The sequence below is a fragment of the Trichomycterus rosablanca genome, chromosome 12, assembly GCF_030014385.1.
Source record: "Trichomycterus rosablanca isolate fTriRos1 chromosome 12, fTriRos1.hap1, whole genome shotgun sequence".
Taxonomy (NCBI): Eukaryota; Metazoa; Chordata; class Actinopteri; order Siluriformes; family Trichomycteridae; genus Trichomycterus; species Trichomycterus rosablanca.
The window spans coordinates 19,994,027-20,098,431 of record NC_085999.1 but is presented as its reverse complement, the minus strand read 5'-3'; the positions used below and the strand labels follow the sequence as shown (position 1 = coordinate 20,098,431).

The window sequence follows — 104,405 nt, the reverse complement described above, 5'->3', positions numbered from 1 at the left end:
TATGAACTACAATTATACAAAGCCCAGACAATACATCCAGTATACATAGTAAATAGCTTTTTTGGGTGTGTTTACTATTTCACCTGCGGTCCGGCCCCCCGAAACACTGAAGAGCAGTAATCTGGCCCTTTGGTTAAAAAGTTTGAGGACCCCTGGTCTACATAATTATTTTGTCTACGTAAGGACTTAATCACATTTACCCTTCTTTAGGCTTGTTCCAAAAACACAACATTTTGTAGAGGATGTTGTCCCCCTCTATAGGGGGACAACATCTAAATTCTCAGAATTTAGAGGTCATTTCAGACTCACCAAAGGACAAGTGGAGGTACGTAGAGTATGTGGAAGCCACATAATCATCCAGATGGTTTCAATGTTATCATGATAACCGTCTTTTCTCTCACTTACTATTTAGGATCTTATAAACACGTTTGGCCCTGTCTATATGAATCCACAGCAAACAAAATTGCCACTGACAAAGAGTGTCCTAGCCTGTCTATGGACACTGTCGAACCAGGAGTCATATAGGGGTATTTCAGACCGATTCAGTATCACAAAATCCACTCTTGCCAAACATCTCCATGAGTTTTGTACTCTGGTAAATACACACATGGCACACCACATTTCCTGTCCTTTAGGACAAACCCTGCACAATTCTTTGTTAGGCTTTCAAGCAGCTGGATTTCCAAACACTATCTGTGCAGTAGATGGATGCCACATTCATATTCAGAAGCCACACTGTGACAACCCCTTGGCATATTTTAAGAGGAAACAGTTCTATTTTATCATTCTCACTGGATTTCTGAAAGCAAAGTTTAGGAGACTCTGATGCCTGCACATGAGGAATGTCCAGTCCATCAGCTCAGCAGTGTCAGCTTGTTGCATTCTACACAATGTTTGCTTGGAGCCAGGAGACCAAGGTGATTATGTGCAGGATGAAGAGAATGATGAACAGCATTCACTACAACCTCACAACCAAGATGCAGTTTATTATAGAGACATAATAAAAAAAATGTTTTGTGTCATCTTTAACTTTATGCCTGTTGGAGATCATTTTATGTTCAACTTGCTTAACTGTTCACAGTAACAGTAATTGTGACCGGGGTGCCCAAATGTTCGCACACCACTGTATTTTATAGATGCATTGTTAAACAGTATACTTCAGTATGCTCACCGATGTGCCCAGTATGAGTCACTAATGAATAATGTGGTTAATAAGTACATTGTACAATTGTGTAGAAGTTTGTGCTTCTTCGAGCATGGACACATCAGTTATTTAGGCATTGATGATGAATAGTGGCTGTGGTTTATTGAAGATGAATCTCTTAACACAATCATCATCTGAACAAGATTGTTTTGTTCTTCCAGAACAGCTTACCTTCTGACCTTGGTTCTTGTAAAGAAACATGACACCATACTCATCCACACATTTTTATTCATGTAGCATTTTTAAAATGTTTACAAAGTTTACAGAGAAGAATGAAAAATAAATCAAAGTGTAATAGTAATAGTGGTAATAAAACAGTTAAGATATAAAATATTACAGCAATTCAGATTGCTTTATATTAATAAAATTAGAAGACAAGAACCATCAGAAGTTCTAGAAAAACATCAAGATAAAAAGATCTGTTACATTAAAGAAATATCAGGTAGCCTACTTGAGTCTTTTCATGATATGGAATGATAATTATGACATATGTTGCAATTTGTACGAAAATAAACGGTCATGCTACTAGAAAGCATGATAGTATTTCGCACATATCGGGTCTTTAAGACAAATAAACTGAGATTCACATTTTAGAATGAAACGAAACAACCGCCAGAGGATTCAGCGGAGCTTCTAGCCAATGAGGATTAAGCTCTGTCGTCATCAAGCCGTCTCTCAGGCAGCGCAGCCCGTGGAGAGCAACTGCAGGGACCGGTTCCGCCGCCTGAAGCCACCCCGCTCTCGCGAGATTATAACCAGTCTGTCATCGTGACGCGCAGGTGGCGCCGACGCAAGTCGGACAAAAAAAACTAACCGGCATGCACCGTACCGAGCCAGGCGGCGATCGGTCTGCGCAGCGCCGGGTTAAGTCGAACAAGCCTATTGACACTTCTGACCCCTTTTAGGCTACATTTTGATTGCCGGGTCAAATTGACCCGAACAGCATCGATGTAACATAAACATGCAGGGAGGGTTGCAAATATGTGAAATTAACCGTTTTCATTTTATATGTTGATTTCACTTATTAAGCCAAGCAGAAGAAGTTTCATTCCGAAAAAAAACTTTTAACTATATTTTTGAGATTTTGAAACCTTAATACGGATCAATTTGACCCGTAACATAACAGGAGGTTAACTCTTTGTTGTGAGTTTCTGCCATGTTGAACCTCAACATGATTTATTTGGCTTAGGGTGGGGTGTAGGTACGTAATGCCGCCACGGGGTGACGTACTTCCCACGCATTGTTCAGGGTAAAGACCGCATGATGGCGCACTGCAGCCACTATTTTCTTGCTGTTTTATAATATTTATTTTCAGTACTTGATCCTCGTTGTCGTATACTGCTGGTAAGTGTGTCTCTGTGTTGCATTGTGGTGTGAATGTGCAGTAAATCCATCAGTCTCATTTAGAACACTGATCTGTCTGTGTTGGGCATGTGTAGCACTAGCACATTTTACTGTAATCCGTACTGTACTGCAGATAACTACATGTACATGTCCGTTCATTACTGTTCTCTTATTAATGCTCTTTAAATGTCTTAGAGATCTGGGTACATAGTGGAGGTAGATGGGTGTTCGTGCTTTTTTGTTTTGTATTAAACGCGAAAGAAACACAAGGAAACGGAAAATCGAGTGACAACTACAGTGTCTAATCAGATGCTGGTGTTGACTTTACAGACACATGTGTCACCAATGAGAACGCCTGGTCTGTTTCATCATAAAACAATGTGTCTACTAGAAACGGAAACTAAACGGATTATGTCCAAATTGTTCATTTCGGCAAGTGTAACCTCCCGCATTACATTTTATTACACATATCAACACAGTAGGCATCATTTGTTTCCAAATTTATGTAGTCGCAGTGTTACCAAATTACACCTACATTCAACATTCAGAGAGTGGACAAAATAACAGAAACTGCACATCAACAAGCATTTTGACTTTGTGATTGAAGCACAGTTCCAAACACCAAGCAGATAATAAAGTGCTCCTTGATATGTGTGATTTTCAAACATCATAAGGCAACATCGTTCCAAAGGGGCCAAATAATAAATGACAGGTTAATTAGTTGTAAAAACTTTTAAAAGGCCATAGTAGCGAATGTCAAACTGCATCAGCAAAGAGCAACGAACTACGAAGCTCACTGACATTAATGGATGGATGTTTTATAGCAGGGCTGTCCAGTACCTAGAAACAGCTGGTTTGACTGCAGGTTTTTTTTTAATGCATTTTCTCTCCTTTTTCTCCTGACTTTTAGCGTATCCAATTACCCAATTGCATTATGCTTCCTCTCACCTGCACAAGGTGAGTTAATATGCAGATCAGCTTTGTGTATGGAGAGCCACACTGATCAACGCATTATTTCTCGACTCTGTTTAGGCACCAGCAATCAGTCAGCAGAGGTTGTAATTGCTAGTGGTGGGTGGATCGATCCAAATATCGATAGTATCGATACCAACGCTGGTATTGGTATCGGATCGATACTTTAGTTTTAGTTTTTTTCTCCACTACATTCAGTACGTTCCTCCCGTTTTATCAAAAAGTAGACGTGTGGGTACAAACACCGCTCTTTCACATCTTACATGCACACTTTGCGCCTCCCTGCTCCGTTGTGTTTTATTGTCGTGCCGTCACGTGACTAAGCGACGCTGAGTGAAAATACATATAGCAGTAAGTGAACGGCAGAGAGAAAAGGTGGATATTTTACGTCAGGGAATAAAAAAAAATTATAATTAAATTAAGTTTTAAAACATTTGTTCCTCAGTTATAATGTTGTACTGTACTTAGTTTTAAGCCAGAGAAGAAGTGCTGTGAAAGGAATAAATTTAGTTTTATTATATTATTGTTTATGAACAAAAAAAAAAAATTAACGTTCTTTAATATTTTTGTGTACTTTATTTTACAAAAAAGCCAGAAAGTGCAATAAGAGTAGGAATTATGTTTTCTTATTATATAATTGTTTCTGATCAAAACCCCCAGACTTCATTAAAGTTTAATAAAATTAATTAATAAAATTACCTTTTTATTTGCCTAAAACTGTAGTGGGTTTTCACATGCACATGATTAACTAATTAACACAAAACTATTTAGTCGTCAAAGCATACTGATGATACATTCACCTCATAAATCATGCCACCCTGCTCTTCCCTACAGGAAAATAAATAAGCTGCTTTCCAAGTAAAAAGTATCAGTATTGGTATCAGTATCGGCAATACTGGCCCTGTATTTACTTTGTATCGAATCGATACCAAATTATGCAGTATCGCACACCACTAGTAATTGCAACAATTATGAGGAGTTCCCTGTCCGGCTTCCATCCTGTATGAACAACAGCCAATCGTTGTTCATGTAGGCATCCAGCCCAGCCGGATGGCAGATGCAGGTTTTTAAAGAAACCAAGTACACACATGATTTCACTTATTTAATCAATTGGAACTGCATTTGCAGCCACACTTACCCCTGTGTGGATAACAAGATCGTTGCTAAAGTAACCCAAAAATGCAGTAGCACCAACACAAACACCACAATTTAAATGAGAATTACTTTAATTCAGTTTTAACAAATTACTGTACGTCAAACTTACAAAATTGTAAATTATGGCAGGGTGTATATTTGGCAATCTTCTGTTTCCAAGATAAAGTTATACAGAGATCCATAATTTGGTAAAGGAGTGCGAAGCCAGGAACACTATATCAATGTTAAAGTAAGTAATATGGTCTAATTAGGTGATTTTCTAAATAAGCTCTTTATTTTGGATAACATCAGAACTGGTGGAGGCCAAAGGATATTTTCAACCCACAATGTCTGTTTATTATGTTGGGGAATCCATATTGCTATAAGGAGCATCATGTCATTAGATGCAATAATAGTTTTGCATGCCCATATATCGGCCAACAAATGTAAAGTAGTTTTGCTGAACCAGGTTCATTTTATGGTAATTTTTTAATTTGAATAAGGCTCTGCAATGCATTCACTGTTGGGCTCTTGAACAAGGCCCTAGGGTTAGGGTTAGATAATCTAGATGGAAACTTAAATTATGCTAGCCAACTACCATTGGGATCCCAGCGGTGCTATTGGTCGGATGAGCCTCTTCATACAGACATTAGTGGCTTTAGGTAAGGGGTGACTGAGGCCTCGTGATGGATTGCCATTATGTCCAGTGTGTGCTACTGCATTGCATGCAATGATTCTGGGTAAAACTGGACACACTGCGGCCCTGACTGGAATAAATTGCTGGAAAATACATTGTTTTATTATTTTGTTCACACCGCACATCCCCTCACCCTTACATTTAAAGCTGTATTTTGTTAAAGAGTCCTTCAGATTACATATTTTTTTTTTTTTGTACAGTAATTTAAAAATGTGAAAACTAAAAAGATGATCTAAGAAGAGATGATAGCAGAACCAACCGTACTCTCCAGAACAGTGCAAAAGTAAGACACTGACCCCAACATTTACTCTACAATAATAAATGCTTTTATACATTTATATATATATATTTATTTACAAGGCTCTTCAGGGCTCTGTCTTTATAGTCCATGCTTTGATATACGTATATATATATATATATATATATATATATATATATATATATATATATATATATACACAGTGTATCACAAAAGTGAGTACACCCCTCACATTTCTGCAAATATTTTATTATATCTTTTCATGGGACAACACTATAGACATGAAACTTGGATATAACTTCGAGTAGTCAGTGTACAACTTGTATAGCAGTGTAGATTTACTGTCTTCTGAAAATAACTCAACACACAGCCATTAATGTCTAAATAGCTGGCAACATAAGTGAGTACACCCCACAGTGAACATGTCCAAATTGTGCCCAAAGTGTCAATATTTTGTGTGACCACCATTATTATCCAGCACTGCCTTAACCCTCCTGGGCATGGAATTCACCAGAGCTGCACAGGTTGCTACTGGAATCCTCTTCCACTCCTCCATGATGACATCACGGAGCTGGTGGATGTTAGACACCTTGAACTCCTCCACCTTCCACTTGAGGATGCGCCACAGGTGCTCAATTGGGTTTAGTCCATCACCTTTACCTTCAGCTTCCTCAGCAAGGCAGTTGTCATCTTGGAGGTTGTGTTTGGGGTCGTTATCCTGTTGGAAAACTGCCATGAGGCCCAGTTTTCGAAGGGAGGGGATCATGCTCTGTTTCAGAATGTCACAGTACATGTTGGAATTCATGTTTCCCTCAATGAACTGCAGCTCCCCAGTGCCAGCAACACTCATGCAGCCCAAGACCATGATGCTACCACCACCATGCTTGACTGTAGTAGGCAAGATACAGTTGTCTTGGTACTTCTCACCAGGGCGCCGCCGCACATGCTGGACACCATCTGAGCCAAACAAGTTTATCTTGGTCTCGTCAGACCACAGGGCATTCCAGTAATCCATGTTCTTGGACTGCTTGTCTTCAGCAAACTGTTTGCGGGCTTTCTTGTGCGTCAGCTTCCTTCTGGGATGACGACCATGCAGACCGAGTTGATGCAGTGTGCGGCGTATGGTCTGAGCACTGACAGGCTGACCTCCCACGTCTTCAACCTCTGCAGCAATGCTGGCAGCACTCATGTGTCTATTTTTTAAAGCCAACCTCTGGATATGACGCCGAACACGTGGACTCAACTTCTTTGGTCGACCCTGGCGAAGCCTGTTCCGAGTGGAACCTGTCCTGGAAAACCGCTGTATGACCTTGGCCACCATGCTGTAGCTCAGTTTCAGGGTGTTAGCAATCTTCTTATAGCCCAGGCCATCTTTGTGGAGAGCAACAATTCTATTTCTCACATCCTATGTATATACAGTGTATCACAAAAGTGAGTACACCCCTCACATTTCTGCAAATATTTCATTATATCTTTTCATGGGACAACACTATAGACATGAAACTTGGATATAACTTAGAGTAGTCAGTGTACAGCTTGTATAGCAGTGTAGATTTACTGTCTTCTGAAAATAACTCAACACACAGCCATTAATGTCTAAATAGCTGGCAACATAAGTGAGTACACCCCACAGTGAACATGTCCAAATTGTGCCCAAATGTGTCGTTGTCCCTCCCTGGTGTCATGTGTCAAGGTCCCAGGTGTAAATGGGGAGCAGGGCTGTTAAATTTGGTGTTTTGGGTACAATTCTCTCATACTGGCCACTGGATATTCAACATGGCACCTCATGGCAAAGAACTCTCTGAGGATGTGAGAAATAGAATTGTTGCTCTCCACAAAGATGGCCTGGGCTATAAGAAGATTGCTAACACCCTGAAACTGAGCTACAGCATGGTGGCCAAGGTAATACAGCGGTTTTCCAGGACAGGTTCCACTCGGAACAGGCTTCGCCAGGGTCGACCAAAGAAGTTGAGTCCACGTGTTCGGCGTCATATCCAGAGGTTGGCTTTAAAAAATAGACACATGAGTGCTGCCAGCATTGCTGCAGAGGTTGAAGACGTGGGAGGTCAGCCTGTCAGTGCTCAGACCATACGCCGCACACTGCATCAACTCGGTCTGCATGGTCGTCATCCCAGAAGGAAGCTGACGCACAAGAAAGCCCGCAAACAGTTTGCTGAAGACAAGCAGTCCAGGAACATGGATTACTGGAATGCCCTGTGGTCTGACGAGACCAAGATAAACTTGTTTGGCTCAGATGGTGTCCAGCATGTGTGGCGGCGCCCTGGTGAGAAGTACCAAGACAACTGTATCTTGCCTACAGTTAAGCATGGTGGTGGTAGCATCATGGTCTTATGCTGCATGAGTGTTGCTGGCACTGGGGAGCTGCAGTTCATTGAGGGAAACATGAATTCCAACATGTACTGTGACATTCTGAAACAGAGCATGATCCCCTCCCTTCGAAAACTGGGCCTCATGGCAGTTTTCCAACAGGATAACGACCGCAAACACAACCTCCAAGATGACAACTGCCTTGCTGAGGAAGCTGAAGGTAAAGGTGATGGACTAAACCCAATTGAGCACCTGTGGCGCATCCTCAAGTGGAAGGTGGAGGAGTTCAAGGTGTCCAACATCCACCAGCTCCGTGATGTCATCATGGAGGAGTGGAAGAGGATTCCAGTAGCAACCTGTGCAGCTCTGGTGAATTCCATGCCCAGGAGGGTTAAGGCAGTGCTGGATAATAATGGTGGTCACACAAAATATTGACACTTTGGGCACAATTTGGACATGTTCACTGTGGGGTGTACTCACTTATGTTGCCAGCCATTTAGACATTAATGGCTGTGTGTTGAGTTATTTTCAGAAGACAGTAAATCTACACTGCTATACAAGTTGTACACTGACTACTCTAAGTTATATCCAAGTTTTATTTCTATAGTGTTGTCAAATGAAAAGATATAATGAAATATTTGCAGAAATGTGAGGGGTGTACTCACTTTTGTGATACACTGTATATATATACAGTGGGGGAAATAAGTATTTGATCCCCTGCTGATTTTGTAAGTTTACCCCCTTACAAAGACTTGAACAGTCTATAATTTTTATGGAAGGTTTATTTTAACAGAGAGAGACAGAATATCAACAAAAAATCCAGAAAAAAAACATTAAATAAAAGTTATAAATTAATTTGTATTTAATTAAGGGAAATAAGTATTTGATCCCCTACCAACCAGCAAGAATTCTGACCCCCACAGACCGGTTATGTGCCCATGAGGCACACAAATTAGTCCTGTCCCTGTATAAAAGACTCCTGTCACAGAATCAGTTTCTTCCGTTCAAATCTCTTGACCACCATGCACAAGACCAAAGAGCTATCAAAGGACGTCAGGGACAAGATTGTAGACCTGCACAAGGCTGGAATGGGCTACAAGACCATCAGCAAGAAGCTTGGTGAGAAAGAGACCACTGTTGGTGCGATAATTCGAAAATGGATAATTCGAAAATGGAAGAAATACAAGAACACAGTCAATCACCCTCACTCTGGAGCTCCATGCAAGATCTCACCTGGTGGGGTAAGAATGATTCTGAGAAAGGTGAGGTCATTCCAGAATTACACGGGAGGAGCTTGTCAATGATCTCAAGGGAGCTGGGAGCACAGTCACCAAGAAAACCATTAGTAACACACTTCGCCGTAATGGATTGAGATCCTGCAGTGCCCGCAAAGTCCCTTTGCTCAAGAAGGCTCATGTACAGGCCCGTCTGAAGTTTGCCAATGAACACCTGAATGATTCAGAGAAAGCTTGGGAGAATGTGATATGGTCAGATGAGACCAAAATTGAGCTCTTTGGCATCAACTCCACTCGCCGTGTTTGGAGGCAAAGAAATGCCCGGTGGGGATGGTGTTCTTGGGGTCATATCCAGCATTTCTCTGCTCCCAGCTCCCTTGAGATCATTGACAAGCTCCTCCCCTGTAATTCTGGACTGACCTCACCTTTCTCAGAATCATTCTTACCCCACCAGGTGAGATCTTGCATGGAGCTCCAGAGCGAGGGTGATTGACTGTGATCTTGTATTTCTTCCATTTTCGAATTATCGCACCAACAGTGGTCTCTTTCTCACCAAGCTTCTTGCTGATGGTCTTGTAGCCCATTACAGCCTTGTGCAGGTCTACAATCTTGTCCCTGACGTCCTTTGATAGCTCTTTGGTCTTGCCCATGGTGGTCGAGAGATTTGAACGGAAGAAACTGATTCTGTGACAGGAGTCTTTTATACAGGAACAGGACTAATTTGTGTGCCTCATGGGCACATAACCGGTCTGTGGGGGTCAGAATTCTTGCTGGTTGGTAGGGGATCAAATACTTATTTCCCTTAATTAAATGCAAATTAATTTATAACTTTTATTTAATGTTTTTTTTCTGGATTTTTTGTTGATATTCTGTCTCTCTCTGTTAAAATAAACCTTCCATAAAAATTATAGACTGTTCAAGTCTTTGTAAGGGGGTAAACTTACAAAATCAGCAGGGGATCAAATACTTATTTCCCCCACTGTATATACAATACTGTTGATTCATTACACCTGTTAGCAATTGTTGTGACTGAAACACATGAATTATAACTCATAATGTAAAATTCAAATTTTTTTAATAGAAAACAGGCCTAGACTGCAGGCTAGCACCTTCAATCTCTTACTTTTGTAACACAGAATATGGCTTGGTACTGTGTTGCTGCAACAAGCAGGGACATCCCTAAAAGAGATTGTCTAAACTGTGCAAGTTACTTAAAATTTCATTAAAACGTGATTCACATGATCAGAGGCTGGTCAGCTTTACAACCTCCCTCGTCTGTTTTATTAATTGAAACACTTGGCATTTGGAGAAGTTATTAGAACCAGAATTGACATACCTTTTCCCCCTGGGTTGTAAGTGATCCCTAGTGAAAAAAAATATGAAAAGTATACTTTTAATAAATACATTACAGTTAAGTATACTTTTAGTTAAAATTAGGTTTTATTTAATTTAATATACTTTTCAAATACCTTTTCCCCCAGGGATTAACTAATGTATTTAACATTTTGTATGCATATTTAACATTTTGTAAGCAAGATGCTTTACTGAATGACACTATGGTAAATGTTTTCTTAAGAGAGAACTCCACTGTAGATGTCTCTTCCTGTACTTCTATGAATAATGCCAATGGTGTGGGGAACAAAAACAGACAGAAAAGTACGGTAAGACATGAATTATTTACAGGTAATTTCCATGCCTTTGTTGTATAAGAATGTTGCTAACATTGTTGTAAAAATTGTAATTTGTGCATCTTTTAATAACATTTGCATCAAATTGACTTGAAATGTGATCAGATTATGCTTAATAAAATAACTAAGAAGAACCCAATAATTTTATCACTTGAACTAATGTACAATTTTATTCATTTATTAAAGAAAGTTATTCAAGGCATCTAAAGATATGAGATCCACTGGGAAATTTATCTAAAGTAAGAATTCTAACATGGGTTGTCAGTTTATCTTAACACCACAGTTGTTATATCCAGTGTTTATACATATGGATGTACTGGATATTAAGACCAAGTTTACTTTTAATAGTGTATCAGTAATAAATGTACTTGTAATAAATGGACCCACTGGTTTATTTTAGGCCATTAATGTGTGAGATGGTAATGAGACAGGGCAACACAGATATTGGCATAAAGCCTACCAATATCAACACCTGCAACATTTTGCAAACCTTGGCAACAGACACATGTAAAGACAGCTTAGATAGATACTGGATAAGTATCTGTATCCATCCTTATTAATTTTGACAAAATGGTACTGGAACATCTCAAATTTTTTATTTTTTATTTTACGAAAATTACTTTATTAAAACAAATAGGATTACAAAAAACAGTTTATTTAAAATGGGACTGTATATTGTAGTGACCTCAGTGAAATATAATATAAGTTATTAGCTTTTGTTATATGTTTTTTCTTTTATTGTTCTTCAAATAATTTACACAACAGATTTTGTTGTCTTAATGATGCTGATTTACTTACCCCTGGGTTGTTTAAATGCTTAGAGAGGAAAGAGGAAAGCCAGAAATGGCTCAGAGAATGCTAAGCAGAAGCAGTCCAGGACTGGCCATGGTCCACTGGGCAGAGCAGAGAATGGGCAGATTAAAAGTAAAGATATTGAAGCTGTCACCTTGTTTGAAGTGGTCACCATGGGCAGGAGTGCCATGCAGGTACACAATAGTGACTTGTTTCAGAGCAAAAATGACATTTTGCTATTCTAGTGTGAAACTATTGTCGGTCACATATAGTTTCTGTTGACTTGTTTGGAGACATTCATTGTGCTAAATCTCTCTGAAGGTTGTAGTGGATGACTGGATTGAAGCGTATATCATGGACAGAGAACCATCTTTGCTTGACCTTATCAGCTTCTTTATTCAGTGTTCAGGATGTAAAGGTCAGTAATTTTGAGTTTATATTAATACACTAATAAAATGTACAGTTTGACTTATAGTTTTATGCTTCTAGGTGTAGTAACTGCTGAGATGTTTCAGAGCAAAGAAGATTCTGATGTTATGAGCAAAATGGTGGAGGACCTGGACGAGGTATGATCTCAGTTTCAAAGCATTATCATTAGTCAATTAGTCAATTATCAATAGTCCTACCAGAAGCTAGCAGCCTTTTTTGATTGTTAAAGACTAAAGAGCTTTATTTAAGTGGCTGTTCTCCCAAATTTGTTTAATAAAGGCTTTATCTGTCTCAGAGAAAGCCTGTGCCATCTCTTAATCTCTTGGATTGGTGGCAGTCTTGTGATGGGAAAAATGTAAAATGTTTAGGAATTGATCTGTCTGGAAGGGCTGTCTGATGGTAAATAACATACATATTTCTTTTATATTGAGATGTAACTGTTCTGTATTACGATTTACAGAGCTCAGGTTTGCAGTATAAAAAGTTTCTGGCATTCCCATGGATATTGACAGTCACATGGCCCATGGACATTGTAAGTGGAATACTGTTTAGACACTTTTGAATACAGTGCAGTTTCTATGATGAACTTTTACATGTAAAGAACTGGGAGATAGTGGACTCTAATTTCTAGATGACGAATTACTACCAAGATGGCAAAATTAGTGATAACTGCGAATAACAAAACATAACTGGACGACCGACCACACTTGAAGTTGTTATTGCCCAATTCTGTTCTGATTTTGTTCCGAGTAATTTTTTTGTGAGTCATAAGTCGAGTCCGAGTAATTTAAAAACGCTGTGTGTGCGACTTACGTGCGTCCCCATCTCTGCCATTTGCAGGCATAATTGGCAGTGCCTGCAGAAGACACAGATCTGCTAGTGCGGGTTGACCAGACTATCTGGGTGGGGTCTGTAAACGCTGAGTAAGGACCCTGATTGGCAGATAGAGAGGTGCCTGTGCAGAGTGCCTGGGGGAAAAAGGATTCCGCTAAGGGCTGTGCGCAGGTCGGAGGAGGCATGAGCAGCAATATACCCACCTCGACTGCAATCAGGGATCCCCCAGCAGCAGAAGAAAATGGGAGAAAATGAATAAAATAGGAAAAAATAAAATAAGTAATGAAGTCGTTTAACGATTATATATAGCATACTAACTAGTTTCTAATCAGGCTTGCTAATGAACATTGCTATTGGTTTTAATTACAGCATAGTTATGACAGTACTGTGGCAAAATGCTTATTTAAACCAGGTACAACAGACACTGTTGCGGTGAGCAAAATGTAAACATGTAACATCACATATAAACATTTATAATGACCCTAATCTTTATCTATTTTCTCCTCAGGACAGTGGCGAGTACCCCCTGGTTATGTCTGGTCCATACTGGAAAAGATTCCGCTCAAACTTCTGTGAATTTGTCTCAGTGCTCATCACTCAGTGTCAGTATAGTGTGATCTTTGATAACTACCTCCTGAATACACTCATCTCTCTGCTGACCGAGCTCTCAGCATCACATATGCGTGCATTTAGACACACCTGTACATTGGCAGGTAACTAACTCTAAACGCTGATTCTCTTGCTGTTTTATGAAACCAACAATTGGTGAAATGCTTGTTAGCTCCTGTAGCTGATTGTCTGTCTTTATTTGGACCTGCAGCTGTAAAGTTACTCAGTGCTTTGGTGAATGTGGCACTTAGTCTAAGTGTTAGTGTGGAGAACAGCCAGAGACTCCATCAGGTAGAGCTAGCCAAGGCGTCCAGCAAGCGAGCTTTGCTACGACTGGAGAAGATCCAGAGGAAGATTACTGAGGTAAAGCATTGACTACAATCCTTGTTTCTTTATAGCTAATCATTGATTCTTGTTAATAATGGATTGTCCCTTTAAGAAATACAGCAGTATATAGTGGTGCATTTTGAAACATTGGTCAACAACTTTTGAAACTTTTTGATGTTTTAGTTACAGGACAGGAAGCTTGAAATAGAAGACATGATGGATGCAATATTTAAGGGAGTTTTTCTCAAAAGATACAGGTATTCTAAATCTAAGTAATCTAATGTGTTTCAACCCCAAAAATAAACTTGCGTACCCCAAATAAAAGTCTTCTGTTTGTTCTGCTTTGGCAGAGATGTGATACCTGAGATCAGGGCGATCTGTATAGAGGAGCTGACTGTATGGATGAAGCTCTACAGTCCAGTGTTTCTGAATGACACCTACCTGAAATATGTGGGATGGATGATGTATGACAAGGTGTGTCTCTATAATAAAATTAAGCAATAGAACACGAGAGGGAGTGTGTTATCGCGAATAACATCACGGCTGTGATTCGGTCGCCGTAGGTCATCACAGCCGTGATGTTATTCGCGATAACACACGACCTCAAGTGTTCTATTGCTTTTATACAACAGTTTTTACAAAATAAAGGAAGAAAATAAATCAAAGAAGCCCTGAATTTCATATTAAATATGCTTTAATATTGACAATACCTTCCGCCAAAAAGTAGTTCCACAACGAATATAAAGTTTAACACTACAAAGCAGACATCCCAAGTTGCAAAAACTCATTTTAGGGAGGTAAGAACAACAAGAAGAAAAAGGCAAGAACCTCCGAAGGGGAAAAAAAGAAATAAAAAAGCTCTCACACACACACCAAAGGATTATGGATGATAACAGAACTCTTAGGAGCTGCTAACTGGGCTATTAAGATAACTGTTCGCGTCACAAACACATTAATGTTCCCTACATAGTGCACTAGATTGTGTATCAGATCGCGGATTTATGTTCCCTACATAGTGCACTAGATTGTGTATCAGATCGCGGATTTATGTTCCCTACATAGTACACTAGATTGTGTATCAGATCGCGAATTTATGTTCCCTACATAGTGCACTAGATTGTGTATCAGATCGCGGATTTATGTTACCTACACAGTGCGCTAGATTGTATATCAGATAACGGATTTAAAACAAGATCGGGAATAAAGTCTGTGTCGCCTGCGTGCGCGTTTGTGTGCATGAAGCTTGTCGTTACTGGCAACGCGTCAGCGGAGTAATACAGTTGTGGTGTGAAAAGGCCGTGCTGTTATCACGAATATCAGCACAGTTAGAACGCTTCTCAACCAATCAGATTGTAAGGTCGGAACTACCTGTTGTATAATGCTTAATATATATACAGTAGAATGCTGTCTAGAAGTAAGAAATGTATAATGCACTAGCCCACTGTAGTTTGAATCTCAGCTGTGCTAGATTGTCTCTGCCTGTATGGGAGGGAAAAGGTCAGAAATTCATTGCTGCTGTACAATTGATTGCTGATTTCAGTGGGACAAAAATTGGATGTAACTAGATTTGAAGCAAATAATTAAAAAAATTGGAGGAATCAAGTACTTAACATAATTAAAAAATATATATTTTTACAAACAGCTATATAAAATAATATACATACAAGATACAAAATTAATTTAAAGAAGGCAAAAATAAGGCAAAAAGACAAAGACATAAGGATTGTTATATATACAATGTATCACAAAAGTGAGTACCCCTCACATTTCTGCAAATACTTTATTATATCTTTTCATGGAACAACACTACAGAAATAAAACTTGGATATAACTTAGAGTAGTCAGTGTACAACTTGTATAGCAGTGTAGATTTACTGTCTTCTGAAAATAACTCAACACACAGCAATTAATGTCTAAATGGCTGGCAACATAAGTGAGTACACCCCACAGTGAACATGTCCAAATTGTGCCCAAAGTGTCAATATTTTGTGTGACCACCATTATTATCCAGCACTGCCTTAACCCTCCTGGGCATGGAATTCACCAGAGCTGCACAGGTTGCTACTGGAATCCTCTTCCACTCCTCCATGATGACATCACGGAGCTGGTGGATGTTAGACACTTTGAACTCCTCCACCTTCCACTTGAGGATGCGCCACAGGTGCTCAATTGGGTTTAGTCCATCACCTTTACCTTCAGCTTCCAGTTTTCGAAGGGAGGGGATCATGCTCTGTTTCAGAATGTCACAGTACATGTTGGAATTCATGTTTCCCTCAATGAACTGCAGCTCCCCAGTGCCAGCAACACTCATGCAGCCCAAGACCATGATGCTACCACCACCATGCTTGACTGTAGGCAAGATACAGTTGTCTTGGTACTTCTCACCAGGGTGCCGCCACACATGCTGGACACCATCTGAGCCAAACAAGTTTATCTTGGTCTCGTCAGACCACAGGGCATTCCAGTAATCCATGTTCTTGGACTGCTTGTCTTCAGCAAACTGTTTGCGGGCTTTCTTGTGCGTCAGCTTCCTTCTGGGATGACGACCATGCAGACCGAGTTGATGCAGTGTGCGGCGTATGGTCTGAGCACTGACAGGCTGACCTCCCACGTCTTCAACCTCTGCAGCAATGCTGGCAGCACTCGTGTCTATTTTTTAAAGCCAACCTCTGGATATGACGCCGAACACGTGGACTCAACTTCTTTGGTCGACCCTGGCGAAGCCTGTTCCGAGTGGAACCTGTCCTGGAAAACCGCTGTATTACCTTGGCCACCATGCTGTAGCTCAGTTTCAGGGTGTTAGCAATCTTCTTATAGCCCAGGCCATCTTTGTGGAGAGCAACAATTCTATTTCTCACATCCTCAGAGAGTTCTTTGCCATGAGGTGCCATGTTGAATATCCAGTGGCCAGTATGAGAGAATTGTACCCAAAACACCAAATTTAACAGCCCTGCTCCCCATTTACACCTGGGACCTTGACACATGACACCAGGGAGGGACAACGACACATTTGGGCACAATTTGGACATGTTCACTGTGGGGTGTACTCACTTATGTTGCCAGCTATTTAGACATTAATGGCTGTGTGTTGAGTTATTTTCAGAAGACAGTAAATCTACACTGCTATACAAGTTGTACACTGACTACTCTAAGTTATATCCAAGTTTCATGTCTATAGTGTTGTCCCATGAAAAGATATAATGAAATATTTGCAGAAATGTGAGGGGTGTACTCACTTTTGTGATACACTGTATATATATATAGTACAGAAGTGCTTGGTTGGTTTCTTAATTTAATAAAGTTTCAGTGCATCCAGACATGGGTCAATTACACTAGCACATTACTTCTGGGATTTAGGGATAGAATCCCTAGCAGTGCTATCGGCCGGACAGACACCTACATACAAACATGAATGGCTGATGATGGCCGAGGCCCTGCCATGGATTGACGTCCTGTTAAGGATGTGTTACTGCATTGCACGCAGTGATTCAGGGGAAAGCGGACCCGCCAAAACCCTGACCGTGATAAAGCAGGGGAAAAACATGAAAATGAAATTAAAGGGATTTGTAAGCAGAAGCAAAAATGTTTAAATAGCAGCTGTATATATTTAAATGTTATATTAAAATACATTGTTATAAATGACAAAGCTGCAAATGAAAACCATAAAATATTTTTTGTACAAATTGCATTCATTGTATAAGCTACACAGTTGTAGCAGACAGTCTGTCAGTACCATTGGTGTATAGTCTGAAAGTGGAAAGCTTACAAAATGGAACAACAGCAGGAACAACAGTTACACAAAGAACACATGCAAAACTTATCTGCTAAAAAAAGAAGCACAGCAGCACATGTTGAAAATTTTTACACAAGCGTTTATACAAATCAGACCAATGTTCAGATAGAACTAAAATAAAGCTAGACATTAAGGGGTGGTTTCCCGAACAGAGATTAAGCCTAGTCCTAGACTAAAACGGCCTTTTAAACTAGATTAAAAGAAATCTGCTTTCTTAGTCATGGCTTAAAATAGGCCTAGATTAAGCCTAATTCTGAATTATCTAATTTGATTTCTTGAAGGAAGATTAGAGCTATTGCAGGAATAAATTGAGGCTTAATTTAAACCTCACAGGGGGCAGGTTTAACTTCAGATTAATGTTGTTTGTCAAAGAAAACAAATGGATTACTTGCACTATGTCAATGAAGATCAGCGAGTACCACCAGCTAGACATGTTACTGCTGACAAAAGTGACCCGTTACATAATTTTGATGGCATTAGTTTTTGAGATCGTTTTAGAATGTACAACCCCAAATCAGAAAAAGTTGGGACAGTATGGAAAATGCAAATAATAAAAACACAGAGTTTCTTACATTTACTTTGGTTTTATTTGATTGCAGACAGGATGAACGTGAGATATTTCATGTTTTATCTGCTCAACTTCATTTCATTTATTAATAAACATCCAGCACATATTGCTCTAAGATCTCAATGTACTTTTCTGCATTATTGCTGCATCACAGAAGTGTAAATGACCTTTGCCAAGGGCACTGACCCACCCCCATACCATGACAGACCCTGGCACTGACACAGCCCCATACCATGACAGACCCTGGTACTGACACACCCCCATACCATGACAGATCCTGGTACTGACACACCCCCATACCATGACAGGCTCTGGCTTTTGGACTTGTTGCTGATAACAGTCTGGATCCTTTTCCTCTTTGGTCCGGAGCACACAAAGTCAATTTTTTCAAAAAAAAAAAAGAGCTGGAATGCTGATTCATCTGACCACAATACACGTTTTCACTGTGTGATGGTTCATCCTAGCTGCCTCCGAACCCAGAGAAGTCAACGTCGCTTCTGGACATGGTTAACATAAGGCTTCTTTTTTGCATAGTAAAGTTCTAAGTATCATTTGTGCAGTAACTCTGTATTGTAGAGCTTGATAAAGGTTTGATAAACTAATCCCTCACCCATGTGGTTATATCAGCTATTGTTGAGTGGTGGTTCTTGATGCAGTGGTGTCTGAGGGATAGAAGATCACGGGCGTTCAGCTTAAGCTTGCACCCTTGGCCTTTATGCACTGAAATTCCTCCCAATTCCTTACATTGTTTGATATTATGCACTGTAGAGGGAGAAATATGCAAATCCCTTCCAATCTTTCTTTGAGGTTCATTGTTTTTAAACATTTCAATCATTTTCTCACAAATTTGTTGACAAACTTTGCTCATCAAAGACTTTCCTTTCGTGGATGCTGCAATCATCTGTTTACATCAACTGTTTGGAATCACATAATTATTTAGTTTTTTCACCTTATTACTAGCCCTAAAGGGTGGCACGGTGGCTAAGTGGGTAGCACTGTTGCCTCACAGCAAGAAGGTCCTGGGTTCGATCCCCTGGTGGGGTGGTCCGGGTCCTTTCTGTGTGGAGTTTGCATGTTCTCCCCGTGTCTGCGTGGGTTCTTTCCGGGTGCTCCGGTTTCCTCCCACAGTCCAAAGACATGCAAGTGAGGTGAACTGGAGATACAAAATTGTCCATGACTGTGTTTGATATAACTTTGTGAATTAATGAACCTTGTGTGATGAGTAACTACCATTCTTGTCATGTAACCAAAGTGTAAAACATGACGTTAAAATCCTAATAAACAAACAAAATACTAGCCCTAAATTGCCCCATCCCAACTTTTTTGGAATGTGTTGCAGACCTGAAATGCAGGAATGGAGGTATATTAAGAAATAAAATGAAGTTGAGCAGACAAAAAATGAAGTTGAGCAGACAAAACATGAACTTGGGTTTAAACTTGGGTTCAAACTGTAAGAAACTCAAACTGTGTTTTTATTTTATTTGCATTTTCCATACTGTCCCAACTTTTTCTGAAGTTTTTTGATCGCAGTCTCTTCTCTGCAGCCATGGTCATACTTATATTTGCTTCTCCAGTTCAATCAATTTTAAGCATTTCTGGATCCATTCCATATTTTGTAGGCAGCTTTGCTCCACTTAATTCAGACTAGCACAGGTGGTTTTAAATTAAGCTAGTTTGGGACTCCATAGTCCAGGTGTTAGTAATCAGTAGTTAATCTGTGTTTCAGAAAGTCCTTTTTAAAGCCATGATTAACTATTCCAGACTAAGGCCTACTCCTGGCTTAAGTTAAACCCTGTCTGGGAAACCACCCCAATGAATGTAATTCATCTTGTCAGAGAATAGTAATGTTTTTTATTTGTAGTGTCTAATTACCCCTCTACTTATAATGTACTGTATTTCTTTTAATTTGTCATAAACAAAACTATGTGAAAAAACTCTTTTTATGTCTTCATATGTAAAGTGCAATAAAAATATATTAAACATACAAAACTTTTATTACTGGCAAGTTTATATGCTTTTTGGAATTGTTCAGACAGTTTACAACTACATATGTTGTTTTTACAGCAACCTGAAGTACGTTTAAAATGCGTGCTGGGTCTGCAGGGACTCTATCAGGATGTTAATCCTAGCCTGACAATGGACCTTTTTACCAGTCGATTTAAGGTACAGTCTGCTTTTATACTTTGGCTTTATTAAATCACTTTTTCACAAAGAAAAAACTTCATTTGCTTTAAATATTCAGTGTACATTAGATATGGATTAGTCTAGGCCAGTGGTTTCCAAAGTACTGTAAGTACTGTGTGACTTCCATCCATTGATGCTGCAGAATCTGTTATGAAAAAAAATATTTACCTCCTTTCCAATTTCTTCATGTTTCAGATTAAATTACTTTTAATACTAGATGGACACAGATAACACAGGTAAACACAAATAGCTTTTTAAAATAGTGATGTCATTTATTGAAAGGAAAGGAAAAATGCTGCTCATCTCTACCTGGCCCTATATGATTTTGATGTAATTGTCTCATTAGATACTAACTCAATGTAAACATCAGTAACAATGTCAAGCAGTCTGGAAGATCTCAAAAAGCAGCACATGCTACTACATTCTAAAGAGATTTAAATACAGATGAGAAACAAAGTCACTGAAATCTACCAGTCTGAAAAGGGTTATAAAGCCATTGCTAGGACTTTGAGACAGTGAGAGCCATTTTCCACAACTGGAGAAAACTTGGAACAGCCTTTTCAGGAGTGGCTGGCCTACCAAAATATCACTAAAAATGCATTGATGTTTCATCCAGGAGTTCATACTAGAACCCAGACAAACATAAAGGCCAGTGTACTTGATTACACAATAAGAAACGTACTGGAAAAAATGGCATTCATGCAAGGCGCAGAGCCTGGACATACCGTAATTGATTGAACCATGTCTTTATCTGCTCTTTATCAGAAAATCCTGAAGGAGAATGTCCGCCGGTCAGTTAGTGACCTAAAGCTCAAGTGCAGTTGGGTTATGCAGCAGCAGGACAATTATCTAAAACACAAAAGCAAATCCACCTCTGAAGGGTTTAACAGAAACAAAGTTAAGGTTTTGAAGTGGAGGAATTGTCCCTTGTGGAAAGACTCTTAACAGGCAGTTCATGCTTGAAAACCCACTAATGTAGCCTGATTATAACTTTTAGAAGAGTGGGCCAGAATTTCTCCACAGTGACGTAAAAGATTGCAGCTGTTACTGTGAAGGCTGAAACAGCCAGTTATTAGGTTTTGTTTTATCTTTAGTAAATGAAATGATCATTTAAAAGCTGCATTTTGTGTTTACTTGTGTTGTTTATATCTTGTGTTATATTAAAATTATCGAAAGATATAAAATATTTAAATGACAAATTAGCAAACAATAGAAGAAATCAGGTGAGTGGTAAATACATTTTCACAGCACTACATTTCTAGTGAATGCTTATTTCCATTGTGGCATTCTGCGCTCCCCTCTCACCCATTACCTTATGTGTCATTAATAGGACAACATACAGTGGTACCTTGAAACTCAGCATCAATTGGTTCTGGGAGTGGCATTAAGTTTAAAAGCCATTGAGTTTTTAAGTTTTTTTCCCCTTAAGGATGTATGGAAAACCTGTTAATGCTTTCCATGGTCCCGTGGAACTGCACATATTTTAGGCTAATGTAAAATAATGAGGTTGTTTTTGACACTTATAAACTGAAAATAACACAAATATAATATAAAAACACTGAAATAAAATAAAAAACAGTTAAAAATCAATAAAAAAACCCAATAAAACTTGCATATCGCCTTTACTTCTTTATTGTTTCCTTATGCTTCTTAATCGTGGAGATGCTTGATTTTGGAACACCGTGTTCCTTAGTGAGTTCAGTAAACGTGAATTCACATGAGAAGTGGCAAAATGTGTGCTGTGCCGTTATTTCCTATAGAGTGTGAAGAATTTCATTAATGGAGAGAGCTTATGAGCAGTAATAATTAAGAGAGGTTTAGTGTTTCTATCGTCGTTTCTTTAATACATTAAGTCACATTAAGCTTTTTCTTAATGATAAGCATTTTCTCTGAAAAGCAAATTTTTACCATTTCTCAGAACCACAAGCTATAACACAAGTTTAGAAGTGAAAGAGGAGAAAAATCCAGCTAAACACAGATACATGTGGATGCTTTCAGAGTGAATCTAACAGTTATTCCACACAAATGCAGATTCGTCTCATATTCATACTTTGATGACGTCTTACTGCACCACTCCAGCCAAGCACTGAGCAAAGCGGGGGTCGCACACACGTCAAGTTTCAGGAAAACGTCGAGTTTAAGGGTACAATTTTCTCGACGAGGGGTGCTGAGTTTCAAAGATTTCGAGTTAAGGGGACGTCGAGTTACAAGGTACCACTGTATTGATATGGATCTTTAGTTAGACTAAATTACAACTTTTTAGATTTGGTTGCTTTTAGAAAAGGTAAATACAGAGTGTAGATAATGCTGGATGTTGGTTGGTTGTTTGCTAGTAACACACTCTTTCACTCACAATTTGTGGGGAGATATGCACAGTAGTTGTCACGCTGATGTTTTTGACACTTTGTTTTCCTGTTCTATGTACAGGAAAGAATGATCTCCATGACTTTGGATAAGGATCATGAGGTAGCAGTGCAGGCCATGAGGCTGCTGATGGCTGTTGCCCTGTAGGTTTCTCTTTTCTTAGTCATTCAACCAGCCCCTGAAGCCATACTTACCTCCAACATGTGAAACTTGACAGTCACATTTTTTGAAATGGCTGTTCTTTATACAGTGAAACCATTTATTTAATTTCATTTTATTGTATGTCTTTATTATGACAGGTCATGTGAAGATGTACTTAGCCAAGATGACTACAAGCACATATATCAGTTTGTGTACTCTACTTATCGACCACTTGCTACCATAGCAGGGGAATTTCTCTATACCAAGTAAGTGCAACTGTGCAATCATACGGCCAGAGAGTTTTTACAGTTGTGCTGGTCGATAATTTTACACATACAGTTAAATGTTTGTATACACATATAAAGTACATTCATGTAATGGGATTTCAATTATTTCTGCAACATTTTTGATTTTATATTTTATAACTGAATTACTAAAAATTATCAATTTAATTTTTAAATAAAGAAATGCTGTTCTAAAACACTAACTTATATTTTTAATTTGGTGTTGTTAAAACCAAGTTCTATAATGCTATATTATTTTGTAGGAGGGCTGCTTAATTCCTTGTTTTTATTTTTTGTTTTGGTGCTCAGTGATGCAGTGGTATATTATGCCAGCCCACAACTGCTGGGATCCATAGTTCAAATCCCCTGCTGTGCTATCAGTCAGTCAGGATTGTACATACAGATGTTACACAGCTAGCCATGCAGTCTGCCTTTACAAACAATTGTTGTCTGAAGAGCTTAGTGAGTTTAAGCATGGAACTGTTATAAGATGCCATTATTGCAACGTTATGAAATGTATTTCCTCCTAGATATGATTTCTGTGGCTCTGCACCCAAATGACATAGTAAACCAATTAACCCCTCCATACATCATCATGAGGGACTTTACTGGTCATAACACACTCTGGGGCAGTGACAACAAAGACTGAAAATTAAAACTATAGAAAACCTCATTACTACAAGAGATCTATGCCTACTAAGTGACGGGAACAGTACCTACCTACACCCAGGATACAGTACATACTTGCCATAAACCTCACAACAAGTTCCACAGAAATCTTCCCTGACATCATCTGGAGAGTACTGTATGACCTATGTGGTAGTGACCAGACCACTTCCTAATGAAAGTTCCTGACAGACAGAAAGTTCAAGGTCAGGGTAAACAACACCTACTTGGACCTACATACACAAGAGCTAGGAGTGCCACAAGGCAGCATTTTATCATTAACCTTATTCAATAACAAAATTAATGATATCATGAGCTGTTTATATGTAGCCATGGGATCCCTTAAAATTGACCACTCATTATCTCGGAACTTTTCTCAATAGACAAACAGCTAAACAAGAAAATACCTACTAATTTTCTGCTGGATACCAAGCCACTGTGGTTTCCCAGGAAGTGAAAAGGCGGATCGACTTGCAAAAAAGCCTGCAGGAAAGAAAACCACTCTCTCAAATCCTCACTTTTCAATAAAACAATACGTTAAGAACATGTAGCTGAGCAGTGGGACAAAAATACACACAACAAACGACACAAAACCTCACTGTACATAAACAGGAGAGCTTTATTATTCTCTCAACCGACTAGACCAATCTATCCACAAGATGCCGTATCGGCTATTCAAACATGACACACAAACTTGTTTTATCATAAGAAAACGCACCAGACTGCCGATCATGTGACACATTTCTTAGTATATGCCAAGTATATTGTTAAGTACACTGCCTGGCCAAAAAAAGTAAATAGGTAAGAGCCTCCCATTGGATAATTACTGCATGGGTGATTGTTTCAGCTGGCAACAAGTTATTTAACCCTATGCAGTGAGTAGCTTCTCATTTGTTAAACAACCATGTCGAAAGACACATCCTGTGGTCGTGGAAGACATGTTAATCTGTTTCAGAAGGGTCAAATTATTGGCATGCATCAAGCAGAGAAAACATCTAAGGAAATTGCTGAAACTACTAAAATCGGGTTAAGAACTGTCCAACGCATTATTAAAAAGTGGAAGGACAGTGGGGAAACATCATCTTCGAGGAAGGAATGTGGTCGGAAAAAAATCTTGAATGATCGTGATCGGCGATCACTTAAACGCTGCAGTTGGTCAGGTCTAGGTTCAGCAATGTTATGTGCCCAAAGAATGAGGTCAGCTGACTACCTGAATATACTGAACGACCAGGTTATTCCATCAATGGATTTTTTCTTCCCTGATGGCACGGGCATATTCCAAGCATGCCAGGATTCATCGGGCTCAAAATGTGAAAGAGTGGTTCAGGGAGCATGAGACATCATTTTCACACATGGATTGGCCACCACAGAGTCCAGACCTGAACCCCATTGAGAAACTTTGGGATGTGCTGGAGAGGACTTTGCGCAGTGGTCCAAATCTCCCATCATCAATACAAGATCTTGGGGAAATATTAATGCAACCCTGGACAGAAATAAATGTTGTGACATTGCAGAAGCTTGTGGAAACGATGCCACAGCGAATGCGTGCCGCAATCAAAGCTAAAGGCGGTCCAACCAAATATTAGAGTGTGTGACCTTTTTTTTGGCCAGACAGTGTATATGCCATCAGTGTAGCCATATATGTGCTAAGGTGGCATAAACTATAACTAACGAACTAAGTAACTTTCTGCTCAAGGACATAGTGGGTCCTAAAACAATGTGCATAGTAAAAATACTCCCTGGAAGAGGAGGCATCACACACTCACACTCACTCATTCACACCATGGGGAAGGTTTCTGTTTTATACAGCTTTTTTGAAGGGAAAAGTAAGCCCATGTACACCTTGGGAAAAAATTTGAAATTTCTCACAGATGAACCCAGGTACCTAGAACTCACGTTACTGTGGGACACTGTACTGTCTGCTGTACCGCACCGCCCTACATGCATATAAAAACTCATTTGGGTCAAAAGAAGTGCTTGTAATAAATGTTGATTAAGTTTCATAATTTTGTTTAGGTTGCTTCGAAATCCTGCGGTTTCAGAACCTGAAGAGGGAACATCAGATGAGGATAGACACCGACAGCTCACCCTGGCTCGAGTCAGAGCCCTCAACCAATTCTACTCTGAGAGCCAGGTAATTATTTGGGATAGACAGTCATTTCAGTCCTTTATGCTTTATTGTTCAAATAAATAAAATAGTAAGCACTACTACATTGTTTCTGGGCTGATTTTCCAGTCCATGTATTAAAATACATTAAAATGAGAGTTTTCATGGCTTCAGAATAACCACATTGCCCAAGCACTGGACCTTTCCCTGAAAATTTTTGTTTGAATCTCAACAATGCTACAGCCATTGGCAGTTAGGAGTACAAAAGATATAGCACAGCTGTTAAGGTACTGAGCTAGTAATCAGAAGGTTACTGTTTCTAGCCCCACCCCTGCCAGGTTGCCACTGGGCCCTAAACAAGGCCCTTAATCTTCAAGCCCTGGCTTTCTATTTAGTCACAAATTGAAACACTTTGGATAAAAGCATCTGCTAAACGCCTTTACATAAAAAGAAAAATTACATGATTAACCCTGCTTCTGGGTGGGTGTCAATTTAAAAGACAGAGCTAGCAGGTGGTTCAGATGAGGGTGACAGAGTTAGGATGATAATTAAGGCCCTACCTAATTCAAGACCATGAAAATTGTGTCACGAACCGTGAAATGAGTCTTTTCCAGTGTAATATGCAGGTTGCTGTAAAATTCAAAATTTTTTATTTGCGTAGCATCTAAGCGCCTCACGTTTACTGGTTAATTTGCACTATGAGGCGGTCATAGTGTAACTGAGCGTCTTTAGAGTTTGCTGAGTTTATAAAGAAAGAAACTGTACATAGACAAACTATCAGGAGCATAATACTTTACTGGCTTGTTCTTTTGAGGCGCAGCAAAGAGTACAGAAAGATGATTACATGTATAGAGAAGCACACTTTTCCCTTAATTATGGAATCCCCAAAGGGAAAAATAAGCATTCAATACGTAAAAGCATACATAAAATATTGTCAGCACGCTACACCACAGAAAAGTCTGTTACACTAGCAATCCTACGGCAATTCAGTTAGCAATCGGTTAGTCAAAATGTCCAAGATGTCAAATACTAAAGCTGCTAAAAACACTACTCTGATAACTGAGTTTGGAAAACTCCCAACAAATTCTGTGGACTCTGTGTGTTAAAATGAGACGAGTATTTTCAAATATGAAGCCTCGCAGCATCGCTGAATGTTCTAGGTTTACATTCAAGGATAGGCTGTGCTGTGTTTTGTAGCTTCATTATTCTATCTTTTAATTCAGGAGTGTTATTTAATGACTGCCAGCACTTTTCATTACAAATCAGTGAAATTTGTGATTTTTGAAAAATGAGGTCCATAAAATTAAGCACATTTTCCCTTGAATTTAGTAGGGCCCTAGTGATAATGTTTGCAGTCTTGAATAAGAACAAATATTGCCTGTAAGATAAGTGAATTTAAATGTAACATTTTAGAAGTATGATTTTAGAAGAGCATATAACACACAGATTGACATATTTTGTTCATAATCGCTTCCGCTTTGTCATACAGCTGCACCAGCATGTACTCTATCTGGTGGACAGTCTGTGGGACTGTGGGGGTGCTCTGCTAAAGGACTGGCCCTCTCTTACCTCTCTGCTCACAATGCACCCTGCTTCACCAGAGCAAGGCAAGTACTTCTCACCTCAGTTCTGCACTGAGCCCAGCTTGTGCTACATCCTTTCCCTGTTTTACCTGATGTGTGATAGTGTTGTTTGTATATATATGCTCAGGTTTGAGCAGTGCTGAAGAAGATCTGGTGATTGAAATTCTATTGGCGTCAGTGAGACAGGCTGCTGAGGGACCACCACTAGCAGGAAGAAGCACAGGGAAGAAGGTTAGCTCTCGCTTTCCTTCATTTAAATGCTTCAGGCTTTAACTGGTCAACTTTGTACCAGGTTTTTTTTGTTTAATTTGAATTTATACTTATAAAGCCTGAGCCCTTGTGTTATTAAAGAAGTAGTTTATCCAAAAATTGTATAAATTTTTCCATTTTTCAAAGTCAGCCTTGAGTTAAAAGCGCTGTATCCTCCAGCCTAGCATAATGTAAACTGCATTCTTAAATCTAATATCTGATGTGCACTTTAATTAATCATTCTCAATGACTTGCAATGTTAAATTATAGCTTTAAATGATTGTGTATGTATCTATTTATTGTAATGACCTGCGTCATACAGTTCAGTGTTGCTGAACTACCTAGAAACACTGGCAACAAGAAAGAACGCTTAACAGTGCTAGTTTATCACAGGGCATCACAATCTTACGTACTCGCATATACCCGGGGCCAATTTAGAGTAGGCAATCCATCTGCTTCCTGTTTTTGAAAGTTGAGTGGACACCAGATTACACATAGAGAACCCTGGTGGTCACAGATCAGAACCGAACACGTCCAAACCCCTTGTATACAGTGTCAAACATGTAGAATAGAATAGAACGCCTTTATTTGTTATATATACAGTGCCTTGCAAAAGTATTCAGCCCCCTTGAACTTTTCAACCTTTTGCCACATTTCAGGCTTTAAACATAAAGATATGAAATTGTAATTTTTTGTGAAGAATCAACAACAAGTGGGACACAATCGTGAAGTGGAACGAAATTTATTGGATATTTTAAACTTTTTTTAGAAATAAAACCTGAAAAGTGGGGCGTGCAATATTATTCAGCCCCCTTGCGTTAATACTTTGTAGCGCCACCTTTTGCTGCGATTACAGCTGCAAGTCGCTTGGGGTATGTCTCTATTAGTTTTGCACATCGAGATACTGAAATTTTTGCCCATTCTTCCTTGCAAAACAGCTCGAGCTCAGTGAGGTTGGATGGAGAGCGTTTGTGAACAGCAGTTATCAGCTCTTTCCACAGATTCTCGATGGGATTCAGGTCTGGACTTTGACTTGGCCATTTTAACACCTGGATAAGTTTATTTGTGAACCATTCCATTGTAGATTTTGCTTTATGTTTTGGATCATTGTCTTGTTGGAAGATAAATCTCCGTCCCAGTCTCAGGTCTTTTGCAGACTGCAACAGGTTTTCTTCCAGAATGGTCCTGTATTTGGCTCCATCCATCTTCCCATCAATTTTAACCATCTTCCCTGTCCCTGCTGAAGAAAAGCAGGCCCAAACCATGATGCTGCCACCACCATGTTTGACAGTGGGGATGGTGTGTTCAGGGTGATGAGCTGTGTTGCTTTTACGCCAAACATAACGTTTTGCATTGTGGCCAAAAAGTTCGATTTTGGTTTCATCTGACCAGAGCACCTTCTTCCACATGCTTGGTGTGTCTCCCAGGTGACTTTTTTATAGATATCTTTGAGAAATGGCTTTCTTCTTGCCACTCTTCCATAAAGGCCAGATTTGTGCAGTGTACGACTGATTGTGTCCTATGGACAGATTCTCCCACCTCAGCTGTAGATCTCTGCAGTTCATTCAGAGTGATCATGGGCCTCTTGGCTGCATCTCTGATCAGTCTTCTCCTTGTTTGAGCTGAAAGTTTAGAGGGACGGCCGGGTCTTGGTAGATTTGCAGTGGTCTGATACTCCCTTCATTTCAATATGATCGCTTGCACAGTGCTCCTTGAGATGTTTAAAGCTTGGGAAATCTTTTTGTATCCAAATCCGGCTTTAAACTTCTCCACAACAGTATCTCGGACCTGCCTGGTGTGTTCCTTGGTCTTCATGATGCTCTCTGCGCTTTAAACAGAACTCTGAGACTGTCACAGAGCAGGTGCATTTATACAGAGACTTGATTACACACAGGTGGATTCTATTTATCACCATCAGTCATTTAGGTCAACATTGGATCATTCAGAGATCCTCACTGAACTTCTGGAGTGAGTTTGCTGCACTGAAAGTAAAGGGGCTGAATAATATTGCACGCCCCACTTTTCAGGTTTTTATTTCTAAAAAAATTTTAAAATATCCAATAAATTTCGTTCCACTTCACAATTGTGTCGCACTTGTTATTGATTCTTCACAAAAAATTACAATTTCATATCTTTATGTTTAAAGCCTGAAATGTGGCAAAAGGTTGAAAAGTTCAAGGGGGCTGAATACTTTTGCAAGGCACTGTACATATACAGATGTACAGTACAACGAAATTCTTTCTTTGCATATCCCAGCTTGTTTGGAAGCTGGGGTCAGAGCGCAGGGTCAGCCATTGTATGGCGCCCCTGGAGCAGAGAGGGTTAAGGGCCTTGCTCAAGGGCCCAACAGTGGCAACATGGCAGATCCAGGATTCGAACTCTTGGGTAATAACCCAAAGCTCTACCCACTAGGCCACCACTGTCCCGTAAATGGAATTTACTTCAACCCAGGTGTGTGTGTATAGTGTTCTGTGGATAAATCTGATCATGTGTATTGATCATGTATTTAAGGTGATCAGTTCTAAAGAGAAGAAGCTGCAGAGTGATGAATGTGCAAAACTAACTGAACATTTCCTAAAGGTGCTACCTGAACTGTTATCTAAGGTAAGGAACAGAATGAAATGCACTACATGGATACAATTATTTGGGACACCTTTTGTGAGAAGCGTTCTTAGAAGAATGGCTGTTGTTATTGCTGAAAAAATCACATAGAGGACACTCTATTTTAACTCTTTAATGGTCTCACCAAGAAAATAATGTAAAAAATTATTTCTTTGCATTTCTTAGTTTCTTGGGACTGTACTAACAACAAACAATTAATATTTTCTTATTAATGCACACCTTTTTTAATAAGCCTCTACCAAACAGTTTAGATGATCACAAAATAATGCAACTTTTCATGGATGATTGTTTTCCTAAAACCATCTACCAATATTTTTGGGTTTAACACATGGCAACCAATAAGTAGATACGGCCCAAACAAGATTATTTAATATAATTAATAATACAGCTTATTTTTACCCAAATATTTATACTAGATCAACCAAATGTCTAAGCAGACCATTAAAGGGTTAATACCATTTGTTTTTGAATTGGGATTTCCAACAAGCTCATGATCAGGAGTCCAAATACTTTTGACATAGTGTATTTATTTGTGTATTTTATTTTACTGTTTTTACTTCATGTGTTCTGATCATTTGATCTGACTGTGTACTTTCAGTACTCTGCTGATGCTGAAAAACTTACCTCCTTTCTAAAAATACCTCACTACTTTCAAATGGACACCTGTGGAGAAGAATTTACTGAGGTTAGTCTTTTTAGTCTTTTACCAGTGTTGCTAAATCCACTGGAGTCCAGTAAAAACATACAACACAGTTAAACAGTAGTCACCAGCTTTAGCATATCATATTGTTGATGATTCCAGTTTAGTTCTTTTATGTTTAATGGTTTATAAGTGTGGAAGAGTTATTGAGGACCCATTGCTGGTGAGTGTGTCAATGTGTTGTGTGTTGTTAGTCTGTGCAGGCATTGCTGACTGGTCTGATGGCTGCTGTGAATACACACACAGATTCAGAGCTACTGGAAACAGCTGCTCGCTCATACCAGACCTTCTGTGGCAATGACTCATGCTGGCAAAACCTGGCAGCTTCTGCCATAGACAAACTCGTCCAGAGCTGGACACATACACTGAGTTCCTGCTTTGAAGAGGCAATAAGTGTGAGTAATGCAAGCTGGACTTAGACAGGTCTGTGCACAGCAGGCCTGGATCTTTTTAAACATTAAAATAATTTAGTGTTGTCTTGAAACACTACGGGGTAGATGTATTACACATCGCAATTCCAGAAATGTTGGTACAGTATGTAAAATAAAAACATAAGCAGTAATTTTGTGGATCTATTTTGACCTGTTTTTGAAAAAAACACCAAGACATGTTCTACCTTATTAAGTCGACCATCTACCTTATTAAGTCTTTGTTTTAGTACATATACACCCATTCTGAACTTACTGCCTGCAGTACAAATTCAAATTCCATCTTAAAAAAGTTGTGCAGTCATGCTTGGGTATAATAAGAATATTAAAAAAGGCGTGGTCCTAGAATGGATCAAGGCTCAACATTTGTCAAAAGTGCTTCAACAGCTTAAAGAAAATGCTCTTCATCAAGCCATTGCAAGGCTTTTTGGTATTTTACTAGTTGCATTAGAGAAGTCAGTATTCCCAATGTCATAATAGACCTTGCTGTTTGGGCCAAAAAAGAAAAGCATCAATATTGGCAAGTTCTAAAGTCAAGGGCAGCATGGCAGCATTTATCAAAAAGTGTGGGTTCTGATAAATGGCGCAACGGGATATTTCACTAGCACACCAACACCGAGGTTCTGAACACCCCGGTTCGAATCTCGGCTCTGCTACTGGTTGGCTGGGCGCCATCTAGCAGGCATAATTGGCAGTGCCTGCAGCTGACAAAAATTGACAACTGCTGGGTGGGAAATGACCGAACTAAGTGGGTGGGGTCTTCAAATGCTGTGCAGGAACCCTGGTTAGCAGACCGAGGCATCTGTGTAGAAATTAGATGAGCCTCATGTGCAAATCCACCAAAGCACGGGTGTAAAAGAAGGGGTTCGCAAGGACTGCGCACACGTGTTGGAACAATATACCCTCCTCAAATGCAATTGGGATCCCCAGCAGCGGGAGACAAATTGACTACACTAAATCAGGAGAAAAAGGGAGAAAATGCATAAATAAATAGAAAAAAAAAGTGTGGGTTCTAGATTAGTCTAGAGACAGTTCCTATCTGTCTCCTATTAAAGACATGTGGCGTCTTGTAAAGCAAAAAACACAAGGGCCATTTAGTCACCCAGCTAAAGATCTACATGACAGCAAATGCTTAAAATCAGCTTTTAAAACATGGATCAATTGGGTCTTTGTTCCGCAATTGGTTATTAAGCCTTGAAAATTTCATGTAGCACAGTGGTAAACATGCTCCTGTCCCAACTTTTTGAAATGTTTTGTAATGCAGTTTATAAGATAAAACGTAAAATACAAATGTTTTATCAAAACTGTTCAATACAGTTTAAACTATCTAATAAAATGCTTGCTGGTTGTAATATGCAACTAGTTGTGCAAGTCAAAATTGGGCAAATTTGTTTCAGTTAAAACCTGCAATTAAAACTTGCTTGAAAACTGGTGCATAAACCTAATTATGCAGTTTACATTGCATGGTCTTGGCAATCTGCCGTGAGTTTGTCACTCATGCATATTTAAAGGGAAGAGAGTAAAGATATTGGATGTGCAATTCATTACATGTTATTGTTTGTCTTGTTGCTCTGAGAAATAAGCATGTTCTCCTCTGTATTAGAGCATGTATTGGTTTCATTTAAGTTGACTTTTTTCCTTAAAATTTAAAACAAAGTTATACATTCACAGTTTGCATATTTTTGCTCAATTCATTAATACATTTAGCAAAATAAATACAACCCAAATATCTACGATAAAAATATCTTGGGTTTATACTGTCAGCAGTTTTTTTTTTATTTGCATTTTCCATACTGTCCAAACTTTTCTCTGAATTTGGGTTGTATTTTAATATTTGACTATTTGGATATAATATTTGATATTTAAATATTCTGTTTCCACTAAGCAGTTTTTTTTAAAGCAAACCAGGCAACCCTAATGTAGGCGGTATGAACATGTCTTTGAGCCCTGGTGTCTGGATAATTTTAATCAGCACAGGCTAATTATAGACATCCATTTAGACCCTTGACTTTTTGCACACTTTGTGTTGTTGATCTAATTTTAAATGGATATAATTGTGGTTTTTACCCAGCAATCTACACTTAATCACCTATAATGACAGAGTAAAAACATGTTTCTAGAGTTTACAAAAACAATTGGTCAATGAAAACTAAAATCTCTTACAGTCCCTGTTCAATATTTTGTAATGGGGCATTCAGAAACCGGTCTCGAAGACACTATTTGGGTTATTGTTGGGTTGAAAGGTGAACTTTCACCCAATTATTTAAGCATTATACCGTATATTTCAAGCAATTATTTAAAATACCATAATCATCCTCATTCATTCATACCAGTACACACAGATTAACCTGACCATTGAGATGAGAAAAGATGGGATGGGAAAAGTTCCTTTTTATGGAATTGTATGGCATTACATGATGTGCAAAACTTTTCTTTCTTACCTTTTAAATCATAAGTTCTTTAGGCCACCATTATGCCGAAGTTAAGTTTGTGATTGATTGATGTATTTATTATTATTGATTGATAATATATTTGCAAGTCTGTTGTTAATGAATCTAATCATATAATTTGCCACAGAGTACACATAACATCACAGTTTGTCATATAAAATTAAACATAATATTTTTGAATCATATTTCATAGTGTGACAACTACTGAACATGAAAGGCCACTGAAATAATAAGCAGCATATTCTGAAGACATTTTCAATGTACTTCTTAGTTATATTTATTTGTTAAATGTTTTTTTGGGTGGGGATAAGATACAGCTGCATAAGACTGTAAATGTGGTGTAATGTAATTACAATTTCATTTTTTGTCTTTAGGAGGGGTTTTTTAAAAAGGAAGAAGACAAGAATGAAGAAATTCTGTCCACTATAAAGAAACTAACTGCTTTCAACAAGTAAGAGTGATTAAGCTGATTAAGGGTTAGGTAATAGTTCATCTTCAAACTTCACTTGTCACTGGGCCTTTCCAATAAGTAGTCATTTCATTGGTCTGGTGGAAACCCTTTGCAATTTAATTCACAACAACTGGGTGGCCCCCTTTGCACTAAGCAAATTATACAGACAGGTTTTGTGTGGGGATCTGTAGTGACCACCAGCTCTACCCCATTGAACTCCTTTGAAGTGATTTGAAATATTGATGACGAGCCAGTATCTGACATTGTAAATGCGCTTTGAATAAATGTACGTAAAAACCTTAATTTTGTTTCTGGTAAACCTTTAAGAAGTAGACCTGCTACTCGCCTATGGATGCCATTTTTGCCAAGTAAGGCCTGCAGTTCTTCAGGTGTTTGTTTGAATTCTTGTAAACTCCTGTATAGGGCAGCATTGTTGCCTCACAGCAAGAAGGACCAGGGTTTGATGCCCAGGTGGAGCGTTCTGGGTCCTTTCTGTGTGAAGTTTGCATTTTCTGCCTGTGTCTGCGTGGGTTTCCTCTGGGTGCTCTGTTTTTCTCCCACAGTCCAAAGACATGCAAGTGAGGTGAATTGAAGATACAAGATTCAGACTGTGTTTGACATTTAAAAAACTGATAAATCTTGTGTAACCAGTAACTACCTGTCCTGTCATGGATGTAACCAAGGGTGTAAAACATGACACAAAATCCTAATAAATAAATATGAAATAAATAAACTCCTGTATGAGTTGCTGATGCATTTTTGGTAAAATTTTGGTAGGTTGTTTTAATTTATAAATAATGGCTCTCACTGTGTTTTGTTGTTGTCCGAGAGCCTTTACAATGGCCTTGTAACCCTTTCCAGACTAGGTAGATTTCATTGCCTGTGTTTGGCATCTGGGGCATAGTCATTGCATCTGTATCTGTGTATCTAAAACATAAGTGTGACACAAATGCACAAATAGAAGAAAATGGGAAGAGAGCTGTGTAATGTTTCTTGGCTTGCATCAGTAGTTAATGAAATTTAAATAAATTAACCTTGCTGCATTATACAGTCATACAGTGTTCATTTTATGACCTAAAATCTCACTCATATCTCTCTGTGATATAATTTTGTCCCAGTGCTCAAAACCTCTCTCAATGGGGCACTTGTGATCTGGTCTCAAAGCTCCTTGTGGTTGAAGTGCAGCATGGAGGACTTCCAGTAAAGGTAATACCACAAACGACAGCAGGTCCATAATCTAACCTGCATAAGGTGTGCCAGCAAAAACCACAAACTACTCACAGGCTCTTCTCTGTGTGCCTCTTGCAGATGGTCATCGAAGCGCTGCGATGTGTATGCTGCTGTATTCTGTGGAACCTGACCAACTTTGGGGAGGCTGCAACCTCAAGGGTTAGTCATTAGACATCCTGACATTCTCTCTTAAACTCAACTTCACTACGCTTTGACTTTTTGACTCCTTGCAATCTGCTTTAGGGATAAGAATGCTAATATTTACATTCAGACGGAGTTCGGCGTGATGAATTAAGCAAACCCTTCAGGTGTCCGTGACTCACTGTCTACGCAATTCCCATATGATCCATCACAAGCACAATGTCCTTTAATTCTGCTGCATTCTATTTAAAATATCAGCGGTGATGCTCTTCTAGGAGCTGGGTGGTGTCCAGTGGATTTTAATAACAAAGAAAAGCCTGCAATTGATCATAAGACATTAGAAAAAGTGGGTCCAAATGATTGATTATACAGGGCGTAATGTCTACCTTCCTGTGTGAAGGCTCCTTTGCTAATCTCTAATGTGGCGTTGTTATTAAAGCCATGTTTCCATGCGCTGCATGAAGTAATCATATTTCCCGACCCCTAACCTTTCCACACTGAGATATTGATGGCCATTAAGAATGCTGTAGGTAAAGAAGCAACATTAAAATCCGATAGTTCGGGCAGCACTGTTAGAATGGGCACTTTCACTTTACGACCTCCCCATCAATAACTGCCAGCATGGCTATAATTTGAGACCCAGGCGGCGACTTTGGCCCAATCTGCAATTCTAATGTCAGTGGCATTTGACTCGAAAACCAGACCGATTCTGAGTGAGAGAAGCTTGTGGGGGGAAAAACAAGATGAGTTCAGCAGAAAATTGGGAAATTGTCCGATTAAAATGAGTCATTTGTGTGAAATGAGATTCAAACTGCACTTTGTCCCTGGAGCCGGGAGCACGTGCTGATAATTATGAAAGAATGGTTTACAAAAGTGACTAACAGTTCTCCTACTAACAATGCTTTCATCCATCCACATCAAAGAGAGGACTGCTGCTCTCCTCCATTAGTTTTTATTATTTAGCCTAATTGTGCTCTCGACATCACTGTCTCCAGAGTCGCTGCAACCTCATTCTCATAATTCTGCTTCTCTCTTTCATGCATATAGGCCACATTCATTTTTCATTAAGATTTAAGTTATTCTTATTTAACTTGTTGTCTGCACTGGACTGTATATAATAAAATATAAAACTAATTAGTCTTGCTGGGCCAATGAAGAGAAATTTTTTTTGGTTATGAACAGCACAGAAAACCAAGGCGAGCTCTAACTCCAGATTTTCCAAAACCTGCCCTGTTTGCACCCAGGTGGTGCAGAGGGATATTTCGTTAGCACACCAGCACCAAGTTTCTGATCTCCTCGGTTCGAAACTCGGCTTTGCCACTGGTTGGCTGGGCACCATCTGGCGGGCATAATTGCCAGTGCCTGCAGCAGATACTAATTGGCCACCGTATCTACATGAACAACGATTGCAGGTGAAAATATGCAGTCGGCTACTGCACACGTCGGAGGGCATGTGTGTCAGTCTCGGCTCTCCTCAACTAGGGTGGAGATCAACATCAGTCATCAATCTATTTACGCAGTGATGTGTGAATTGTACACACTGGAACATATCCTGTCTGCACTGACTCATGACAACACACTGAGATACAAAGTCTCCATGGTTGTAAGGCACAGTTGGCACATGCAGCACTCGTTTGAATGCTGCTTACATTGTGTCATTTGCACAATTGTCACTTTTAAAAGGCTGCATAGTTTGTAGAAACTCATTATAGTCTTTGAGGAATTTTGCATGTTCTTCTTATGCCCACCTGGGTTTCTTCCAGGTAGTTGTTTCCTATTTAAAAAACAGGCAGACAGGGAATGAAGTGTAAGTAGATTGCTGAACATGTAAGTAACCTACAGTACTTACTATATTCACCTTCTACAATCTGTTAGGTAGCACATGCAAAATATACCTTTTTTTAAGTCGTCATGCTAAACTAAAGAGGAGGCACAGTGGTGCAGGAGGTAGTGTTGGTATTGCACATCTCCATGGACCAACAGTTACAGTCTGTTACATAGTTTTACATAGTGATTGAATGTAAATTAATAAGTAAAGCCCTGTTTTTAACTGGTATTCTATAAAGGGTGCATATGTCTGTGTTCAGTGGCTTCAGCTACTGAAATAAAATATACATATGCATGAATGAATGTTTCAACTGAGTCACTGAAATTCTACATATACAGTGGGGCCAAAAAGTATTTAGTCAGCCACTGATTGTGCAAGTTCTCCTACTTAGAAAGATGAGAGAGGTCTGTAATTTTAATCATAGGTACACTTCAACTATGAGAGACAAAATGAGAAAAAAAATCCAGGAAATCACATTGTAGGATTTTTAAAGAATTTATTTGTAAATTATGGTGGAAAATAAGTATTTGGTCAATAACAAAAGTTCAACTCAATACTTTGTAACATAACCTTTGTTGGCAATGACAATGGTGTTCTTGGGTTCTTCTTCTTCCTCCAAACACGACGAGTTGAGTTTTTACCAAAAAGTTCCATTTTGGTTTCATCTGACCACATGATATTCTCCCAATCCTCTTCTGGATCATCCATATGCTCTCTGGCAAACTTCAGACGGGCCTGGACATGTACTGGCTTAAGCAGAGGGACACGCCTGGCACTGCAGGATTTGAGTCCCTCTTGGCATAGTGTGTTACTGATGGTAGCCTTTGTACTTTGGTCCCAGCTCTCTGCAGGTCATTCATCAGGTCCCTCCGTGTAGTTCTGGGATTTTTGCTCACCGTTCTCATGATCATTTTGACCCCACAGGATGAGATCTTGACCCCAAGGGAGATTATCAATGGTCTTGTATGTCTTCCATTGTCTTACAATTGCTCCCACAGGTGATTTATTCACACAACCTGCTTGCCTATTGTAGATTTACTCTTCCCAGCCTGGTGCAGGTCTACAATTTTCTTCCTGGTGTCCTTCGACAGCTTTTTGGTTGAGTTTGGAGTCTGACTGTTTGAGGCTGTGGACAGGTGTCTTTTATACAGATAACGAGGTCAAACAGGTGCCATTAATACAGGTAACGAGTGGAGGACAGAAAAGAAGAAGTTACAGGTCTGTGAGAGCCAGAAATCTTGCTTGTTTGTTATTGACCAAATACTTATTTTCCACCACAATTTACAAAAAAATTCTTTAAAAATCCTACAATGTGATTTCCTGGATTTTTTTTTCTCATTTTGTCTCTCATAGTTGAAGTGAACCTATGATGAAAATTACAGACCTCTCTCATCTTTCTAAGTAGGAGAACCTGCACAATCAGTGGCTGACTAAATACTTTTTGACCCCACTGTAGAATTAAGATTGATATTCAATGAATCGAGGCAAGATGGCAGCGTGTGTACAACGTGAGGCTTAGCATCTCACCAGTTTTAGCGATTTAGTGTTTATTTACCTGATAATTTACTGCGTTTTCACGCGAATCACTCATATGAACTCTGTTACTCCTCAATTTTACTTATCTGGTCACTGCTGCTTTTTAATTGTAATAAAGTGGTACCTTGAAACTCGACATCAGTTGGTTCTGAGAGTGGCATTAAGTTTTAAAGGTGTTGAGTTTCAAGGTATTTTTTCCCATAAAGAAGTATGGAAAACCTGTTAATGTGTTCCATGGTCCAGTGGAACTGCATATATTTTAGCCTTATGTAAAATAATGGGGTTGTTTTTGACACTTATACACTGAAAATAACACAGATATAATATAAAAACACTAAAATACAATTAAAACAGTTAAAAATCAATATAAAAATACAATAAAACCTGCACTTTACTTTTACTTTTGTATTGTTTTCTTATACTTCTTAATTGTGCTTAAACTTGGAATACTGCATTCTTAGTGAGCTCAGTAATTCGGCTGTTAAGTGGCTGGTAATATTAAAATTAATTATTATTAAAATTAAATAAAAAAAAAAAAAGCTGAACACATCGAGTTTAAGGGAAACATCAAGTTTAAAGGTACAAATTTCTCCACGAAGTGCGTTGAGTTTCAAAGATTTACTCTGCACAATGACAATCTGACATCTATTGTAATGGTCATATGTTGCTTGTTGCTTGTGTGCTTGTAGGAGTCAGTCCTCCATCAGAGGAGTCAGCTACGAGCTTTTTGTGAAAAATGCCACCGCAGTCTGACCCACACTGAGCAGCTGGTGAGAGAGCAGGTACATTAACCTCTGTCTCTTACTGTATTCAACCCTTCACCCATCGACTCCTATCCACTTACCTATGTGCTTGTTTTTATTTTTTATGCGGTCACACCTTTTAAAATTTGGTTTATTTTGACTTTTATTTTCTGTTGGATGTGCCTGAATTTGGATGTTGATGAATTTTCTGCTACCAGAGTATCTACACTCTACGGACAAAAGTGTTGGGCACCTGACCATGAGGTTGTTGGACATCCCATTCCAAAGCCATGGCATTTATAGTAAACTTCTCCTTGTTTACTTTGTAGCTTTAATATAATCAAATCTTCTGGAAAGCCTTTCGACAAGACCACAAGGAGTGTGTCTGGGAATGTTTGCCCATTCAGTCAGCAGTGAGGTCAGGTAGTGATGTTGGAGGAGGAGAGAGAGACCGTGCTTTGTGCTCAGGGGCATAATCACGCTAATAGAGACCAAAATGTTGCCAAAATGTTACACATATCAGTTACCTTATATATATTTTTTATACACCTGTTAGCAATGAATGTGGCAGAAACAACCAAACTCAATAATTAGGAGGGGTGTCCACATACTTTTGGCCACTTAGTGTAATTTGTCACAGCTTAGTTGTAAGATGCTTTAACCGAGACTAATGCAAATAAAGTCCTGTGCTATAAACAAACACTCTCGTTTACAGTGTCATAGGACTATTATCAGACTTTCAGTTATGTACAGTCGTGTGGCATGGTTTTAATGCCAGTGGGGTTGGTATTAAAACCATGAGTGTAAGCTGAGTGAGTGTCAGAGCCCCTACGATAGATTTACACCTTGTCCAGAGTGCTTTCTGCATCTTACCACAACCCTGATTAGGATAAATTGATTATTGACAAAGTATTAATTAATGAGAATTTTGCACAGACCAAATGAAGTCAATCATTGGCCTGTATTTAGCCCATGGGATTTACACTGATCAGCCATAACATTAAAACCACCTTGTTTCTACACTCACTGTCCATTTTATCAGCTCCACTTACCATATAGAAGCACTTTGTAGTTCTACAATTACTGACTGTAGTCCATCTGTTGCTTTTACCCTGTTCTTCATTGGTCAGGACCCCCAGAGGATCACCACAGAGCAGGTAGGTTTTAGGTGGTGGATCATTCTCAGCACTGTAGTGACACACTGTAGTGACGGTGGTGGTGTGTTAGTGTGTGTTGTGCTGGTATGAGTGGATCAGACACAGCAGCGCTGCTGGAGTTTTTAAATACCGTGTCCACTCACTGTCCACTCTATTAGACACTCCTACCTAGTTGGTCCACATTGTAGATGTAAAGTTAGAGACGATCGCTCATCTATTGCTGCTGTTTAAGTTGGTCATCTTCTAGACCTTCATCAGTGGTCACAGGACGCTGCCCACGAGGCGCTGTTGGCTGCATATTTTTGGTTGGTGGACTATTCTCAGTCCAGCAGTAACAGTGAGGTGTTTAAAAACTCCATCAGGGCTGTTGTGTCTGATCCACTCATACCAGCACAACACACACTAACATACCACCACCATGTCAGTGTCACTGCAGTGCTGAGAATGATCCACCACCCAAATAATACCTGCTCTGTAGTGGTCCTGTGGGGGTCCTGACCATTGAAGAACAGCATGAAAGGGGGCTAACAAAGCATGCAGAGAAACAGATAGACTACAGTCAGTAATTGTAGAACTACAAAGTGCTTCTATATGGTAAGTGGAGCTGAGAAAATGGACTGTGAATATAGAAACAAGGAGGTGGTTTTAACCATTGTAGAAACACGGACGAGAATGTTCGTACATGAAGCTTCTCACCATTGCTGAATGTTCTAGGTTTACATTTCATCATTAAGGTAGGCTGTGCTGTGTATTTTAGCTTCCATTTATTCTATCATTTAAATTATGAGTGTAATTTCATTACATGAATGAAATGTGGCACTTTTCTTTAAAAACGAGGTCCGTGAAATTAAGCACATTTTCCTGTAAATTTAGTAGGGCCCTAGTTATTGGTAAATGGTTCTTTTTGCTGAATTTTATGTCCTGTTCCTCTCACTCAGGCATTCATGTGCTTAAGTGACGTCCTTGTAGCACACAGTTACCAGCTGCAGTTTTGGGATTCATCAGCCGGAGCTCCTCTGCTCTACACGCCTGAGCCCAAACTACAGAAAGCTTTGCTCAGCTTCATACTGGAACACGTCTTCACCAGTCCCGAAACACACACCCACAACAGCACAGGTAGCCCTTTTCTCATTACACCTTTTCTGATTTCTCCACCTGTCCTCTTTCCCCAGTGTTCTTATTCACTGTCTGATTAATGTATGTACATTTACTAAAACTGGATTATGGGATTGATAGAGGATTAAAAAAAAAAAAGCTCTTTGACTCTGCCAATCTAATCACACACATGACATAATATTTATGCAATTACTCGTTCAGGTGTGGGAAAACACAAATTTTAAGATAATTTTGCCATTACCAGATATTTTCTGACTTTAATGCAGTGTTGCGCATGCTTGCCAGCAGAATTTTAATTTCCAGTCAGATAATTATAGCTACAGTAAATGTTCCTGGTACTGTACAGTAACTACTGTGGGTTTCCAGTAGATGGCAGTCTGCCTCTATGTCATAGTTTACACTAGGCCCAGGACAGATTCCAGGGCTTCAGATGCATCACGCATTTACAACTAGATAAGGACATTCCTTGTATAATTAATACAAACTGTATATACACATTATATACACACACGCACCAAATCAGGCAGTACACACTTTTAAAATGTGTCACAGGTAGTGTCAGTGCCTCACAATTTAATACTTGACATTGTTTTCTGTCTAGGTACACTGACCTCCTTCCACCTTCAAAAACATACCAAAAGTTGCACTGACTACTATAAATTCCAGTAATTGTAAGATGTGAAATGTGAATAAATGAGTAAAAAGTGTATTGATGCCATCTTGTGGGTGGAGTCTGGCATTGTGCCTAATAGGCTCTAAAGCCAAGGCAAAAAACTAGCCCCAGATTATTAGTCCTTCTCCTCCACACTAAGTTGGCACTGTGGTAGTCAAGTGTTGCATTCCTCTGGCAACTTTATTTTTTATCACAGGTTCTTTCAGATAGTAAACATAGGTCATCATACCAATGTTCTCACTGCTTCAGGGTTTAATCAGTATATATATATATATATATATATATATATATATATATATATATATATACATATATACAGTATATATATATATATACTGATCAGCCATAACATATTAAAACCACCTCCTTGTTTCTACACTCACTGTCCAATTTATCAGCTCCACTTACCATATAAAAGCACTTAGTAGTTTTACAATTACTGACTGTAGTTTCTCTGCATGCTTTGTTGGTCCCCTTTCTCTCTGTTCTTCAATGGTCAGGACCCCCACAGGACCACTACAGAGCAGGTATTATTTAGGTGTTGGATCATTCTCAGCACTGCAGTGACAATGACATGGTGGTGGTGTGTTAGTGTGTGTTGTGCTGGTATGAGTGAATCAGACACAGCAGCGCTGCTGGAGTTTGTGAACTAAAAATCGCCTGCTGACATAAGCTTTCAATATTGTATATAAATATGACCACATGACCAGATCAATACAAATTTATTGGCTACAAAAATGCAGCATAAGGCAAAGTGTTATTTTTGTTTGCTTCAAAAAAGGATGCAAATTTAAATTCATGGGATCATCTTTGTTTAGTAGATATTAAATTACCAACCACCAGTGACTGTAGCAAACCAGATTGGTTTTATTAATATTTCAGGAAGCTCCTGAGTGAAATCCTGACCCACAGAAAATACAATCTAAACTGCCTGAGCATAATATAATAAAAACAATTTAGTCATTTGATTTTCTCCATGTCAATAATAGTGTTGTGTATCTTCTCAATTTAGTGATGGCTTCAGCATCGAAAAGGTAAAAAACAAACGTACACATTTTATAGGAAGAAAAACATGTGTAATCATATATTTACACAATAATTACTCAGAAAATGTGCTCTGAGCAGTAATGCTAACTGTAGCTGCTGATCAGACTTGCACAGCAGTTAGGAGGAATTTTCGATTTTTCATGTATTCCTTTTATGTACGTATAGCCCTTTCAGGGCAGTGTGATGCTTTGGGCAATGTTCTGCTGGGAAACCTTGGGTCCTGCCATCCATGTGGATGTTACTTTGACACGTACCACCTACCTAAGCATTGCTGCAGACCATGTATACCCTTTCATAGAAATGGATCAATCCAGTCGAGTATCTGTGGGATGTTCTGGACAAACAAGTCCGATCCATGGAGGCCCCACCTCGCAATTTATTTATTTTAATCCAGGGCTTAGTGGGTAGCACTGTTGCCTTACAGCAAGACGATCCTGGGTTCGTTTCCCAGGTTAAGTGGTACAGGTTCTTTGTGTGGAGTTTGCATGTTCTCCCCATGTTTGCATGGGTTTCCTCTGGGGCTCCAGTTTCCTCCCACAGTCCAAACACATGCAAGTGAGGTGAATTGGAGATACAAAATTGTCCATGACTGTGTTTGACATTAAAGACTTGAACTGATGAATCTTGTGTAATGAGTAATTACCTGTCCTGTCATGAATGTAACCAAAGTGTGTAAAACATGACATTAAAATCCTAATAAATAAATAAATATTTCACATTTCTCTCTCTCTCTCTTTGTCTCACAGGTTCAGGCGGCGAGATAAAGGGTGGAGAGAGCTGGTTGGAGGACGTGCACAAGCGGAGGAATCTGTTGGCTGCCTACTGTAAGCTGATAATACATGGTGTGCTTGAGATGAGTATGGCGGCTGAGATCTTCAAGCACTACATGAGGGTACGTCCCATTTTACACTAAGACTCTCTCCTAGAGTGATCTGGTGTGATTATTAAACAGTAAAGGATATATAGTACATGATGCACAGTCATAGAGATCTTACACAGATTAACTATTATTATTACAGTGACCCAAAATGCATGTCAACACTGGTTTTAGAATCAATCAGGCTAAATGAAGCTTTTTAAATGGCTTGCTTAAAGTCCTTAATACTGTTTAGATAAGGTGAACTGTACTAACAATTAGTTCTCTGCTGAAAAACAAACATATTTGGATAAACTGGTTGTTTTTACTGATGACAATATAAAGAGGTAAAAAGAGCCATGAAACATTGAACACATATTTTTAAGTTTGGCTTTTTATTATTTTTAGAGAATGAACACAGTAAACGTAATAATTGTGGGAAAAAGTAGGATGTGTTCCAAGTCAAGTCAAGTCAAATTTATTTATATAACGCTTTTTACAATGGACATGGCAACTTTAGAGAATTCAGGACCAACAAACCAAAAACCTCTGTTGAGCAAGCCGAGGACGACAGTGTTAAGGAAAAACTCCCTTAAAATTACAGAAAGAAACCTTAAGAGAAGCCAGAGTCAGCAGGGACCCCCATCCTCCTTGGGTGTTCCAGTCATATAGTCACAAAAAAAGAACAATTGCAAAAGTTGTAAACTTTTGACTTCAACTGTAAATCCTTTTTGAGAGAGGCACTGTAACCAGGACCATGTACTGTACGCTGGGTGAATGATGAGAACCCACTTTAGTTCAAAGAAATCTGTTTGATAGATTTTACAGTACTAGTCGTTCAATAAAAAAATGAAAGGTGTTGGATTCAGCAGCTGTTGCTGATTATTTTAGAGCTATGTTTGGAAGGTCACACACACACACACAGGCTTTATAAATTAATGTCAAATGGCAGTGAGCACATTATTCTATTAGTTAAGGAACAGTTTCTGTACTCATAACTACACCGGTTTGCTTTTAAATTCATGAGTTGGCTGAAATGAATGAACAGCACTGTGTGTGTGTGTGTGTGTGTGTGTGTGTGTGTGTGTGTGTGTGTGTGTGTGTGTGTGTGTGTGTGTGTGTGTGTGTGAATGTGTGAATGTGTGAATGTGTTTGTGTGGGTGAGTGTGTAGAGCAAATGTGTATGAGCGCTCAAGACGGTGACATGTTTGGAATGCCTATTCTGTTTGGACCCGGTAGTGCCGGCAGTCTTTCAACATTCTTCTTGATTTACACATACACATACACACACACACACACACACACACACACACACACACACACACACACACACACACACACACACACACACAGAGCTGCTGAAGTGAACGATAGCTTTCAAAGTCAAGTAAATGATAGAAAGTTGGCCGCCAATAGAAACTTACCGGAAAAGTATTTGCATGACTTTCTGTTTCTGTGGTGCTCACCGACAACTGCTCACTTCTTTGAGCTGTCACACATTTGCCAGTTTCATGACCAGTAACTTCCTTTAAAATTCATTTTAAAAGCAAATGCTGCAGAGCTACAAGGCGGCTGTTGTGTCACAGTGGGTTGGAGGTCTGAGTTTAGGTAAAAGCCGCTAGACTTCCACCACACTGGCAACGCATTAATAAAGTGCACCAGTTTGTCCATGACTGGCTGCAGTCACTGAGTCATTAGAGGATCTGTCAAATGATGAGGAACTACAGTCTCTGAAAGACACAGGCTCATAATTCCTACACTTATAAGGGTAAAAGGGCCACCAGATCTTCTGCGCTGGCACTGATGGGAAGTAATCCATGTTTGACCGCAGGTCGGAAAATATCAACTCTCACACATTTTTGTCAGGAAGAATCTTGAAAACCTGGGACGTCCATTTTTTTTCCCTGAACAGTACCAGGTTCTTACAAATGAAATATAATGGCACACTGTTAAAACTACTTTTATGAAGAATCTTCAAAAAGTTTCCACACTTTTAATATTTTTGTTGGAAATGCTGAGGGCAGAAAGAATAGCAGTAATTGGTCGTGTCCGAGAGACTGAGAGAGAGCTTTTAGTCCGGATTTAGCACCATCTGATTTCCACCTTTTTGGACCGCTTAAAGAAGCTTTAAGGGAAAGAAGATTTTCATGTGATGATGTGAAAGCAGCGGTACATCAGTGGATACGTGCTCAAAAACATTTTTTGCTGATGGTGACTATGTGCAACGTGTACAATAGTTGTTTTAATAGTACTTTGTGGAATTCCTGCTTAATTGGTTTGGCACCACCTGTAGCTCGGTCAGCGTACTACAGTACAGTTCCTACATACACTGTTCAACCATAACATTAAAATCACCTCCTTGTTTCTACACACACTGTCCATTTTATCAGCTCCACTTACCATATAGAAGCACTTTGTAGTTCGACAAATCTTGACTGTAGTCCATCTGTTTCTCTGCATGCTTTGTTAGCCCCCTTTTCACCCTGTTCTTCAATGGTCAGGACTCCCAGGACCACTACAGAGTAGGTATTATTTGGGTGGTGGATCATTCTCAGCACTGCAGTGACACTGACATGGTGGTGGTGTGTTAGTGTGTGTTGTGCTGGTATGAGTGGATAAGTCACAGCAATGCTGAGGGAGTTTTTAAACACCTCACTGTCACTGCTGGACTGAGAATAGTCCACCAATCAAAAATACATTCAGCCAACAGCGCCCCGTGGGCAGCGTCCTGTGACAACTGGTGAAGGTCTAGAAGATGACCAACTCAACCAGCAGCAATAGATGAGCGATCGTCTCTGACTTTACATCTACAAGGTGGACCAACTAGATAAGAGTGTCTAATAGAGTGGACAGTGAGTGGACACGGTATTTAAAAACTCCAGCAGCGCTGTTGTGTATGATCCACTCATACCAGCACAACACACACTAACACACCACCACCATGTCAGTGTCACTGCAGTGCTGAGAATCATCCACCACCTAAATAATACCTGCTCTGTGGTGGTCCTGTGGGGGTCCTGACCATTGAAGGACAGTGTGAAAGGGGACTAACAAAGCATGCAGAGAAACAGATGGACTACAGTCAGTAATTGTAGAACTACAGTGTTTCTATATGGTAAGTGGAGCTGATAAAATAGACAGTAAGTGTAGAAACAAGGAGGTGGTTTTAATGTTATGGCTGAACGGTGTATATAGGCGATTGAGCGCAGCCTCGGCAGTAGTGTTGTGAGCGTGCTGCCAAGTCATATGCTGACCGAGAGATGTATGAGGATTTACACTGTGGTTGCCATACTTATTTCAGGTGGCAATAAAGTTGCATCTTCCCAGTCTGGTGTCCATCATTAATCAAGGCGGAAAAACACACAACGGAAGAGTGACATATGTAGAAAAGTGATGTAATTTGTTTTTGAAATTTGTAATAAATAAAGAGTTAAAGAAAAAAAGTGTGGACACTTTTTGAAGAACCTTGTACAATATATCATATATGGATATGGTTTTTATCAAAACAGTAACACAACTATGTTCCAATGTTTAAATTCTGGTAAGTGACTTTTCCACAGTGCCTCCTAAACTGCTTCAAAAGCCTAATCACATGTTCAGGCACCATTGACCAAATCTATGATTTATAAACAAATCACAGATTTGATTGCAGACAGTTTGAACCCAAGATATTTCATGTTTTGTCTGCTCAACTTCATTTAACATCCATTCCTGCATTTCAGGCCTGCAACGCATTCCAAAAAAAGTTGGGACGGGGGCAGTTTAGGGCTAGTAATAAGGTAAAAAAATATATATATAATGATGTGATTCTAAACAGGTGATGTCAACAGGTGATTGTCCAGGCATTTTTTAACAAGATAATGCAAAACCACATGCTGCACACATTACAAAGGCATGGCTGCAGAAGAAGAGGGTACGGGTAATGGACTGGCCTGCCTGCAGTTCTGACCTGTCCCCAATAGAGAATGTGTGGAGATTTTTTAAATGAAACCTGAAACACTAAATCACTTGGTATCCTCGGTGTGGTGAAAAGGAATGGCAACATTACAAAGTGGTAAATGCTTTACTGTCCCAACTTTTTTGAAATGTGTTGCAGGCCTGAAATGCAGGAATCGATGTTTAAAAATAAATGACCAAACAAAACATGAAATATCTCAGGGTCATCCTGTCTGCAATCAAATAAAAGTCAAAGTAAATGTAAGAAACTCCCTTTCCATTTTTTAATTTGCATTTTCCATGCTGTCCCAAATTTATCTGATTTGGGGTTGTATATCATCAAGTTTAATTGTGTCTTTGTGGACAAAGCAGGTCTATAGATACATGATTTGTTGAGTTCCAGTGGCCTGCACAAAGCCCTGAGCTTATCCCTACTGCACAAGTTTAGAATGATTAGGAATGTTGATTTACAGGCTAGGCATTCTCGTCCAACATCATTTAACTGACTGGGCACAACTCCATATTAATGCTATCAGTGGTTATAGATTTAGATGGAATTAGACTTTAGGTGGTCAGGTGTCAGGATACTTGATATTAACAGGATATTGGCTGTATAGTTTATACAGTATATCTTGTGCTTCTCTATGGCACTACAAACTACAAGAAGATATTTGATTCTCTTTTAATTGTCACTGTTGTTCTCATTCTTCTGCAGTATTATAATGACTTTGGTGATATTATCAAAGAGACTCTAAACCGCACCCGGCAAATGGACAAGATGGAGAGTGCTCGCACCCTAGTTCTTTGTCTACAGCAGGTATTACTCATACATCTCTCTATTATCACTTACTGGTCTCTGGGATGCATATCTGTCAGGTCCAGTGACAGGTTATTATTGTACTTTTCTCATGTATGGGCCTCTGCAGTTGTCAGCACTTCACAGACACCAAGCTCCCCCCACAGACTTCCACTATTCCTGTGCCCTATGTGGAATGTTCTAGCAGCTCATCCACCTAAGACAGTGTGTCCTACTACAGGACAATTACTGCATTCTAATTGAGCTGGGTGATTTTGCAACCAGTTAATAATAATTTCAAGTGCTGTAATCATGTCTTTCTGATGACCTTTCCAGTCCAGGTCAATATTATGACCTGAAAGTAGAACACAGATTCCACAGGCCAATACCTGATTTTGAAATTCCTTACATTTATCTTTTTTGTTACCTCACTTTATTCTGATTAGGGCCACTGTCAGTCCAGAGCCGACCCAGAATACACTGGGGCTTAAGACATACAGTGTATCACAAAAGTGAGTACACCCCTCACATTTCTGCAAATATTTCATTATATCTTTTCATGGGACAACACTATAGACATGAAACTTGGATATAACTTAGAGTAGTCAGTGTACAGCTTGTATAGCAGTGTAGATTTACTGTCTTCTGAAAATAACTCAACACACAGCCATTAATGTCTAAATAGCTGGCAACATAAGTGAGTACACCCCACAGTGAACATGTCCAAATTGTGCCCAAATGTGTCGTTGTCCCTCCCTGGTGTCATGTGTCAAGGTCCCAGGTGTAAATGGGGAGCAGTGCTGTTAAATTTGGTGTTTTGGGTACAATTCTCTCATACTGACCACTGGATAATCAACATGGCACCTCATGGCAAAGAACTCTCTGAGGATGTGAGAAATAGAATTGTTGCTCTCCACAAAGATGGCCTGGGCTATAAGAAGATTGCTAACACCCTGAAACTGAGCTACAGCATGGTGGCCAAGGTCATACAGCGGTTTTCCAGGACAGGTTCCACTCGGAACAGGCTTCGCCAGGGTCGACCAAAGAAGTTGAGTCCACGTGTTCGGCGTCATATCCAGAGGTTGGCTTTAAAAAATAGACACATGAGTGCTGCCAGCATTGCTGCAGAGGTTGAAGACGTGGGAGGTCAGCCTGTCAGTGCTCAGACCATACGCCGCACACTGCATCAACTCGGTCTGCATGGTCGTCATCCCAGAAGGAAGCTGACGCACAAGAAAGCCCGCAAACAGTTTGCTGAAGACAAGCAGTCCAAGAACATGGATTACTGGAATGCCCTGTGGTCTGACGAGACCAAGATAAACTTGTTTGGCTCAGATGGTGTCCAGCATGTGTGGCGGCGCCCTGGTGAGAAGTACCAAGACAACTGTATCTTGCCTACAGTCAAGCATGGTGGTGGTAGCATCATGGTCTTGGGCTGCATGAGTGTTGCTGGCACTGGGGAGCTGCAGTTCATTGAGGGAAACATGAATTCCAACATGTACTGTGACATTCTGAAACAGAGCATGATCCCCTCCCTTCGAAAACTGGGCCTCATGGCAGTTTTCCAACAGGATAACGACCCCAAACACAACCTCCAAGATGACAACTGCCTTGCTGAGGAAGCTGAAGGTAAAGGTGATGGACTAAACCCAATTGAGCACCTGTGGCGCATCCTCAAGTGGAAGGTGGAGGAGTTCAAGGTGTCTAACATCCACCAGCTCCGTGATGTCATCATGGAGAAGTGGAAGAGGATTCCAGTAGCAACCTGTGCAGCTCTGGTGATTCCATGCCCAGGAGGGTTAAGGCAGTGCTGGATAATAATGGTGGTCACACAAAATATTGACACTTTGGGCACAATTTGGACATGTTCACTGTGGGGTGTACTCACTTATGTTGCCAGCCATTTAGACATTAATGGCTGTGTGTTGAGTTATTTTCAGAAGACAGTAAATCTACACTGCTATACAAGTTGTACACTGACTACTCTAAGTTATATCCAAGTTTCATGTCTATAGTGTTGTCCCATGAAAAGATATAATAAAATATTTGCAGAAATGTGAGGGGTGTACTCACTTTTGTGATACACTGTAAATACACCCTGGATATGCAGGTTTACGGCAGGGCATCGTTTACTCACCTAGTCATTCAGTCACTCACATTTTGGGGCCATACTCAGAGAAAAATCATTCCACAGCACAGGTATTTTCTCAGAGAAAACCCACTTTGACATACACAGAACATATCAAACTAACCACAGACAGAAATCCAGGCCCCAGCTGATTTAAAACTGGAAACCCTTTAATACTTCAACACTCTTACACTATTACAATTCTCACTGTGGATTTTCTTCCCCAGCTGTACCTGCGGTTAAAGCAGGAGCAGGAGAGTGGGAACATGTGCACCTCAGAAGTGCAGACCTACAGCAGCATCAAAGAGCTGGCCAGACGCTTCTCACTTACCTTTGGCTGGGACCAGATCAAATCCAGAGAATCTCTGGCTATGATCCACAGGTACTACTGTAACTCTCTACAGCACCAAAACAAACTACCACCTACTCCTGAACACAAACTTGTCCAGGACTTAAAAATTAAGGGTAATGGTAAATATATTGGTTTTTATATCCTTGCAACCCATTGTTTATTTTATTTGCAGGGATGGCATCGAGTTTGTTTTCCAGGGTTTTGTTCAGCAGACAGAAAAGCACTCGTCTCCATACCTCTCCTACCTCACTATCCTCAGTGAGTTCTCCAGCAAGCTGCTCAAACCTGACAAGAAGACCATGTAAGTAGTTGTCAGAAAGTTTGTTCTCAGAGAAAAACTATGTTTATTTGGTACACTTACAAAAAGGCATTTTTAAGTATAGAGTTTTGTAAGTAATTAGTTAATGTGGTTTCATTCATTACTGGTAAGGGACCAGTGTAGGATCACCACTGACCAGATATAATGTGATCAACTATTTTGAGAAAATCTGTGGCCTGTTAGTGTTTGGTACTAATACACCTCAGGTACAGTGATAATGCTGGTATTTTATCAGTTCAGTGTACCTTCAGGTGGCTTAACAACAGTCCTTAATAACCCAAAACAGTGGACAACAGTGTCCTGTGATCAGAAACCGACACTGATTAAAGACATAGATAAACAAATGTTGTCCATGGAACTTGATGGCTAGAGCAAGGGTATAAAATCCAGTGGTGCTGCCATACCTAAACACTTGTGTCATGTGGGGCTTGAACCAGTGAAACAGTATTGAAGTGGCTTAACTGCTGTGCTACCACTGCCCTAAGTTTATTAGTTGAAACATTTGGTTTCCAACCAAATACAGGTCAAAATTATAAGTGAAATTATTGCTGTCTTTGTTTTACTGAAGCGTTCCCTACTCTTTTGATACTGGGTTTGTAGTAACTGGTCCGTCATGGTCTACTTGCTTGCCAAACTGCCTAAAGATGACAGTTTATTACATTGTAATCTTGGTGGGTAGCACTGTCGCCTCACAGCAAGAAGGTCCTGGGTTTGATTCCCAGGTGGAGCAGTCTGGGTCCTTTCTGTGTGGAGTTTGTATGTTCTTCCCGTGTCTGCGTGGGTTTCCTCCAGGTGTTCCGGTTTCCTCCCACAGACATGCAAGTAAGGTGAATTGGAGATACAAAATTGTCCATGACTGGTTACATTCATGACAGGACAGGTTACACAAGATTCATCAGTTCAAGTCTTTGATGTCGAACACAGTGTGTGTAAAACATGATGTTAAAATCCTAATAAAATAAAATAAATAAAGGTAATCTGTATATTATTACATTGAGCTTTTACTTCTCTTTCTCAGATATAACTATCTGCAGCGGTACGCTGGAGAGCAGAGCATCAGTAGCAGGGACGAGTGTTGGACACCCCTCATATATTACAGAGCATCTCTACAGGGCACGGCTGAGGGAGAGGATGCTGTGTCCTTCATCAGTTCGGACACTAATAAACAGCCCTCACTCACTAACCACTCCCGATCCCCCTCCATCAGGCACAACACCTCTGAAGGTACGAAAGGTCAGAAAGTCAATCTTGTCAGCTCATTTTTAAAGGCACGGCGATGCTGCTAGACATATGTGTGAAAGAGTAAAGGGTATAAATCATTATGAGTATTTCACTACAAATATATGCTTGACTTGCCGACAGGTTTCCTACAGCCAGGTACAGAAAGAAAAGGGGCCAAACTGCTGAACAGGTAAGACAGTCAGTTTGCTTGTTATATACAACCCCAAATCAGAAAAAGTCGGGACAGCATGAAAAAGGCAAATAATAAAAAAAACAGTTTCTATTTTTATTTAGAGTTTTATTTTGTCTCATTCTTCCTGCAAACACGTCTTAAGATGTGCAACAGTACGGGGTCGTCATTGCTGCATTTTTCATTTCAAAATTCTCCACACATTCTCCATTGGGGACAGGTCAGGACTGCAGGCGTGCCAGTCCAGTACCCGTACCCTCTTCTTCCGCAGTCATGCCTTTGTAATGTGTGCAGCATGTGGTTTTGCATTGTCTTGTTGAAAAATGCTTGAATTTTCTCATGCATTTGTTGACAAACTGGAGATCCTCTGGTCATCTTTGCTCATTAAAGACTCAGCCTTTCCTGGATGCTGCTTTTGTACCAAACCATGATTACAATCACCTGTTTGGAATTACATCATTATTTAGTTTTTTATCTCATTACTAGTCCTAAATTGCCCTCGTCCCAACAATGTGTTGCAGGCCTGAAATGCAGGAATGGAGGTATATTAACAAATGAAATTAAGTTGAGCAGATAAAACATGAAATATCTTGGGTTCAAACTGTCTGCAATCAAATAAAAGTTAAAAGTAAATGTAAGGAACACTGCATTTTCCATGCTGTCCCAACTTTTTCTGATTTGGGGTTGTACAAATAATCTGGCTAGTTTACCTGAATTCTCACTGTATGCATTAATTCTTTGAAGTTTCAGGCAATAACAAGGCACTTGTTGCAATTTTAATTTTTCTTCGTTATGCAAAGAAATTCTTTTAAAGCAGAGACTATTGCATTAAATTCCAGATTTTATACGTAGGAGTTAGTATGATGTAATGCTAATAATAACATAACAGCAACAGTATTATTTTTATCTGTAATAATATGCATTTTTTTAATTTATATTAATTATAGCTCATAAAAACAAGTCAGAAAATTGTGTTTAAATTGAAAAAAAATTACCAGTTCCCACCCAAACTAGCTGAATTACCTTGATCACGCAACAGCCACCATCTCTTCATCACGGCACCTGTTAGTGGTGGGATATATTAGGCAGCAAGTGAACATTTTGTCCTCAAAGTTGTTGTGTTAGAAGCAGAAAAAATGGGCAAGCGTAAGAATTTGAGTGAACTGCAGCTCTTGTGGGGTGTTCCCGATCTGCAGTGGTCAGTATCTATCAAAAGTGGTCCAAGGAATGAACAGTGGTAAACCGCCGACAGGGTCATGGGCGGCCAAGACTCATTGATGCACGTGGGGAGCGAAGGATGGCCCGTGTGGTCCGATCCAACAGACGAGCTACTGTAGCTCAGATTGTTGAAGAAGTTCATGCTGGTTCTGATAGAAAGGTGTCAGAATACACAGTGCATCACAGTTTGTTGCGTATGGGGCTGCATAGCCGCAGACCAGTCAGGGTGCCCATGCTGACCCCTGTCCACAACCGAAAGCGCCAACAATGTGCACATGAGCATCGGAACTGGGTTACGGAGCAATGGAAGAAGGTGGCCTGGTCTGATGAATCACGATTACTTTTATATCACGTGGATGGCCGGGTGCATGTGCGTCGCTTACCTGGGGAACACATGGCACCAGGATGCACTATGGGAAGAAGGCAAGCCGGCGGAGTTTGAGGTGTTGACTTGGTCTCTAAATTCCCCAGATCTCAATCCAATCAAGCATCTGTGGGATGTGCTGGACAAACAAGTCTGATCCATGGAGGCTCCATCTCACAACTTACAGGAGTTAAAGGATCTGATGCTAACATCTTGGTGCCAGATACGACAGCATACTTTCAGGGGTCTAGTGGAGTCCATGCCTTGATGGGTCAGGGCTATTTTGGCAGCAAAAGGGGGACCAACACAATATTAGGAGGGTGATCATAATGTTATGCCTAATCGGTGTATATAGGGTCAACATGTGTAGTGTAAATACTCTTAAATGCATTAAAAATAATTACTCTGTGATCTTTACATATCATGATTATGTAAGTATAGTAAGTATACATATATGCTCACCGAGCATTTTATTAGGTACACATGTCTGGTACTTACATTCATTGTTTTATAATCTACACCATACAGATTAACTTTGCCAGTATACAGTTACTGACTGTAGCCTATCTATTACTCTGTACACTTTGATAAATGTTGAACAGGGGGTGAAAAAGTTCATCTGTATGGTAGTTGTGGCTTATAAAATAATCCATCAATGTACATACTAGGTGTATCTAATAAAGTGCTCAGTGAGTGTATTTTAAACGTTTATAAACTCATTTGACACCACTTATATTTTTCCATCTGCAGCCAAGAAGTTAAAGCAGCAGAAGTGAGTGGAGTGCTCAGAGAGCAGCCAGACAGCAACAAAACATCTGACACCAGTTCAAAAGTCAGCACTGATGATGTGGATGTGGACACAGTAGAAGCTGATATTTGATTTTAGGTTGAAAGTCCATTCTTGTTAGCTTAGTATTCAGGGATGTTTATTGGTTATATGGATCTGCTAGCCTCACTCACAGACAAATGGTTTCTCTTTATCATATTTAATATCACCTCATCCTGGGGCAGTTTTTATCTTTATGATTACTGTAACTTATGTTGGTGCTGATGACACTAATTGTTTTTCATTTCTTTATTGTAATTTGTGCAGTGCAGAACCTTTGTTGTTATTGTTTTGCACAAAACTAAGCTAAAGACTTGCAGGGTGCATTTTGTTTACCTTTGTTGTTACATCAGGTTTATTATGAGACTTCTACTCTGAGGAGCAATTAGACAAAAGTATTTTCAACTTTAAAACAATATGAAAAATGTGGGTAATTATCCCACTCTGTTTGATACTGGAGTTTTTGTCTAAGTGTAAGTTATTAGAGCATTAAAACTCCTGCCTTTTTTACCTAATAACTATAAATATAGGAGGGTAAAGTCCTCAGACACACAAAGCCAGATAGCAGCTCTTTTCAGATTGCATTACGCAATGCCAGATTAATCTACATAAAGGATTGAACCAACCATTCCATAAACACTTTGGTTACATTCATGACAGGACAGGTAGTTACTGGTTACACAAGATTCATCAGTTAAAGTTCAATGTGAGTCACTAACAATTAAGTTGGCAATTTAATATCTCCAATTCACCTCACTTGCATATCTTTGGACTGTGGGAGGAAACCGGAGCTTCTGGAGGAAACCCACTCAAACACAGGGAACATGCAAACTCTACACAGAAAGGAACTGGACCGTTCCACCTGGGAACGGAACCCGGGACCATCTTGCTATGAGGCGACAGTTCTACCCACTGAGCCACCAAGTCACCCTTCAAGTTTGAGTTAAACTGGTGCTTCTTTGATTTGTAGGGGTTATAATATATCGGTTATCAGTTATAACCATAGTACATTATTTTGACATAAACTGCTAATCATTAAATGTATGTCATTTTGGCTCTAGGATGTGTGTGATTACACTGTGTACAGGTTATATATGTATAAACAATGTATATAATTGGGATGGGTTTTTCTATAGGTTTCATATGTCTGATTTTGTCACCTCCTAAATTTTTTTAATTTGTAATTAAAATCTGATAATGTCAGATTTTACTCAAACAGGTAATACAATAAGTGTAAGTACATTTAAACAACCACACCACAGAAACAGTGTGCTACAAGTGTCGACATATATTTTTTATATTTAAACCATCCCACCCTATTATATGTAAGATCTCAATAAATGCACCTTAATGATAATGTGTAGTTAATGCCATCATAAAATTACTAAAGTATGAATGTTTCACTTAAATGTATGAATGAAGAAGAATCTAGACATTTCTTGTTGATAGTACACAAGAGATCAGACTTAGGTAAGCAGAGAAAATCAGTGAGTGCTTGTTCTTCTACTGGTATCAACAGCTAACATCTACATATCTGAATACACTGATCAGCCATAACATTAAAACCACCTCCTTGTTTCTACACTCACTGTCCATTTTATCAGCTCCACTTACCATATAGAAGCACTTTGTAGTTCTACAATTACTGACTATAGTCCATCTGTTTCTCTGCATGCTTTGTTAGCCCCCTTTCAAACAGCAGCAATAGATGAGCGATCGTCTCTGACTTTACATCTACAAGGTGGACCAACTAGGTAGGAGTGTCTAATAGAGTGGACAGTGAGTAAACATGGTATTTAAAAACTCCAGCAGTGCTGCTGTGTCTGATCCACTCATACCAGCACAACACACACTAACACACCACCACCATGTCATTGTCAGTACAGTGCTGAGAATGATTCAACACCTAAATGATACCAGTTCTGTGGAGGTGGTCCTGACCATTGAAGAAGAGCATGAAAGGGGGCTAACAAAGCATGCAGAGAAACAGATGGACTACAGTCAGTAATTGTAGAACTACAAAGTGCTTCTATATGGTAAATGGAGCTGATAAAATGGACAGTGAGTGTAGAAACAAGGAGGTGGTTTTAATGTAATGGCTGATCGGTGTATGTGCTAACTGTTTCAATATTGTGCTCATCACCAGCTGATTTTTAAATAATATAATTTGTTAAATATGTTCATATTACTGCAATTTCGATGATGTAGTTATAGTATTTTATTTCATTTAGACATTAAATGCTCACTTCATTATCAAAGTACCTCATTTACATGACAAAAAAATCTCAACATTTCTCAAACATCTGGCTTAAATAAATTTAAACATTTTAAACAAAACACAGCAAACACAAAAATATGTACAAATATTCATAAATAAAGCTATCATTTAAAACAGCTTGCACATCTGTCAGCAGGAACATCATTAAAAAAAAACTCTGTGTAAGGCGATGCTACGAGAAACTGTCCATGAAATAAAGCTCGGATCTAAAACTACTTCTGGAATGTACCATGAGCCAATTCTGAGTGTTAAATATGTTCTGTACCTAGTGACCATTCAACATTTCAAGTAAATGTCAATGTTCTTACCTGCCTTTACGTTCCTGTGCAGAAAAGCTAGCTGGACAGGACCAGTGAATCAGGCAGAGAACTCAGTGTGACCTGTCAGGCACTGTGAAGGTGTTTGCGCACTGCTGATACACTGGGCTAACACAAGCCTTCCCTTTAAAGACCCTGGGACACACTGCAGCCAGTCAGAGCACAGAGATTAACCTGAGAGCTCATGCAGGTGGCTGTGGATGTTCAGTGAATGAGTCTTGGCATAAAGTTAGTGCAAGTGGCCTGTACTGCTGTGCTCTGCTGGGTGCTTTAGATGTTCGGATTACTGCAGTAACTGTCATTCAAAATCGTCTGCATACTCATACTGATCCAGGTCACAGTGAGTGCTGCCAATCTCGAACAAGTGCCTTTTCTCGTTGGGCAGCTCAAACTTGCTGGACATGTGGTCAATCACATCATCCAAAGCACTCTCACAGCTGAAAAAAAACAAACAAAAAAAAACTTTTAGAAACTAGGTTTAAAAGCATGAGAACAATTTTGCCTTTTATTGCAACTATTGGTAACAATTTACAGCATAAAACTCTAAAATACATGTATTTATTTAATTAGGATTTTAACATCATGTTTTACACACCGTGGTTACATTAGGTAGTTACTGGATACACTATATTCATCATCATGATATTTACCCATCATTGTACTGCTCATTTGCAGCTTCTTCAGCAACCAAAATATCATATTCCTCTGCAGCATATCTTTCCCAGTCTGAGATCTCCTGTCCCAAATTCTCAGCATCCTGAAAGATGTGGTTTAAACGGTTATGAAACCAGTAGTGGATTGAACAGATGCTGTATGTCTGGACATGAACATAAAAAAACTTGCCTTTGCAATCATGAATGGATCTCTTTGTTCATGATCCAGATATTTCTCGATATTGAAGAAGGTGTCAAAGAATATGTGAGCTAGCTTGCATCTCTTCAAGTCGCGAAGGGTAATCTTTCCTAAACAGAACATGTTTGTAATCCATATTAACACATTTTATTGAGCTGAAATTAATCATGAATATTTTAATGCTATCACTGTGTGTGCCGATTTTAGGATGTACTTTTCCCTATGACTATAGCAGAGACTAAAACTTTTACAATACCCATAATATGTAATTTCATTGATAATGAGAAATAGCAATGTGACTGCTTTTTATTTCATATATTTTGACAGTCAAATGTACAATGTAGAGTATAAAATATATTTTTAAAGAAATTACTGTAACAGAATTAGGAATTTGTTCTAAATGGTTCACACAGTGCTCTAGTAGATGCAATACTCTTACTCCTGTTAATACAACCTGAAATCATAAAAAGATATTTAATATTGTCTGGTCAACTTCATTTTATTTGTTAGTAAACATCCATTCCTGCATTTCAGGCCTACAGCACATTCCAAAAAAGGGGCTAGTATTGATGTTAAAATACAAATGAAATAGGTGTCAAAGTAAATGTAAGAAATCCTGCGTGTTTTAACATGTTCCATACTATCCTAACTTCTTCTGATTTGTGGTTGTATGATCCATCTTCCGTCAGCTGGGCTTGTTTAACTAAGCTATGGGATACGGTGAGTGGTCACTGGGCTGCTTTTTGTTGGCATATTTACCCATGTTCCATGACCTTTTCTATTAATGAGACTTTTTAATGGTTTCGGAATAAATGTTTTCTGGATGGTCCTTTTTATCTTTGGCACAGAGAACTCGATCTCCTCTCCCCCGCATAAAAAAAAAACACAGCTGAACCATGGACTCATCTGACTACAGCCCACATTTCCACTGTCTTTTAAACCATCTGAGATGAGCTTGGGGACAGAAAACTCAAAAGCGTTTCTGCATAGAACTAATTGTATGGCTTTCTTACTTGTATAAAAGTTTTAGGTTGCATTTCTTAAAGCAGTGGAGGACTGCATTAAGTGACAATGGTTTTCTGAGGTACTTCCTAGCCCATGTGGCAATATTTATCACAGCACAACAGTTTATCATGCAATGCCATCTGAGAGCTCAAAGGTCACACCCATTCAACAGTTGTTTCCAGCTATACCCTACATGGACTTGGATATCTCCCTAGAATTCTTAAAGCTTTTCACAATATTATAAACAGAAGATGGTGAAAGACTAAATTCTTTTTAAATGGATGGGCAATTCTCTCGAAGTATGGAACAAAGTTGTGAGCCACAACCATCATTGCTTGTGAATGCTGATCTAGGTGGACCCCGCTTTCATACCAAATCATGACTCCTTCACCTGTTACCAATTCCCCTGTATATTGTGGCCTGCTGTAAATGGAATATTCTATAAACTTTTCACTCTTATTTTGCCTCTATATTTAGCTTTTTTTTAAAGTGTTGCAGGCATCAAATTCTAAATGTCTTATTATTTACAAAATACAATGAAGTTCAGTGAAAACATTGAAAATCTTTTCTTTCTACTTTCAGTTAAATGAGATCTTTTTACTTTATATAAATAAGAACTATTAGTTCAAGCACTAGAACAGTGTCAGAATGAGCAAAAGAAAAGTATGTTGTGGTTTGATAAATAAATATCTAACTAAATAAGGGCAGATTGTGGTTATTATCTACAACAAAACTGTAACAGTAGTAGTCCAGGCATGCCAACAGTTAAATCACAGTAAATACTTTCATCTCTTTTTAAAAAATACTGACTTTGGCGGCTTTTTTGTTAAACAAATCATTACCCACCTTGGATCTCTGGCCTGACCAGATCCAGCATTTGGCAAAGGCAGTCCTCAAAAGGAAGAGGCTCAACACCCATGGTCTCTAGTTTCTGACACTGCTCCTGATAGAAGTACTCTAGCTCATACATAGACAGAACTCCATCTCCATCCAAGTCCATACACCGGAACCAATACTCTATACTACAGAGTCAAAAGAAACAAATATCTCATTTTAAACTCCAACATGCTTGTGTTTTTGGGGGGTAAAACTCAACTTAAATATGAGTGGTATACTTCTATCGCATTTATATTTTCAGCATTTAGCAGACGCTTTTATCCAAAGCGACTTACAGTACTGTGACATTATATTATCTAAGCAAATGAGGGTAAAGGGCCTTGCTCAAGAACCCAACAGTGGCAACCTGGCAGTGGTGGGGCTTGAACCAGCGACCTTTCGATAACTAGTCCAGTCCTTAACCGCTAGGCTACAACTGCCCCCTATTATCAAGAGGATATCATATAAAAAGTACAGTACATCAGAAGCATAATGATAATCAAAAGGTAATGGGCTGATACCTGGTTTCTGTTTTTTTGTCCTCCTCTGAGATGAGAAACCACACGAAATCAGCATAACTTAACCTGCCTTCTTTATGGACTTTCCTGTCCCTGTCAGGACCCAATTAAAAAAAAACAAAAATAAACCACTCCAATATTACTATTACTATAATACATTGTGATTTTTATACACTGATCAGCCATAACATTAAAACCACCTTCTTGCTTTTACACTCACTGTCCATTTTATCAGCTCCACTTACCATATAGGAGCACTTTATAGTTCTACAATTACTGACTGTAGTCCATCTGTTTCTCTACATACTTTTTTAGCCTGCTTTCATGCTGTTCTTCAATGGTCAGGACCCCCAAAGGACCACCACAGAGCAGGTATTATTTGGGTGGTGGATCGTTCTCAGCACTGCAGTGACACTGACATGGTGGTGGTGTGTTAGTGTGTGTTGTGCTGGTATGAGTGGATAAGACACAGCAGTGCTGATGGAGTTTTTAAAACACCTCAATGCCACTGCTGGACTGAGAATAGTCCACCAGCCAAAAATATCCAGCCAACAGCACCCTGTGGGCAGCGTCCTGTGACCACTAATGAAGGTCTAGAAGATGACCAACTCAAACAGCAGCAACAGATGAGTGATCGTCTCTGACTTTACATCTACAAGGTGGATCAACTAGATAAGAGTGTCTAATAGAGTGGACAGTGAGTGGACACGGTATTTAAAAACTCCAGCAGCAACGCTGTGTCTGATCCACTCATACCAGCACAACACACACTAACACACCACCACCATGTCAGTGTCACTGCAGTGCTGAGAATGATCCACCACCTAAATAATACCTGCTGGTGGTCCTGACCACTGAAGAACAGGGTGAAAGCAGGGTAAAACAGTATGTAGAGAAACAGATGGACTACAGTCAGTAATTGTAGAACTATAAAGTGCTTCTATATGGTAAGTGGAGCTGATAAAATGGACAGTGAGTGTGGAAACAAGGAGGTGGTTTTAATGGTATGGCTGATCAGTGTATATGTCCTTATATTTACTGACTACATATTACAAAAAATCCACTCTTCAACTAAACTTGTAAATTTTAATAACATGAAAATATCAAGTAAATGTAACAGCACATAAAATGAACTTTACCTTGTTACAGTTCCTGAGAAGATTCTTTTAATCATTCTGTGAGAGATGGCTGCGGAGAGGAAAAAGGAAAACACATTCACGCCTTAATGTATTTGATGCATTTTACAAAGAATCATAATCAAAGGGAGACATTAAAGTAGCAGGCGTGATATCACGCTGCAAAAAAGTGGGCTTTTTAAAATCCTATTGAACTTTATCTCATCCTGTAAATGCAGCACCAGTCAGAAACTTGTACTGTGATGTGGTCAGTGCAGGGAAAGACATTAGGCCTCATGTAGCAGCATGACACCACTAACTCAATCATGGTAGAAAGGTCTAGACAGCACATGCTACCTTGATCACTGTGCCGCACCAAGTCCCTCGGGTCTATGTACAAATCGTGGTCAGTGTCCAGCTCCCAGAATTTACAATAGATGACATAGAAATGTTCATACGAAAAATACTCGGTCAGCTGGTTGATGTCTTCCTCCTCTTCCAGTAGTGCCACATTCTAAACAAAACAAGATGTCAATAATATTTTTTAAAGTGTTTAAATCAGTTAATAAAAAGCACATCAAATGAGATATAATATGCATTTTTGCATCGGCAGTAATGTGTTCAAGATTGATATTTTACAGCATTTTAAAACTGTATTTTAAGCATAGGCAATTCTACCAGCCAGAAAATGTCAGACGACACAACAATCTATCTTTCTGTCTCTGTTGGTCTGTGTCTGTCTGTCTGTCTGTATTTACCTGGTGTCTATACTGCAGTAAAGTATGTGCACTTTTTCAGGTTTAAACAGTATTGGGGTTATCCTGCCTGACAAACTGCACCAGCCTAACCACAAAAAAAAAAAAAAAAGCTACTTGGGGTCTTAAAATATCAATATTCTGCAAGCTTATTGTAATAAAAACAAACAAACAAAAACAAACCAAACCTTTAAACTAAACCTTTTTATCCTTTTAAACCTTTTATGTCAGAAACTCTAAAACAGTTGTTCTATGTTGCACCATGTTATCATTATAAAGGTTAAGTGTCTAAATTACTACTACTACTTTTTAAATTAACCACAGCTTAAAGTCTAAGTCATTAGTTCAGTTTATCTGTGTAGTTATTAGATAGCTGTAGGATTTATTAATTAATTAACTGATAATTATACCTAAGAAATTTTAATTGGTGGATTGAAAATGTGTTTATATAACAAAGGTATTATAACGTGATACATTTAAACTATTCACTAGGTAATTTCAATGCACTAAAGCTGGACACACACACAAGGATATCATGTCAGTGAGCTGTGTATATGAAAAATAAATAATTTGGAAGCGGTCCCATGTATTAAAACAATACAGTATAACATTATAGTAAAACAGAATCACCATGGAAGCAACCAACCTGAAGAAAAGTGCTTTTCCGAAGCTCTGAACACATTATTTTTCCTGTCCATGATCGATTTACATTATAAAATATTCTTTGTACAACCTGTTGGTGGGGGAAAAAAAGGACAGTTAAATAAACATGTCATTTAAAACCACATTTAATGAGTTCAAAATGGAAAGCATGGGTACAAGTATACTGCATATAAATGAGCTGAAGACATTAATGCAGTGTTGTTCTTACTGTGGTAATATAGCGTGAGTGAAAGTCTGCTGCCTCCCTCAGAAAAGCAAGGCCTGTATGCGAGTCCACGACATCCTTAAAATACACAAAACAAAACGATTTCAATTTCCTATTGTTTCCCACAATATTACATCAAAGTTGGCAAAACAAATGAGAGTCATATGTGGAGAAACAGTCGCTGTGTTAAAGCCATTTGTGTCCAAATGCTCTCTGATTTATACTAAAAGAAAGCAAGACATTTGGTATGCCTATTTTCAAAGAACATTCAAGTGACAAAATATATGTATGACAGTTTAAGGATACAGAGACTCTCTGAACAAAAAAAACGTTTAAAAAGCAGAGCAATACATTAGCTAAAGATTTATGCACGGCACAGCTCTGACTCCATATATGTGGCATATAGATTTTGTTTAATCTTGTGCATTCAAAGGGCGTTTTCCAAGATATTGATGAGATCCACATAAGGGACTATAAAATTTGTGACTTATTTTGGAAGCAATTCTAGGGTTCTCGACCCTTCACCATATTTAATTAAATAATAGGCAAACACATAAATCACCTCCAGTTGAAGGCAGGCACATACAGTCAAATGTACTCTACTACAATACTATTTTCATTCATCAAAACAGTCAAAGCAGCTGCTGAAGCCAGACTACAGAAATTAAAGTGAGGATGCCAAAGTGTATTTCCTCTGCAGGGAACGGGCTGCCGGCCCCACACGGTTGCTCCTGCCAGCCTGAATATCAGTGAGGCGTCCATCATGGGCTACTAGTGTAACAGCTAGAAAAATAGCCAGCATGGCAAATAATGCCTCGTTACCACTCTGCCCCAGAGAGGATGCAGAAACTCTTTGCATTTCAATGTGGCTGCAGTTCTCACACTCATTTATTTACACTCATTCCCACCAGAACCAATTCAAAGTAGCCAAAACATCAAACAGCATGTTTTTGGAACGTTAAAGGAAACCCATGAGAACGAAAGAAAGAACATAGCAAACTATAAGCCGGCAGTAACCAAATTTCAAGATTAAACACAGGACCTTGGAGCTGTGACTCATCAAGAGTACCTTCTGCACCACCATGCCCCACAGGTATATTGCTGCTCTTATTCTTTATGGCCTGTGGCTATTTTTTATTTTTTTTTACCCCTTTTTCTCCCCTTTTAGCGCATCCAATTGTTCAATTAGCATCGTGCTTCCTCTCTGTCTATGCCGAACCCTGCCCTGACGGAGGTGATTGAAGCTAACCCGTATCCCCTCCGAAACACGAGCAGCAGCCAGATGCATCTTTGCCACCCACACATTGACGAGTTTGGCGCCACCTAGCGTTGCATGCGGAGAGACACACCCTAAGGGCACCCTCTCCCATCTCTGTGTAAGCGCCTCCAATCAGCCGGCAGAGAACGCAATCGCATTCTGACAGAGAGAGACCCACATCCGGTTCTTTGTCCCACCCCCCACACGAGCAACCGGCCAATCGTTGCTCATATAGCCACTCAGCTTCGAACCGGTAAAGCAAGGCTGGATTCGATACCACGCTCTCAGAATCCAGCCCTGGTTGCAGCGCGTTTCTTTTTACCGCTGCGCCACCTGAGCGGCTCTGTGGCTAGTTTTAAAACGATTCTCATTCACCATTTAAATAACATAGAACAAAAAAGGTGTTGATATATTCTTCCCAGATGACTTTTGCTTTGAAGTATGTTACAGTAAGGACTCTTTATGTCCTGGTTGAACACCATGTAATATTTCTGAACAGCTAACATTTGGTTCATGTTTAGCAGAAGGATTCAAATGTAGCCAAAACTCTCCTGCATACATCCTTTTTTTTTTTTTAGCCCATGGGCTATCTCTATAGGGAAAAGTCATATTCAAAGATTTCATTTCCTGCGTAGATTCTAAAATCCCCAACATGAAAAATCTGCCAATAGCTGATTCACTGTTTAAAACCAAATTTGATAATGTAATGTAGTGTTTCTGCAAAAGCTAAGAAAATGTGTGTGCATGATAGAAATCAGTAAAAATAGGGTCATGCCCCACAAACTGGATGCTTTTGTATCTAATCCTTCATACCTGCAGAAATGGAATGAAATCCTCTTGCTCCAAATACGAGCAGCCAGGCTTGGCAAGAAGGTAGAGAAATTTGGATGCATCATCATGACAGGTTTGTAGCACTCTAAAAGCAAAACAGATGCTTTCAGGTTCTTGGTTTCAAAGCATATATGTTCTTTAAAAGTTCTATTTAAAAACATGCTTATATTTTTGAGTTCTGAAAAAAAGGCTGCATTGTATGCACTTAATGCATGGCTACTTTTTAACATGCGAGGCAGAATAAAAAATTTTATGTATTAAGTACAAACCCCATTTCCAGAAAAGACTTAAAAATAAATGAAATCTGTAATTTGTGCCACTTATGTAATTAAAAATGCTAAAAATCTTTTTTTGTCCTTTTGTCTTTTGAATAAAGGTTCAAGTGAATTAACAAAGGGGTAACCCAGGACCCATCCTTTCTTGCAAAGACTAAAGCTGAGTCTGAAATCGCATACTTCCATACTGAACAGTACGCGAAAGAAGTATGTGAGAGTGGGTAGTGTGTCCGAATAAATAGTATTCATTAAACAGTATGCGAAAAGTACCCGGATGACCTACTGCATGGGCGGGCATTTATAATCTATCCCATAATTCAACTGGAGCTGCAAAGGCATTTGAAGTGGAAAAAGAGAGATGGTGGAAAGCGGAGAATTGGAGTAAGACAAAAATGAGAATTGTTATGATTAAGTACAACCCTGAATAACGTCATGAGTAGCTTTGTGGAGAATGACAGAATTAATTTGGTCTGATTTAAAAACTGTTATAACTGTGGAAATGTGATGTCATGCATCATGTGACGTTGGTAAGATGGTGGACGTAGCACGTCCGAGATTGCATGCATACTGCACACTCGCGTACTGAAAGAACTTACTGCTTTACAGGCCAAGCAGTGCGCACTGCCTCAAATTTAGTACGTACTGTTTAAATATGCGGTTTCGGACACAGCTTAAGCCTTTGGTGGATGCTCCTTTTATACTTTATCTTGATGACCTCACCTGTTACCAGTTAAACTGCTAACTGCGGAACCTTCCAGAAGGTGGTTCTTGTGTAACCTTAGTCTTGTATGTCATTCAATTTTATACAACAGTTAGTTCCGACCTTACAATCTGATTGGTTGAGAAGCGCTCTAACTGTGCTGATATTCGTGATAACAGCACGGCCTTTTCACACCACAGCTGTATTACTCCGCTGACGCATTGCCAGTAACGACAAGCTTCATGCACACAAGCGCGCACGCAGGCGACACAGACTTTTTTTCCCAATCACGTTTTAAATCCGTTATCTGATATACAATCTAGCGCACTGTGTAGGGAACATAAATCAATTGTCTAATTCACTATCTAGTGCACTATGTAGGGAACATAAATCCGTGATCTGATACACAATCTAGTGCACTATGTAGGGAACATAAATCCGTGATCTGATACACAATCTAGTGCACTATGTAGGGAACATTAATGTGTTTGTAACGCAAACAGTTAGCTTAATAGCCCAGTTAACAGCTTCTAAAAGTTCTGTTATCACCCACAATCCTTTGCAAGAGTTTTTTTTATTAATTTTTTCCCTTCGGAGGTTCTTGCCTTTTTCTTCTTGTTCTTACCTCCCTGAAATGAGTTTTTGCAACTTGGGATGTTTGCTTTGTAGTGTTAAACTTTATATTCGTTGTGGAACTACTTTTTGGCGGAAGGTATTGTCAATATTAAAGCATATTTATTATGAAATTCAGGGCTTCTTTGATTTATTTTCTTTCTTTATTTTGTAAAAACTGTTGTGTAAAAGCCATAGAACACTTGAGGTCGTGTGTTATCGCGAATAACATCACGGCTGTGATTCGGTCGCAGGCACGAGCCAAAGGCGAGTGCCGTAGATCACAGCCGTGATGTTATTCGCGATAACACACTCCCTCTCGTGTTCTATGGCTTAAATATTTCGTAAATAAAAACTATTAGGTCTTACGGTGAAAACATCGAGAATGTCTTTGTACTTTTCTTAGTGAAGAGAGTAAAAGCGATTTAACAAATTATATTATTTAGTTTTAATTGCATTTTTAGAAAAAGTGTCTCAACTCTTGAAAAGGGGGTTTGTACCTCCATCAGTGCAGCTTGCCATGTCTTAGCTATTTTACGTAAGCTAATTTAACAACAGGATACAGGGCACAGAAAACTATGCTGAACAAGTCCAATCCTTTTGCCTGTACTGCCTCACATTAAGATGCAGGCTGTTGACTGTGAGAGCTGCTAATGGTAATGAGAGACTAAAAGAAAATGCACCATTGTCTTACTTTCTCCACATTGCCACAAACTTGTGAACGGACACATATCCCCTCATGTCCCCCCCAGCAGCATAGAACAATGGGGCCTTCCAATAAAGAGGGCATTCACAGGCCTGAGAAAACACAAAACACAGTTAAAGAGCTGTAAAAGAAAGCTACAAAATCAGTGTTTACTCTGTTAAAACATCTTAAGAAAAACCAAAAATAAAATGTTCAGGTCAGCACCTTCGTTAAAAGGGTTGTGAAAGCCTTAGCTCCTGCCAGAAATGACTTTGTGAAATGAGTTTGTGCCAACTACAGTGATTCCTCATTATGGCTTTAAAGTAGGCTTTGATACAAATAAACTCAGCCAAATGAGGAGCAATTATGCTTATTAATTATTCTGTTTGACAGAACAAAGGGTTCCATAAACTGTTTGCTTTTATCAGTAAATGACAATGTTGGAGTAGATGAATTCTCTCTCAGATTCTTCACATGACATTTTATTAGAAGATTTTTCTATTCATTAAGAAAAAGAAATGTATTTAAACTTATGAACATTTATAGATATCCAATACCTATACAAATAAACAATACACTGGTTGGCTGGAGGCTGCAAATTACAAAATCACACTTACCTTGGCAACCTTCCCCATGTCTTTAATAGTTACTCTTTCATCAGGGAACTGAGAAAACATTTTCTCTATCTTGGAAATGAGATTGTCAATGTTGATATTGGCTTTGGGACGGCCTCGAGGGAAATAGAACTTGGGAATGCTTTCGCTTAATGCCGGTGAAACTGCCTCCTCTTTCTTTACCTGAGCCTGCCAGGACAGACAGAAATAAACAATGAGCCATGAGAATTTTTAGTTCACACTATCCATTCCCACTGGGGAGCCAGCCATGGCTACTCGGCACATTACAGACCAATTAAGTTTTCAGTGTGATGACTTGTGATCAACACCTATAGTGACATTGTCATAACATGATAGAATAGTTAGTGTTAGGTATGATAGACTCTAAAGAGAATGCATTTGTAATTCACTCTGGATGAAGCCTAGCCTGAGAGTAACACAAATTGTAGGTAGAAATGTCAATCTCAAATGAGTTCAATGGCAAATTGGATGCAAACAAATAAATAGGTATATTCTCAAAGAATATGCCAAGACTACAAACAGACAAAGGTGAATACACACTGTGTAAAGTGTTATAACTTGCTGCCCAAACCAGCTCTAAGCATGAATGTAGACATTTAATTCACAAACAACAGTGAAAGAAGATCCTCATTGCCTATGTTCATAAATGAAATTAACAATGAGAGAGACGTTGGAAACAAGCTCTGACTAAAGTCGTTTCCCTTCCTAATACCAGGATAGACTTAGAAAACTTGTACAGTAGAAGCTGCCATCTTTGTTCAGAAATTATTATTAAATAATTACCAGACCATGTTATCATAGCTAACAAAAAAAATAAAATAACTCGTCTCTAACTGTATACCTACAACCAGTGCTAAAGGAGTATGTGTTTCTGGGGGCTGGAGCTGGGTTATTGACAAAGTGTACAGAGCAACAAATGAGCCAGTTATTAATTGTAGATCCAGAACGTTCATCTGTATAGTAAGTAGGGTTGGGCGGTATGACGGTATACCGCGGTATTTAAAAATGGTGACTGTATTAAAAAATGGTGACGGTATTTTTTTAAATGTGAAGCGCCAAATTTCTGCTTCAGGTTTACCTTGAAAACTGAGACTTTAGGACATGCGCGCATCCACAGAAAGGGAGGGGTGGGAGTGGTAGGCAGTTGGAGCTCGCTGATTGGCTGTGGGGTGCTCACTGGTGTAAGGTGATAACACAGAGAGACGAGTGAAAAGCCACACTGGCTAGCATTAGTTGAGCTAACAAGCAGAAACTGAAAAACTGCTCGTCTTTTAATTTTTCAAAATCAACATTTTTTTATCAGTTCAAACGGAAATTAACACAAGCGCGTGCATGCGTGGACATGTACTTATTTACTAAATATATCTTCAGTGTAAATCGAGCACAAGTGTTGAGAAAAAGGAGCAACCAGTAATAATAACGTTACGCCCAATCCGCTGTTCTGACTCTTGTCTGCCATAGATTTTCCTGCCTATGTAAGAACTATTTTTTCCTAAATAAAAGCGCTATATTAAGAAAAAAAGAATGTCTCACCTGTCATGTAATGTGAATTATAAAATATATTGTCTGGCCCTTTAAGAAAGTTAAGCGCACTATAGGGCGTAGGGAGCGAGTGTGTAGGGAGGAGTTCGGATTTGTACCGTTTCCGTGCTCGTGTTTTGCATTGTGCTTGTGTGACATTTAAAGTAGCGTTCTCATTAACCACTCAAATGTTTGGACTTTGAATTATTTTAACATTATTTTACATCACCGTCATCGCAACATGAACATTTACATTCATATTTTTTGTTATGGTATATAATTTAATTCTGGATTACAGGCATAACTAATCGTACACGTTCATACACTTTTAAGAAATATCTGTAACTATAAACTAAGCAGTTAACTTTTGAAATATATTGAAGTGTGTAGCCTGCTATTATTCTGTTTTGTGTGGGCAGAGAGAGATTACAATGCCAAAATGTTATGTGTTAATGTTTGTGTTAAAGTGTAATTGATACACATGCATTTATACTTATGCGTATTTATTATAGATCAGACAAGATAAGCAATGTTTGATGTTCAGATTGTTAAATCTTTTAACCCCCCCCACCCCCACCAAACATTTTGCTGTTTATGTGTGCATTTTAACTTTAGCACAATCTCTCCACTGACAGTTGTGGTTGTGGCTGAACCACATATGTTTTTTTTTTAAAATTTTGATTATTGTGTATTTCACAAAATCTGAAAGAATTACCATTTAGTTCTAAATAAAAGGCTGCTATTTATATGCGTGCACATTATTACATCACTATCAGCATTTTGTTATTAAAATTATTCAATTATTTGCATGATTCAATAAAAATGTTATTTATTTTGCGTAATAATAATAATAATAATAATGAGGTTAAGCTTTTAAAAGACAGGCCTAACTTCAAGAAGCTATGATCCATGGTACTGCAATATTTAGTTTAAAAAGAAAGAATAAAGAAAGAACAGGATAGGGGACACAACATTTTTCAGCACACACGATATGACAAAGTATTTGAACAGCTGACCATAAGCTTGTTGGACATCCTAATTTAAAAACAAATGGTAGTAAAATAGAGTGACCTCTATGTGACCTTTTCTCAACAACAAGCTCTAACAACAGCCACTCTTCTAAGAAGGATTCTCACACGACTTCTGTGGGAATTTCCTCAAGAAAGCCTCAATTGATGTTCCAGTTTACTCCAAAGCTGTTCAGTGGGGCTGAGGTCAGGAGTTTCTTTAAATCAAGCTTTCCTTCATGTCTTTAGAGACCGTGCTGAGCACACAGTAATGTTGAAACAGAAAAGGGCCTTATCTAAATTGGTGCTGCAAAGTTGGATGTATATAATTTCCTTTATATAATTGTTTTATTACACCTGTCAGTAATTGTTGTCACTGAAATACAATTCAATTCTACAAAGTAGAAGGGTGTCTCAAAACTTTTGTCCATATAGTGTACATATAGATTTATTGTTCACTCCTACAATTCATAGCTTTAATGGGACAGTCTTTACATACACAACGTTAAAATTACACCAACAGGGCCGCTCAGGTGACGCTGCGGTAAAAACACACGCTGGAACCAGAGCTGGGATCGCGAATACATTGTATCGAATCTCAGCTGTGCCTACCGGCTAAGGCTGAGCGGCCACATGAACAACGATTGGCCTGTTGTTCAGATATGGGCGGGACTAAGCCGGATGGGGTCTCTCTCCCATGACTGGTGCAATTACGACCTCTGCTGGCTGATTGATGGCTCCTGCACAGAGATGAGAAAAGAGTGCTCTCAGGGTGTGTCTCTCCGTACACAACGCTGAGCTGCACTGCACTCGTCAAAGTGCAGGTGATAAAATGCATATGGCATGCTGCCCCCATGTCGGAGGGGGCATGGGTTAGCTTTGTTCTCCTCAATCAGAGCGGGGATTGGCATTGGTGGAGAGGAAGTATGACGCAATCGGGCAATTGGACACGCTAAAATTTTTTTTTAAATGACACCAACAGTAAATACTTACATGACTCAAAAATCTAGTGATGTGTTTGTGAGTGGTGCAATAGGTTGTGTCCATGCTGTTTAGTCCTGCTCTCCTGATCTTTATAGCTCAAAACTCACTCAATAAAGACTCTTGCAACATGTAACCTGAAATACACATTTTGGCCTTGAATAACCTGCATCACCATCTGTAAACAAACCCTCTGCCGGCACCTTCCATGTGACCAAACAGTCTGTAAGCAACATTCAGTGTGATAAATGCGTTTAATATTTTCTTCTCTACCAGTGTCCACTATGGCTATAAATGGGAACAACCAACTCCTATCAAGACGAGAAGAGAGTTACTCCTGTTCAATGTTAGCATTAAAGCAGAAAACACTGCTAATCTCGTCCATGTTCAGGAATGCTGAGAAGGTTCACACAGATCAAACAGGTCCATTAGAATCAGCTCAACATAAACTTAAGCCTGCTTATTTTTTTGCTTTACGCAAAAAAACTTTCCACAGCCAATAAAAAACAACAGCTCACAGTAAAGAGATGCCATGCCAGTGTCCCAGTGCTCAAGTTAGAATAACCTGCCTGTCCTTGCTGGAAGGCTCTCAGTCTTTTCTTGAAGCGTGAAGGCAGGACGAAGTCGCAGCCACGGGCCAGCAGTGCCAGCTCCTTCCTCAGGTCAGGGTCCTGGCGAAGGGAAAGCTCCTTCATCCTCATGCTGCTGACAGCCAAAATAGTGAGCACAACAGCAACGCTGTGGTTGCTGATTATTTCTTTCTCTGAAAGTCCCACCACAGGACACTCCTCTGTCGGCTTAATGGCCAGCAGCAGCTGCTCCTCTCAGCACTGTAGTAGCTGCACTATACAGTCCTGCCTGCTGTCCCATAAGTGCAGCACGGGCTGTCAGAGGTCACACAGCCATGTCCTGCAAAGCCATTGCTGAAATAGAGTGAGAGAGCTTGTGTCTGAGTGTGAGTCAAAGTGTCTCTGTGTGTGTGTGTGTGTGTGTGTGTGTGTGTGTGTGTGTTTGTGGAGGGGGGGAGCTTTCCAGTAGGCATTCCACAGCTATCAAAGAAGGCTGAGCAAAAATACTAGCCAATGTACACTGGCTAAACTATAACATAAAAATCACCAAGCACAAGCACAAAATTACATTTTTATATTTGGATTTTTACAACTTTTTTTTTTATCTTATCATATAGTTACAGTTAAAGTATTTGTCTGCTTTCCAATTTAAAGAAAACCAAAACCCAAATTTTTTTTAAATGATTATTTATTTATTGAAGGAAAAATTATGTTCAGCCTAACCTGGCTCTATGTAAAAGGATAATTGGCCTAATTTCAAAAGCAACACCCTGACATGATTACTGTCAGACCTGTTGAATCCAAACACCACTTAAATAGACCCTGTCTGGTTATGTAAAACAGGCTAGAAGGTCAAAAAGCAGCACACAATGCCACATTCTGAGGAGATTTAAATACAGATGCAAAACATAGTCAGTAGAATTTACCAGTCTGGAACGGGTTACAAAGGCTCTGATACTCCAGCAAACCACAGCAAAAGCCAGTGTCCATGAACACAAAAAACTTGAAATAGTGGTGAACCTTTACAGGAGTGGCTGGCCTACCAAAATTTCACCAAGAACGCAGTATTAACTCATCCAAGAGTTCACAAAAGAACCCAGAGTTAAAGAACTGCCCTGGTCTCTGAGTCAATGTACACAATTAGACATGTCCTTTACCAGCCAGCAGTGGATTCCTACACAGGAGCTTTAACTCACACAGGGCAAGATGCTGTGTATTCTGTATTACTCCAAACCCCACAGCTATCAAAACTCTCATGTCAGCAACTCGACCAGAAAGTAGGTGTTGCTGTTACTGCAGGCTTACATTACAGGCTTTACATTTTCAGCATTTAGCAGACGCTTTTATCCAAAGCGACTTACACAATGAGCAATTGAGGGTTAAGGGCCTTGCTCAGGGACCCAACAGTGGCAACTTGGTGGTGGTGGGGCTTGAACCGGCAACCTTCTGTTTACTAGTCCAGTACCTTAACCACTGAGCTATCACTGGTCCTCTTAAGAATGTTTCCAGGGCAAAAATTTACAGATGTATATACACAAACATTGTTCTAATCCCTACAAGTGGGTACATCAGTGATATGAGTGTAAAATGAGTAGTTGGGAGCTAAAAATCTCATTTTAGTCAGCATTTGATGAAAGCTCTTAGAATGTGTTTCGCTGTTATCATGCAGTTAAATTTTTTTAGACAACTCCTGAGATCTTGAGCTCTCAAGTTCGAATCTCAGCTCTGCTATCGATGCGATTGGCTATGTCTGAGGGAGGGTGGGCCAAAGGGATTCCTTATTGCCACTGCAGTCGAGGCTGGTAGAAGGCGTTCTCCTCTGTTACGGTAGGTGAACCATTAGAGAAAATATACAGCTGGGTAATTGGATATGACTACTATTGGGAGAACAAGGGAAAACACATTGATAGAATTTAAAAAAAAAAGTTGCCATCACACACACGTACAGAGCCCACATAAAGCAATATCAAGCAATATAGAAGTAATGAGCAGAGGATCAAAACATAAACTTGTACACACAGTACTTTTCCACAGCTATGTTTTCCAGTCGTTCCATAGCTTATTATGGATTTTGTCATTGTCACAATAAGGAAAGATGCAATTAGTTTAAATAATTATTAATTAAGCTGTTGAAGACTATTCAATTAAAACACATACTGTTTACACAATCCTAAGAAATAAGATCTTAAGAAACAAGTGTATCTTCAGTACTAAGAAAGACATATACCAAGACTGACAGCAATTATATTAATTCACTACAATAGTTGCTAAAGCTACAGGATGGGTGTCTATGAAAAAGCCTTTGAATGGGAATTATTGATTTTCCAACTAATCTAACAAACTAATCAGGGTTTCACTGGCGACTGAGCTGCAGTCAGTGTAACAGTGTAAACACAAAGTTTGCTGCTTTCACTCCTAAACAAACCCTGGCTGGTTTAAATGATCAGAGTCCACATTTTCACTTTTTTAGCCAGAATTCCAATTCTCATTGCCCTTAATTGGAACAATACTGTACACATTTGATTACTGCATGATTCTGTTGTCTGATTTTGGTATCTAAATGAAATGGTAACAACAGTATATAAAAAAAAGAACATAAACAAACCAATGCAACTGTTTCTCTGTTAGACTTGTGTGGCCTCGCTACACTATCTCCAATTGCTCCTGCATGGAATGTAAAAACAACTCTCTTCTGTTCTAGTAAGCTGGTACTAACAGAACAAGTTAGTGATTTGTGTAAAAGGAGGCAGCTGTCTATCCCAAGAAAAATGGGCAACTGCCAAATTTCCAAACAAAACCTTAGGTCTAATTTGGGGATAGCTGCTTAAAGATTAGGGAAAATAAATTTTAATCCTTAACTAGAAATCCAGTTTTATTCTTTTTATTTTTATGTTTTATTATGTTAATTAGCATTTTTAATCTGCACCATGTGTATTAAAAGTGGTATGAGGAAGTATTTTGCCACTTGCTGCAAGCAGTGCACTAAAGGTCTTTGGACTCCACAAGACATCTGAAGTACCAGGACATTACCAACAGGCCTACTAACTTCTGTATGTTGCAAGGTGGATCATCCATCAGTGCATCCTGGTGCTATCTCTAACGGAGGTAAACAATGCACATGGTGCTCGGCCATCCACATGATCTTGGAGAAAACAGGATTTGTCAGACCAGACAACCTTCATCCATTGCTCAGGTGTCCAGTTCTGATTTAAGTACCCACTGTACCTTTCGACAGTGGACAAAAGTTAGCATGGGCACTTTGGTCCGTGACTACGCAGTGCCATTCACAGAAGGGTTTGATGCACTGTGTGTTGTGACACATTCACCTAATCACTAGTATTAAAATAAGCAGCAGTTTAAGCCCCTTCTATCTGAACAAGACGCTATAGCCTCATGTCCTCTGCCATCAATGAGTCTTACTGCCCCACAACCTTGTGGCCTGTCCCTCCTTGAATCACTGGTGGTGGACATTCACCAAGATTACCTGTTAGCACCTTTTGCTGTTTGAGAGATATTTTATTTTAGTTGTCTGTCCATAATGATTTGGCTTTTAAAGTCACTTAGCTCTTTATGCCCCCATATCTGTAGTTACTCAGAGTATACGAGTTGAATACAACAATCAGCCCAACATTTAATATATTCCTGACCGTTACATGCACAATTGTTACAAGTTTTCTGAGAGGTGCTCTTAATGTTTCAGTTGAGAGGGCATAGACAATATATATGCAGAGACTGGGTAAATACTGGGTGCAATGGTTTGTGTAATGTAAGGATATTGGTTATGATGTACACCGATCAGCCATAACATTAAACCACATCCTTGTTTCTACACACATTGTCCATTTTATCAGCTCCACTTACCATATAGAAGCACTTTGTAGTTCTACAATTACTGATTGTAGTCCATCCGTTTCTCTGCATGCTTTGTTAGCCCCCTTTCATGCTGTTCTTTAATGGTCAGAACTCTCCCAGGACCACCACAGAGTAGGTATTATTTGGGTGGTGGATCATTCTCAGCACTGCAGTGACACTGACGTGGTGGTGTGTTGTGCTGGTATGAGTGGATCAGATACAGCAGCGCCTCTGGAGTTTTTAAATACTGTGTCCACTCTATTAGACACTCTTATCTAGTTGGTCCACCTTGTAGATGTAAAGTCAGAGACGATCGCTCATCTATTGCTGCTGTTTGAGTTGGTCATCTTCTAGACCTTCATCAGTGGTCACAGGACGCTGCCCACAGAGCACCGTTGGCTGGATGTTTTTGGATGGTGGACTATTCTCAGTCCAGCAGGGACAGTGAGGTGTTTAAAAACTCCAACAGCACTGCTGTGTCTGATCCACTCATACCAGCACAACACACACTAACACACCACCACCATGTCAGTGTCACTTCAGTGCTGAGAATGATCCACCACCCAAATAATACCTGCTCTGTAGTGGTCCTGAGAGAGTCCTAACCATTGAAGAACATCATGAAAGGGGCTAACAAAGCATGCAGAGAAACAGATGGACTATAGTCAGTAACTAGAACTACAAAGTGCTCCTATATGGTAAGTGGAGCTGATAAAATGGAAAGTGAGTGTAGAAACAAGGAGGTGGTTTTAATGTTATGACTGATCAGTGTATATAGAATATTATGACTAGAAAGTCTTTGTTACAGTTTGTACACCAGCTCAAGACCTGTAGGGCCTCAACGGCACAGCTTTGTTTTAATATACCAAATTTAACTAATGAAAGGTTTGGTAATTAAGTAATGAGAGGACTTAAGTGCTTATAATGGAGGAAAACAGCTATTCAGTGCTGTGGCCCTCCAGGACTAGGAGGGTAGAGTTCTGGTCTGATAACCTTAGAATCAATTTGTTCTAATTTTACAGAGACTTAATGGCAAGCAGGCTAAAGGCATGGAGTTGACGGCTCAATTGTTTAACTGAGACCTTTATTAAACTGTATCTACTTGATATTCAAGAACTTATTTGCACTTAAACATAATTATTATTATATAATGTATTATGCTAGCAAGCATTTCAGCAATTAAGTGCACATTATGACTTCGAGCACATTAACGCAAATTGTACACATAGCCAAAAGTATGTAGACACTTGAATATCACACCTGTAAGAGCTTGTTATCTTTTTTTAAAATACCATTTTTTATAAGGTACATCTGTAGGAAAGTGGATATACAGGAACAGGGTTGCTTCAGGCATAGACTCTAAATCATTTACACCTAAAAGAATGTTATGATAGGTTCGGAAATCTTAGCTATCGGGCAATTGGGTGGCGCAGTAGTTTAATGGGCTAGCCCACCATAGCTGAGATCTCTCAACAGGTGAACAGAAGCAGCTGGCTCCTACATGTGTCTGAGAGGGAGCGTGTGTTAGGTACAGACGTCCTTGCGAAGTGAAGGGGTCTGCAGCAGTGGGGAAAAGATACAACTAAGCAATAGACTATATGAATACAGGGATGCTGACATACATCAGTAAAATCTCAACCGGCTCAATCACTTCTGCTATCCGCACTGTTGCAGTGAGCAATAATGTCACAGGGACAGAAGTTTAAGTTTCAACAAACCAATAGGGCTACAGCGGTACACTGCTGTGTCTTTGTGTCAAGCCATCAGTAAGTACAACATAGTATTTAGCTTTCATACATTTCCCTACGATGCTGAAACCAGTCAGTCTGCATACACCAGCATTAAAAAAGGGCATTCATGAGCCAAGGTCAAGGATGGGGTGACGACCGTTAAAAAAGGGAGCAGTTCCAGCATTGTTTGAGTCCCACTTTCTCTGTCCCACTTTTAAGACAGGGGGTTTGGGACAGGAGAAAGCAACCTATGGAGGGTGGCACACTCCCCAAGGACCACGACTACGCTTCAGATCCTGCAGCTGTCAACTTGGTTGTTAAAGAAAACAAGTTTCTCAGAGAGAAGATCCTTCAGCTAAGGAAACAAATCAAGGAGCTTACTCTGAAGCAGGGGGCAGCACGGTGGCTAAGTGGGTAGCACTGTTGCCTCACAGCAAGAAGGTCCTGGGTTCGATCCACAGGTGGGGCGGTCCGGGTCCTTTCTGTGTGGAGTTTGCATGTTCTCCCCGTGTCTGCATGGGTTTACTGCGGGTGCTCCGGTTTCCTCCCACAGTCCAAACACATGCAAGTGAGGTGAACTGGAGACACTAACTTGTCCATGACTGTGTTCGATATAACCTTGTGAACTGATGAATTTTGTGTAATGAGTAACTACTGTTCCTGTCACGAATGTAACCACAGTGTAAAACATGACGTTAAAATCCTAATAAACAAACAACAAACTCAGCAGAGGTTTGGCTTTAACCATTTTGCTGGATTAGATAAAGACATTTTTTTACAAGGTTTGATGTCCTACAGGCTTAGATATAGATGCACTAAAATGCTTTAAGCTTACAGACAGGTTCACCTGTCCTGATTAAAGTTTAATGGCGATATGCCGAATTAATGAAGATATGTTTTCATAGTTCTGTTTTTGATTGACTTCTGGCAATGACACCGTATGAGGGGTGAAAATCCAAAGACTAGTTCATGCTCAAATTTGTGTGCATTCGAATGTTATGCAAAATAGCTCAAAATTTAAATCAGCAAAACTACCTGTATATACTTCTTGAGGCTTTTTTTTTTTTTGTAGAAAATGAGACAAAATCAGCGGAAAGAAACATTGTCTCTCTATGCCATATGGGGGTAGAAGATATGAACCTCAAAGTTTGATGGTGAGCTGTAGCGAAACTATCAGGCCAATTGGGCTAAGCATGAAAGTCTGAGTATCGAGGAAAAGAGGGCAGTTAACCATTTTTTTGCCATAGCATACGAACCTCCCATGCTTTGTGCCTTTGAAGTTATAAGACATTCGGTGCAATGCTTTCTGAGTTAGAGCAGTATATGTGTGCTTTATGCATGGCTTGCTCCACCCATGTTTTTGATTGGTATCTGGCAAAGACACTAAAAATTCCAACATTTTTAAAAATTGATAAAAAGAAAAATCTTAAAAACAACAGGGTTCCAACATCTCTGGTGCTTGGACCCAGAATGAAAAGTAAGTTCATCTCATATATTAGTTAGTGAATATTTTAGAATAACAGGGACCAGGAGTGTTCTTACTTTAGTGTAAGACTATACACCGATCAGCCATAACATTAAAACCACCTCCTTGTTTCTACACTCACTGTCCATTTTATCAGCTCCACTTACCATATAGGAGCACTTTGTAGTTCTACAATTACTGAATGTAGTCCATCTGTTTCTCTGCATGCTTTGTTCGCCCCCTTTCATGCTGTTCTTCAATGGTCAGGACTCTTACAGGACCACTACAGAGCAGGTATTATTTGGGTGGTGGGTCATTCTTAGCACTGCAGTGACACTGACATGGTGGTGGTGTGTTAGTGTGTGTTGGGCTGGTATGAGTGGATAAGACACAGCAGCGCTGCTGGAGTTCACTGTCACTGCTGGACTAAGAATAGTCCACCATCCAAAAATATCCAGCCAACAGTGCCCCGTGGGCAGCGTCCTGTGACCACTGATGAAGGTCTAGAAGATGACCAACTCGAACAGCAGCAATAGATGAGTGATCGTCTCTGACTTTACATCTACAAGGTGGACCAACTAGGTAGGAGTGTCTAATAGAGTGGACAGTGAGTGGACACGGTACTCGATCAGCATTGCTGTCTTATTTATTCATACCAACACAACACACACTAACACACCACCACCATGTCATTGTCACTCTAGAGCTGAGAATGATCCACCACCTAAATAGTACCTACTCTGTGGTGGTCCTGACCATTGAAGAACAGAGTGAAAGCAGGCTAAAACAGTATGTAGAGAAACAGATGGACTACAGTCAGTAATTGTAGAACTACAAAGTTCTTCTATGTGGTAAGTGAAGCTGATAAAATGGACAGTGAGTGTAGAAACAAGGGGGTGGTTTTAATGTTATGGCTGATCAGTGTATATTCAAATAAGAACTTTTTTTAACTGTGGTTTCAGTGACAATTTCAATTGTTCTCTAAATTAAGCCATCAGCATACTGATAAAGTTGGTCTATACAGTGTTGCCTTTTAAACAGTACTACAAAGTGCACATTTGCTGAGCAGATCATTCCTGCACAGACAAATCAAGCTGACCAGCTGTTTAAAGCAGCCCTACAATGACGTTAATTGAATTTCAAACTAATCCTTTGGAGACCAACATTAGTATTCAGAATTTTCTCTGGTCCTCCTAAAATAAAGCATTACTTGATACATGATAAGAATAACATGACTGCAAGCTTTGGGCACATGCTGCTTACGTCAGAGCCAAAAAAGGGAAAGGTGCAACAGTTTTTCCATTGCCAGGAAAACTCCAGGGACCACTATAGTGTCCGAAAAATAACTTATCATGGTAATCAAAACCTCTGCATGTCAGTTTTCTTTTATATAATAAGCACATCAAAAACTGACCATGGTCATAAAGCATTGTATAAAAAGATGCTTTGAAAAAATGGTCTAAAGCCTATAAACTTCATGTACATTATCATTTTCAAAGCCATGATGGGAATCTTTCATCAAATTATTGGGAAAAACACAGCCATGTTAAACAGTATTAATATATTGTCGTAATGCCTCATCTTCACAACGTTTCTCATAGTTTAATGCAACAAACTGATATTGATATTTTGAAACAATATTTTTGTTTTACTGTAAAGATTATTGAAACCTTTCTGACATTGAAAACATGTGAATGTGTGTTATTTCTGTAGATGTACGTGTAGTGTAAGTAGATATTGTACATCTTGTCAAAGTTTAAAAGTATACCTGTACTTGCCATCATATACAGTGTATCACAAAAGTGAGTACACCCCTCACATTTTTGCAGATATTTAAGTATATCTTTTCATGGGACAACACTGACAAAATGACACTTTGACACAATGAAAAGTAGTCTGTGTGCAGCTTATATAACAGTGTAAATTTATTCTTCCCTCAAAATAACTCAATATACAGCCATTAATGTCTAAACCACCGGCAACAAAAGTGAGTACACCCCTAAGAGACTACACCCCTAAATGTCCAAATTCAGCACTGCTTGTCATTTTCCCTCCAAAATGTCATGTGACTCATTAGTGTTACTAGGTCTCAGGTGTGCATAGGGAGCAGGTGTGTTCAATTTAGTAGTACAGCTCTCACACTCTCTCATACTGGTCACTGAAAGTTCCAACATGGCACCTCATGGCAAAGAACTCTCTGAGGGTCTTAAAAGACGAATTGTTGCGCTACATGAAGATGGCCAAGGCTACAAGAAGATTGCCAACACCCTGAAACTGAGCTGCAGCACAGTGGCCAAGATCATCCAGCGTTTTAAAAGAGCACGGTCCACTCAGAACAGACCTCGCGTTGGTCGTCCAAAGAAGCTGAGTGCACGTGCTCAGCGTCACATCCAACTGCTGTCTTTGAAAGATAGGCGCAGGAGTGCTGTCAGCATTGCTGCAGAGATTGAAAAGGTGGGGGGTCAGCCAGTCAGTGCTCAGACCATACGCCGCACACTACATCAAATTGGTCTGCATGGCTGTCACCCCAGAAGGAAGCCTCTTCTGAAGTCTCTACACAAGAAAGCCCGCAAACAGTTTGCTGAAGACATGTCAACAAAGGACATGGATTACTGGAACCATGTCCTATGGTCTGATGAGACCAAGATTCATTTGTTTGGTTCAGATGGTCTCAAGCATGTGTGGCGGCAATCAGGTGAGGAGTACAAAGATAAGTGTGTCATGCCTACAGTCAAGCATGGTGGTGGGAATCCCATGGTCTGGGGCTGCATGAGTGCAGCAGGTGTTGGGGAGTTACATTTCATTGAGGGACACATGAACTCCAATATGTACTGTGAAATACTGAAGCAGAGCATGATCCCCTCCCCCCGGAAACTGGGTCGCAGGGCAGTGTTCCAGCATGATAATGACCCCAAACACACCTCTAAGACGACCACTGCTTTATTGAAGAGGCTGAGGGTAAAGGTGATGGACTGGCCAAGCATGTCTCCAGACCTAAACCCAATAGAACATCTTTGGGGCATCCTCAAGCGGAAGGTGGAGGAGCGCAAAGTCTCGAATATCCGCCAGCTCCGTGATGTCGTCATGGAGGAGTGGAAAAGCATTCCAGTGGCAACCTGTGAAGCTCTGGGAAACTCCATGCCCAGGAGAGTTAAGGCAGTTCTGGGAAATAATGGTGGCCACACAAAATATTGACACTTCAGGAACTTTCACTAAGGGGTGTACTCACTTTTGTTGCCGGTGGTTTAGACATTAATGGCTGTATATTGAGTTATTTTGAGGGAAGAATACATTTACACTGTTATATAAGCTGCACACAGACTACTTTTCATTGTGTCAAAGTGTCATTTTGTCAGTGTTGTCCCATGAAAAGATATACTTAAATATCTGCAGAAATGTGAGGGGTGTACTCACTTTTGTGATACACTGTAACTACAACACTAATGTCATTAGCATGATTTAGTTAGCATTTGTAATGAACTGTTTGCTACTGTTTAAAATCTACATTCTAAATGCTGAACTGGTTCTGCTAGCAATGTTTATGTTCATTTTACTGTTCTACTGCTCCAGATCAGAAAAAGTTGGAACAGTATGGAAAATGCAAAACAAAAACCAATTTACTTACTATGTTATTGCAGATAGTATAAGATATATGTTTTGTCTGGTCAACTTAAAAAAAGACGGGGCAATTTAAGGGTAGTAATGAGGTAAAAAACTAAATTCTCAAATAATGATTTAATTTTAACAGGTGATGTCAACAGGTAATTGTAATTATGATTTAGTACAAAAGCAGTATCACCTTAAGACAAGGCAGAGGATCACCCTAAGACATGTTTGCAGGAACAGTTGGACAAAACACTTGAAACACTTCATCGCTTGATAACCACGGTGCCAAAACGTGCGGCCAAAATGTGTTGTGGTACATGCTTTACCCTCCAAACATTTTGTGTGCTGCAGGCCTAAAATGAATGTATATTAACAAATGAAATGAAGCTGACCAAACAAAACATGAAATATCTTGGGTTCATACTGCCTGTAATAAAATGAGTTAAAGTAAATGTAAGCAGCACTCCATTTGATTTTCCACACTGTCCCAACTTTTTTCTGATTTGGAGTTTTACATCATTCATTCATGTTCATTATGTTTTATTAAATAAAGCATAAAGACATGTTGATATGAAACACTGATGTGTTTAAGCATGTCAAGCATCAGTTAACCTCAGATGGGTATAAAAGGTCATAAAAAATTTAGTTAATGAGTTTAGTCTGACACTGCAAATAAGTTCAGATTAAGCTTAAGTAAAGTGGGGCCAAAAAGTATTTAGTCAGCCACTGATTGTGCAAGTTCTCCTACTTAGAAAGATGAGAGAGGTCTGTAATTTTCATCATAGATACACTTCAACTATGAGAGTAAAATGAGAAAAAAAAATCTAGGAAATCACATTGTAGGATTTTTAAAGAATTTATTTGTAAATTATGGTGGAAAATAATTATTTGGTCACCCACAAACAAGCAAGATTTCCTGTAACTTCTTCTTTAAGAAGCTCTTCTGTCCTCCACTCGTTACCTGTATTAATGGCACCTGTTTGACCTCGTTATCTGTATAAAAGACACCTGTCCACAGCCTCAAACAGTCAGACTCCAAACTCAACCATGGCCAAGACCAAAGAGCTGTCGAAGGACACCAGGAAGAAAATTGTAGACCTGCACCAGGCTGGGAAGAGTGAATCTACAATAGGCAAGCAGGTTGGTGTGAATAAATCAACTGTGGGAGCAATTGTAAACTCCCTCGATCTGGGGCCCCACGCAAGATCTCATCCCGTGGGGTCAAAACGATCATGAGAACGGTGAGCAAAAATCCCAGAACTACACGGAGGGACCTGATGAATGACCTGCAGAGAGCTGGGACCAAAGTAACAAAGGCTACCATCAGTAACACACTACGCCGAGAGGGACTCAAATCCTGCAGTGCCAGGCGTGTCCCCCTGCTTAAACCAGTACATGTCCAGGCCCGTCTGAAGTTTGCCAGAGAGCATATGGATGATCCAGAAGAGGATTGGGAGAATATCATGTGGTCAGATGAAACCAAAATGGAACTTTTTGGTAAAAACTCAACTCGTCGTGTTTGGAGGAAGGAGAATGCTGAGTTGCATCACAAGAACACCATACCTACTGTGAAGCATGGGGGTGGAAACAACATGCTTTGGGGCTGTTTTTCTGCAAAGGGGACAGGACGACTGATCCGTGTTAAGGGAAGAATGAACGGGGCCATGTATCATGAGATTTTAAGCCAAACCCTCCTTCCATCAGTGAGAGCATTGAAGATGGAACGTGGCTGGGTCTTCCAGCATGACAATGATCCCAAACACACCGCTCGGGCAACGAAGGAGTGGCTCCGTAAAAAGCATTTCAAGGTCCTGGAGTGGCCTAGCCAGTCTCCAGACCTCAACCCCATAGAAAATTTGTGGAGGGAGTTGAAAGTCCATGTTGCCCAGCGACAGCCCCAAAACATCACTGCTCTAGAGGAGATCTGCATGGAGGAATGGGCCAAAATACCAGCTACAGTGTGTGCAAACCTGGTGAAGACTTACAGGAAACGTTTGACCTCTGTCATTGCCAACAAAGGTTATGTTATAAAGTATTGAGTTGAACTTTTGTTATTGACCAAATACTTATTTTCCACCATAATTTACAAATAAATTCTTTAAAAATCCTACAACGTGATTTCCTGGATTTTTTTTTCTCATTTTGTCTCTTAGTTGAAGTGTAGCTATGATGAAAATTACAGACCTCTCTCATCTTTCTAAGTAGGAGAACTTGCACAATCAGTGGCTGACTAAATATTTTTTGGCCCCACTGTATGATTTAATACAAAAATAAAAAAAAGTTTAACAGAACTACGTACATTAAGCAGCAACAGTGGAGCTCCAGAGACCGAGGGACCGTGGGTTCAGTTCTACCCTTTAGTTTGCAAGAAGAGTGTGTCCCTGTGGGTCTCTCTAGGTACTCAGGTTTTCTTCCCATAAGTGAATATAGCTACTCTAAATTGGCCCTGGATGTGACTGACACCCTGGCACCCTGTTCTTGCTTGTACCCACCCCTTTAATGGAGTTTTGGTAAGGGGACTGTAATGACCATGACAAAAGCTTCCTTCTGTGCTTATTGAAGTATTTTGTGTGGATGTATGTTCACAATGTATGCTCAAATGTCAAAAATCGTCAGCCATACTGGAAACTGTGTATTATGATGTTTTCTGTAAAAACAATTCACACCAAAGCACTTTAAGTGATTGTTGCCAAAATGCTCAGTTTATCATTTGATTTTAAAACCCAGTGGCAAGTAAAACTTTTAGTAGCATTTAGCAATATCCAGGCACTTGAGTATAGTGTGTTTAATAGCATGGTGGTGGTATTCTACATTTTGGATAAAGAGTAAATAAAATGAAAGAATATGTTAAAATTAATATTTAAATTAATTAAATGTTTAAAGTATGCAAACGTTGCCAATTTGTTTTAAGCAATATCCAACCGTCATTAGTCAATGTCCCATCAAAACATAAAACATCACTGCACATATGCTTAATTGGTTAATAAACAGTGCAATATAGCAAACATGCCAGTAACATAGAACAGTAAGATAAAAGACACCAGTAGCAAAACCAGGGTAGCATTCAGACTGAAGACTATAAGCAGAGTTGCAGAAGGCAGTACCTTAACAGCATTAACTAAACATGCTAAGCACAAATTGTGGTGCAGCTGGTATGTCAAAGCTTTTTCTGACAAAGTGTAGTTATTATAAGAGGATAAGCCAAGTTTGCAATAATATTAGGGCTGGCTCGATACCACTTTTTTATGTCCGATACCGCAAATTGAGGATCTGCCGATACCAATACCAATCCGACAGTCACTTCTCCTCTCAAACAACTAAGCAATAACAATACATGTCTCAATGCACCATGGTTACACTAGCTATCTAAATAACAATGCTCAGACTGTGAAACAAATATTCTAAAGGAATAAATACAGAACCTACAACATCACACTTATGCAAAACTGCTGCTTTTATTTGAACTTTCACACACAGAACATTTAGCAGCATTTTGGCTTGTTTAACAAAAGTGTCTACAATTGGAAGATGTGGATGTCAATCAAACGCGATGGACCAATTAGAACTGATGCAGTGCTTGGTTGAGATTTTCCATTAAAGTTCTGTCACGTTTTTAGATTATTAAACCCTGCTGGATTTGAAAAAGGACATCTGTGGCTAAACGGGAAACGGTGTAGTTTGTTTTATTTCATAACAATATTGGATTAATCGTTGAGGATGTGAGAGATCTCCAGGCCGGGACAAAATAGGTTTTCTTTATCTCGGGTGAGCGATTTATCATTTATAAAGTGATTTTTATTGTGTTTAAACAGTGTTTTTAGATGTAGCAGTAGTAGATGATTTTTTTAAATGCTAAAAGTTTAAGTAGATCAGTGTGTTTTAATTTCTAAACGGCTGTTGCAGATGAGTTGTAGATCAGTGGCACATGTTAATGATGTCATCAAAAGCGAGTGGCAATAAACGGCTCTCTGTTGGAACGTATCTTCGTGTGTTATTAGCTTTACACACAAACAATGTCCTTATTTACATTAATTATTATTTACATTAAGCAACAGTATCAGATCGGATTACATGTTTTTTTTCCTTCCGATATCCAATCCAGTGATTTGGGCCAGTATCAGCCCTAAAAAATATCCACATCATTTTTGTTTAATGTTAGTTTGTTTTTATAATGTCATGTCATATTTATGGCATTCACGTCAGGAATCTGTGTTTAATGTTTTTAAAAAAAAAATATTATTAGGGAAATTGAGGATTATTTCTGAATCATGTTGGGTAAAGACTTCTTTTATTGTATTGGACATATGGGTGTGTGGGGTCTTCTCCTAGTATTAAAAGTTTGTGTGTTACCTGGAATGGCCTGTTCTACATCTATTGTATATTACTTGATCTGTACTTTTCCCATAAAGCATTTTGGTTTATTCCAGACATTTCCTGTAGTTTATTGTTTGTGTGTTCCATTGAAGGTGCCATTTATTTTTAATGTATTCATTTATAAGTGGTTTGATGTCTGTTGGTGGAAGTTTAAAGTTAAAATTTTTAGGGTTCTTCCTCATTTTTGTTTAAAAACCAAACATACATTACACAAAGGTCCACGTGTGGAGAGATGAACATGTAGTTAAACTACATACTGATACTACAAGCTGGCCTTACTTTTTTTATTTAAACAATCTAAATGAATAAATAGTGTGAAAGGATAATATTTGTGTCTGGTGCAATGAGAACTGATCAGGGTGTGTTTCAAATCGGCATTCTTTCCCTGCAGAGATCTGTAGCAGCGCTCTCAATTGGAATTAAGCGTCAGCTGTCGGAAATTTTTTTTTTTAAACAAAAGTATTTATTGAACATTGACTTCTTGTCGTTATTAGTTGATTGGCTAATCTCTGACACCACTAATTTAAAGAAAATAATTACATAAGAGGTGTTTTACCTTTTACCGTTCTGATAATTGATTTCATGTTAGCACTTGAGGTTTTTTTTTTTTTTTTTTTTTTTGGTTAAAAGTTATTTAATGTTGTTCTAAGGAAAATTTATTTTTTATATTATAGTTTAATAGTAATTAATAGTATATTTTACATTATACTTTTACATTAAAGCTGAATTTAAACAGCTGGCACATATTTAAGCAAAAATTTGTTATTGTGGGAACATTGCTGTATGTAATATTTCAACATATAAGCTCAACAAAAGACTGTTGATTTTCTCTGCCAGTTGCTGCTCTCATCTTCAGGCATAACAAGTGACAGACCTGACACTGCCTAAATTTGCCCAGCATGTCCTCATGTCTGTTGTGTTATAAGAGTTTTTCCATACAGAGAGCAGGTCTTGACCTGCTACTAAAGAAGGGATTTACTTTGCACAGTAAGAGCACACCTAAATGTTTTCATTTGTGTGTCACATCACAGCTTAAGTTCACATCATTATTTAAACAGGAGGTTATTAAAATCAGTTCCAGTAAGATAACATAAAGTTTGTAGTTTCAGGCAGGCTGACTACATGACCCCCAACATATCAACATGCTATTTTGCTACTTAAACCAACAGCTGCCTGTTCGACTTACTGACCCCACATTACAGGCATTCACATCCAGGAACATCTTTTTTTCTTTGAAAGCAGGGGCAATCACTATAAATAGACATCCTTCTCATTCTTTCCACTACAGGCTAATGTATGCTTTGGCAATTATACAAATTCTCAAAATCCAATTAGCTGCAAACACACATATGAAGGTCTAATAGGGTGGTCTGATAGGAGGTTTAATACAAAGTTTAGATTTAAATACCAAAGTCTGTTCTCCTGAGAACTTAACAGTTACACTCACCATTACCATTTACTGCCCAGTGGGAGAACAATTATCATCCCAGTAATTGGTGAATTTATAATGCTTTAATGTCTCAATCCATGGCCTAGACCTAGTCCATGAAAGCAAATGGTAAGTATGTCTTTTTACAAGGCAAAAGTTTTACAGAGCCTAAATCCAGGGGCCACCAGTTGTTTAGCAGTCTCTTCTGGTAAACAACAAGAAGGTAATCTAATGTAAGCTCCACAGGTAATGTCTGCCAAACATCAAAAACTGTCTATCTTACTATCAACTACTTTGTAGCACCCTATAAAATAATATTTTACACATTACTGCTTGAAACTATTTTTCGTGTTATTACAGAATACAATACAATGAACCAGCTGTAACCACTCTCGACAAAGTGCAGTTTTACCTTTTTAATGCTGGTGGAGCGCCGAAGTGCCCTATTGTTTGGTCCCGCTTTGTTAGTGCTGCCACTTCCAGATGGCAGTGTACCAGAAGGTGGACTACAAGGAGCACCAAGTGAGGCAGAAGTCCTTTCAGGCACATTATTTGAGGCAGTGGTGTTGTTTTCAGGAAACTTAAAACCCCCTTGTACACAGTCAAGCTCATCTTTGTTTTTGATCTTCCAGAGGTAGTCTTTTAGCATCTCCTGGACATTTGGCTCGCTCAACCAATTTAGGAAGAGTTCGTCTACCTTCATCTTCAGAACAGGCTGCAAGCCTTGGGGTGAAGGCATTTTTAAATGGATTCTACCTGCAGAAGTCAACTAAACACCGAATATCTGAAAACAGAAATAAAAAGGACAATTTGACTCAGTTAATCAGACAGGTTCACATATGATTTTCCTGTAAATCAGAAGAAGATTCTTGACAGGGTTAAACAGTCTGCTGTGCTATTGAATTTTTATAATGCTGTTCTGTTTATTAGGATTTTAACATCATGTTTTACACTTTGGTTACATTCAAGACAGGAAAGGTAGTTACTCATTACACAAGATTCATCAGTTCACAAGGTTATATTGAACACAGTCTTGGACAATTTTGTATCTCCAATTCACCTCACTTCCATGTCTTTGGACTGTGGGAGGAAAACGGAGCACCCAGAGGAAACCCACGTGGACACGGGGAAAACATGCTAACTCTACACAAAAAGGATCTGGACCGCCCCACCTGGGGATCGAACCCAGGACCTTCTTGTTGTGAGGCGACAGTGCTACCCACTTAGCCACCATGCCGCCCATAATTCTGTTCTGAGTAATAATGAGTAGGCATGTCTTGACTATGAAATGTAAGATAACAATTAAATGCCATTCAAATAAATAATCAACAATTCAACTGTCTTGGTTGCTGACTTTAAGATAAGGTTTTATTAAATAGGATCGTAATTTTTTGTTGTGTAATACTATATTATTTTATAATTATATAAATTCTTACACAAAATGCTGCACAATGTTAAAACTAATGTTTTATTTGAACTTGATAAATTTCTCACAAACTGAACACAGTTTAAAAGACCTTGACTGACAAAAATCTTCATCTTGTTCCTCAGCCTTTGTCCCGTTTTTCGATTAAAGGGATGGCATTTCTGGGTTCTTCCCGTTAGGAAATCCCGGTGGGATTTGGCACAGTTTTTACACCGGATGCCCTTCCTGACACAACCCTCCCTATTCATCTGGGCTTGGGACCGGCACTACAATGCACTGGTTTGTTAATCTAGCAGCTAGGTATCTATAGGACAATTCAATGTTTCCAATTAACCTGGTGGCATGTTTTTGGACTTTGGGAGGAAACCGGAGCATCCGGAGGAAACCCACGCGGACACGGGGAGAACATGCAAACGCCGCACAGAAAGGACCCGAACCAGACCGCCCCACCTGGGGATCGAACCCAGGACCTTCTTGCTGTGAGGAGACATTGCTACCCACTAAGTCACCTTATAATTAATATACCGTGGGCAGCGGTAGCTCAGTGGTTAAGGTACTGGACTAGCAATCAGAAAGTCGCTGGTTCAAGCCCCACCATTGCTAAGTAGGCACTGCTGGGCCCCTGAACAAGGCCCTTAACCCCCAATTGCTTAAATTGTGTTCAGTTGTAACTGTAAAGCGCTTTGGATAAATTCCCCAAATGTAAATGTTTTTATAAAGCAGCACTAATATACCAGATATTTACAATAAAAGGTCTAGGATTGTGGAATTAAATCAGGCCATCTAAAAATAATCATGATTTGTTTAAATTGTTGCAATTTGGCAATAATTGTAACAGTACGTTAGTAATTTAGACTGAGCACGTACGCGAACTATTGCACACAGTGAAAACACACTGTGAAACTAAGATATAGTATTTAGCACTAACTTTATTTCCCATATGGCGGGTGGGTCAGTATAAAGCCACATGAACAAATACATTTTCTTGTAGTGTTTAAACCTTTCGCTTTTAAATTTACAGATACTGCTTTACTTCAACAACAACTCGAGCACAGACTTACATGTATAGAACAGGGTAATTTATAGTTCACCATGGCTTTACTCTAATTGTTCCACAGGTGCAAGAGTAACAAGTGCGTCGTGTAATTTTGTTTTTAGCAGGCTATCATTGTTAAACCTAAGCTAACAGCTTTAATTTACAACCAGTACAGTACACACACATGAATACTGACAATGTCTATGTTAGCTCTTAATAAGCAGATAGGAGTAAGCTACACAGAAATTATACACTGTTAGCTTGTTAGCTAAGACCTTTGCGCAGTCTGACATCTTGCGGTTACCGTAAATACTAAACATAATATGTTCTAATATAAGCGTGTGTAAAAAGTGCCACCCGCTTAAATAAATGCAGATAAATGAACCTACATAATAACATGAACTCACCTGGTTTTACATCTACTGTCCACAAACACGCAGTACTCAGTACATCTCACCGGGGTTTACTTTGAATCAAACTCTCGTTTCCACTAGTAACCGGGAACCTTGTTCTCGCGAGACCTCCCTTCTGGCGCCGCAATGCCACCAGAACGTGACTTGAAACCTAGGCGCAGAAACTTCCATCCATCGCGACAGTTTTTTCAGACCGCAACGTCCTGCTCTGGGTCGCGATGTTTCCTCAGTACAAATTTACTAAACATACCTGATCTATGGGTAATTTAAAGCAGCTAAGTGGGTGGCACTGTCGCCTCACAGCAAGAAGGTCCTGGGTTCGATCCCCAGGTGGGGCGGTCTGGGTCCTTTCTGTGTGGAGTTTGCATGTTCTCCCTGTGTCTGCGTGGGTTTCCTCCAGGTGCTCCAGTTTCCTCCCACAGTCCAAAGACATGCAACTGAGGTGAATTGGAGACACTAAATTGTCCAAGACTGTGTTGAATATAACCTTGTGTAATGAGTAACTACCGTTCCTGTCATGAATGTATCCAAAGAGTGTAAAACACGATGTTAAAATCCTAATAAACAAACAAACTAGTCCAGTACCCCAACCACTAGGCTACAACTGCCTTTCCCCACCAAAGTTTTAGGAAACTGATTTTGTCTTTTTTATTGTTTGTGTATAATTTTATTAGAAAGTATACATTTATTCATCATAATATAATGAAATAAACAGAAGGACTTAAATAGTATACCTTTCCAAATGACTTGAGTGACTATCACACTTGCTTTATGCTGGTCAAAGTCACAATGATGATTATTATTTTTTTTATCAACCGCTTTACTTTGGTCAGGGTCGCGGTGGATCCAATTTTATCAGGAAACACTAGGTGCAAGAAAGGAACGCCTTGGTTCCAATCGATTGCTGGGCTTTGGATTTTTTCCCCTAAGACATAGCCAATCATCTGTGTATCATTTTATTATAAAGTATGACTTTATTCTTTATACATGCTATAATGAAATAAACAGGAGGACTTCACTAAACCTTTCTAAATTACTTGAGTATCACATTTGCTTTATACTGGTCAAAGTCACAACGTATTTTGTTTTTATCAACAGCTTAATTTTGGTTTAATTAAATAGCCGATCATCTCTGTGTAGAAGCATGGCCAGTCAATAGCACCTCAGAGATTCATTTACATTTACATTTTTGGCATTTAGCAGACGCCTTTATCCAAAGTGACTTACAGTATACAGCAATTAAGGGTTAAGGGCCTTGCTCAAGGGCCCAACAGCAGTAACCTGGCAGTGGTGAGGCTTAAACCAGTGACCTTCTGATTACTAGTCCAGTACCTTAACCACTAGGCTACAACTGCCAGATTCAAACCCTCTCGGTGGTGGTCTATTGTAATTGACTGCTGCAACAACACAGCACCCCACTGGAGTCAGTACTAGACGTAAACATTCCATCTCAGGTCAACATACACTTATCTGCGTATTCACACTTACAGCTAGAAGCAATTTAATGTTGTCACATACAGTATTGCATGTTTTGAAGGTGTGTGAGAACTTGAATACCTGGAAAAATCCCAAAGGAAAATCCCAATTCAAAGGAATTATAACCAACAGAGTAAATTAAATTGCTTTATATGTTTGGGAAAAAAACACTATAAAGAGACTTAATGAACTACAACAGGGTGCAACTCCATTACATGGCATTCAGTCACTCACTCACTCACTCACTCACTCACTCACTCACTCACTCACTCACTCACTCACTCACACATAGTGGCGGTTGAGAGCAGCCCATTCATTTGAATGTCTTTGGAAGGTGGCAAAAAACCCACATGGACACATGAAGAACATAGGGATCTACTTACATAGTGACCACAGGCATGGATTGTAATATGTAAAAGTAAACATGATGGAGTTTTTTTTTTAACTACATTAGTTTCCTTTTTGAGCACACTCTCACCCTGGAAATATAATACTGTTTTCTGTATTTGTGTTACTGACTGTATACATATGTGATTATTTGTGTGGTTTCTTTTATAATGATTTAAATGATACCTATTGTGTTTGGTGAAACAATTTTAACAAGGTAAATTCTACTCGGTGTTGGATTTGCAACTCATTGTAAAACCACCCACACTTAATGATGTACAAAGACAAAATCAGAATCAGTAAAAAAAAAAACATTTAGCTTCACTCCTCACACAATTACAAAAAGCCACAGCAGAAAGAATCTGTTTTAAAGACACTTCAATTGTTTTCAGATGTTTTCACCCACCATCTAAAGTTGCAGTTTGGAGGGCATACAATGCTTCTGCCTTTAGATGTCCTTTGAGGTTTTTCCAAAATATTAATGTAAAACATGGAGTACAGCTTAAATATATGTAAAAGTGCATTAGCCAAGTGCAGTAGTTTCAAACAGCAAGAATAATAAAAAAAAGTTTTGATTTAAATGTGCTGCACGACAACAACGGCAAAAGCTGATTTAGTCTTGTATTATCACAAGGTTGGAGGCAGTATTAACCTGCAGGGGTCATACTTTACCAGCGTTATGCAGAGAAACACACAGACAACTACAGTACTCACACCTAACACACCTACAGCCTTAAGTACACATTCGAATCCTTAAATTCATAATTACACAGAGTCTACCTGGACAGTTGGGACTGTATTGATGTGTATGTTACATTTACTATGCCTATTATTTAATAAATTTATTTATTTGTTATTTCATTTTTGTCTGGTCAACTTCATTTCATTTGTTAATATACAATACATCCTTTCCTTCATTTCAGGTCCGCAACACTTAAAAAAAAAGGGAGGGTGAGGCGTTTACCACTTTATAATGTTGCCATTCCTTCTCAAAACACTTAAAAGACATTTTGGAATTTAGTATACCAAGCAGTGAAGGTCTTACTTTGTCCCATTATTCCTGCAAACATGTCTTAAGATGTGCAACAGTACGGGGATGTTGTTGTCATATTTTCTTGCAAAATTCTCCACACATTCTCTATTGGGGACAGGTCAGGACTGCAGGCAGGTCAGTCCAGTACCCGTACCCTCTTCCTCCACAGCCATGCCTTTGTAATGTGTGCAGCATGTGGTTTCAGTTGTCTTGTAGAATAATTCATGGACGTCGGTGAAAACAATGTTGTCCTAAAGGCAGCAAATGTAGCTCTAAAACCTCAATGTACATTTCTGCATTAATGCTGCCTTCACACAAGAGTAAATTACCTTTGCCAAGAAAAGTGACACAACACCATACCATGACAGACACTGGCTTAAAGACTTATTACTGATAACAGTTTGGATGATGCTTTTCGTTTTAGGTCTGGAGCACACGGCGTCTATTTCTTCAAATAAAGATCTGGAATACTCATTCTTCTGACCACATTTTAACTGTGTGATGGTCCATCCCAGATGTCTCAGTACCCAAATAGCTTGACGCAGCTTCTGTACATGATTAACATGAGGCTCTTTTTTGCACAGTAGAGTTGTAGGTGGTATTTGTGAATGTAACGTATTGTAGTGCTTGACAAAGGTCTGCCAAGTTAATCTCTTGCCCATACGGTTATATCAGCTATTGATAAATGACAGTTCCTGATGCAGTGCCATCTGAGGCTTGTGCCCTTGCCCTTTAGCACTTAAACTTAAATTTCTCCTGATTCCTTGAAATATTTGATGATTATATGCATTGTCAAAGGATAAATATTCAAATCCCTTTCCAATCTTTCGCAATGGTACATTGTTTTTAAATATTTTAATACTTTCCCACACATTTGTTAATAAACCGGAGATCCTCTGATCATCTTTGCTCCCCATAGACTCAGCCATTTATAAAAAGTGCTTTTGTACAAATTCATAACTACAATCACCTGTTGATATCACCTGTTTGAAAGAACAATTACAATCCCAAAATTTTCCTTTTTTTTTTTTTTTTATGTGTTGCAGGCCTGAAATGCAGTAATGGAGGTATATTAACAAATGAAATGAAGTTGACCAAACAAAACTTTTCTTGGCTTCAATCTGTCTGCAATGAAATAAAAGTCAATGTAAGAAACACTGTGTTTTTATTTGTTTTTTTCCATACTGTCCCAACGTTTGAGGTTGTATAAGCTAGTTAAATGAAACAGATGGTAGAGAATAGACTGGGAATAATTTACTTTACACCAGTTTTACACCAGATCTGAAATATTTCGTACAGAAAATAGGTGAGAGATACAAATGAATTATACTATTTTGACACTGATATGATTCAAATTAACTTGAAGTGTTTCAGCCACACTAATCTTTAATTAGTGCATAGAATCAGGTATATAAAATAAATTAAATGCTTCCAACTTTGTGGCAACAAAAGATTTTTTATGCCGACTGCCCTTCCTGTCTCAACCATCCTGTTTTTATCTGGGCTAGAAACCAGCACTGCACAGCACAATGACAACTGCATGTCCCATTGGCTAGGCTGTTTCAGCCACCCTCTCAGACATCCACTAGTCAGGTCCATGTCGATGCCTGACCGGGCCGATTCGAACCACAGATCCCCAGATCTCAGCAGTGGTGGACTAGTGTACCTTACCTCCAAGCCACCCAAGCACCTACAGATCAGTTTTGTACTAGTGTTTTGTGCAGTCACATCACATAATCCCAAAACAGTTGTATTATGTATTGTACAAATCCCTGTCCATTTACTAACACCTTTCATAGAACTGTATAATGTAGTTCTCTTGCAACATTAATGCTGTTACAGAATATTTCCATGTTCAGCTCACAGGGGTAATTGATTTTGGCTGACAAGAAGACAGAAAACATATGAACCCGTATTGTTTTATTTAGTCACACTTAAGCATTGAGGTCAGGCAGTGTGCATTCAATATTAACTACAGAACAATGTGTACAAGCTTTTTAATGATGTGTATTAGCTGCATTTAAGAGCAGATAAGCTGGTTTTCTCTCAAGATTAAAAGCAATGGACATTACATCAGAGCACAAATTATTTCATGCATCAACTAAATTGCCCTGTAAATTGTTCCCCTACAAAATCGAGTAACCAAAAATGTGTTTCATCTATTAACTGACTTGAGATTTTGATCTTGTCTGTAATGGCTGGGACATGGGAACAAAGTTAGCATTTAATGTTCCTTTACATCTAACTAACCCTCTCTTCTTTTTCTTATGTGCTTGTTTGTGCACCACTGAACATGAAAATCAGGCTCTTGTGTTCTTACCAGATCTTTGCAGCGTTTTTATTTGCAATCTCCTGTTAAATAGGGTTTATAACTCTTACTTGTCATCATCCTGAATCTTACCTTTAGAACACATTGCAGTGTTCTTTCAGGTTAGCTAACCAAATTTCATCATTCAGTTTACACATAACATTATGTGAAGCTCTTGTCACATTTTGTTCCCATAACTGTTCAAGAAAAGATCAAGAAAAAAGCAAAAGAAGAATATTAGAATGCATTTAACCTGACTGGGTTAGGAACCAGTGCTAAAGTTCCCATCACAAATTTGGTGTCTATACAGGCGAGGGATGGTACTTTGTGGAATTTTAATGTTGTGTTTCAGCAACAGTAAAGCATACATATATAACAGGGTGGCTGCAGAATGGGGTTCAACAGCTCACCCACGTTAGGAGTCATGTCCATCTGTGCTGCCTAGTTTGGCTGGCACAAAGCCATAGTGTGCAATCTGTCAATCTCTCTCTTTTTTCTATTTTATTTATGCATTTTCTTCAATTTTCTCCCAATTTAGTTTAGTCAATTTGTCTTCTGCTGCTGGGGGATCCCTGATTGCAGTCAAGGTGTGTATATTGCTGCTCACGCCTCCTCCGACCCGCACGCAGCCCTTAGCAGAACCCTTTTTCACCCATGCACTCTGCACAGGCGCCTCTCTATCTGCTAATCAGGGTCCTTACACAGCGTTTGAAGACCCCACCCACATAGTCCGGTCATCCCTCCCTGCAGGCACTGCCAGTTATGCGCTAGATGGCGCCTAGCCCACTGGTGGCAACGCCGAGTTTCGAACGAGGAGTTCAGAATCTCGGCGCTGGTGTGCTAGCGGAATATTCCGCTGCGTCACCTGGGTGACCTGTCAATCTCTCTTGACTGAAAACATATTTTATTCAAACACTTTTTTATCAGTTAAATAAAGATCGACGTAACTAACAAATCTACATTTCTGCTTTTTCATTCACTCATTGTCTGTTTTACCATTGCGTTATCCTATTCAGGGTCTCAGTGGGTCCAATTCACTGGGCGAAAAACAGGGACACACACACACCTACATACATATACAAACATACATATAAGTTAGAATTTAGGACAATTTAGTAACATACATTCATGTGTCTTATTGTATATAACGTCTTAATGTAGTGTACATTCAACCTAGTCATGCGAAAGCCGTGCTTGGCATCCGTGCTCAAGCCGTGCCTTATCCAGGGGAGGGGGGCGTGGCGGAAGCAGCGCTTGGTACACGCGACCGAGTGCTGTTCCACCAAGGGGGGGCGCAAGCCGTGCTCGGCACACGAAGGGGGGCGCATGCCTAAAAAGGTTGAAAACCCCTGGTCTAGAAGATGACCAATTCAAACAGCATCAATAGATGAGCGATCATCTCTGACTTTACATCTGCAGGGTGGACCAACTAGGTAGGAGTGTCTAATACAGTGGACAGTGAGTGGACACTTCAGCAGCGCTGCTGTGTCTAATCCACTCATACCAGCACAACACACACTAACACACCAGCACCATGTAATTGTCACTGCAGTGCTGAGAATGATCCACCACATAAATAATACCTGCCCTGTGGTGGTCCTGACCCTTGAAGAACAGGGTGAAAGCAGGCTAAAAAAGTATGTAGAAAAATAGATGGACTACAGTCAATAATTGTAGAACTACAAAGTGCTTCTATATGGTAAATGGAGCGAGTGCAGAAACAAGGAGGTGGTTTTAATGTTATGGCTGATCGGTGTAAGTGTTTGGTTGAAAATACACAGCACAATTTTGCTGTTACACTAAAACAGTTTTGCCATTTTTCCTACTAGACTGGTATTACTTAAACCCTGTTCTTAGTGAACTGTGTAGCATTGGAACAGAAGCAAGAATGCAAAAACTGCTCAATGTAAAGTATGCATTACAACCACTAATTGGTGAACCACATCAAAGATAGAATGGAGCATGAGGCAAACTCCCATTAGTGATATTTAGGCATTAGTTCCATGACCAACTAGTAATAGAAATCCTTAAGTATGAGGCATTTATGCCATTAGTTTTAAGATAGCCATATTGGACCTTGAATTGAATCACACATTAAAAGCAATATTTGTAATGAGTATCACAAGACAATAAAGTCTTATCAAACACAGCCTTGATATTCCAAATGAGAAAAAGATTCTTTTTAATGTATGCCAAAGACTGTCCTTTCAGAGGCCTGGAATACTCTGATCTAATCTGAGAGAGTCTCAACTGATCTAACAACAACCACAAATTCACCCGGACATGGTTCTGTTACACACACACACACACACACACACACACACACACACACACACGTCTCTGCTCAGCTATTCCAGGCAGACTGAAGTTCTATAAGTGTGGTAGGGAGGTTACATTAATTTCTGACTGTGCACCCTTGCCAGTATATTCAAACAGATGTAAAGCTGCCAAGACAGGCCACTGGCATTGACATCACACAAAATAACACAAAGATCTTTCACTTTTAATAATAAGGCTGTGTGTGTGTTTTCAGTTGAACCTGCAACATGTTTTCACATAAGCATGGTGAACATGTGATCAAACTAAGCAGAGCAATTACTGAAAAAAGCTCTTTGGTTTGTACCAGCCTGAAAGATTCACCCAGTACTTCATCAGTACATCTCAGGGAAAGTTTTGTTTGAGGTTTTTGAGGGATCTAGCTCAATCTCCTCTGTCTGCATGCCATCTTGTCATATGAGAAAGCTACTGCTTTATATGCGCTGAAAAGTACACATACTTTTCACATCAATGGGGGCCTGTACCTTGGCAGAGGCTCCTGGAAATGGATGAAAACAAGCCAGCTAGTTGGACAGAATCAATAAAAAGCAATTACATTAGCAGGCTATGGAGCACTACAGACTGTCTGTGCTACATGGACACAAGGAGCATCTTGACAGCCAACGGCCCCCATACCAAGCCTGCTACTAAAGGAACCACACAGATTTACAACATCATGAAATCATCAAAATCACAGCGTATGTTTATGATCTACATGCTTTTGGACACATATGCTACAGTGACTTGGTGAAATTTCACACATTATTATTGTTAATAATTTTTAAAACATGATTTGACCAGCTGAAGTGGTGTGCAAAAAATCAAGCATTTTTTAAAGCAAATTGGCATCTCAATCCTTTATGTATTAACATAAAATAAACCTTCTTTTAAAAAAGCAGGGTTGGGCAGTAGCTATGTCTGTTTCAGAACAGAGGGCATTTGTATGAAAAATGCAAACAATAAAAAACACAGAGTTACTTTGACTTTTATTTCAACCCTGGCTTCTGGACTTGTTGCAGATAACAGTCTGAATGGTCCTTTTCGTCTGTGGTCCGGAGCAAACGCCGTCCATTTTTTCCAAAAAAGACCTGGAATGCTGATTCATCTGACCACAGCACATGTTTCCACTGTGTGATGGTCCATCCTAGATGCCTCAGAGCCCAGAGAAGTCGACGCCGCTTCTGGACATTGTTAACATAATTTGCACAGTGGCATTTGTGCATGTAACTCCGTACTGTAGTGCTAGATAAAGGTTTGCCAAAGTAATCCCTTGCCCATGTGGTTATATCAGCTATTGTTAAGTGGCGGTTTTTAATGCAGTGCCGTCTAAGGGTTTGAAGATCACGGGTGTTCAGCTTAAAGCTTGCGTCCTTGGCTTTTACGTACTGAAATTCCTCCTGATTCCTTGAATCGTTTAATGATATTATGCACTGTAGAGAAAGACATCCCTTCCAATCAGCCTTTCCTGGATGCTGCTTTTGTACCAAACCATGATTACAATCACCTGCTGACATCACCTGTTTGGAATTACATCATTATTTAGTTTTTTTCACCTCATTACTAGACCTACATTGCCCCGTCCCAACTTTTTTTAGAATGTGTTGCAGGCTTGAAATGCAGGAATGGAGGAGCAGACAAAACATGAAATATTTTGGGTTAAAATTGTCTGCAATGAAACAAAAGTCAAAGTAAATGTAAGGAAGACTGCATTTTTATTTTATTTGTATTTTCCTACTGCCCCAACGTTTTCTGATTTGGGGTTGTATTTTTGTAGTTTTTCCAGGGTAGGGTTGTGGTGGGCCCAGTCCCACTTAGTAGTTCAAAAAATACACCCTGACCAAGGCCCCAATCTATTGCAGGGCACACACACTTAACATTTCGTGATTTGCACCTAGTGGCAATTTCTGCATACATTGTAGCAAACCAGAAACTCCTGTGACCATAGATAATAATCAAACTCAGATATTAAGGACCTATCATTATTTAAAACTGACCAATGGGATGCAATCTTTTTATTGGCTGTAGACAAAATCTAATTAATGCTAGCTGGATAAAATGATCACTCACATATACCCCCTTTTTAAATGATTTTTTTTCACTGATAAATGCTGGTAAATGATACATGTATAAGTAGTGTTTAAGATTTCTGTTACAAAAAACACTTTGCTCAAACTGGTGCTACTAATCCACTGTCACTTGGTCACTTATTTGTTTTGTAATACAGAAATGTATTGCACTTCTTTAAAATTCTAATATAGTTGATCTATTCTAGCAGGTATAATACTGTCATAATGCTGTGAGACATTAACAATTCAGCTGTAACTGGAGACCAGGGTTGCGTTGTACTTTAAGTAAACTAGATGTTCACTTATTTTACATGGACAGCTTTCCAGAGGTTAGAAAAACAAACGTTTTCAGTTAAAGCACACTGTATATGCACGATTTTCTGCTAGATGGCAGCACATACTGCTTATAACACACTGTAGGCAGGCATTTTATATGGCAGACAGACCAAAAGATTTAGTCAATAATGCTGGGAGACACAAAGGTTATAAAAGCAAACCAACAAATAAATTGCACCTGACAAAATAATTTTAAAGTCTGAATTAGGTGACTAGGCTCTAAAGACTTTTTTGAACACTGAATTATGATGGTTATTGTTAAAGGAGTCAGAGATCTGCACAAGGGCAACGATACATTCAAATAACTTAAATAATAATAATAAAAAATGTGATCTGTTACACTTTCTCTACACTATGGTTCTGCTAATTGTCTGCATACAAATGGTTTAATTATAATTATGACATTATTATGTAATAAAGATTATATATCATACATACTAAAAGGGATTATTTGATGTTTATTATGATATACTGTATGCAGTCAAAACATGCAGGCAACTAACAGAGTTTTGAATAATGAATGCCTGAATTACAGTTGCTTCAAAAAAAAGCATAGTGAGCTTAGTACGACAGTTTACAGAATAAGTTTTAAATACAAAAATAATCACATAATGAAACAGAAACATCTATAATGTAGTCTCAAAGAAAAAAAACAAAAACAAAGCAAAAAGCTGTGACCCGGGCACAGAGCATCACAAGTCCCATGGGCTGTGCAGCACCCACACTACAGTTACACTAGTAAATTGTTATTTGCAATTAAGCTAAATTATTATAAGTGTAACAGGTGTGCATATAATGTACGATAACATGAGTGTTTGTGTGTATGTGTGTTTGTAAGTGTGTAAGTGTGTAAATGTGTGTGTACACTGACTAATCTGGCTTTTATTATGATGTCAGCGCTGTGCTTGAATAGCATTCAATATCTCAAGGGCAGCATTTAGTGGAACGTCAATAAAATAATACGCAACAACACTAAACGCTCATTGCTCATACTAGCACAGTTCATTTGCTTATTGATTTATTGATACACTGCTGTTTAATGCAATTAAAGACCAGTGATTAAGGTTGCTGAAAAACAGGTTGTCTCTATGTTGTTGTGCTGTCTTATAGAGCATCTATCTGCCTGATGGGCTAAGCCTTCAGCACAGGCCTATTCAAATCCTGATAAGTTATTTTTTCAATATGAGTATGATGTGCATGGGCCTAAGCACATCATTACAGCGGCCTGTCACGCAGTTGTTTTCACACTGCTTACAAGCTCTAAACTGTATGTTATCAGCTAGACTGTCTTGATTTTTTTTTATACAATTTCAGTTTAAGGTAAAAAATGAATAAAACCCAAAGAAGTGTTTTTTAATATGTAATTTTATTATAT

At 39.2% G+C, this 104,405-nt stretch overlaps 2 protein-coding genes across 4 annotated transcripts; one reads left to right on the top strand and one right to left on the bottom strand.

The window, feature by feature from the left end:
* The first annotated feature begins 5,587 nt into the window (after nucleotides 1-5,587).
* si:ch211-269e2.1 (cohesin subunit SA-2) lies at nucleotides 5,588-57,476 on the top strand. Of its 2 annotated transcripts, none has more exons than XM_063006179.1 (31): nucleotides 5,588-5,634; nucleotides 10,750-10,834; nucleotides 11,683-11,847; nucleotides 11,975-12,071; nucleotides 12,143-12,219; nucleotides 12,543-12,614; nucleotides 13,425-13,629; nucleotides 13,737-13,888; nucleotides 14,036-14,109; nucleotides 14,203-14,326; nucleotides 20,278-20,376; nucleotides 22,825-22,904; nucleotides 23,061-23,168; nucleotides 25,869-25,986; nucleotides 27,449-27,566; nucleotides 27,670-27,773; nucleotides 30,303-30,395; nucleotides 31,012-31,098; nucleotides 31,308-31,508; nucleotides 34,366-34,442; nucleotides 35,561-35,648; nucleotides 35,751-35,831; nucleotides 39,867-39,959; nucleotides 42,016-42,193; nucleotides 44,660-44,805; nucleotides 49,421-49,522; nucleotides 51,857-52,011; nucleotides 52,154-52,282; nucleotides 53,319-53,524; nucleotides 53,663-53,711; nucleotides 56,044-57,476. In XM_063006179.1, exons 1-31 carry the CDS (start codon nucleotides 5,594-5,596, stop codon nucleotides 56,171-56,173), a joined length of 3,534 nt encoding a protein of 1,177 aa, XP_062862249.1. In that variant the 5' UTR covers nucleotides 5,588-5,593; the 3' UTR covers nucleotides 56,174-57,476. The 2 variants fall into 2 exon arrangements, with proteins under 2 accessions (XP_062862249.1, XP_062862248.1); XM_063006178.1 differs by having other exon boundaries at nucleotides 53,319-53,533.
* An 866-nt stretch (nucleotides 57,477-58,342) lies between these two features.
* ppp2r3b (protein phosphatase 2, regulatory subunit B'', beta) lies at nucleotides 58,343-93,165 on the bottom strand. 2 transcript variants are annotated; one of them, XM_063005600.1, is made up of 14 exons: nucleotides 93,103-93,165; nucleotides 90,646-91,017; nucleotides 69,682-69,867; nucleotides 69,074-69,177; nucleotides 66,775-66,877; nucleotides 64,707-64,781; nucleotides 64,482-64,568; nucleotides 63,438-63,594; nucleotides 63,105-63,153; nucleotides 61,969-62,058; nucleotides 61,418-61,593; nucleotides 59,558-59,676; nucleotides 59,365-59,471; nucleotides 58,343-59,151 (listed from the first exon to the last, which is right to left on the bottom strand). In XM_063005600.1, the coding sequence occupies exons 2-14, from the start codon at nucleotides 90,970-90,972 to the stop codon at nucleotides 59,013-59,015; spliced, it is 1,719 nt and encodes a 572-aa protein (XP_062861670.1). In that variant the 5' UTR covers nucleotides 90,973-91,017; nucleotides 93,103-93,165; the 3' UTR covers nucleotides 58,343-59,012. The 2 variants fall into 2 exon arrangements, with proteins under 2 accessions (XP_062861670.1, XP_062861671.1); XM_063005601.1 differs by lacking the exons at nucleotides 90,646-91,017; nucleotides 93,103-93,165 and adding an exon at nucleotides 73,778-74,120.
* Between the last annotated feature and the right edge of the window lie 11,240 nt (nucleotides 93,166-104,405).

Coding starts and splice junctions, on each gene's coding strand:
- si:ch211-269e2.1 (XM_063006178.1), top strand. CDS start 5,594: ATGATAGCAGAACCAACCGTACTCTCCAGAACAGTGCAAAA. Junction 22,905..23,060: donor CTGCTGATGGCTGTTGCCCT/GTAGGTTTCTCT, acceptor TTATTATGACAG/GTCATGTGAAGATGTACTTA. Junction 52,012..52,153: donor TCTCTGGCTATGATCCACAG/GTACTACTGTAA, acceptor TTTTATTTGCAG/GGATGGCATCGAGTTTGTTT.
- ppp2r3b (XM_063005600.1), bottom strand. CDS start 90,972: ATGCCTTCACCCCAAGGCTTGCAGCCTGTTCTGAAGATGAAGGTAGAC. Junction 63,154..63,437: donor GGTGCGGCACAGTGATCAAG/GTAGCATGTGCT, acceptor TCCTCTCCGCAG/CCATCTCTCACAGAATGATT. Junction 59,677..61,417: donor GGTCAGGCCAGAGATCCAAG/GTGGGTAATGAT, acceptor TGTTCTGTTTAG/GAAAGATTACCCTTCGCGAC.